The sequence below is a fragment of the Salarias fasciatus genome, unplaced genomic scaffold (assembly GCF_902148845.1).
Source record: "Salarias fasciatus unplaced genomic scaffold, fSalaFa1.1, whole genome shotgun sequence".
NCBI lineage: Eukaryota > Metazoa > Chordata > Actinopteri > Blenniiformes > Blenniidae > Salarias > Salarias fasciatus.
The window spans coordinates 56,093-178,102 of NW_021941251.1; the positions used below are offsets into that span (position 1 = coordinate 56,093).

At 48.9% G+C, this 122,010-nt stretch overlaps 3 protein-coding genes and 1 pseudogene across 4 annotated transcripts; all 4 read right to left on the reverse strand.

Moving 5' to 3' along the window:
* Nucleotides 1-15,524: 15,524 nt before the first annotated feature.
* On the reverse strand, nt 15,525-30,371 carry LOC115384523 (BLOC-1-related complex subunit 5). Of its 2 annotated transcripts, XM_030086800.1 has the most exons (5): nt 29,957-30,371; nt 28,202-28,345; nt 27,964-28,121; nt 27,661-27,897; nt 15,525-15,537 (listed from the first exon to the last, which is right to left on the reverse strand). In XM_030086800.1, the coding sequence occupies exons 1-4, from the start codon at nt 30,012-30,014 to the stop codon at nt 27,664-27,666; spliced, it is 594 nt and encodes a 197-aa protein (XP_029942660.1). In that variant the 5' UTR covers nt 30,015-30,371; the 3' UTR covers nt 15,525-15,537; nt 27,661-27,663. The 2 variants fall into 2 exon arrangements, with proteins under 2 accessions (XP_029942660.1, XP_029942659.1); XM_030086799.1 differs by lacking the exon at nt 15,525-15,537 and having other exon boundaries at nt 26,798-27,897.
* A 753-nt stretch (nt 30,372-31,124) lies between these two features.
* LOC115384520 (structural maintenance of chromosomes protein 1B-like) lies at nt 31,125-39,577 on the reverse strand. Its single transcript, XM_030086797.1, has 25 exons — nt 39,469-39,577; nt 39,080-39,268; nt 38,023-38,135; nt 37,020-37,223; nt 36,696-36,934; nt 36,337-36,595; nt 36,116-36,256; nt 35,573-35,655; nt 35,246-35,453; nt 34,953-35,138; nt 34,697-34,882; nt 34,463-34,609; nt 34,071-34,208; nt 33,846-33,962; nt 33,402-33,511; nt 33,190-33,331; nt 32,964-33,109; nt 32,752-32,905; nt 32,549-32,647; nt 32,306-32,462; nt 32,070-32,224; nt 31,821-31,972; nt 31,651-31,720; nt 31,463-31,573; nt 31,125-31,388 (listed from the first exon to the last, which is right to left on the reverse strand). The coding sequence occupies exons 1-25, from the start codon at nt 39,575-39,577 to the stop codon at nt 31,125-31,127; spliced, it is 3,879 nt and encodes a 1,292-aa protein (XP_029942657.1).
* A 3,013-nt stretch (nt 39,578-42,590) lies between these two features.
* On the reverse strand, nt 42,591-47,818 carry LOC115384522 (carboxypeptidase A1-like). Its single transcript, XM_030086798.1, has 11 exons — nt 47,766-47,818; nt 47,432-47,513; nt 46,153-46,287; nt 45,966-46,064; nt 45,613-45,714; nt 45,359-45,460; nt 44,960-45,070; nt 44,183-44,273; nt 43,571-43,770; nt 43,070-43,154; nt 42,591-42,835 (listed from the first exon to the last, which is right to left on the reverse strand). Exons 1-11 carry the CDS (start codon nt 47,816-47,818, stop codon nt 42,648-42,650), a joined length of 1,248 nt encoding a protein of 415 aa, XP_029942658.1. The 3' UTR covers nt 42,591-42,647.
* Nucleotides 47,819-58,253: 10,435 nt separating this feature from the next.
* Nucleotides 58,254-121,673, reverse strand: LOC115384518 (copine-8-like; annotated as a pseudogene).
* Nucleotides 121,674-122,010: the final 337 nt, after the last annotated feature.

Below are 122,010 nucleotides of genomic sequence, written 5' to 3' on the forward strand. Positions count from 1 at the left end.
ACCTTCATCCATCACCGCGTTAAAAGTAGAAATGAACTTTCAAAGCCAGGTGGATCGATGCTGACAGTAAATCTAATGATCCGTCTGACAGTGAAGCCGTCGGCTCAGTCCGGAGTTCCTCTTCCAAAACAGAGCAGTCAGTCGGGATGAATCTGTCCCTCTGACCTCTGCACTCCCTCGGCTCGGCGCGAGCAGGAACACTCAGCCCCTCAAAGTCAAACGGTCTCAGCTGAGGAGACAGGAGGCGTTCAGGTGCTTCTCGCAGGCTGGAAACTCAAACGCCTCTGAAGTATCAGGGAGTGGCCTTGATGCAGAGTCACTGCATTATTCAGACGGTTCAGAGCATGTTTTCACCGATCTGTAAAGAGTCAAGAGTTACCCAGTGTCGGGGGGTAACGCCTTACAGTAATGATATCACCGTTATGGTTATACGCTTAAAATATCTGTAACAAAAGGAAGTGGGCAACAGTAACACACTTGTTTACGTTTTTAAGTCATAAAGTTCTGATCTGTGTCTGTATGAGTTATATTTCATTGGCAAACCCATATTTTTCAGTCTTGCTGAGCGTCATGCTTCCTTGGAGGACGTGTTTGTTGTGGAGGTCTCTCCACCGTGTGACTACATCTCTCCAGACTCAGAATGGGTGTTTGTCGTTTTCTCCCACTTCATCTTGTTCATTGGTTGACAAGTGCAGTCTCACACCCAGCTTAGTAAAAACAGCTGCTCCAGATGTGAAGGATGGGAGAATAACAGAGGCTGCCGTTCAGTCACTGTGTGTTTGGGAGGAAGAACGATGGAGGGCTGCCGTTTTCTGTGAGGATTAAATCTCCCGTCTGTTCCTGACAGAACATTTCAGCTCAGAGTCACTGGAAGAACCGATAAAGAATCTTCCTGCAGTGAAAAGTGAAGACGTGTCACTTTGTGTCCACTACAACATTAAACTGAAGTATTTGTTACAGAGTTCTCTTCCGATCCATTCCTTCAGCGCAGAGGACATCAGACTACTCCTGATGAAAGTCGTCCTCAAAGACACAATCTGGAGACATTCGTCAGCTCAGCGTAGGATGAATGTGCGATCAGCTGCTCTCAAGTCATCAGACTCATCCTTTATTTCACACTGGACACGTCTTCAGGAGGTCAAAGCGCCTCCTCCCATCACAGCCGGGCAGAAAACCACAGAGAACAGAGAGCGGAGCCAGGAGGACGCTTCACACTGAGTCAGGATGTGTTCTGAGGCCGATCCCTGTCAGCTGTGCAACTCGTCAGAGTCTTCAGACTCAGACTCATGAGTCGAGGCTTTTCCAGATTTTCACCTTTTCCACATCTTCTCCCAATGAAAAATGTCAGTGTAGCAGCTTTATGAAGTAAGGTTAGGGTTCGCAGTTTACGCACAAAAGAAATGGGAGAGAAAGCAGAACTCAGACAGTTCTGATGTCTAATGAGTGCATTTTTTTATTATATACTGTATATATTTAACATGTTCTGCTCCAGAAAATGAAGGGAACACTAAAACATCCCAGATCTCACTCCCTTTCAGGCATAATGAAATCTTCTGTTATTCCATTATTTGTTACATTGTTTATTGTTTTTGTTAATTTGTTTCCTTTCCTTTACCCTGTGCATTATTGTACAGCAATTGCCTGAAATGAACAAAATAAATGGAAAAAAAAAAAAAAAAAAGATCTCAATGAATGAAATGTTCCGCTTGAAAATCTTTGTTCATTACATTACAGGAGCCAGAAGACGTACAGCCATACACTGGAGACACCTGGGGACGCACACCACTGTCTCTTCCAGCCGCCGTGCCCAGGCCCCCTGCTGTGCGTCTCAGTCTCAGCCTCCTCTGCTGCTTTTCTTTCTTCAAATGGGGAGAGAGGCTGATCAGCTGCAGCTGTGCTGGCTTACCTCGTTCCCACAATTATTTATAACATTTAAATGAATATGGATTATATTTGTCAGCTTGTGGCACTTTAATAATTGCCATACTGTGTGTAATATATAGGAGCTTCCAGTGTGGACGGTCTACGGCAGGAGGAGGGTGACTGCTGTCCTGCCAGCCCACGCTGCCATCAGTGATGGTGAAGAGGAAGATGACCATGCGATAGCAGACCCTGGTTTTCTCCCACCGCCTCACAGCCAGGACATTCCAGGCCCCAGTGACGTCCGTCCCTCTGCCAAGAGGACCTGCGTCCAGCCTGCAGTGGATGATGCTGCTGTGCAGCCAGAACCAGAACCACGAGCCCAGAGGCCGAGCCAACCCAAACCTCAGCACCCAGACCAACCACCTGGCACAAGGAGACCTGAACCTGAAATGCCTTTTCAAGACTTCGATGCTGAAATGATCAGTCCTATTATGAATGAAATCAACTTATATGCCGCTCAGAAAGACGTCAACACCACTTTCACCACCAGTGACAATGAAACCATGACCTTTCTGGTTATCCTGATCTATATGGGTGTTGTTGAATTCCCATCTATTGACGATCACATTGCCATGGAGACCAAGATCTCTGAAGCTGCTAACCGGATGTCCTCAAAGCGGTTCAGGCTCCATAGAGGGGTTCACAGTGGGGGTTCAGACGCCTGCTTCATCTAGCTCCAGGAGAAGCCCATCATAGGGGTGTAACGATAACCGATTTTGGATCGGTTATCTTTTTTTAACATAAAAGATCCGAGTGGATCAGACCACGGCACCGAGATAGGTTCAGATGCATTAAGAACAGTCCGATGGCCCGGATTTATGCCCGCGCATCGGTTTTTCAAATTCAAGTACATGTTGTGCCCAGTATGTATAAACACTGCCTCCGGCGCAAAACGGCGTCTCACGTTGCCGCCATGCTACTGCTTTATCTCTGATCTGAAAAGAGCCTGATTGTCACTTTGGAACCTGAACGCCTCACAGCTGAGCGACCGTCACCTGCTGCATCCAAGAGCAACACGATGATCACTGAACAACAAGATGCAGATAAAACAACAAGCAGAACAGCAAACAGCCAAGCTAAACCCAGAAATTAAACCTACCAGAACAATGTTTCCCTCGTTCTCTCCAAGCTGCCGCTACGCCGCTCACATACTTCCTCAAAGAACTGAACTGTCTGTCAACAACACCTTTACCGTTCTGTCTCGAGTTTAAATCTTCTTTCCACTGTCTCTCAAGTTGAGATGCGTCCCGTCGACTGATGTTGAAGCATGAAAGAATCGTTCAAATCCAGCTAGTTCGTCGGTGGCTAACAGCTAAGCTAACCCCTGACTGCAACGTTTCGCAGCAGAATGCTTTTACGAAGTGTCCCCCCTCGGGTGTCAGGGATATCAGGTCATCTACGTCCTTATATCCTCTCAGCGCACCAGTTCGGCCTGGATGCATCTGACGCTAGGGTCAGCGCCGTCCTTTTGCAAAGGTCATCGGACGAAGGTAAGGTCCACCCCTGTGCCTTTTTTTCGAAACCTCTGTCTCCTGCAGAGAAGAACTACAGCGTGGGGGACCGGGAGCTGCTAGCAGTCAAGTTGGCCCTGGAGGAATGGCGGCACTGGCTGGAGGGGGCGAAGCAGTTGTTTGCGGTTTGGACTGACCACAAGAACCTGGAATACCTCCGATCTGCAAGGTGGTTGAACTCTCGGCAGGCCAGGTGGGTGTTGTTTTTTGACCACTTCTCGTTCTCCACCACTTATCGCCCAGGCTCCCGGAATGTCAAACCCGATGCCCTCTCTCGTCAATTCGCTGGTGAGGGAAAGGAGAGTAAGGAGACTACCATCATCCCAGTGGATTGTCTGGTGGGAGTGTTAACCTGGCCCGTTATGGAGCGGGTGCAGGAGGCATTGGTGGGTGAGCCGAATCCTGGGGGAGGTCCAGCCAACAGGACATACGTCCCATCCAAGGTCCGCGGTGAGGTGTTACACTGGCTTCACTCATCCAAACTCACCTGTCATCCCGCGGTCAGGAGAATGTTGTTCCACTTACGCCATGGATTTTTGTGGCCTGGTATGTTGAGGGACGTCAAGGATTACGTCCGTGCCTGTCCCGAGTGTTCTGCGGGGAAATCTTCGTCTGCCCCTCCCTCTGGTCTGTTACAGCCTCTTCTGTCCCTAGACGCCCCTGGTCTCATATCGCTCTGGACTTCGTCACGGGCCTTCCCCCCTCCAGGGGTCATACCTGTATCCTGACGATCGTGGACCGGTTCTCCAAGTCGGTCCATCTGGTCCCCTTGCCCAAGCTGCCTTCGGCTCGCAGGATGGCTGACCTCCTCACGCTCCATGTCATCAGGCTTCATGGAATCCCCGTTGACATTGTCTCGGATCGGGGACCTCAGTTCACCTCGCAAGTGTGGCGGGCCTTCTGTGAGGTGGTGGGGGCTTCTGTCAGTCTGTCCTCTGGGTACCACCCACAGTCTAACGGCCAGACTGAGCACGCCAATCAAGCCATGGAGACGATCCTGCGTTGCGTGACGGCTTCCAATCCTGCGCTGTGGAGTGGCCTGCTTCCCTGGGTGGAGTACTCCCTGAAAACATCTGTCGGTGGCCACAGGTCGGTCCCCGTTCGAGGTGGCTTTGGGGTACAACTCCCCACTGCTGCTCCTGCTGGAGAGGGAGGTGGCTGTCTCCTCGGTGGGACGGCACATCCGCCGATGCCAACGGGTCTGGCGCCTCACCAGGGCTGCCCTTCACCATTCCTCGGAGGAGAATGCCAAGTGGGCGGATCGGAGGCATGCTCCAGCTCCAGACTATCAGGTGGGACAACAGGTCATGCTGTCAACTCGCAACATCCCCATTAAGTCTGATTCCAGTAAGCTGATGCCTCGGTAAATCCGTCCATTCTCCATCTCCTGGGTTATCAACAAGTCTGCGGTCAGGCTGTCCTTTCTCCTGTCGTTGCGGATCCGTCCCACATTTCACGCGTCCCAGGTGAAGCCCCATTACTCCAGTAACCTTTGTCCCTCTCCTGCTAACCCTCCTCCACCTAGGTGGATTGATGGAGGGCTCACCTACACGGTGCGCCGGATCCTGGATGTCCGGCATCGGGGCAGGGGCTTCCAGTACCTAACTGACTGGGAAGGATACGGACCAGAGGAACGGCAGTGGGTTCCACGTTTCCGCATCCTGGATGGGGAGATGGTGGCTCAGTTTCACCGGGACCATCCCGAGAAGCCTGGTGGTCTGCCAGGGGGCGTCCCTTGAGGGAGGGGTACTGTCAGGATTCTGCTCTGGCAGGCCATGGGCAGTCCCAGTCTCCCTGGGTCCTGCTGATTTCTCATTGCATTCAGCTGGGGACTGCCACTCCTGCCTGCCTATTTAAGCCTCTCCCAGCCACCTGGTCCGTGATGGATCGTTATCCTCTTTTATCTGTTGTGCTGCAGCAGAAGTTCCTTCCTGCTCAGCCTTTCTCTGTGAGGGATTACGCCTCGGTCTCGCCTCGACCACGACCTCGCCACACCACGCCACGCCATGCCTCGACCTCACCTTGAGCCAACCTGCAGCACTGCGGCCAGGCTGCAGTCCCTGTGTGTCTCGGCACTAAATAAACCTGTGCAAACTCATCTTGTCTCTGTGCTTCGGTCAAACGGCACTCCGATCATGACACCATGTCCCTCAGCTTGTTTTCACCACTTCAGGGCAAGGAACCAAATGTGGTAACTTTGTTCAAGTTGATTTTCCGAATGGTGTTGAAAAATGTTTTCAATTTTTTTACAGAAATAAATGTTTGTGTTCTTGAACAACACTCTTAGTCTGAACTTTTGAATTTCAATGAGTGCCCTGTAATTCCACAGCTCCTGGACAGTCTGTGGATGGAACAGACCTGATGGAAGCAGACGTACTGGCCTGGGTCCAGGCCTGGGGAACGGGCAGGCTGGTCCAGACCATCCATACCTTCATCATGGAGGAACGACTGACACGATTCCACCACATGAGGCCTTGTATCAAGCGTTCCCTTTATGTTTTGGTATGAATTTCTTAGAAAGTCCAGTATTCGCATTAGAGTCTGCTGTGGCCCGGGGGCAGTTATCCCACACACACACACACACACCACATGGTCTTCACCAGCAGTCCAGTAGTGGTGTTTCACTGCTCCTGGAAATATCAGGCTTCTGCTCCCTGACTGAGACAAACAGGGGAAAACCTGTACTCAGCCTGCGCTCTGATTGGTCGCCTCTCACGCCGTGCTTTGCCGTGATTGGCTGGCGGGGAAAAGGGACAGATCACTGTGAGCTGAGTTGATTTCAATGGAAACTTTCAGGGTGCAGATGGGGCGAGTGTTTGGATAAAACATTGACTGAGGAGTTGAGGGAACTGAACAAACAGTTCCTGCTCAGAGAAGAGAAACCGAGGCTGATAAGACCTTTCCCATCACTTCCTGTAAAACATCCCGCCATGCTTGTTCTCTTATAAATCTTTGCGGTGATTAAAAGATATGCTGGTAATTGATAACAAGGTGTTCTTCTTGGCTATCTCATTGTACTCTTTCTTCCTTCCTGTCTTCTACATCGGCTCCAGTCACCGATAAGAGCCATAATACTGCTGCTAAATCCTCCCTGCTGCTTCTTGAGACAGAAGCTGAACCAGCAGAAAAACCCACTCTGGCTTTAATGCAGATATATTTAACCCGTGAATCATATGAAGGTGCGACAGCTGAGCTTTAGGGTATGAAAATACGAAGAAAAAAATAAAGCCTGTAAAAGAGCAGAATGTGTCCTACTTAACAGCGTGTAAATCCTCCAGCGAGATGCGAGGATTAGAGGAACACTGCTCTGAAACGAAGCACTGCTGGCTTACTGTATTTCAGAAAGTTACATTTCCTGTGACGCTCCTCTCATTCATGAGATCTGTGGATCACATGAAATATTCCTATATTGCACCTTTAAATTGAGAACGGCTTTGTTGCACCTGGTTTTGTCTTTTTTATAGAGGAGATAAAAACAGCTGATCACACCCGGTTTCTTCCTGTTAGAGTGCATGAATTATCTGAGGCAGGGTGACTGTCTGCACGGGGAAGCTGTTAGCTCCGTGGCTTTTCTCCTTCTAACAAGTTTTTGGGTGTTTTGAAACAAAACTCTGACACTTGTGCTTCAGGATCCCTGCGTTGAGATTTAATCCAGACCAGACCACAACGCCAAGAGGAAAAAGAGTGAATGTTTCTACCTGAGTGCTGCAGCATTAGACTTTCTGGTTGTGTAATTCAAGTGTAAAGAATCGAACCCTGTTTCCCTGTTTTGACCACATTATAAAGTCACACAAATCCTAGTCCTCCCGGTAAACGCTCCAAGTGTGGATCCTTTGTCCTTCTTTCCCTTTTCAAAGCGTCACTTTTGTTTTCCCCTCTGAGAAGAGCGCAGAAATGTCCTTGAGCAAAAAATAAAGTAAAATAAAAATTAAAAAAAACTCCCAGCAGGATTTTTCAGTGGCGTCGCACTTCAAAGGCGAAAGCGATGGAATTGAAAGGAGGGAATTTAAAAGGAAACGCTGTGGCCGGGGAAACGTACCGGCGCATTAACATACATCAGCATAACGGCTGGAGAGGGTTCAGAGCGGCAGGTTCAGCACCTTGACCTGCTGAGGCGAGGCCTTCGGAGCGGCCAGGGCTTCCCGTGGCGAGCCGAGCGGGCGGCGGCGGCCGCCGTGACGCCGCCAGAGGTTTTTGGCAGAGATGAGAGAAACGGGAGGATTATGTGCTCCGCCTGCCAACACACTCTTTTGATCCGAGGCCAGGTAATATCAGACAATCTACATTAATCCTGCCCCCCGCCCCCCGTCGACCTCCCCTCGTACCGGGCTGTTATCAGCTGGAGGGGTAATTAAGCCTGGTGGGAGCGCCGCAGGCCTTCCTCTTCCAGGTTGTCAAAATTTAGAGAGAACCAGATCAAACGCCTTTGAAACATAAGTCAACCAAAAAAAGGAAGAAAGAAGGAAGGAGAGAACTGAAGAGAGAAACACAAACATCGTAGAGGACACTAACATTCACCAACAACCCACAGCTGATTATAGAGCATCTTCCTCCTCTAACATCAGATTATAGAGCATCTTCCTCCTCTAACATCAGATTATAGAGCATCTTCCTCCTCTACTGTGTCACAGCATCACCATGTTGACTTCGTGTTATAATGTTGTGCAGTGTTGTGACGACAGTCTGACTTGTGATGAATTTAAACACTTTAAAGGAAGATGTTTATCTCGTCCCGCTCTTGGGCTTCTCTTGCTAAACAACAGAGCTTTTTCTCTTTCCTCTGACTGACTCCAGGTTTGCCATAATACAGAAATGATGAAGTAAAATGCAGGTCCTTCTCAAAGAATTAGCATATTGTGATAAAGTTCAGTATTTTCTGTAATGTGCTGATAAACATTAGACTTCCATATATGTTAGATTCATTACTCACAACTGAAGTAGTTCAAGCCTTTTATTGTTTTAATATTGATGATTTTGGCCAAAAAGTAAAGAAAAACCAACAATCCCTATCTCAGAAAATTAGCATATTATGAAAAGGTACTGTAAACGAGCTGTTAGCTGTCATCTGAATCAAGGAGTTCACTCTAAACACCTGCAACAGATTCCTGAGGCCTTTAAAAACTCCCAGCCTGGTTCATTACTCAAAACCACAATCCTGGGTCAGACTGCCCACCGGACCGCTGTCCAGAAGGACATCACTGACACCCTCAAGCCAGAGGGGAAGAACAGGAAGACATTTCTGAGCGAACAGGCTGCTCCCAGAGTGCTGCATCAAGGCCCCTCAGTGGGGAGTCTGTGGGAAGGAAGAAGTGTGGCAGAAGTCGCTGCACAGCCAGAAGAGGTGACGGACCCTGAGGAGGACTGTGGAGAAGGGCCGGTTCCAGACCTTGGGGGACCTGAAGCAGTGGACTGAGTCTGAGTAGAACCATCCAGAGCCACCGTGCACAGGCGTGTTCAGGAAATGGGCTGCAGGTGCTGCATTCCCCAGGTCGAGCCACTTCTGAACCAGAACCAGCGGCAGAAGCGCCTGACCCGGGTCCAGAGAAGCTGATGGTCAGTGGGCCAAAGTAACTTCTGCAGGTCATTCAGAAATCAAGGAGCCAGAGTCTGGAGGAAGACCGGGGAGAAGGAAATGCCAAAATGCCTGAAGCCCAGAGTCCAGTACCCAGTCAGTGCTGGTCTGGGGGGCCATGTCAGCTGCTGGTGGGGGTCCACTGTGTTTTATCAAGGGCAGGGTCAATGCAGCTAGCTATCAGGAGATTCTGGAGCACTTCATGCTGCATCTGCTGAAAAGCTTTATGGAGAGGAAGATTTCATTTTTCATCACGACCTGGCCCCTGCTCACAGCGCCAGAACCACTGGGAAATGCTTTACTGACCATGGTACTGCTGCCAGCTCTCCTGACCTGAACCCCAGAGAGAATCTGTGGGATATTGTGAAGAGGAAGTTGAGAGTCAGCAGACCCCCCACTGTGATGAGCTTCAGGCTATGGAAGCATCCTGGGCCTCCAGAACCCTCCGCAGAGCCACGGCTGATGCCTCCACGCCACGCCGCACTGAAGCATCATTTCTACAAAAGGATTCCCGACCAAGTATTGAGTGCATAAGTGAACATAATTATTTGAAGGTTGACTTTTTTGTATTAAAAACACTTTTCTTTTATTGGTCGGATGGAATATGCTAATTTTTTGAGATAGGGGTTTTTGATTTGTCTTTACTTTTTGGTCAAAATCATCCATATTAAAACAATGAAAGGCTTGAACTACTTCAGTTGTGAGTAATGAATCTAACATATATGAAAGTCTAATGTTTATCAGCACATTACAGAAAATAATGCACTTCGTCACAATATGCTAATTTTTTGAGAAGGACCTGTTTGCTCAATCGCCAGCGGAGCCGGGTGGAGTTGGGTTCCATCTGACTGGTTCAGTATGTCGACATATAGCAGCACGTCATTCAGTTGTCAAATTGCAATCAGTCTGTATGTTTTGTGAATGTTGATAACTGGATGATGTTTAGTGCAGCAGTCACATGATAAGGGCAGGATGAACAGTTTACAGTGTATAAACAGATATTGTTGAGGGTCCGGAGGTTTCCACAGAGGTGATCTGAGGACTCTCTCTCAGTTTTTACAGACTGAGTTCATAAATCCTGCAGCCGTTCTGTGGCTCTTTAATTTCCTCCTTTAAAATGAAGCTGATTTCAGGTGTCGGTGCGGATTTACCGTTTCAAATTACAGCAGCATGCGATTTCCTGATGTCTGGCTGGCGGAGCAGCCTGATGTTCCGGCTGATAAATGTTTAGGACAGGGCAGAGCGCTGAAGACAGTCCACCACAGCTCAGGTAATGACATGTTGTGGGAGAAAAGCTGGTGACAGTTGCACAGGGAACTTTTCCTTTATTAAAAAAACTCAAACCTCAGCTCACTGCTCCCAAGCACGACTTCTGTGTTCAATACTTTACTGACTTCTCCAACCTTTCCAACAGCCAGCCCCAAAGCCAGCGAAGCAGCACATCAGTCTTTGAAGAAAGCCTCGCCAGTATCTAGCTTCTTTTAAAAAATGAAAAAGGAAAATTGCTGCAACGCAGCCGTAAGTCTCCACTAGAAGAGTTGTGATTTGCACGGGTGTGCATCTGTAGTTATTAATAAACTGAAACAAGTGGACTGATAAGAAGTGCAAGAGAAGGCGTTGTGCTCAGCGCAGCATTTGCAGTTAACAGTCCTGTGTTTGCAGGTCAGGTACAGCTGTCTATTGTAGAAAAAGTCTCTGAAACGTGTCTTCGTCTTCATCCTTTCCTCATGAAACGATGCAGCGCTCTTCCTCTGCTGTCAGCTGACGGCGGCTCTGAAGCTTCTCACAACATTTGTGCACAAACAGCGCTGACAGATCTGAATACAATTAAAGCTGTGAGCTGCTGAAACGCTGACGCACAGCGCCGAGGGTTGTTCTGGTGGCGGTGACTCAACACGTGTGATTTCCACTGGCGTGTAAACAGCGGCCACAGAAGGCTGGACTGTCCTCAGCGGCGGTTTGACCTGCGGACACACACCAGGCTCCTACCTGCTGCCGCCGCCCGGCTGGGTGCTGGTCACTGTGGAGGGCTGGGAGCTGCTGGACGTCCGGGCTGGCATGGATCCCGCTGATCTCAACACCAGACTGTCTGCAAGACGGAACGACACACAAGAAAAGCCCACGGTTATGAAGCGACGCTCGTAATGCCTCTTCACCCACACAGCCGCGGTCCATTAGAGACCAGATCTCACAGAGGGTCGGTTTGGTGACTCTGAGTTTCCCACACACACAGAACAGGTCAACTCCTCACACACACTTCATCTGGTGTGTTCATACGCAGGTTTTCAGTGTGGATCAGCAGCTGTTTATCAGATATCAGTCCGTTTCTCCTGCAGTGATCGACTGCAGAGTCTCACGACTCGACCGCGCTGTGGAAACACCAGACGGAATGAGATGTTGAGAATATTTGTAAATACATCTAGAGTCACGAAGAAACAGAGTCTCATCCTCATTCCTCGTGTTAAGTAAGCAGCTAATCTCTGCCCGGTTCGTCAGAAGCAGCGGGGTTGGTCTCAGGCTGGATGTACCGTCGTGTTCCGCCGCCGCTCCCAACAAGATGCTGCGTCGCAGGAGTGCGAGGGAGCGCGGTGCTGGAGAGGCTGCAGCCTTCATTAAAAGACATTTCTGCTGCGAGCAGATGGCGTGGAGACTTTGCTCGCTTGCTTAAAAGTAGGCAGTCCACCCACCTTCCATATTTTTCACACTTTATTAGATTGAAGGGGCGCTGCAGAGGGAGCCAGACTCTGGATTCTTACCGCAGTCTGTCATTTCCAGACTTATGAGCTTGTTTCTGAAGAGGTTTTTTTCCATTGGTTTGTTCATTTTTCAGTTTCTTATGAACCTCTGTCTCATATATTTTGTGGTTTTTCAGGTAATAAGAACATGTATTGTTATTGAACCAGTCAGAGTTTCATTTTATTTCTAATATGACTTGAAGTGAAAGTAATTAGAATGAAATGATCTCCAGCGTCGAGTTCAGGGTGAAGATAAACATTAAGATGCACATTTTACCCCAAATAAATGTTATTTATTTTTTTTTCTTTTGGGGGGGTACTTATACTCCAGTATAATTCCAGATGAGTATTTCTACTTTTACTTAAAAAGGGGAGCAGCGGCTGCTTCAGCCTGACCCGGTGTCAGAGGACGCGGTTTATCAGTGTGTATCAAGATTTAACGTGAAGTCCATAAATATTCCTTCTGATTACAATCAAGTCATTTTCAGTGACTCGTTTCAAAAAGAATCTCTCTTATCAAAAGTTTGAATTCAAAGATTTAACATGAATGAAAAAAAAGTTCTGGACGCAGGAACAGGGTATGCTGAACACTGATAAAGCCACCAGCTGAAACTCAGACAGCCTGAAGGATTCACTGAGATAACGAGTTTATTTACAAGTTCAGGAAGAAGTAAGGAAGAGGAAGGTTCTCTATCTGCCCGTCTCTCCTCTGCTTCAGCCTCCTTCCTCCTTCTCTGCTTCCAACAGAATGAAGAGATCTGAAGCTGTGTGAACGAGTGGATGGAACTGGGTCTCTGCTGAAGAGCCCGGCCTTATGATCCAGGTCTTCATGCCTCAGCGAACCTCCAGGGTTTGCTGCCGTCAGCCCTCCTGTTCCGGCGGAGGACTTCAGCCGGCCTCCTCCTCCTCTTCAGCCGCCGGAGCGTCCTTCAGCCGGCGGGTTTCCTCCTCCAGCCGGGAGACCGTCAGCTGCCGCTGGGCCTCCAGAGCTCTCACCTTCCTCTCCTGCTCTCAACTGATGTGACCCGAATCATTTCAGCGGCTCGATCCCATCATGCTTTGCACTGTGACATTTGTTGTAACGTGTGCACAGAGTCCCACAGCCGGGTTCATCAGCGGCTTCCTGGACCGAGCAGTGCCTTGCTGCTGGTCGGGTCAGGGCGTTAGGCGAACCGACGCCACGGACAAAACTCAGCCTGGAGAAAACAACCCGATGAGCTGCTTACGATGACCAAGACCGGATCAAACCCGGATCAAACCACCTCCTCTGATCCAGTCCCAGTTTTAATCGGGTGGGGCGAATATGACAGGATTGAAGTGTTGATATGGTGAAAGTTTAATGGGGTTATTTTTGGCCCTAATGTTACTTGACACCTGCAGAATGTTTACCTCTGAATGACCTTCTAAGCCCCGCCCCCAAACAACACATCATTTCCATATATGGTCACAGTCCTGAACTGAAGTGACTCTGTCCGTTTAAAAGGTTTCCTGTCTCACGAGTTTTCAACAGAGTGACCATCATCATGAAGAAATCCAAATGTTTCTCTATTTTTCATGAGAAAAGCCTGAAGTTCCTGCTGCTTTGGTGAGAAGTCACTACCCTTCTTTAGACACATCCGCCTGTGAACGCTGAACCACCTCGCTTGACTCTGACCCCCGTTTGGGTTCAGTTACCAGCCTTGACAGGAGTGCTCACTTCAGACAGCTCCGCTCCAAACACTCAGAAACCAGCTCGATTTAACAAAACAGCTCCATCGTTAGTTTATACTGCTGCTTCTGCATTCATGTGTTCACCAATGTCATATAAAACACCTCAGATTCATTTAACCGTCACAATGAGTTTTTCTTTTTTTAGAAATTCCACACGTCGGGTGCTGAGGGATGTTTCTGGTATTCAAACGTGGGCTTCTCAAAGATTTGACAAAATATTAACTGTGATGCATCACTCACTTCTGTGGAGCATCACATCTAATATTTATTAGCGTCTGCAGTAAATTCAGGACACAGATGTCTCATTAAGTCCCATTAAAGCCACAGTTTTTAATCTCACAGCCATTAGAAGACATGATCCTGCCTTCTGAAGGGATCATCCAAGTTCGTCAGTTGTACGCCACTGACAGGTGAGCGTTACGCACACCCACATGCCGGGGTTTGGATCAGCGTGATGATTCCGTCCTGGATGCGCTGAGTCGGTTTGGCTTGTCCTGGCTCTCCGTGGCGACCTGCAGAAGCCGTGCTGAAACGCCTCCCCGTCCTGCAGGCCGGGTCCAGTCAGACCCGAGCCGTTCCCCGTATCGATCCTGAACATCACCCTCGTGCCGTCACAACAGAGGCAGCGGAGACAAACAGCGGCAGGTGTGTGTTCAGCGCTGAGACAACAGCCGTGCTGGCGGTCGATAGCGGGGCGATGACCCTAATATTTCCACTGCCGGCCCGACCAGGACGACTTTGTGGGCCAGCCGGCCGAGATAAAAATATCCTCTGGACTTCAGAGTGATGGACGCCCCGGCTGGTGGGGAATCCAGTCGGCAATAAATGTAATTTCTAATTTCAAGGGGTCCATTTATTCCCATCCGGCTCGTCCGCCTGGTATTAGTCTTGATGGGAGGGTCAGGAGGAGAGCCACCATCCATAACCGCTGGCCTATTACACCTGGACCAGGCCTCCTGTCTGACAGGCGTCCTCTCCGGCGGAACATATGGTCCCATTAGGCGCCGTTACGGGTGGAGCCGGCACAAACAGCAGGACGGGACGGTAAATCTCTCCAGTCCAGCCGTCGCTGAGCCGTGCTCACCAGCTGGAGTGATGATGGGAGCTGTCACCCGGGAGACCGATCCCTCCCTCCCTCCACCTCCACCCAAGACCAGGGTCGGTCCAGGAGGGAGGTCCTGAACCCAAAACACAGTTTTTAACTCCCATGTGTTAAAACGCTAAATTTACACTGTAAAGCCAGACAAGCTGCCAGGGAGTATGATCATGTGTTCTGCATCACGGTCCCGCTGATCATCATCATCAGCATCATCATCATCATCAGCATCATCATCATCCCCTCTGCTGTTGCCCTCCCGGGTCCTGAAGCGGCAGAGTTTGACTCCTCCTGTCAACACTCAGACGCTAAACGCCACTTCAGGGGAGGGACGACCCTTCACCCCGTCCTGCTGCTCCTCCACTCAGGGGACTGGAGCCGGGGGAACCCGAGCCACCAGGAGGTTCCCCAAACTCTGCACAAGTTGCAGGCGCCTCCTCTCAGAGGAGGAGGAGGAGGAGGAGGAGGAGGAGGAGGGAGAGGAGCTGACCACATGCACAGACGGCGCCTACCTGGCTCCACGCTGGACGAGGGTCTTCAGCCGCCGCTCACCTCCAGCAGATCACTCCATGACTCAGGCGGAGGAAGCAGAGCCGGGAGAGAGCAGGGACGGCGGAGAGCAGGCGCTCGCTGCAGTGCCGCTGTCTCTCATCCTGCCTCTTCCTCTCTTTGATCTCTCCCTCTCTACATCCAGTGGTGCCCACTCTCTCTCTCTAGCACTCTCTCTAACACAACACACACTCTCTCTCTCTCCCTCCCTCCCTCTCTCTCTCTAACACACTCTCCCTCCCTCCCTCCCTCCCTCCCTCTCTCTCCTCTCTCTCTCTTTTCCTCTCTGCCTCCCCCTCACTCTCCACCACAAGGTGTCACAAACACTCTGCACCCACTGCCTCTCATTGGCTCTCACCCCCCCATTCTCTCTCTCTCTCTCTCTCTCTCTCTCTCTCTCTCTGCCTTAAAGAGGCAATGCATCACACCCAGAGACCACAACTCATGTCACCATTTAATCATGTGAGGCGTGGACGCACAGCTTTTACAGATGTTTGCATGCACGCGCGTGCACGTGCACGCATGCACACACGGCTGTCGTCTGTCACTGCTCTTTTCAAGTGTGTCTGAGTTCATCGCAGTTCTCCAGACTTGTTTTCAGCCCACGTGGGTCGACCTGTAACTCTTGCTCGTTTCTTGTGCTCAGCATTAATTAGCAGCAGAGGTGTGTGAGCTTCCCCCAGAGAGCTGGTGAAACACACACGTTAAATCATCTCCTGTTTCCGGGCTGCGGGCGGCCGGTGAGTTTGACGACCGCAGTGAGACACTGTCACCCTGACCGAGTGAATATTTAAGTAAACACTCTTAACTTTACTGGCTGATTAACATTAGCACTGGCGTTTCATTAAACATGCTTCACTCGTCCTTCGGTTCCTCTGTTTTACACCAACATCAGTCCTTCATAAAATCCTCACATCATTAAATTTACTGACCACAATTATTGGTTCTTTACTGATAATGCGACTTATAGTATGAAGCAACTCGTTCAAAATAAGAGAAATACCACATGTGACCAGTAGGTGTCACTGTATGACAGCTGAAAGCTGCTATAGAACCACAGGAAACCCTGGAGCAAGAAAAATGTCTGCATGAGGAAAAAAAATCCAGAGAGAAGTTAAAGTGAAAATAGAGAACAGAAAGAGAGCAGCAGCGAGTGTGAGAGGAAGTAGTGACGGACCGGAGGAAAGCCGAGAAACTGTTAACGCGGCGGAGAAAACAAACAAAGCTAAGCTGAGAAACAAAATCACAGAAGGTTCTGGAACAAAAGCTGATGGACCTCTTCCTGAACTACATCAGAGGACACAGAAGGAAAAATACGGGTTTCACCACTGACAACAACATTTTGTTATGGAAAATATCAGAAGTAGAGGACTTAGCCAGTGTTGATCGTGAGCGAACACAGCATGTAGGGTCGAATTCAGACGTGAGGTTAAAAGAGCAGTTTTGCTAGATCTATAAAACTGAGTTTAAAAACCACACAAAGTCCTGACAGCATAATTGTGGAATACTTTACAGCCCTACGTCTCACTAACACACAGCCGAAGAGATGTCAGGGCAGGAAATTCAGCTGTATCTCCTTCAAAATCAAGTTAAAACCTTAACTTTCTCTGTCCACCGTCACCGGTACACACAGACACAACACCTCTTCGCTCAAAGCCTTCAAATGGATCACCAATTAATGACTCCTGAGTCATTCCAGCAAACCAGCATAAATCTACATTCTGAACAACAGCTGGACATGAATAACCCTTCCACCGTTCTTCCACACTGAGACCCACTGTTACGTTTCACCGTGTTTTCATGTTTCTGTCCAGACGTGGCGGCTCGCTGTGAGGACACATTACAGACAGCACTCTCTGGAGGAGGATCCAGTTCAGGAAGGCGGCGAGCTGCTGCTCACTGTGGTGAAGATCCATCTGAAAACAAACGCAAATGAAAAAGGGTAAAACACATAGAGCCGAAAAGACAGGACTTTCACCCCAGACAAAGCATTCCTATCTGCCTGCAGTGGTCTTGGTACACATGGCAGCATTGATTTTATGTCCTGTGCTTTCATAAAGCCTTGTCTTGAGCTAATTCACTGAGGTTCTCACTTCTTCACTGTGCCTTGAACATAGCAGGTACATGTTAACTGACGGATGTGGCTGGACTGTTGTATCTGAAAGCGTGACCGTTAGCAGTACAGGGTGCGTGACACCAATCCCAAACAATGCTAGGAAAGCAATATATCACTTACACTGTAATACATGACCTGTATAGCACTGGACATCACAGGCTCTCAGCACTGGTCCCAAATAATTACCAAATATCAGGTGGAGCTGGGCTCCTTGTGAAGACAGCAACCAAAAGGGGGAGGAAATGAGAACCTGAGGCACCTGTAGCTCTGCATCCACATGTGGCTCTACATCTCCTCTATACCGGCTCTACATCTCCTATATAGTGGCTCTACATCTCTATAGTGACTCTACATCTCCTCTATAGTGACTCTACATCTCCTCTATAGTGACTCTACATCTCTATAGTGACTCTACATCTCCTCTATAGTGACTCTACAGCTCCTCTATAGTGACTCTACATCTCCTCTATAGTGGCTCTACATCTCCTCTATAGTTGCTCTACAGCTCCTCTATAGTTGCTCTACAGCTCCTCTATAGTGGCTCTACATCTCCTCTATAGTGGCTCTACATCTCCTCTATAGTGACTCTACATCTCCTCTATAGCGGCTCTACATCTCCTCTATAGTGACTCTACAGCTCTGAAACTGAACTATTCCACATGAGCAGCAGAGGGAAACCAGAAGCCTTTGGTCCTTCCTCTCTGCCTGGTGATTTTACATAACTTTGTTGTCTTAAATGTGTTTCTGGTTGATATAAAACATGAAAGCGCTGCATGCAGGAGGGAGAGTGACTGGAGACCTGGAGTGGTGCAGCCTGTAATGATAAGCTCAAACTGGATCTGCTCAGAGGGCCAGGAGTCAAGTTGCCAATTTGGAAGTATAATTAGCCTTCAAACCGCTGAAAATGTAGATTCCATCTCTCGCCACGCCGCCATATCCTCATGCCGTACTGGCTCTAATCCAGCATGTGAAGCACATTCATGACAGAACTCATTTGCTTGGCTGAAACCAGAGATTCTTTGAGTTTCTTTAGTCTTTCAATCATCTCCTACCAGTCTGTTAAAATATCACAATACTGTCATACCGATGAAAATTAGAGACGTCAAATCAGCGTCTTTGGTTGAGCCGGCTGCCAGAGAGCTGGAGCTGCAGATCCGACACCTGAAGGTGAAGTCTAGTGTCAGCCTCGCAGTGTGACATGTATCCACGCCGACGTGACGAGTGGAGCCGTGCCATTAAATAAAATTAAGCTGATGAAATGTTTGCTGGGATGGATTATCCCTCCGGAGCACACCGAGGTCACTGCCAGCTGATTTTCATACCGTCGTCCAACGATCTGAAGCGTGTGTGTCTGGAAGACAATCAGAGAACGAGAGCACGGAAAAATATTCACCTGCAGTCGCGAAGATTCATGCAGTTTGCAGTTAATGCTGCAAATGTGCCAAACCACATCTGAAATAGCCCAGGATTTAAATAGGATCTCAGAGTTGACATTTTAAGAGACGACACTGCAGCAGTTTGAGACAGTGAGAAGAATTCGAGGCTTTTTTAAAACCACGGCGATAAAAACAGGCAGGAGGAACCCTCGTGTGAAGAAATCATTTATTTTTTGACACAACATGTTCTGCAGTGGGTAAGGATCACAAAATGATGCCAAACACCTTCAGAGTCTTTTGGTTATGCTCTAAAGTCTACTTTATGATTACCCTGACAGCATTTGTTTGAAAAAAAAAAAAAATTAATATTTGTTTGCTGTTCTAATGATTAATTCTCAAAATTTAAAGCTCTCCTGTTGTGCTGAATCCACCTTGTAATGGTTCTGACAGTAATCTGCCTCCATAGCCTGAGGATGAAGACCCATCTCCTCACGCCTCTCTTTACACTGAACACTACCCTGAACGTGCATGGCGGCGGTCCATGAGCAAAGCGCAGCAGCTTCTCTGTCATTGGCTGCATCAGCCGGGCGCCGTGGACGGACTGGGCTCAGTACAGATAGAAACGGTTCTCAGCAGAACTCCCTGCAGGAACCTTCAGACGGGCTGAAACTCAGGACCAAGCCTGATTCGGAGAAATCCCTGCGTTTACATGGGAGTTTTTGTTCCTCTATAAATCAGAATAAAGCCTAATTCTGCTCAAAAATGACCACATAAATATCTGAAAACTTTATTCAGAATTAAGTTCAAATCCAAATAGACCGGCGGGTTTTATTCTGTTTTGGGAGCGGAATTTTATGCTAATTAGGCGCGACTTCATTCTGGTCGTTCTGCGCATGCTCCGTTGTGATGACGCAACTTTCCAAGATGGCGGCCCGCTGTCCGCGTTTCGACTCGTATGGAGACGATTGGCTCTCTAGCGCCACCTATATCCCGAAAAAGGACCAAAACAGTTGCTGCAGCCCGCAGGAATGTCGTAGAGAGATCAAACCAACACTCACGCGTTCGTGTCATTGAGGTCTAAAAGATTGCTGGAGTGTCAAAATAAGAGCCTCAAACCCCTTCAAAATAAAAGTCAAAATTTTGTGAAAATGACATTTAAAACAAAACACATTGACAACAATGCTGGGTTACCCAATGTCAATGACAGCTTATACTACATTTCCAAAATAAAAGCCCGAAATTCCTTCAAAATAAAAGCCCTTTTCAACAGAAAATGAGGTAAAATCAAGAAAATGGATTTTTACAGAGGAGCAAAACTCCCGGTGACCTGGATTTCGGCCAGCAAGGTACGAGGACGTCTCAGTCGCGTGCCGGCGGGGAGGATCGGTCCCGACCAATGCCGCTTGTAGCTTTAATTTAACGGCAGTTTTAGGAGAACTGGATATAATGAAACGAGCGGATCGACGGGAGCAGAACAACGAGGGCATTTTCAAAGCTGTTAATCGAGAAAGAAAGATGAGAAAAACGCTGTTTACTTCCGGGAGACGTCAGTACGTCACGGCCGCCTCGTCCAATCAGAACGCTCCACAGACCCCGGCGTGAGGGAGGAGTTAATCCTTCGTTTTTCCCATGTAAACACCAAGATCATGAATATAATTCTGAATTACTATTTTGGAATAAACCAATTCCGAATTAAAAACACCCTGGGACCACACTCAGTATGTTTATGGACCAATGACACTTCTGTGAAATTGTTCAGGGACCTTTAAATGCGGGAGCGGCCGTCCCCTGAACCGTGCAGGCTGCTCTCGTCCCTCCAGAGAAGACGGATTCTCAGTTTACATGTTGAGTTTATCACGAGCTGCTGTCAGTCCATTCAAACACAACCGACTCACTGATGTCCCTTCGTCTCCACACCACCCACTGAAGACATTATTTCACTGCTTCTTCCTGACAGAGCGTCCAAAGTCCACAGTCGGCTTCTCTGAGCTGAAAACAGCCAGCAGCCGCGATGAGGAGCGACAGTCAGCTGACTGGCGATAAAACAAGGCAATGCAATCATCTGCAGAGGCGCAGTGTGTACTTAAGATATTCATGTGTGCTTTAGAGACAAGCTAAGCTAAGCTAATTTGTGAATAGATGAATAAATCAATTAAAAATTGATGAGGCTGGGCTCGGAGGCGTCCGCGGGTGACTGGTCTCTTGGTGGTGTGTTTTATGACCTTCTCCGTGCTGAATATGAATATGGATTTCCTGCTTGAGGATTCAGCTCTGAAGATGTCAGAACAAGTCTTAATTAAGCATTTTAAAAGTTCAAGTCGCAGCGCGAGCGTTTCGAGGTCGACAGATGACACTTCACTGCTGTGGAAACGGAGGACGGAGACGGAATGTTTTTTTCAAGCAGTTTGACACAAACTCGTCCCGTCTCTCTGATAACAGATGCAAATGACTGTTTGGTCCATCTGGGACGCATTAGAACGGAGATTTTATCATTTCTAGCTGCCAAACAAAGTCAGAAGTATAGCAACCCGGAGCGTGAGCGAGTTCCCGCTACACTTATGTATTCCACTCAGGCATGAGTTTCAGTGTGTTTAACTCCTTTTGCACGGCGCCCTGCTTCTGCTTTACCACTGTGCAACATTTCTGTCATAGAAAGGATTTCAGAGATTCAGTCTTGCTGGGTAATTCTGCTGGATTCCTTTGCAGGGATGAATGCAGCAATGCACATTTCCTGCAGGTTCTCCTGGCAGCAGGGCTGAAGGCTGTCAGACAGTCCGTCTCACTGCGGCGGTCTTCTTGTTTTTTGGGTTGGAATCCCTCCCAACAGGCAGATAATGATGGCCTTGACTTTAGAAATAGTAAAGAATTTAAATGTTTGAGTCAAATTTGCATCAAAATGAGTTTAAAAGCCTGCATCCAGTCATCTACTCAACAGAACACGAGTCTTCGTGATTTCAATGACCTGAAGTGGCTTTATTTTCTGCTGCAGAGCTGTCAGGTTATTATTAATCAGCAGGAGTTATCAGACTTGCTGATTACCTCCAGAATGGTTTCTAACGCCGAGCTCAGGTACAGAATAGATCCTGCAGCACTGCAGACGGTCTGAACTCAGCAGCAGGAGCAGTGACGGATTGTTTCTGGACCTTGAGGTGTGCGACGAGAGCAATGATTGTGGAAGGTAAAGAAGTCAATACTTCTCCTCATCAGCTCCATACATCATCAGATTTCCAAACACCGGGAGCACAGAGGATCATGGGAGCACGCTCACATTTCTGCTCTGAATTTAAGCAGTCGCCAGCAAACCGAAGCGCCATCCATGAGCTTGTCAGGACAGCTGAAGTGGAATTGATTGCACAAGCCATAATTATTCATCTGTCTCCATTATTTATAGTTGTGACGATAATGTTCCTGCTTTTGTTTTGGGCGATTGCTTTGAATTCTGGCTGCAGAATTTGAATTTGTGGAAAGACGTGAGCAGAGACCCTAAAACACTGCAGAGACCTGCGAGCACCGGAGCCGGAGCCGAGCCGTCAATTAAAATGTATTTACTTCAGCAAGTTGGTGAGTTTTGCTTTGGGTTTCTTCTCACTGATTAACAATGTTTCAGTCATTTCTCTAAATACTAACAACAGCTCAACACCAACATGTTTCTGGGCTTCACTGAGTCTGACAGGAAGTACGATGTAGAGCTGACTGACTGAGTCAGACGTGAAGCTGAGCAGACGACGAGCCGCCGGGTCACAGAGGGAAACACTGAGGTCAAGAGGTCAAGGAGGTGAGCCGTGCTGCAGGAGGAAGAACATCCTGAACCGTCAGTCTGTGACCAAGAGTGAAAACAGCCTCATCCAGCCTCCAGGAGACCCCCTGCTCCAGGACCTCCAGGAGACCCCCTGCTCCAGGACCTCCAGGAGACCCCCTCCTCCAGGACCTCCAGGAGACCCCCTCCTCCAGGACCTCCAGGAGACCCCCTCCTCCAGGACCTCCAGGACCTCCAGGACCTCCAGGACCCCAAACACAGTGGGCTACATCGACAAACCCTTAGAGGAAACCTGACCCAGGAGTCTCAGTTTTCTGGTCTTTTCTGCTGCTCTCTGGCATCTGTCGCCCTCCAACAGCCAAACACGTCTTAATTCTGCAGAGACTTTGTCTGTTCCCGTTTTATTTAGGACAAACTGAATGTTGCAGGCGAGGATTTAATCTCAGAAACTTAATTAAAATAAAAACCGTCTCTGCAGGAGAACTCGTCAAGCCAAAAACTAGAGACAAGTTTGTCGATGGCGTCAAGTCTGCAGCGGTGGATTTCTGTCTGCGTTTCACCCTCTGTTCCTGTCCCCCACTGGGACAGCAGAGACTCTGGTTCTGCAGGAAGTCTCCTCTGAGTCTGGTTCTGCCGCAGTCGTCCTCTTATCTCTGGTGAACAAGCCTTCAAGTATTGGTCATGAGTTTGACCTGGAAGGGCTTCAGATGTGAGCGGGCTTGTATTTCTTTGGACCAACACTTTATGGATGTACACTCTGACTGGATATCAAGCAACCTGGAATCAACACCCGTCGCTGGATTTTACTGCTGCTCGCATTTTTCAATGTGTCCCAGCTTCTCTGGACCTGCAGGTAAATGAAGGGTGTTGGCTTGCTTTAAGGCCTGCGTTGTTTATAAGGAGAAGAAAACGATGAAAGCGAGCTTCTGTGTTTCCTCTGGATGATGAAGATGAGCTGAAAAGACAAAATTCACCCGTTTATGTTTCAAGGATGAGAAATCAGGAAGCAGGGAGAAAAAGCAGCAGGCAAGGTTAAGATGAAAAACCTCAGGAAGAAATGCTTTCTAACAGAAAATGGATGAATTTTTTATATAAATCTCGTTGATCCTGGTTGGTCCGCCTCTGAATTACAGGATGGCGTGATGTCTTGAGTTTTTTTTCTGATCTGTTCGCAGCTCCAAGGTTGTTTCAGATTACTTTGGTTTTCATAAAGAGCTGCAACACTGAGGTCAAACAAACACTTACCAGAGCCTCGCCGGCAGGAACAGAGTCCGGCTCCTTTCACGGAAAACCTCACCTTTAATTATAGATCGCTCCGGCTCGGCTTCCTGCAGGCGGACAGAAAGACGCTTCGCTGCTCAGAGTATGAAGTGTTGATGTGAGAGGTTTCGGTCGAGCCCTCATGAGCCACAGACCTTCTTCAGGTTTGTAGAACATTTCGTCCGTCAGCGTTTCTCTCTATGAAACACAGATAACAAAACCTGGCGAGCTTCCACGTGAAGCCGCATGCGGCCTTCTGTAGTACGTGACTGGCAAACGTCACAGTGCAAAGCATTGTGGGAATGATGCACTCAAAGGACTCAAGTCACATCTTGGTGTGTATAAACCGGCACAACATTCTGATTACTTCAGAGTTCAGGGGCAGTCTGGAAGGTGAGCCGATGTGAGCCGTCAGTGAAGCAGGAAGGTCTGACGCCCGCCACGCTGTCCAGGCTCCGCACGCTTCCTCTGCTTCCAGCGGAGGAGAGCTCTGAATATTTCATCACCGATAATGTGCAGCGAGGCCGGAGCTCCCAGCGTGACGGCTCGCTCAGAGAACCGCCGCTCCCGCTTAACCTGCCGGAACGGGATGAAAGGCAGGACGGCTTCTCCGGCCCTCCGAGGACCGCTGGAAGTCCCTCTGTTCTCCGCCCGGCTTCTGACCTGAGCCCAGTGGTCCTGGAGAGACCCGGAGCGCCTCCAGTCCGTGGAACTGGACTTCCTGGTGCTTTATTTTACACCTGGGTGTGAGTCATGAAGCAGGCGAGGCGTGACCGCTGCTGAGGGTCAGCTCAGCTCCGTGTGTTCCACGTTCCAGGCTCAGGAAAAGGACAAACACACGAGGACATTTCAGTGCAGACGCCCCAAGCTCGCTCTCCCTCTCTCTCTCTCTCTCTCTCTCTCACACACACACACACACACACACACCCATCTGTGCCCCTGTGTGTTTGTGGAACGAAGCAGTTGGCTCAACCTCTTATCTGCTAATCAATGTGAAGAGACCACTCAGGATAATTGATGTGGGACGTGACCGCGTTCTGCCGTGGCGGTCCTCCCGCCGGAGCGTGCACGCTCGCCAAGCCCGGCGCACGGCTAAGTGGATCCTGAAGAGGAGGGCGTTCTTCTGCAGGAGAAGTTCGCATTAGCATATGAATCGCGGCGCATAATGAATTCCTCCCACCTTTCATTGTTGGAAGTGGAGCGGTACATGTGTTCCCTCGCAAGCGGAGCGGCGGCGAACAGAGCGGCGGCGAACAGAGCGGCATTTACCGGCATTGTTTGAGATGCGCCGCCATTGTGCAAACAGTAATTGTTCACAGAGGCGTGTTGCTGTTTCTGAGTTAGTCCATTACAAAACACGACTGTAGCACTCCTACGAAAACACACCGAACGCCTGAGAGAAGGCCGAAAACACAACTCTGGGTTAGCGGTGCCGAGTTCCTCGCAGAGATGGCGGCGTTTCATGCATATTTCATTTGGTGCTGGCGATAAAGTGAGAGGATGAGCATAAACAAGCAGTAAACAAAGAGCCACATTAGTATCCAACAGTGGTTCTCTGGACAGAGACTCCTGAGCGTGGCGGGCCTCCGAGGAGAGGACAGTCCTGCAGTGACTCATCCCGGCTTCCCTCCGCTCGCCATGAATTATGGATGAAATATTAAATCCCCCTCCAAAAAAAAAAAAAAAAAAAACTACAGCGGGAAGAAGCTCCTCAGCGCTCATAAGAGAGGAGCTGATTTGATGCACCAGAGAAAGGTTTGGACACAAAGCCTCATTCGGTGTTTTTCTTGACGGTTTACGTTGCAGATTCTCACCGAGTCTTTCCACGAGCCGTCGCCACAGTCCAGAGTGTTTCTGACGGTGTGGAGCAACACCGAACACCGAGACGCGAGACGGCAGGATGACCGGAATCGGTCCGGAGTGAGACGCTCAGGCGACCCTCCGTGGCCGGGGTCAGCCTGCTGGTGTCCTGCGGCCGTCGGCGTCCTCCAGACAGACGTGGTGAGAGGAGGACGGGTTTGAGACGGAGCGCCTGGCGGCCGGCCGGCGGGCCGTCCATCAGCGGAGGTGACTGGCTGTCAGGGAAAAGGCAGCGCGGGGTAATTCTCCGGGATGGAAGTCAATACCGTCAACACAGGCAATCATGTAGAGGACGGCCCCGTCTCCTGCTGCCGAGACGGCGGGATTTACAGCCGTCCTCGTCCCGCAGGCCGCTCGGGGCAGCTGGTCTCACATGGGACTGGAGCCGAGGATCCAGATCGCTTCATCTCAACCTTCTCTGGACGAGAGGAAACATTTCCACCAGAAACGGCTGTCCTGAGAACCTCAACGGAGCCCACCCATCAGGTCAAAGGTCAACGGGCCATCGCAGGACAGGTCATGTCCCACATGGAGGGACAGTGTCTCATACCTCTGAGCTGTGGGGGCGGCGTGGAGCGGAACAGTTCATGTGTGACCAGAGGACTATGGACTGGAGGACAGACCGAGTTTGTTGATATAAAAATGTCCAACATGTCTTCAGCTGGACATCAGGACAAAGAGGCATTAACATTATGGTTTACATATCTGTTCTGTCTTAAATGTATATTTAAATTATATTTGATTTAAATCTGTTAGTGTATATCTGTTATTTATCTACGTAATTATAAATCTGTCTTGATTTATATGTAAATTATATTTAAATTTATATCCACTAGTGTTTATCTGTTATTTAATTATATCTGTCTTAGATTTATATGTAAATTATATCTGTTATATCTATTATTATATCTGTCCTAAATGTACATTTAAACTATATTTAAATAATGTCATTTAGTTTGAATCTGTTACTTCATTATAGCTATCCTAAATTCATAGCTAATTTTTCTATGTATGGTTGGGCCTTGTAAATTCTCACATTTCGTTTCTATTTATATTTTTTTGTCTGTGCTGCTTAACATTTGTGGGACAAATAAAGGACTTTCAACTCAATTGAATTCATGAAGCCAAGAGTGAGCACTGCCCCCTACTGGCAGGACTGATTAACAACCCTGACCGACCCTGGTTCCATGTTCCACAGCAGACACATGCAGGATGAGACTGCTGCTCCACCGTGAAGACTCTCCTCTGGTTCTGTTTCCAGCCAGACGATGAGAGCGGTGCAACCCATCCTCATGTTTCTAATGTTCAGTCTGAAGAACAGGAAGAGGAAAGGAGCAGAGCAGCCAGCGATTTATATTGAAATGAGACGGCATGCAGAGGAAATTGGATTTCTCTTTCATTTGACGGAGCGAGTTTCCTGCTGCAGACGGTATTGTACGGCGTGGCGTTAATATCCAGCTGGGAGGGACGAGCAGCCGCCGCTCCCACTCCAGCGTTCAAACAATAACCCCACGGCCATCAGGACGCTTTAATTTACACATGAAAGGCTCCAGCAGATCAGAGGAGCTGCACGTTAAACACGACTTCTGTCCCGCACGGCAGCGGCTGGGGATCCGAGGAGGAACCGGTCCGGAGCTGGATCCACACCAGAACCCAGGAACCGAGCCGGCGCAGTGTTCTCCGGAGTGTTTGAGAAGACTTTCAACATGTGCAGATGTTCACAGCTTTTCCTCAGAAATGAGGCGCAGTGGGTGTGATCTGTGTGAGGGAGAACATCCAGAGTCCGAACAGCGAGACAGTGTGAGAACATGCAGATTCACAATCAGTGACAGAATCTGGCGCTAAATATCTGAGAAGCAAACAAACAAACGAACAAGCAGAAAGACTGAAGCTCTGGTCTGAATCTGCGAGACGCGTCCAGAACCCTCAGCCTCGTACCGATCAGAACGAAGAACCCAAAAGTTCTGAGTGACTACAGTTCAAACAGAGGATGAGGAGCAGTTCACATCTTCATCACCACGCCAGGAGCCAGGCCTCTTCAGCTCCTCCTCATCCTCCTCCTCCTCCAGCCGTCTCGCAGGGTTCTGGTCTGAACCCGTCTGCAGGAGGACCGAGTCCAGAACGCAGCAGGACTGAAGTCTGAAGAGTCTGAAGGCTCAGACCTGGTCCTCATTGACCCCCCCCCCCCCCCAGACCAGCTACTTGCTGGCCGCCTCGCCGTCGGGCCGCATGCTGAAGGGCTCCAGGCGCTCGCTCTCGGGCAGCAGGTTGTTGAGGCGCTCCATCAGCGGCACGGTCTGGTCGATGCCCATCTGGATGCGGCGCAGGATCATGGACATCTCGTTGACCTTCTGGATCTGCTCGGCGTACTTGGCGTAGCGCTTCTGCCGCTCCTGCATGATGCTGAACAGCGTCTCCACGGACAGGTCCATCTGAGGGGGGGGACACGGTGAGAGACGTGGACCCGGACGTCCGGCGGCGCCGCCGTCCCGCCTTACCTCCTTGATCCTCTTGACCAGCGCGTTCTGGTCGAAGGCCACGGCCTCGGCGCACTGGTGCAGGTGGTCCTGGTAGCGGACGCACAGCTGCAGCACCTGGGCGGCGTCCAGCCTCTCCAGACACACGCTGCTGGGGGACGTCTGTCCACTCAGGACGCCTGCAGACAGACGGGAGACGGGTGAAGGACCGGGACGGGCCGCGCTCCGGCGGCGTGCCCGGGGAAGACGGGTCTGGTACCCTTGAGCAGCGGCTGGAAGGTGGGGATCTCCTGCAGCTTGATCACGTCCGGGTCGCTGTGGATGTTCCGCAGGGACTGAGTCCCCGGAGCCACCACCACGATGTCGTCCATACGGGCCTTGTGCCGGGCTGGAGACGGAACCGCTGAGGGGGACAGGGGGACAGGAGGACAGGAGGACAGGGGGACAGGGGGACAGGAGGACAGGAGGACAGGGGGACAGGAGGACAGGAGGACAGGAGGACAGGAGGACAGGGGGACAGGGGGACAGGAGGACAGGAGGACAGGGGGACAGGAGGACAGGAGGACAGGAGGACAGGGGGACAGGAGGACAGGAGGACAGGAGGACAGGGGGACAGGGGGACAGGAGGACAGGGGGACAGGAGGACAGGAGGACAGGGGGACAGGAGGACAGGGGGACAGGAGGACAGGAGGACAGGGGGACAGGAGGACAGGAGGACAGGAGGACAGGGGGACAGGAGGACAGGAGGACAGGGGGACAGGAGGACAGGAGGACAGGAGGACAGGGGGACAGGGGGACAGGAGGACAGGGGGACAGGGGGACAGGAGGACAGGAGGACAGGGGGACAGGAGGACAGGGGGACAGGGGGACAGGAGGACAGGGGGACAGGGGGACAGGAGGACAGGGGGGCAGGGGGACAAGAGGACAGGGGGGCAGGAGGACAGGAGGACAAGTGGGCAGGGGGACAGGGGGACAAGAGGACAGGGGGCAGGAGGACAGGAGGACAAGTGGGCAGGGGGACAAGAGGACAGGGGGACAGGGGGACAGGGGACAGGGGGACAGGAGGACAGGAGGACAGGAGGACAGGGGACAGGGGGACGGGAGGATGGGAGGATGGGGGACAGAGGGAGAGAGGAGGACAGGGGGACAGGCCGTTAGTACCACTGACATACACACACACACACGCTCAGTCTCGTATTTCTATCCTTGTGGGGACCGTCCATTGACTCCCATTCATGTCTAGCCCCTAACCCTGACCCTTACCCTAACCCTAACCCTCACCACAACAAAGCCTAACCCTAAAGAAATGTTTTTGCACTTTTACTTTTTTCAGTAACAACAACATGGTCAAGAAAACACTGTTTCTCCTACTTAGGACCGGAAAAAGGTCCCCACAAGGCACGTCGTTCCACGTTTTGCTATCCTTGTGGGGACATTTGGCCCCGACAAGGATAGAAATACAAGAACGCACGCGCACACACACACACACACACACACACACACACACACACACACACACACACACACACACACACACACACACAGTAACACAACCACTGACACACACTACACTGCAGCAACACACACACAACCACTGAAACACGATCAGATACTGTAACAACACACATACACACAACTTCACTAACCTCACTGCAGCAAAAATACACACGACATCATATGTGACAGCACACGCGCGTGTGCTGTCACATATGACTAATCGATGCTGAATGAGGACCAGGACCTGCACCAGGACCTGGACCAGGACGTGTATCTGGGCCTGAATCAGCACCAGAACGAGGAGCAACACCTGCAGCATCACCAGGACCCTGGCCTGCTCCTGGACCAGGACCAGGACCTGGACCTGGACCAGGACCTGGACCAGGACCAGGACCAGGACCAGGACCTGGACCTGGACCTGGACCTGGACCAGGACCTGGACCAGGACCCTGGCCTGCTCCTGGACCAGAACCTGCTCCTGGACCAGGACCAGGACCAGGACCTGTCCTGCTCCTACCTGAAGAGCTGTAGTCTGAGTGCTTGTGCTCGGCGTCCCCGCTCTGCTCCGCTCCCATGATGCCGTGGTTCGGTCCGGCTCGGTCCGGCTCGGTCAGTCGGTCTCTGCGGTCCGCTTCACGGAGAACCGGCAGCCCCCCCACCGGAGGAGGACCGGATCACAGCTCCAGAACACTGCCTGCACACACCCCGAGCCCGGAGCGGGACGCGGACATGCCCCGGTCCCGGTCCCGGTCCCGGAGAGAGGAGCGACCCGCGTCTGGACCACAACGATCCGGGTCAGAAGCTCACGAGCCGAGTCCCGAAAGATGAAAGGAAGGAACTCCAGAGAATCAGACCTGAAGTGAGGTTAATCAGAGAGGACCTCGACTGAAACGTATTAACGGGACAGGAAGAACAGGGACGACCAGCCTCCTCACCTGCTGCACTTCCGTAAATAAACGTCACGTGACCTGCCTCCGTCTGTGAAGACCGTGACACTGCTGCCCCCTGCTGCTCACACACTGACACTGCTGCAGGTTGACACAATCACATTGGAGGCGGGAGTTTCACCGCAGCAGCTCCGTCTCTGCTCACTCATGAGGAACTGTTGGTTCTTTTGTTCGTGTCTTGGAAGAACTGCTGTGTTTTATCAGCCTGCAGGTGAGGGACTGGACGCTGCTGCAGCAGTGAGAACCTGTGAAGGCTGGGAGGCTGGTTGGTGACCGTAGGCGTCCCATCAGTGTCTGTCTCTGTCCTGTGATGGACTCCGCTGTGCAGTCGGACCGTCTTTCACTCACTGATCTGACTGAGGTGCAGCAGACGGACAGTTGCAAACAGCAAAAAACAAAAAAATCCAAGGAATGTTTTATAGCGTTTCTTTAATGAATCAAACAGTTCATGTTAGAAAAGACAGAGCAAAAGGTTTCAAGCTAATGGAACAATGCTGAAATGCAGAAGCAGGAGAAGAGGAAGCGGAAGGCGGGGAGCCTTCAAACTGAACTGCAGAGGTCGACTCCTTCTTCACCTCCTGAACTCTGGAGTCTGATGAAGTGAACAGTGAATCTAAGTTAAACTAACAACTAACCTTCACCCTGAGGTTCAGACCGTCAGGCCACAGAACAACCAGCGACCTGTGACAGAAAGGTGAAAACAGCAGGAACAGAACGCCGCCGGGCAGCAGGTCCACTTCACAGCTCCTCCTCGGCGTCCGGCGGTGCGTCCAGCGGTGCGTCCGGCGGTGCGTCCAGCGGTGCGTCCGGCGGTGCGTCCGGCGGTGCGTCCGGCAGGGCGTCCAGCAGCGCGTCCGGCAGGGCGTCCAGCAGAGCGTCTGGCAGGGCGTCCAGCGGGTCGTCCGGCGGGGCGTCGGCTGGCGGCTCGCTGGAGCTGTCCTCGTTCAGGGGGTAGGGACGCAGGTCCAGGGTCAGAACGCGGCTGAACATGAACTCATCGAACTGCGAGGGGAAGCAAAGCGCGGCGTCAGAGCTCCGCCCCCCGCGGCCCGAGGCCACCGCCGCCCGGTCCTTACGTCTGAGTAGACCCCCAGCAGGGCGTCGGCCTTGGAGAAGAACTCCTCCTTCAGGGAGATGGCGATGATCTGCATGTTGGAGCTGCACTCCTCCCGGATGAACTCCGTCACCTGGAGGCAGAGCGGAGGGGGAAAGCTGCCTGACAGACCCAGCTCGGGGTGAAGAGCGCACTCGGATTCAGCCTCACCTTGGCAATGTTGGTGTTGTCCAGAGCGGCGTCCACCTCGTCCAGGATGAAGAAGGGAGCGGGACGGAAGCTGAGGAGGGACACACACACACACACACACACACACACACACACAGAGTGAATGATGTCCATAAAGACACAAACAAACGCAGGCGGAGGCACAGGTCCACCTGTGGATGGCAAAGATCATGGCGAGCGCGGCGATGGCCTTCTCCCCCCCCGACAGGTTGTCCATGGACATGAAGCGCTTCCCCGGAGCCACGCAGCTGTAGCTGATGCCCCCCAGGTACGGCTCGTCGGGGTTGTCGGCACTCAGGATGGCCTGCAGGGAGAAAGACACACTTCATCCTGCTGCAACTTCACGACTGTGTACAGCAGAAACTGCCTGCGAGGCGTCCGGCCTGCATGCTGCGGCTCACCTGAGCGCTGCTGTTCCTGCAGATCCGCTTGTAGATCTGGTCGATCACCAGAGACACGTGCTCGAAGCACTGGCTGAAGAGGTGGAAGCGCTGCGCTTTGACCAGGTTGAAGTCCTGGCTGCACTTCCTGGCCGCCTTGGTGCTGGCCTCGAAGGCTGCGGCGGGGAGAGGAGGCGGGGTCAGGACAGAGCCTGGGGTCACGGGGCCGGCCGGCGGCGGCTGCGGCGCTGCTCTACCTTCTTTCACTCCCAGCAGCTTCTCCTTCAGATCCGTCATCTTCTCCAGGGCCTTCAGGTTGGGGGCGGTGGTCTGGAGCAGCACCGCCTCCGTGGAGGACACGGCGTCCCTCAGCTGCTGCAGGTAGGCGTCCATCTGGCCCTTGCTCCGCAGCTTCTGTGAGGACACAGCGTCAGCTTCACACCCGGAGGAACCCGGAGGAACCCGGAGGAACCCGGGGCGGCGGCGGCTCCACGCCTCACCCTGAGCTCAGCCTCCACGGCGGAGAAGTCCACCACCAGCTGGGACTCCCTCTCGAAGATGTCCACGGTGGCCGCCGTGCTTTCAGAGTCCGTCTCCAGCTGCAGAGACGCAGAGAGAGAGAGAGAGAGAGGCGGCGCCTGAGGCGGGCCTGGCTCCATGGCCGGCCCGTCCCCGGTCGTCCGTCCCCGGCCGTCCGTCCTACCTGCACCTGGCTGATCTGGCTCAGCTGCCCCGACAGCAGGCCGATGGCGACGCCCTGCACCTTACAGGCCAGCAGCATGTTGTGTCTGGCCAGACGCTGCTGCTCCAGGGCGCTCTCCGCAGACATCACCTCCCGCTGCAGCCTCACCAGCTGCCTGAGAGGAGCACCGGCCTGAGCGTCCGCACCGCTCCGCTCCGCTTCCTGCTCCATACCTGTTCATGTCCTGAAGGCTCTGGACCTTCTGGCCCAGCTCAGCCTTCCCAGCAGCCACCAGGCTCTTCTGAGACGTCAGCTGGGTCTTCAGCTGCAGCAGCTTGTCCTCGGCCTCCTGCACCGCCTCCAGCAGCTTCCTCTCATCCTGCGGGGAACAAACTGAAACACTGAACCCCGCAGGCGCCGGACAGAGCCTGACGGTCAACCACGGCTGGCGATGAGCACCTCCGTCTGCTCGGCCATGCTCCTCTCCTCCCTGCTGATGCTCTCCTGCAGGTTCTGCAGCTTCTTCCTCTGGTCCTCCAGCTGGTCCTGGTCGTACTCCAGCTTGGCGCTGAGCCGAGCGCACTGGCTCTCGAACTGCAGCCTGAAGCAGGAGGCTGATGGAGGGGTTTGGACAGACCGGGCCGAGGAGCAGGCTGAGCGCCGGGGCTTACCGTCTGGAGTCCAGCTCTGTTCCCAGCTTCAGGTGCTGCTGCTGCTCGTACTCCCTGATGCTGCTCACTCCGATCGCAGCGCACAAGTCCAAAAACACCAGGTCCTCCACCTGAAGGCACAGAGCGAGAACACGGCTGAGCGTCTGCAGCGTTTCGTTAGCAGTGCAGGTGGAGGGCCAGGGAGTCGGCTGGCAGTGCATCGCTACATCTTCCCTGTTCTCCCAGGGTGAGCCACTGAACTCTGATAGATCTGAGCAAAATGATGATGGATGACTTTACAACATTATTTAAAGTGTACAGGGTTGACTTTGTGACAGAAATCCTTTTCTTCATTACCTCATATGTTTGACGACTTCCTCCATCAGTAACTCCACGATAAAACTCCTCGTTCTTCACTGGTCACCCACCAAAAACACCAAAAGACTCACACACACACACACACACCTGCTCCACCTGCTGCCTCACTGCCTTCATGTCTGCCTCCTTGGCCTCCATGCTCTCCTGCTGCATCTGAATGTGGGATTCCAGGTTTACTAACTCACTCTGCAGCCGAGAGATCTCCTGAAAACCAGGCGATGCCAGATGTTAACACGAGGCTGACACACACACACACACACACACACACACACACACACACAGTGTGGGTTGTGGGAGGTGTGTGAGCCTCACCGCCTGGCATCGAGGGATGACTTTCTTCAGGAGGTTTTCCAGCTCCACTCCGGAGTATTTGAGGCGGGTCTGGACTCCCTGGATCTGAGCCGTCAGCTGTTTCAGGTCCGACTCCTTTCTCCGGAGTCTCAAGAGATCCTGTCACACACACACACCAAACACGTGGATGTGTGTTTAGTTTGATACTCCTGAGCTCCAGTCGATTCAGTTTGACCTTGGTGTGTTTTGCTGTCTGGGCTCTGAGTGGAGCCACTTGGACGTTCAACGGTTTTAAAAGAGGAAACTGAAGGAATATAAAGAAAGAAAAGCGGAGATCTGCGGATGAAATCCACCATGGAGGAAGTGGAGTGGCGGATCTGAGACGCACGCTGCTGAGCGAGCGGCGGACGCACCTGCAGCTCGCCGCTCAGCTGCTCCTTGCGCTCCCTCAGCAGAACCACGTCCTTCTCGTCCCAGCAGCGAGCCTTGGTCCGCAGGTCACTGGAGCCTCCGGAGATCAGCCCGGACTTCGAGAACATGGTCCCGTCCAGCGCCACGGTCTGCCACACACACACACACACACACACACACACACAGGAGTCAGCCACCTGCCGGGGTCGACCCGGGACCCGAGAGGAGGGGCCCACCTTGAGGCGGTCGGGCCGGTCGAACGCCAGGCTGCGGGCCTCCTTGATGCTCTCACACACCAGCGTGTTCCCGCAAACGAACTGCACCACCTTTCCCAGCTGCTCCGCCCCGGCGTTCACCTTCACCACGTCCACCGCCAGCTTGGCGGTCCGCAGCTCCCTCAGCCGCTCGTTCAGAGGCGTCACCTGCGTGAGCGGCGGCGGCAGCGGCGTCAGAGAACAGGACAGAGCCGAGTCTGGAGATCCGGGGACTCACGGCCAGCTGGTCCAGCGGCAGGAAGGTCTCCGGCTCCGCCCGCTCCTCCTTGATGAAGCTGATGCAGTCTCGGGCCACCTTCTCCGTGGTCAACACGATGGCGCCCATGTAGCGGCTGAACACCTTGGTGATGGCCAGCTGGTACTTCTTGTGGATGGGGCTGCACAGGTCGGACAGGCGGCCATACTGGACACAGAGCGGAGCGCCGACAGTTACCCACCTCAGCCTGGACCTGGACTTGTGAAAAGCTGATCTGGTCTCTCTGATGGTCTGGACGTGTCTCCCGTCCTCACCACGTCTCGAGGGAAGAGCCTGCGCAGCTTGTCCAGCAGTTCTTTGCGCTGCAGCTGCCGCCTGCTCTCCTGGCTGTCCAGCCGGGCGTTCCCCAGCTCCTCCATCACCTGGCGCAGCTCCTGGTTCACCTCCTGGAAGCGCCGGCCGCCCCGCTCCAGCTCGCCGCTCAGCGTCTCCTCCTGCTCACGGAGCTCGCCCAGGGAAGACCTGAGTCAGACCCACCACCGCACCGTCTGCTGGTCAGTCACACTCTAACGCTGATCAGTTACCATTTCACTCAGGGGGTCCATCAAGGAGAAGAAAGCTCTGTGGTTCGGCTCTCAGACCTGCAGGTGTTGCCGTATTCCTGCAGCTTCTCCGCTCGGCTCGTCATGTCTTCCATCTGACTCCGGCAGTTCCTGATCAGAGCCTAAACAAGACCAGAGAACATGTGAGCACCGACTGTGTTCAAGTCTTCATTCACACAAACCTGAATAAAAACCTGGTGAAGAGCTGCTATGAGCAGCCAGGCCTATAGGGGGCAGTGGAACCTGCTGGCACTGACATGCTAGTGATGTGATGCTAATCATGGCTTTACATGTGATTGTTGGGTCGATTATCGATGAGTGTTCTGTCTGGTTTTCTGTTTCTCAGATTTAACCAACTGAACATCACAGCAGCCTCCAGGAGCGATCTGGGATCTGTTTAGCTGGTTGAACAGCTAGCTTTAGGAGCTAGCCACTTCCAAGGTTCCTCTGCGGCTGGAGTTCTCAGGAATAAGTGGTGTGTAGCTTTGTTTCTGTGTAAATGGAACAAACACACTGAGTCGTCCCTGACTGGACTCGTGTTGCTGTGAGCTGAGGCGTGTTTGAGCGTGTGCCGGACAGGACCTGCACTTCCTTCTTGCGGTGCTGGTCGAACGCCATCTTTTGGTGGCCCGCCTGCACCTCCCAGTGCAGCGTCTCGGCCTGCTGGCTGAGGACGGCCCCCTGCCTCCGGGCCAGCTCCTTCAGCTCCTTGTACTGCTCCAGCTTTGACAAAAACACAGAAACAATCACAATGAGGAGCTGGAGAGGAGTCCGGCTCTCATTAGGACACAGGGGGAAGTCACCTGATCCCCGCTCAGCTCCACGTCCCCCCTCTGGGCGGCCTGCTCCTGCAGCGCCTGCTGCTCGTACGCCCTCCATGTGCGCTGCAGCTCGGCCAGCTCGTCCCGGCCCTCCTCCAGCTCCTGCTCCCTGGCGGCCAGCTGCCTCTGAGCCTTCTTCAGGGCGCGGCGGGCCTCCTCGGCCTTCTTCAGGTGATGAGAGGTGTTGACTTTGGCTTTGATGTAGTGGGAGCCAGCCTGGGCCCAGACATGCTCTTGGCCGCTGGACGTGTTGGGGAAGGACAAATGAGTCAAGTTGTTCAGTTCCTTCCCTTTATCACGAACACAGAAGCTAGAGTCTCTAAAGCCACAGAGGAACTTGCCGGATCTCCTTCTCGATGTGCTGCAGCTCTCTGGTGAGCCGTCCCACCTCTCTCTTGTGGGCGCTGACCGTCTGCTCCCAGCTCTCCAGCTCCTCCTTCTTGGCGGCGGCGGCGCTCTGCCTCTCCGTCAGAGTGTCATTGACAGCGTCGATGGACTGCTGATTGTTGAAGAGCTCGGCGAGGCTCAGTTTCAGACGGTTCTGATCCAGCTCGTCCACCAGGACCTGGTACCTCTGGGCCTGGAAAACAGGGAGAGGGGGGAGGAGAGGGCAGGAGGTCCAGTCAGACCTCTGGAAGCGTGTGACAGTCCAGAGCATTCATCACCTCCAGCTTCTCCTGCGACGCCTGCTTCTTCTCCGCGGCGGCGGAGCGTTTCTTGATGAAGTGCAGCTGGCTGTCCTCCTTGGCCTTCTGCAGAGCCTCTTTCTTCAGGCTGTACTCCGCAGCGTAGTCCCGGGACTGGCTGATGTACTCGAACATCTTGGTCCTCTCCTTTGGATCCTTTAGGGCGATGGATTCCACTGCCCCCTGGTGGGGAAAAGGAGGAATAACATGCTCCTCACCAAAGATTCTTTCATCTCCTCACTTAATTCTTTGCATGCTCATCCAAACGCTTTGCATAAAATTGTGCCTCTAAATCATTTTTACCAAGAGTGAACCTCACTCTAACCAAGTATTCATTCTCTGTGTATTTTATCGTCTGTCATATTTACACCTGGAGTATCTCACACGTTTTGAGTGTCTTAGTTGTAATAACTGTTCTGCTTGAGCCCCAGTGGATCTCATCCAGGATCTGTGTGTGTCCACATCATGAGTCCATGGCTGCTGGCTCAACAGCACTTCCTTCTAGCTCTCTGGAGTAATGCACCGTATTTCACAGATAATAAACTTTAGCTTGGGCTCTCATTTGTTTGCCTTTCATAAAAAGAAGGATTTTTATCTTCCGTCAGATCAAAGTTCTATTTAACGCTGAGATTACTACACGCTTGCTACTGAATGATGAGCGAGCATCTCCATCAGTGCCATGAATCTTTTCTCGGTTCGCCTTTCTCTTCTTTGTGTCAATTATTTGAAGGCTCATCCTCTCCTGACACTGCATCCAGTAGAGCTGCAGAACGTGGCTTTGTTGGCATTTCCTGGGCTTCAGATTGTTGGCCTGGCTTGTATATTGTACTGAATATTCAGTGAGATGAGCTTTGATCAAACACCCTGCTCCACTTATAAATGCTTCCCCAAAAAGGCCTAAGCTGCATGGTAGTGTGTGTGGCCTGACATGTACAAGAGAAAAAGACAGATATTTCTCTTCTGTAGCTGTGCAGCACTCCACCTGGAAAACGAGGCAGTTCTGAGTCTTGGTTATGATCCCGATGTTCAGCAGTTCTTCAGAGTACACGGAGAAAGTAACGCGGGCGTCATTGATGCGATATTCAGACGAGTCTCCTGAAGGACAGAGTGAGCAGAGGTTAAGGCAGACTGGAAAAAAAACTGTTTTTAACTCTTTATGTTTGAAAGCTTCAGCACGCTTTTATCTTCAAACACTGGAGACACACTTCAGCACCGTTAACCTCTCACAGAGCATCTGGTGAGTATTTCATTTGAGAATTTTCTGTCCGTCCAGGACTGATGGTGTTTCTCTGCCACTTTACATGATCTCTGAAGAACGAGGGTGACATTCAGATAGATATGGCTGGACTTATTCTTCTAAACTCTGCAAACAGTGTTCCTGATGGTTTGTTTAAGGCCAGTGAAGCCAAACCAATTTCAGCTCAATTTCATCTTGAGGGGGGCAGATTGTTAAAATACTGTCATAAATAATCTAAGAACTTACATTTTTTCTTTGTTGTGGTTGCAGAGTGCTTCTAATGATGTCTATATTTTTGGGAAACTGAACAATTACTACAGAAAATGCCAACAATCTGAACATAAATCCAGTTTTAACAAGAAGTTCTGGTGCAAAACAGTGAATGTCCAAAAAATGTCTCCTTCATCTTCATAACACCCCCACAGCATGGCTTCACTGATATCTCAGTGTTGTGTTATTACATATTTACCATCTGCTTGTTCATTCGGCCAGATTAGATCCGCTTGCCTGCAGGTTTTGGCCCACGGACCTTATGTTTCTCACCCCCAGTTCAGACAGTGTGCTTTAGAAATACTTCTTTCCACTTGATGGATGACTTAAAATATAAACTAAATTAAAACAAGACACTGTGAAAACTTCTTAATCAAAGCACAGCGTGAGAAATATTCGGACTACCTTTCTCAGCAAATAATAGATTACATAGTAATAGACGGTATATATCCACACCGACGCTGCTAAGTGCGCGTTAACTGCGTTAATAAAGCAGAGATGTGCTGTCTGCGGAGAGCCAGCCTGATCTGACCGCTGATGCTCCTGCTGAACTCGGTCTCCACGCCCTTCTCGTCGCAGTACCGCATGGAGACGCGGGCCGTGCGGGACACGGGCCGCCCCACGTGGGCTCCGTGGATCAGGTCGCCGAGGTGCTTGACCCGCAGGGCGGAGGCCCGCTCCCCCATCACGAAGCTCAGGGCGTCCATCAGGTTGGACTTCCCTGGACGGATTCATCCCAAAGTTACCACGCAAGCGTCGACAGAAAAACACTGTTATAAAAGAAAATCACTACAAATTCCGTTATTACAACTTTATTGAACTTTCTTTTTTTTTAAACTCGTAGAAACGTAGCCGCTAGCTTAAAAACTATGAAGGAGCAGCTCATATTAGCTCAGATAAAGAAAAGCACCTGACACTTACCGGAGCCATTAGTCCCGATTATGCAATTAAAGCGCATGAAAGGCCCGATAACCTGCTTCCCTCGCCATGACTTGAAGTTTTCGATGTCGATCTGTTTGAGGTGAGCCATGTTAGCTGGAGGTCAAAGACCGAAGCTGGACTGGACTGGCGGTCAGTCTGTGAGGGAGGGGGCGGGGCAGGGGGCGATGGCGGGAACCTGGGCGCCATGTTGGATGCATAAACACACATTAATCACAAACCTTCAATAACACAGAAAAAAGGATTCCACGACCTTTAGAAATACTGTACGGAAATACAGAACTGCCACGGTGAAGAAATACATTTATGAGCCGTATCTCATTATAACGAGATACTGACACTAAACAGTTCAATGTTTTTCTGAAGTAAAAAATAAAATGAAAATAAATAAAATAAAATAAAATAAAATAACAAAATTAAAATTCAACGCTAATATCTACAGAAGAGCTTTTAGTTTCTAGAGTAAACCAAGGAAATAACTGCAACACTCGGGCATCGAGAACTTTCTTGTAAGTAATTATTACCTTTAGATATAAAATAAACATAACTTTTAGAATTTATGTCTGGTTCTTTTTTCAAGTGAGCTGAACTTACTGGGTTTTTTACTCATATTAACTTATCATGGTGAAAACAACAAAGTTGCTGTTACAGTCACCTTAGGGGACCCACATGGAACATGCAAAAATGACACTGAAGAGACATCTTTGGGACATGTCTTTGATAGTGGGGTTGTCTGGCTCTTTATAATAATAAATGCTTGTATTTGACTTCAAGCTTTGTGTTTCATCATCCATCTTCACTTGTTTTCTTGGAAACAGGGGCATTTCCAGACTTGCTGGAAGCAGGCAAACGGGCACCAAGGTGCAGGTGTGATCACGAATAGTATGGGTCAAGACAGTGCGACACATTCTCAGACACTTGGCGCTGTCAAGTTGCGTTTTCCGGTCTCATTAAGGTTAAGGACAAAGTGAACTTTATTATTCCCAATGTATGGGGCAATTGGTTGTAAATCATTCGTATAATACACACAGTGACACATGCGTTTACAATCATTGATGGTAGTTGAGATGAAAGAATTCTTGTGCCTGTTGGAAATGCATGTAAGTAGACTGAATCAATGATCTGATGGGAGCAAATGAAACTGTCAAAACAGAGGATGGCTTCACTCCGTCAAGGTGGCCTGAGCGTTTGTCAAGGTTCTTGTCCTGTGTAAATCATCTCTCTCTCTCCCTCCCTCTCTCTCTCTCTCTCTCTCTCTCTCCCTCAGGAGCATGCTGAGCTGCAGGAGCCCTGCAGGATCCTCTCTGACCAGGGACCCAGTCCTGCAGAATCCTCATGTTTGACCCTGGAGGAAGTCCTGCAGGAGTGTGAGCATGCTGGCACCGCAGGAGGAGCTCTGCAGGACGTCTTCGTGGATCAGACATGTGCTGTGAGGATCCTGCAGGACTTCCTCCTGGTCTTGTTGCGTAGCTCAAGCTTCTCCAGGATCTGCACCCAGAATAATTTACTGAGAGTGGTGGTGACAGAAATAATGTCTTTATCAAGCTTTTACATCCACCTGCATGTCTTTGTTAATCATTTTATAACATAATTTATAATCACTGAGGATGACTTTTGATTCAGCTGTACTCAATGTAAAATGTTGCTGTTTCTCAGCTCACATACGACGCAGTAAAACTCCAGTTGTCCACTAGAGAGCGACACTTTCTCACAGTTTGGACTTCTTGCTGCAGCTTCACTGCTGTCTGAGTTTATGCTTGTTTGAAATGTTGTTAGTTTATCAGGAGATCAGCAGACTGAACAGAGCTGTCCACACTGGGCCTGCTCCCCTCCCTCTGAGGCCCCTGGACCTCCTGACGGGCAGCATCATGAGGGACACTGGCAGATAGAGGGAGGCCTCCTGAGAAGATGAAGACGCTGACAGGAGGGAGGGGGACAGTCGGCCGTCCGGGTTTAAGGACAACTTCATCCTCAACATGGACGAGACGATCCAGACCAGACTGTCCTGCTGCCAGCAGGGCAGAGGGACAGAGGAGACAGAAGAGTCAAAGTCTGCTGTCCTGCTGCCATCAGCCCCCTGAACAGCTGACAGGTTTTTTTTGTTTGTTTGTTTTGTTTTTTTAAATCCATCGTTGCCTGTACCTGCTCAAACCTTTGTAAAAGTCTCTTGGAATGAAAGTGTTGTATTTGGCACTATATAAATAAAATTGACCTAAACTGGACTGGCTTGTATCAGGTTTACTGCCCTGCAGCGCAGTGAGCTGGGATTGGCTCATAGAAGATGGACCGATGCTTTACATAGCTGTCACTGGCTACATGTCAGCATTCATTGTTTGATTTTCATAAATGTAATTTAAACTACAGTTTTGTTAAAATGTTATAATCTGAGTCATTTCTTTTGGAAGTTAAACAGGTATTATGACTTCGGGTCTATTTAGTTCAGTTGAAAGTCAGCCAAAATATCTTTTTTTGGTAGTAAAGTTTGCAGACCTTGGGTTTAGGTTCACAGCATGCATGTTCACTGGCTCCCAGTTTCAACATGAGGGGCTCATTTTTGGCCTTTTTTACAAACTTGATAATGAGATCATGATTAGATTCAGGTGTGCTGGAGCAGGGAGACATCTAAAACATGCAGGATAGAGATCCTCCAGGACCAGGGCTGGACTGAAGTGATAAGGTGTCCAAATGTTTTAGCTCACCAGAATGCCAGAGCACTGAAAAGGATGAGAATGCTCCTGGTAACATATTGATTTCTGAACATGGTGGATGCATCATTGTGGGAAACAGACCTCAAACTCTTTCAACAACTATACTGGTCTTGTTGTCCCCTTGTTATATTGGTGTCATTACATAGACAATGAATCCAGAAAAACATGGCCTGTCTGTGTGCCTTCCCCTCTGAATCCTGTACACAGCTCATGGTAGACAGCAGGACTCTTGGGGAAAGTCTAATCTGCTTTAGCAAAGATGACTGATTCTGATCAGCCGGGCACTGACAGCTGAACAGCTCTGGTTCAGCAGTACTGGCACACAGACGTTCAGACCTGCTTCATGAGGAAGCCACAGACAGGCAGACCGGGTTTACATAACTTTATTGGTCACAGAATGATGAATGAAGATGTAAGACTGTGTTGAAGTGCCTCCTCCACAGGAATACAGCCTCAATAAGAGTTTTTATGGACGTACTCCATGATGTGCTTGAGGGCCAGCCAGGTCTCTGTGGCAGTGGGGATGATCTGATTGGCTGGGAGGATGAACCCGTAGCGGCCGGTGTCTCTCAGCTCGAAAGCAAAGGAGTACTTGATGCCCTGATTGTAGGACCAGTCGATGCTGCCACCGCTGGCTTGGTCTGAGAGGAGATGAGGAACACAACAGACGGCAGCATTATTACTTTATCACTTTATATAATGTGGACTACCGAAAACCTTCTTCTCTGATTTATTAAATATGACTAGAAATCAGGGACTCGGTTTCTTCAATATGGTTTCTTCAACTCATTTCAGTCACATCTGGAATATTTGTAACTTCAAATAATCAGGTGATCATGCTGTGGCAGGGAGAAAGGCTGAAAAAGGGGACTTACAGATGATTTTGCAGATGCTTCCAACCTTGTACCTGGTACCATAGAGGGATGTGAGTTTCTGCACGGCCGCTCTACCGACAGTGTCCTGCAAGAAACAAGAGGAGAAAAGTCAGCACCAAAGACAAGTGTACATATGATCACAGCATGGAATAGGATCAGAAAATAAACTATCAGGCCTTCTATACAATGATGACCTTCAGAGGAAGGTATTTTAAGTTCTTTAATCTTCAGGGCTTTCCACTCAACCTGCCTTAGTTTCATTCATGTAGCTGAAAACCTCCACTTCCTGTCTGAGGGTTTTTGTGAAACGCTGTAGGTAAGGTTCTTTAAAGAGAATCATTTCTCATGTGTGTCCTTGACAAAGCCCAAGCAGATTATCAGAAACCTTATTTATGAAGGAAACTACAGTCCCTGGTGAAAGGTGAAAGGCCTGCTTCTCCATCTGTTGGAGAAAACAACACTGAAACGTGCAGACTGCTGGACAGTGAGAAGCCTTCCTACCAGCTCTCGCGCATCGGGCACGGCGCTGCAGGAGTAGCCGTAGGGGTACATGAGCAGCTGGGAGTAGGCGTGCACGGAGATGAAGGACTTGAAGTTTCCGTGGCTCATGATGAAGTCCACCACGTTCTTCACCTCGATCTCAGAGTGAGCTGACGGGCCGTGGTAGGAGTCGGAGCAGGGGTTCCTGCTGGCTCCGGGGCCTGGAGAGGAAAGCTGACCTTTGAACCTTTAAACAGGTCCTACATCACTGCCACTGTAGCATTACGTCAAGGTGAGAGGTTCCCTGGGATTTTAGACACTCATCACATCGGTCTTCTTGACCGCCATTTTTAAAACAACAGTTTTTTTGGGTCAAGCTCTCTGAGAGATGTAACGCAAAAACAGCTGTTCTGCCTTAAAGTCTATTTTCACCCCGACATCAATGTTTCAGATCCACCTCTTGCATGAGGACGGTAAGAACCACACACACACACACACACACACACACACACACACACACACACACACAGAGAGAGCTGCTGAATGAGATTCATGACTTTGAATGGTTGTTGGCTTGTTGCAGGTTATTTTTGTGTCACACCTTTAAAACAGCCCACTGTTCACGATACTGACCACCGAACTGTGCGTTCCAGTTCCTGTTGGGGTCGACTCCTCGGCACATGGAGCCGGGGTTCCTGGAGCGGGTCTTACGCCACATGCGATCCTGCATGGCGCACAGTGTCAGTCAGTGAATGGACCTTCAGTGGTGACCACAGTGCAAGGAGGCGTGCACTGAGCACCGAACCCAAGATCATTGTTCAAGTCCCGTGTGAAGAAAATGTTGTTTTCTTGAACCTGTCCACAAATGTTAGCAGCGAATCTGATATAATAATCATAATTATGATTTAATAAAGTATGTTTTTTTCAAGGAAAATCTTCATTTTCTTCTCAACCTGATAATACGTTTGTTGATGCCATAATGGCAACGGTTCGATTAGTTTTTTTCCATCGTATATTCTCCCACTACAAATTCAATCAAACGAGAAAGCGATATATTCACACCGCATCCTTCCCCGAACAGACAAAAACTGCCAATGGTGTTTTATTCAAACTGATATCGTTCAGAGCAGCTGTCTCTCTTTGCCTTTGTCGACTGTTTAAATGTTGCATGATTTTCACGCGAGGTGCAAATCACGATCATCCCACTCACTCCTGGAATAAAAACACTCCGGACATGGAAATAGCTGTTTGAACAGCTGCTTCCTCTGACTCATATTCTATTCTTCTTTCCAATCACCCCCATCCACAACACAAATATAACATTATCACAGCAAAACAGAAAAAGGAAGCTTTTGCTTTTTTTTTTTTTAGTCAAATCTAAAAGAGTCCCACTGAGCTGTGCTGACGTACGTTGGAGTGGGTGTAGGCGTATCCATCAGGGTTGGTCAGGAGCATCATGTAAATGTCCATGGAGTCCAGAAGAGAGGTCAGGGAGGCATCACGGCCGTAATCAGAGGCGATCTGGCCAAGAATGCAAGACGGAGAGTTCACAGGAAGGTGAAAATATGGGCTAACACTCCTAAACATGTCAGGTAACAGCACCTCAGACAGTGTTTGCTGCAGAACGGGGAAAAAAGGTGTCCTACTTCACGCATTGCTGAATCCAAAAGCAGGAAAAAGCACATTTTTTGAGAAAAATAAGGTGTTTTATATCACTATGTGCCCTACACAAACATTTGAAGAGAGACTAGAAGCACAGAAATGCAGAAATGTGTGTGTGAAAGCCGGATTCTGAACCATGAGCAGCACCTTGTTGGCGGTCCACACGCCGGTGGCCGGAGACACCCACTCCCTGGAGTGGATGCCGGTGTCGATCCAGATAGCCGGACGCTTGTTTCCACCAGTGCTGAACTGAACACAGAGAGCAGAGGAGCAGGAGCTCGTCAGCTTTCAGCCTTTAGACGAGTGAAGGATGAAGGATGAAGGATGATTGATGGACAGAGCCACATGAATAAGCCTCCTTCCTTCCAACACAGGCAGCGTTTGTAACAGGGGCGTCTCACCTTCAGCACGTACATGGACCTGTTCTCGTAGGATTTCCCGATTTCCTGTTTGGAGACCAGCTTAGGGTACTGAGCCACCAGAGAGTCCATCCAGCTGTAGATCTGCACGGAGACAGATTACTCGTCATGCTGCCTGTTAGCGCTGATCTGAGTTTAGCTCTCAGGTTACAACGTCCAGTGTCGACGACTGAAGTTATACTTCACACGAGAGGTCACAGGGTCACCGGGCTTTGGACAAAGTTCAGTCCCCACTATATTCTCTTCACCACCTCTGAGTCAGGCCACGCTGACTTCAGTACCACCGTGGACCACATGGTGGTGTATTGAGTCGTGGAGTTGCGTGCGGAGCTTACCGTCTCCAGACGATGGTAGGCGCCAAAGTTGAAGCTCCTGGTGCTGCGCTCCATCCTCTGGTTCTGCACCATCTCGGCTCTCTCCTGGTCCAGGAGCTCCTGAAAGTGGCATGCAGAGGAAGGAAGTGGTCTCTGGTGTTCTGGACCCACCGGGTCGATTCACGCGCCCGTCTGGACCGCGGCAGACCTGGAGGTTGTCAATCATGACGCTGAAGGGGATGCCGTGGGCCTGGAGGTACTCCGTCACAGAGTCCAGGCTGGAGCGAGGAACCCGGATGTCGACGGGAAGGTCCGCAGAGACCGGATGGAGCCAGAAGTCCAGCTGAAACCAGGGAGCCAATCAGATGTCAGACACGTCTTCACGAAAAGCTTGAAGGAGGAATCTAAATGAACAAACCCACTCTCCGGTGCTTCATTTGGAATCTGCATTCATTTACATATCAAAGAAGCAGCAAGCGCTTCAATGAGTCAATAAGAGGAGAGGTTAATTCTGAAGCGGTGGAAGGTGAAGCGCCGCTCGGCCTCCAGGCTGCAGAGGGTTCCTGACCTGCCGCCCCGAGGACGTGACACTGTTAACCTCCTGCCTGCAGAAGCCCTCCGCAGTGCACAGCTGCTGAACCCTCTCTGCCCTCTGTGCTGATTTGGAAGTTTATAAGGGACTGTTTGGAACGAGCAGCCGAGCATAATGGGTAATTACTGCTTTACGGAGGCTGGAATCTGATCACACACACACAGTGGAGGTGCTCCACTTCCCTGTGGAACCCAAACACAAGATTTCATCTAAAAGTCATTCTAGTTTTATCATTAAGACTCCTAGATCCTGAGTAAACAGGAGAGTGATGGTCTAGTTAGTCTGAGAAAACACTGCAGCACGACGTCTCTGGAGGTCACGAGTGCTGAACTTGTGTATAAGTGTCTTTGTTTTTCAGTCTATTTTATTATGTGGGACCTGAATTGCTTTTCTGCGTTTTTTTTCAGTATTGTTCAAACTGTCAGCTCTTCGGACGAGGTTTCACTGGCGTGAAGAGTCCAGTTCTCATTTCCGGCGGGAATGGGGGGCTGAAAACCGCCGTAGCGGCTTTTACAAGTTCGGTTTTAACTTTGCTCCAAACAACCTCTGAGTTTAAAACTTCAGAATTCAGATCAGTGAAAGTAAAGAGTGGTTGAATAGTTGATCCAGTAGAGTCTGTCTCCTCCCTCAGGTCACCTGCAAGCTGCCGTTCACTTCAGCTGACTCATGTGGAAATTTTATTTTCCATTGATCCACGGTGAGCTCAAACCACAGATCAATGAAACATGAAAAAAACAGTTTGCATTCCAGCATGGACAGACTGATGGAGGGAAAAGAACAAATAAGAAAAGTAAAGTCGAAGAAATTAAATACACCAAAAACAAACTGCAACTCAGTGTGTGTGTGTGTGTGTGTGTGTGTGTGTGTGTGTGTGTGTGTGTGTGTGTGTGTGTACCTTCCACTCCTCCTGGCTCTCCAGGGCCTGCAGAGCCTGGATCTGCTCCTCTGACTCCACGTTGATCCTGATGACCTGATCTCTGAAATACAGCCAGGTCTCGCTCTCTCAGAATCACTTCAGTTAACACGTTTATTCACACAGCAGCACATTTATTTTCCACATATAAGAACTGAGTTTACTGAAGCTGACGTGAATATTTCATTACAGTTAACCTGTAAGCATCAGTTTTTCGTACCAGTGGAAGCAGCACACTGGACTCACACAGGCCGAGGGATTAAGACGTGGTTTGGAGGTAAATGAGCAGCAGACTGAGTCAGTGTGGCGGACGTACCCGACGAAGAGCCTCTCGGCCGAGGCCACGGCCACCAGCAGCAGCAGCAGCATCCAGGGACGTCCCATCATGCACAGAGGTCCGAGTGAAACACACTCCCCACAGCGTCGCTCCCTCTTAAAGCCCGCCGCCGGCAGCTGGGCCGTTCTCACTCATCACACACCGCTCACCAAAAAAATGGATTTCCATGCTGAACATGCTGAAGAGGTTTGATCAGCTGCAGACCGTAAATCTTTTCTCAAGAGTCCCGAAGGCTGAACGGCACAGCGCCTCACGCTGCCGTCAGGCCTGCATGTCCAGGACTTCCTGTCCGGCACCGGGACACGCTGCGGTCACTGAACTTCCTGATTCCTCCACTGTGGTGTGTTTTTACTTTAACTCTGATCTGAGACACGCTTCACTCCCAACAGGTGAACAATAGAGGACGAGGTCACTGAGCAGGCGATGAATTTACACCTGAAATATAAAGAGTGGAGCAGAGGAGCAGAGGACACTTTTACTACAGGAAAGCTAAACTGGAATGAGAACTAATTAAAATGAGAAGGAAACACTCCGAGACGGACTCCGAGGGATTCATCAAAGCTTCGTCCAGGTCTTCTAGGAAGTGTGTTTCTCGTCTCTTCTGTGTGGCACTTGGTTTGTTGCGGTTAAACGTGACTCTGAACATGACGCGCCGCAGGCCTGAGCCGGCTGTGCTGGATCCCACACCCTAAAGCATGATAAAGAGGTCGTGACCCGCCACGCACGGAACGTTCTGGATCACACGTGTGCTCGGGGCTGACGTGTCGGAGTCCGTCTTCACACGAAGAGAGAACGCAGAACTCGTGTGTACAGGAGTAAAGAGACGCTGTTTGTATAGATCTACGGTGGACACACCTGAGGGAGCAGGGTTCGAACCGGACGACCTCCAGTGGGGCTGCTCTGCAGTGTGTGAGCAAACAACACTTCCAGGGCAGCAGGGGGCAGTGTGTTCTCACAGCAACAGGAGGAGGAGGAGGCTGGACACCTGATGAAGAGGAGGGCCACTTTATCTTTGTTCCCAACAGGAAATGATAACTTTAGAACTGTAGAGAAAAGTGAGATGAGAAGAACATCAGCAGCTCTGCATCCTGATGAATCGACAGGAAATGGATCCTCTCACCGCTCTGAAGCTCATTAACGTTTCAGTCATGTGCTGCTTTCTCACACCGTGGTGCTTTCAGGCTACGACTTTTTATAAAATGAAAACATGAAGCCCTTCACCACCAAACTGCCAAAATAAATCACACGGTTTGGATTTCCTCCGCCGTCAAAGCTCCAGCCTGCTCCCTGACTTCAACAGACGACGCCGTTCCTCTCAGGAATAATCACAATTCAAACTAGTTATCTTCAGATTCCAAGCAGCTTTTCACTCTGAGTCATGTGACCACATTCCACTGAGCTCTGTCTGCAGCCCACCTGGCTGCCGACAAAATAAAAGCACACAGCTAATTCAAAATAAAAGTCTTTCTTGATAATATAAACTCCTTATAAATTGCAAATGACAAGAAAACCTTCAAAATGGAAGTTTTGTTATTTAAATGGATAAGATAAGGTGTCTCTCAGCCTGCCGAACAACCGGGGGGTGTGGCCATGTCAAAGCTCGCCATGAAACAGGAAGTGAACTGTGAATTCCCTGAACATGGTCTGATCGGGCTCAAACTTCATATGATTCACCAAAGTCCAGATCGGATCACAGCCATATGATAATGATCAGTATGAGCCATAGCGCTACCTGCTGGGAACAGGAAATGGGATTTCATGCTCCGGTTTGGCTGGAAGTTTGTGTGTTGTACCAGAGTCCACATCTGATCACGACACAATGACCACTGTTTGATTGGAACAAACAGGAAGAAAGGACAAAACAACTGCTGCTGTGACGACCACCGCCACTACAGAGACAACAACCTCCACTCCTGCAGCAGCAGCAGCAGCAGCAGCTGGAACGCCTACAGCAGTAACTACTACTACTATTACTACTGCGGCAGCAATGACAACAGCAGCAGAAGCACAACAACAACAACAACAACAGAAACATCGACTTTAAGTGTTACAGCAACAACAATAACAGCAGCAACAACTATAATAAAGAAAGATCTTCTGAGGTGAAGAGACGGATGTTTTCTTCCATATGTGGATAAAACCTTTAATTTATTTATGATCTGAATGTTAGAATCTCACATGTTTATTCTGCCTATTGAAGAATGGGGCGATAAGAACTTGATACATGATTAGTAAATGTTCTGTGTGTGTGTGTGTGTGTGTGTGTGTGTGTGTGTGTTAACAGGAGTGGGAGGCTCCTGGGGACATGGCAGTCGGGCTGGGACTGCTCCTGCTCTCTCGCTGTGGAAATTATTTATTGCTATTCCTGCTGCTGTGTGTCTGAAAGTTTAATGTCCCTGTGAAAAGTGGCTTTACATGCAAATGTGGGTGGAGTGTGTGTTTTCGCCCTTATTTTGTCCCCTGTCATTTGCCTCTAAAAGCTATATGAACAAGGCACCCTGGCCGGCCTGCTTCCACACCACTTCCCCTGCCCTCTAAAAATAGACCCATTTACATTGCATTTCACGGCTGAGCTCTCTCTCAATATTTCAGAGGAACCTCCAGTAAATTGACCATTAATCTTTCATCCCTCACTTCTTCACGTGCTGCACGTGTGCGGATGTGGACGTTTCCCAGACGGAGTGCGTCAAGGCGGAGGAGCTTCATTCACCTGAGCGTGTGGCTCCGCCCCCTCCGGTCAGGTGACTGGAGTCTGGTAGATGCTTTTAATCTGAGGATGTGTGTCCAGTCTGTTAGTCCAGTTCTAGGAAGGTCTGGTTTAATGAGAGCTTCTCCATCTTCTTTTCCCACTGAGCGCATCTGTTTTGTGTGCTTTTATATTTCTGTGTTGCTCGGCTTGCATCAGTCTCACAGTCTCACAGCTCACCAGGAGGCATCCGGTCAGAACCCAGAGGGGGTTCTTCTGGAGTTGCTTTCGGTCAGTTTGCCACGGCGTGTTCTGACTTTAAAGTCTTGGACTATCTCATAACCCCTCGGTCTTCATTTATTTTAATTTATGCGTCCTTTACTGAGAGCACTCTGAGCAACTCCACCGCCAATACTCAGAGGTGATAAGGCGCGATGGGCGAGCGGGACTGTCCTGATCTTCTCCTGCTCTCGTCGGGCTCAGACTGGTTCCTGGTTGTCATTCCGTCACGGACCCTGGTCCGTCGGTCCGCCTCCCGTCCTCCACAGCAGAGTCTGAGCCGCCCGGTCTGAAGGACGACTTCATCCTCAGAGCCGCTACGCATCGGCGCCTTCACATTTCTTTATTACGTAACAGTCCAAGAAAAGACCACAACAGTCCAGGAAGGCCTGGGAGTGTAAAAATAGACCGCAGGCACAAAACCAGACGCTATTTTTAGCAACATCCTCCCGTCTTCGTCTTCACCCGCTCTAAGAATAGCAATATATTCATCCTCAACCAGGCCGAGTGGACCAGACACACACACACACACACACACACACACACACAGCTACTGGGTGTGTGTGTGTGTGTGTGTGTGTGTGCGCTGGCTGCGGGGCTTGTGAGGTGTGTGTCATCCAAATTTTGCACACAATCCTTACTCCATTACTCATCATCACCACTTTCAGCTCCGCTCACAGCTGATGGGCTTGTAAAGGGGGGACGGGGGAAATAAAGCACACACACACACACACACACACACACACACACACACACACACACACACACACACACACACACACACACACACACACACACACGCACACAGGAGTGCCATTAGCTTGCTGCTGAGCCCGCTCAGATCAGTTTATGGCCTCAGTCTAAGCAGGAGATCCCTGTGCAGAGGAAATCCGGGACATGTGACTCCCCTGAGAGCTGCACATTAAAACCTTCATTTTCTGTGTCAGATAGAATAAAGTGGAGGACCTGCTCCGACTGGGAGCGTCATGATTATTTAAAAATCTAATTCTAACAACTCCGGATCGCGGGCCCCGAAAGGACGAGGCCGGTCGTGTCGGATCAGACGGAGGCGGATCAGCGAGCGGATCGGCCGCAGACAGAATGAGAGCTCTGAGCGCCGCCGCTGCACTCACTGCATTGTCTTGTTTGCTGCGCCACAACAGCCGAGTCGGTGAGCCTCTCCCACTCTGTTCAGTCTGAAGGAGCCCAGAGAGGCTCCCTGCTCACGCCGTTAATCTGATCTACTCTGTGGCTCGTATGAGGCCTCGCACCCGGGACCGCGGTCTCTGCCGGACCGGAAGAGTCTGCATGACTTGGAATCAAGAAATAACCTCGACTCCAAATGCTTCCCCGTGTGTGGGTGCACAGAGACGGGAATACACGATGAGGAAGTCAACATTCATTCACATCCTCTCTCCCAAAACCGGAGCTGGTCGGCGTTTCCAGAGACCGAGCGGCGTTAATGTGTGTCTGATTATAGCTCTGCTTCCAGTAGCTGATCATGCAGGATCAAGTAATATGCAGATAAACACAGCCGGCCGCAGCGAGCGCTCATTAAACCTGCCCGGCCGGGAGGAAGCAGGGCAGAGAGAGTCTGCTGGCTGTAATTAGCACACTGTCACTTGTTACAAACGGCCCACGCTCCGAGCGCGTCAGATCGCTTCCCGGCGCCGCTGCCGCCTTTGTTTTCCCGCCGTTCTGCGGAGGGGAGCGCGCTCCGAGGCTTTCGGACCTTTTCAGCGGACCTGTCACGGGACATTTGAGTGAAGACGCTCTGCTGAGCGATCGCATGCCGGAGGGAAACCGCCCAGCTCATCAGAAACTCGGCTTCACGTGAGCGTGGAGGAGCTGGGCCTCCTGCAGCATCAGGAGGAAGCCCTCCTCGTCCTCCCCTCCCCGAATGATGGAGGAGGAGAATCCACTGAATGCGACGCTCCCAACAACGTCGGTGCCGGTCACAGTGAGAGCGGAGGGCCGCGAGGACTCCGTCAGCTGTGGCTCACGGTGGGCGGAGGCTCCTCGGCCCGGGGTCGCCTCACTGCCGTGTTCCTGAGCTCTTCACATCGGCCTCGTCGCCGTCACCGCTTCAGATCGCTCACCCAGAAAGAAACGTCCCGTTTGTGCGAGTGTGGATGCGGTGCTGAGCGACGCAGAGCGGCGGCGGACTGACCGCGAGGAGAGCGGCGGGCCTCGTGACACGGCCCAGAAGCCGTGTCCTAATTTAGCAGAGGCGACCAATCCGACGGAGAGACGGAGCTCAAATGTTTGGTTCTTTTTGAAGTGTTTATCCCCCGCCAGCAGTGGCAGGACGGTGTCGCTCACTGAACAGCGTTCTGGAAGCTTCCTGCAGCAGTCTGAGTCCGTCTGCTGGATCTGAACTCACAGGTCGGCTGCACCCGCTCAGCCTGCCGCTTCATTCAGCTCCGTTCACGCTGCAGGAGGACCTGAGCCAGCTCGGGCTTTCTCCTAGAAAAGACTTTCAGGACCTTTTCAGTCTCAGTGGTGTTTTTAATTCAGAATTGTTTTTTTCTGAATTAAGAAATTCACAGTTATATTCCTGATCTGGTGTTTACATGGGAAAAAGGAAGGACTAAATCCTGCGTATCGCTGGGGGCTGTGCAGCGTTCTGATTGGACAGGAGGCATCATGACGTAGTGACGTCTCCAGGAAGTAAACGAAGCAGACATTTTTCTTTCTTTCTGGAGTAGCTTTGATGCTGCAGCTTTGAAAACGTCCTCATTCTTCTGCTCTTCTCATTATATCCATTTCCTCTAAAGCTCCCGTTAGATAAATTTTCTCCGTACGAGTCGAACCCTGGGCCGCCATCTTGGAATAATGCGTCATGGTGACGGACGGACGAGCAGAATGACTGGAATAAAGTCACCTCATTTACATATAATTCCACTCCTGAAGGAGAAGAAACGAAGTTTTCAAGCGTTTACTTGGTCATTTCACAGTAAAGTTAGGCTAAAAACAAGCACACATGTCCTGGTCGGTATGAAGCAAGTCGCACTATGAACGGCTGTGGTGCAGAATCTGATGAGAGCTGAAGAGACAATGAGCCAACATATTGCTTATAAAGCCATGACAGACCGGAGAGTCTTGTTTCATTTGGTTGGTTTTTAATCTTCTTAAAAAATGTGGACCATTAAAAATGACATTTTAAAACCTGAATTGTTTCAACGGGGAAATTTCATTCAATAAAGCTGTAAAAAAATGAAGGATATTGTATTAAACAAATCAAAACATTTAGTGTGAATATCATCTAGATTTTTATTTAACTCAACTCAATGTTTTATCACTTTTTTTTTTAAAAACCTATGAATAAATATATGAGTGTAAAGTCAAACAGCAGAACAAACTGCTGACGAGACGACAGGTGTTTCCTCAACCTGGGAATTTCATGTTATGCTTCACATTCATCTTTCTGCCTTTTGAAATAAAAAACGAGCTTTTGTTTCGATGGAAACTCCACCGAGCTTCACTTCACTGGCCGCCCTGAGTGACGAGGAAAGAAGGAAACGCAGAAGATTTGATAGGAATATTTATTGAAAGACCTCAATCCATACAGAAATAGTAATTTTGAGTCAGGCCATCATCTTTTGTGGCTTCATCATTAGAACAGTAAAACCTGTGCTGCCATAATATCACCAAACCTCAAGATTCAAAGTAAGAATATGCATCAAATACGGACGAACAAGTTCCGATCGGTCTTCTGTGTGAACACAAGCATCATGCAAAGTCAGTAGTTCTGAGAGATGAAAATCAGTCTTTCCTTCCGTCTCAGACGCGCGGTGTGTTTAAAGATGTGAGCAGATGTTTGTTCCCGTCCTCCGCGGGTCCGACAGCCTGTTTGTCTCATACTGAAGCCAGTGGCCGATACGTGGCTGTGCATCGTCGAGGGCAAAGACAAAACCAAGTAAACAAACTGCAGACGACAAATCGGTCTTCAAAAGGAGCGTTTGCACAATTCCAAGATTGATCAGTGAGATTTTTAAGGCAAGAACGTTGTTTAAAATAAATGTTGAAGAAGCATGATATATTTGTTTATATATATTTTATATATTAGTTTAAACCCACCCTGTTAGAAAAAAGTCTCCATGCAAACGGAATGCATGCTGTAGAAAACATCAGGAACACGCAGGATATTCAGCACGAGCATTCAGTCGAACCACTCAGTGGATAAATCAGCCCACAGGACAGGATGAGCGTGTGTGTGTGTGTGTGTGTGTGCGTGCAGTGGGAGGCAGCGAGGTGTCAGCCTTCTTCATTACTGCTCCTCACATGTCTCCACACAATAAATGCTTTTGATTGCGACTCCTGTCGCACAAACACTGATTTCACACACCGCGGCGGCACGTGAGCGAGCTCCCAGAGTTCCTCTGGAGCCGTTCACGTTTCCTCTACCTGAGGGCAGAGCCGCACATGATCTACATAATTCCATATCCGCCTGGAAGAAGCAGCAGGCTCGACCCTGGCGAGCTCTCTGAGCGTTTCTGTTCCATCTCTGTGGATTTCACCTCATGAAACTGTGCTTCGCCGCACCAGGCCGCTTTAGCTTTAACGCTAAAGGAGCGACCTGGAGCTGCAGAGCTGCTGTCTCTCATGACCGATAACTTTAACCGGGACATTCCATCCAAAGGTCTTTCACCATTTCATGGCACTCTCCTTTACTCAAGGAGACGCTCCTCCTGAATCCTGAAGGAATCCCACGATGCATCAGGAGAAATGTCACCACACTACAGAGCATCTTCCTCCCAGTGACTGATGTAACTTTAGCGAACATCCAGATTAAAGAGACCAGTCAAGCTCAGGATTCTCTTAAAAAGCCTCAGTGTTTGTGGTCAGACAGTCGGAGCAGAAACAGATCAGGTTTGATACTGCAAAAAGAAACAAAAAAAGAGCAGCAAATTCAGTAGAAACCTAGAATTCTGCAGTTCGTCTTCATCTACAGACTGAAGAAATTATGGAGCAAAGAAAATCAATTTTTACAACTGAATAAAGACTCAAAACAAGTAAACAAAAGACTGCTGCTTCAAAATAATCCATACAGGCGTTTTCCTCGCGCATCCCAGCTGTTATGTAAGTGTGTGATGCATGTTTCATCTGGAACTGAATGCAGTGTGTGCGGAGTGTATTCCAGAGGGCGTTCAGGAGACAGAGCCCACATGGTGCCGCCATAAATAAAAGAAAAGGTCCTGCCTTGTGTTTGTGGAAGAGTCACAGAGTTGCAGCGGTTTCTTGCTGTACGTAGAAGGTAGATTGTATTTACACTAAATATATTCACAGGGGCTTCAAAAAAAGACAGTTCCTGCCTGATCTGGTGCTTCAGCCTCGTCACCAGTGCTACATTGTGCAATTGACCTCCCCCCTGTTGTGAGGGCTCCGTCCACCTTCACGCCACCAGTAGAAAAACCCCCGGACCCTGTTTACTCCGCGGTTAGTCTGGTTAAGACGCTACACTTCACAGATTGGCAGATTCCTGCTGCTACAGAGCGTTTCCTCCCTCACCAGGTCTCACACACAAACGCTGTCAACGTACCGTATAAAAAATACAGGCCTGTCGTTCATGATTTAAATATGAATAACTGATGTATAAACACTGATAAGGCCTGTTAGTCATGATTTAAATATGATTACAGGCCTCTGTATAAAATGTTTCATGAGCAGTATAGAAGCAGCGAACAGTAAACGCACCAGAACACCAAAGAAGGCAAAAATCTGTACAGTGTATAAACGTTAAACAGTTTCAATGAAGCTTAACAGCCAACGAGGAGGTTATAAGTTTGAGGCGTGACTTTATAAAAACACTGTAAACTTTTTTTTACATGGATTAGTTGATTGAATCAGGTTCAGACCGACAGTGGAGGAAAGTCCTGCTCGTCTTCACACTAATGAGAAGGGATGAGATGATTCACGAGAAGGTTTGTGCTTCGCTGAATGATGCTCTGGAAAGTTTTCACATACCTAGCAGACCCACAGCGGCCTGAAAGTGACTGTGCGATTACCTGAACGACGAGGAAGCTAGGCTCAAACGCTCACCTCTGGCAGGCTGGACTCAACACAGACGCACCTGTCTGGATTCAGAGCAGCCACAGCGAAACAGGAGCAGCTTACAGCCGGCAGCCTGATGGAATCAGTCAACAAACCATCTGTGACCCCGACCTACGAAAGGCCTGAGTCTTTAAAATCATCCATCCAGCCTGAGTTCGGCACCCATAACAGATCACCATTCCAGCTCATTCTCCAAGTCTGTGCAAAGTCCACACAATCTGAGCTTTAAGAATCAATGTTGGAGCCAAACCGAGAAATGGATGAATTCTGGTCACGAATACCGAAAGAAAGACGCTGCTGATGGAAACCAAGCAGATGTGCTGCCGTGTGCAGCGTGCCGAGCCTTCAGGAGGTGAGCGTTCGGTAAACATACAGGATTTCTGCAGAGGAGACGACGATCTGTGAAACTTCACTGATTCTTGTTTCTACTTACAATAATGTTGGACAGAACGGAGCTGAAGTGTCCTCACAGTCATAGATTGCATTCAGTTGTGTGTGTGTGTGTGTGTGTGATTGTGTGCACGTATTCACAGTGCCTCGCTGCAACGCAGCCGCGTGTGACTCAGTCCTCATCCTACAGATCTGGCAAATTATTTGTAAAAGTGTGAAGCCGGCAGATACGCCAAGATATCACTGGCAGCACTTCTGACTGAGAAACTTTGTTCGATGTTTTTGGCAATATTCCGGAAAGTAAGAGGTAGAGACAATAAAACCAAACCCAAAGGCGTCTGCAGGACGGCGACTCGGCCACACAGCCGGCTTCAGAAGAGAGATGTGTGTTTTTGACCTCTGGGCTTGGAGATCCATCAGAAGTCACCTGGGGGGGGGGGGTAATGCAGTGAACGCTACGACCGAGGAAAGATGCACAACAGTAAGGCCGGCTGGAGTCCCTGTCTGCACTGGACTCAGCAGGAGCAGGAGCAGGAGCAGGAGCAGGGGGGGCGTCAGGCCCACTGGGACCTGGCGGTGGGACGGGGTCTGTGTTGGGGAGGGGGGCGAAGCCCCCGAGTCCACGACAACAGAACATGCTTCCGATTAACTAGAACATGCTCTGAGTATTGAAAAAATAAAATGTACACAAACGACGTGGCGCCAAACAATTTTTATACAAAATCACTACTTCCTGTCTGTGGAAGGTTTTCACATTAAGAGTATAAACGTCTCCTGGAATAAAAGAACTTCTCGCCACTCCTCCAGTTTTGTAAACATTTCAAGAAAAGAGACTTTGTGAGAGAAAGTGGAAAAAGAAGAAGCAACAGTGATGGAGACAGTTGAGCCTGGTCAGGCCCGTCAGTCGTGTCGGACCGCCGCGGGCCGCCTCCTGACGGGAGGAGGACGGCTCGGCGGATCGATCCGCGGCTCGGCGTCCGAAGCCGAACCTTCCTGAAAGCGCAGCAGGGGAGCAGACCGGCTCGCCGCCGGGGCGGAGCAGCAGAAGAAGAGCCGCCCTCCGGCTTCAGATCCGGCTCACTCGTCTGGCCAGGAGGGGGTGGATGGCCGGCGGGGGGCAGGGCGTGTAGGGAGGCGGCAGGGGCCCCGGTTTGATTCCCCGGGTCCTCATGTAGGACAGGAACTGGTCTGGGATCTCAGCCAGGACCTCTTTAGCCAGACGAGCCATGCTGAGGATGTGGTTCCCTCTGCGGTCGATGTAATCTCTGAAAGGTACGAACTGGGGGGGGCGTAAATGAAAGAAGAAAGGAGGACATGAAAACAAAGTAAAAGGAAAAATCCTCAGAGGCTCAGGCCTTTGTCAGACCTTTACCTGAACGATGTCTCGCTCTGCAAACCGTCCCTGGGAGGAGATCCGCTCTTCATCCCCGTCCAGCTCGATCATCTCTGAAGAACAAGAACCAAGGAGTCAGGACTCACTTTACCGCCCTTTACCACACACACACTCACACACACACACACACACACACTCCTACCATCGAACTCCGCTGGTCCCACTCCCACGATGATGATGGACATGGGCAGCGATGCAGCCTGGAGGAGGAGAGGAGTGAGAATGAGCGGATGAAGAAGGCGTCACTGTCTTCCTCCCCGCAGCCAGACGGACTGTGGTGGTTCTGTGGAGAACCCGGGCTCGGCGGCGAGAAAAGAACAGCGCCATTGTTAAGACACAAATCCGCCTCGCCTCTCACAAAGCCCCCGTCCAGCTGCTGCCGGGGTTTAATTTCATGCATCCACAACTTTGTCTAAACTTGCCAAAGCTGACAGCTTCAAAATTGCTTCCATTTACATCTTCCCGAGCTGCGGGTGAACCGCAGACCCACATTGCAATATTGTTTATTAAATCTCGGCGGATTGGGACGGTGGGAATACGGTCGGAGCGAGGGATGATGGATGCGGGGCTTTCAGTGCTTCATAACTCCTCGGGGTTATTAGACGGGGTCCAAATTGCTTGAGAAACAAGGGGCCACCGAGTAAATAATTACTCTCCGAGCTTACTTTACAATAAGATCACATCTTATTGTGATGGGGGGGGGGGCTCTTCCACACATTAACTCTCATTAGGAAGCAGCGTTATTGCAGCTGAGCCGAGCAGAAGTGTGAGCCGCTGTCCTCTGGCTTCCCTCATCACACTGAGAGAGCACTGCGAGGCAGAGACAGCAGCTGCGCCGCTCCTCATCGTCCACATCACAAAGCTGCAGAGCGACCTGGACCTCCAGGTGTCCGCTAATGTCTCATCTGACTGTGACCTGTGTTTTCATGACAGCCGGTTTAAAAATGCTTCAGATACATCTGGTCAAGATTCCTGGACAGAAAACCGGGGGCCAAAAGGATCAGAGGGCCCCATAAACCACCAAATACTGAGGAGCAACGGAAAGCTACAAACAACAACCCTGAAGCTGAGTGACCACAAACAGACACAGAAACTAGAGAGAGAGAAACCAAACAACCAGAAAGAGACACAAAACAACCACAAAGACAAAACAGCCACAAAGAGAGACAAAACAACCAGAAAGAGAGACAAAACAACCACAAAGACAAAACAGCCACAAAGACAAAACAGCCACAAAGAGACACAAAACAACCACAAAGAGACACAAAACAGCCACAAAGAGAGAAAACAGCCATGAACAGACACGAAACAGCCACAAAGAGACACAAAACAGCCTCAGAGAGACAAAACAGCCACAAAGAGACACACAACAACTACAAAGAGACACAAAACAGCCACAAAGAGACACAAAACAGCCACAAAGAGACGCAAAACAGCCACAAAGAGACACAAAACAACCACAAAGAGAGAAAAACAGCCACAAACAGACACAAAATAGCCACAAAGAGGCACAAAACAGCCACAAGAGACACAAAACAGCCACAAAGACACAAAACAACCAGAAAGAAACACAAAACAGCCACAAAGGACAAAAACAACCAGAAAGAGACACAAACAGCCACAAAGAGACACAAAACAACCACAGAGACAAAACAGCCACAAACAGAGACAAAAAAACCAGAAGAGACACAAAACAACCACAAAGAGACACAAAACAGCCCAAAAGACACAAAACAACCACAGAGAGAAAAACAGCCACAAACAGAGACAAAAAAAACCAGAAAGAGACACAAAACAACCACAAAGAGACACAAAACAGCCACAAAGAGACACAAAACAGCCACAAAGACACAAAACAACCAGAAAGAGACACAAAACAGCCACAAAGAGACACAAAACAACCACAGAGAGAAAAACAGCCACAAACAGAGACAAAAAAACCAGAAAAAGACACAAAACAACCACAAAGAAACACAAAACAGTCACAAAGAGACAAAACAGCCACAAAGAGACACAAAACAGCCACAAAGAGACACAAAACAACCACAAAGAGATACAAAACAGCCACAAAGAGACACAAAACAGCCACAAAGAGACACAAAACAACCACAAAGAGACACAAAACAGCCACAAAGAGACACAAAACAACTACAAAGAGACACAAAACAGCCACAGAGAGACAAAACAGCCACAAAGAGACACAAAACAGCCACAAAGAGACACAAACCACAAAGAGACACAAAACAGCCACAAAGAAACACAAAACAACCACAAAGAGATACAAAACAGCCACAAAGAGACACAAAACAGCCACAAAGAGACACAAAACAACCACAAAGAGACACAAAACAACCACAAAGAGACACAAAACAACTACAAAGAGACACAAAACAGCCACAGAGAGACAAAACAGCCACAAAGAGACACAAAACAGCCACAAAGAGACACAAACCACAAAGAGACACAAAACAGCCAAAAGAGACACAAAACAGCCGCAAAGAAACACAAAACAACCACAAAGAGATACAAAACAGCCACAAAGAGACACAAAACAGCCACAAAGAGACACAAAACACCACAAAGAGACACAAAACAGCCACAAAGAGACACAAAACAGCCACAAAGAGCACAAAACAGCCACAAAGACAAAACAGCCACAAAGAGACACAAAACAACCACAAAGAGACACAAAACAGCCACAAAGAGAGAAAACAGCCATGAACAGACACGAAACAGCCACAAAGAGACACAAAACAACCACAAAGACACAAAACAGCCACAAAGAGAGACAAAACAACCAGAAAGAGAAAAAACAGCCACAAGAGACACAAAACAAATACAAAGAGAGACAAAACAGCCACAAAGAGACCCACAACAACTACGAAGAGACACAAAACAGCCACAAAGAGACACAAAACGACCACAGAGAGACACAAAACAGCCACAAAGAGACACAAAACAGCCACAAAGAGACGCAAAACAGCCACAAAGAGACACAAAACAACCACAAAGAGAGAAAAACAGCCACAAACAGACAGAAAATAGCCACATAAAGACACAACACAACCACAAAGAGACCCAAAACTAACAATAAGAGAAAAAAAATTAAGAAAACAGACACACAACAACCACAAAGAGGGAAAAAAACAAACAATAAGAGAATAAAACAGACAAAAGAGACACAAAACTACCCAAAGTTGACCCAAATGAGAGGTGAGAACACGACTATGTGCTTTCAGACTGACGGCGGAGTGGTGTGTGGTGAGAGTGCTGGGCGGTACGCTACATTGACGATGGACTCCTTGGTCTGCGCCATGTCTGTGATGACTCCGTCAGAGATGATGAGCAGGATGAAGTACTGCGAGCCGTCCGTCACCGCCGAGGCGTATCTGGCACGAAGAGAGGCTGGGTCAGCAGGTCAACACGCTGCACACAGCACACGCCTCCAGTCCTGCGCCCGTTTGATCATTCCAGCATCAAGCTGTTTGTCATCTTCACACATGTTTATTCATCAGCTCACCACTGAATAATCCATCTGCCTGGGGGAGCATATTTATAAAATTTAATAGTGTGTACAAGATTATGTTGTGCAGCAGTAATCATCTGCTTCACACTGAAATATGAATGAAGATGAATTATGCTGAAAGTTAAATGACAGTATGTGTTATTTAGGTTCAGACACGCTACCGAGTACTGTGTCAGTCAGTTCCATCGTTCAAAAAGTATCAAGAAGAGAAACAGAAAAACATCTGTCAGGTAAATGAGAACATCTGCTCTCCATGTCCAGATTGTGACTGATGATCTGGGTCTCCTCCTGCTGTTGCTCAGCTCTGCTTTTAGCACACCGTTAGCCGTTTTTTTTTTTTGTTGTTGTTGTTGTTTCCAGTTTCGTTTCTGTCACACTCTGAACTCTCTCAGCTCTCTCTGTTTCTGTTTTTCTACTTTTATCTTTCAGTCACAGAGGTTTGTTCCGTGGTAAAGTAGCAGCATTCTGCTGTCATACAGTGACATCTAGTGGTCACAGGTGGTATATTTTTGTCACATGAGCTAACAATGAAAGAAAATGCAGCTTAGAGTCCAGAAAACATTCAGATTGAGCAGGAAAATGATTTCTTAAGACGTTAGGGCTGAACTGTGCGTCACATTAACGTCAACATCTCCATCCAGGTTTATGAGAAAAGGTCTCGGAGTTGGTTATTAACTCTGTGTGTGTGTGTGTGTGTGTGTGTGTGTGTGTGTGACCGTGTGTGGTGTGTGTGTGGTGCGTGCGTGCAGACGTCACATGTGACTTCTTTCAGTCCCGATACTCAGTGGCAGAAACAATGCAGCTATTTTCAGGTTGAGTGGGTGGACACACACACACACACACACACACACACAGACACACAAACGGGATTTGAAAGGTGGTGGAAGTGCTCGTCTCAGTCCGTGAGGAGAGACGATGTGGCGATGGAGGGAGTGTCAGGTGGAAAAGTCAAACTCTAAACTTTCCTCGGTGAAAGCTGGGAAAGCAGCTTTCTGTTCTGGAGTTAAGGTTCGGCGCAGCGGAGCTTCTGTGAAAACGCAGCGGCAAGAAGAGGAAGCTGGTGTTTCTGAGGCACCGTCATGGACGAGACCCGATCATGAGCTTGTTTTCAGTTTTAATAATAAATCAAGTTGTTCGTGGCGCTGCAGCTCCTCATCGTCTGGTTCAAGCTCAGAACGACACACTCCATCTTCCTCTCAGGTGGGGAAGCAATTAGCACATTTCTTCCAATCTCCTTCCTTCGCTTCGCATGATCGCTGTGCAGCAGCTGTGACACACACACACACACACACACACACACAAACTCACTCACACACACACACACACACACACACACACACACACACACACACAAACTCACTCACACACACACACGCACACACACGGCCTCATCTGCAAACCCAGCAAAGCTGAAAATATTCCAGTAAGTTTTACCTGCTGGCCTGGCAGCAGCGGCGCCGTGCACAGTGACATGTGCACGTGTGGGCGCACGTGTGGCGTGATTACAGAGTACCTACCTGGCCACATGGTTAATTACAGGAGAGAAGTGTGTGGGTCCGTAGAGCCGCACAGACTTCAGGCTCTGGTAATAAGCCTCCATCACTCCCTCGATGCCGTTACAGTACGGGTTCTGCGGGTTCCCGTTCTGGAGAGAGGGGAAGGACAGCAGGCAGTTACAGATAAACCACACACAACCACACACACACACGCACACCCTAACCCTAACCCACTGCTGAATGTGGAGCAGCAGAACATCTCATATAAATGTCTCCAGACGTCTCTCGCTGCCGTTGCCATGCAGCAGACGAACCAGCAAAGGTGACGGTTGACGTGAAAACGCTCCTCCTCCCTTCACCGCCTTGCTCAGGGACACTCAGGAGAGGGTACATCAGCTCCTTCTTACTTATTTTAACCCTTCTATTCGACAGATCCTTTGTTATTCGTCCACATTTCATCCGGCTCTTTTATCGAGGTCTGTGTGAGTGCGGAGGAAGCAGGAGTTCCTGGAGGAAACAAACGCTGGAACTGAAACTGACAGAGGCGTCCACCGCGGCGTGGCCCTCTGATCGACTTCTGATCAGAGCAACGAAAAACGTCAACCCAATGTGACTGGCAGTTGATCGCCTCCTGTTTTCTTTTCCTTTAAAGTTGATGGATGGACGTTTTAGAGGGGCCGCTTCATTCAGAGCCCCGGAGACACCAATCCTTTCCTCTGAAGTTTTTTCTGTCCGTCATACGATCCGCTATGTAGGTCAGAAAAATCGCATCAAGTTTAACAAGTTTTAACAACTCTGGATGAATGACGGTCCGACATCATGGCAGCACCTGAAAGCTCGGCGCTCAGACAGGAAGCCATGGTTTCACTCTTCAGACGTGATCAGAAAGCCTGCTCAATGAAGCTGACTGTGGATAAACTTCGTGCTCCATGAAGGCTCCTGCTGCCTGTTTCCACGTCAGTCGGGCTGTAGAAGAGGAGCACAGCGTCGTCTCTTAACCTGCTGGTACAGAATGAGTGAGTAGTGTGTTTCCATCAACGCCTGCAGCTGTGCCCAGATGTTTCACTGGTCCTGTCACCAATCTGTCAACTTTTATTTCCATGCTTTCGTTACATTTATGGTCACGACTGAGCCTTTGGTTGATTTAGCGACGTTCTGGAAAAGAGACTTTCGCAGCTGGAAGCTTCTGAGTTCCCAGCTGGAGATTTCCTCATAAGTGCTTTCCTTTGTCCGTACGTGCCCATGTCTGCCCTCTGACCTCTGACCTCTGGGTTCTGCCTGGGTTTGTTTCCTCTGTGTTCGACCTCTCGGACTGATAAAACCCCGGGAGGCTGGAGTCCGCTGCGTTGGGCTCCCTCTTGGAGGTAATCACTCAGCGTTTGATGCAAAGTGCTGAGGAGACCACAGAGTAAATTAAAAGATTAGCCTTTAATTCTCCGGAGTCCTGGTGCTGCTGTGCTTTTAATCCTTCGATTCGTCCTCGTGTTGCTGTGCGATCACGCAGCCTCAGCCCTCTCGGAGTTTGGTCATTAAAACACCAACAGTTAGTCAACACAAAACGTCAGCCGGCTAATATTTGTGAAAAATGTCCTCAATCTATTCAACATTAGGTTTCTGCAGCATTAGCATCCAAGTTAAATTTACACTCTGATACTCTGAGAGGGAAGAGGAGCAGCGTCATCCCGAAGCAGAAAACACTGCTGCAGATTTATCCTGCTTTATGAAGAACAGGTGGCTCCAAGCCATCCACAAATTATTTTCCAAATGGACATGTCTTGGAAGCCGATTGCAGAGTAACAGGATTACAAGCAAGCCCACTGAAACGGATTGAAAATGGTCACCTGGGGGCCCGAACTCCACGATGCTCCTGAGTTCTCCAGAGCACTACCAGGCATAAGAGGGTCGGAGGCAGCGAGGGCCAGCGAACACAACCTCACATTACACTGCTGCCGATACTTCAGGCTGACACTAATTCCTCTTGGTGGGTAATATCCTGAGGTGGTCTGACAGGAGTCCTTCCACTGATGCTCCTGCAGTCTCTTTTTGTTTACTGATGCTGAACCAAAGCTGGATGAGAGCCTGTGTTTTCCTCACAACGCTCCGGAGTCGACGGCTTCTGACTGTGTTTACTACATGAAAGGAAGCCACCAAACAGAAACCGTACAGCGCACGGAGAGCTTTCTCATTATCTCTGGAACAGACGATCTTGACGGACCCTGCGGGTTTCCCTCCAGCCGTGGAGGGGGCCGACACACACTGCTGTCCTCGGAAATGGAGCTTGTACAATGGTGTTGGTTGAAGGTTGGCTCTGCTGCTGCAGTCTTCTTTAAGATCTGGTTCAGGCAAATCCTGAAGTGAGCTCAAACAGAGCAGATCCTGTAGGACCAGACAGGAAAAGACTCCTGGGTAGTCCTGGACCAGGCTCAGGCCTGCCCCCAAACAGAGAGGACTGCTGCAGGTTTTTTTTCTACATCTACTGATGCTCGAGTATGAAGTCACTTTCATCAGTCACCTGTTAGCTTAGCCACCTTCATCAGTGAGCTGTTAGCTAAGCCACCAGCGTTAGCTCTGGCCATGTGACTTTGTGTGTTGCTCCTGTTGGTCAGTGTTGGTGCCAGGACCAACACATCTCAGCCCAGGACCAGTCCTGAAACATCTCGATGTTTTTATACGGTCAGGATCGGTCCAGATCTGGTCCAGGAACAATAAGTCCTCTCTGCTGACATCTCAAACAGAACGGATCAGGACAGCTGATTGGGACTGCAGCTCAGGTGGAGAGTACAGTAAGTCATCTCCCAGTCTCTAGGGTGATGGTTTGATTTCCTTGTGTGGAAAAGCTCTACTCCTGGCATGGCAACTGACCTTTCTGACCGAACAGCATCCATCAGTTCTACAGTTTAGGCTTACTCATTTTTAATCCAACGTTCACAAATGGAAAAAAAAATCTCATTTGTGTCCAACAGCACTTGTTTGCACAAACTCAGGTTTTAATCTGGTGTCACTTTATATCCAGAATATACCTTCACACTCAGACGCTGCCAAATGCTGGCATGGTCAAAATCAGAGGTGGTGAAGCAGGTTGTAGCTGCTTCATGTTGGCCCTGCCAGGCCTGTGTGTGTTCTGCAGCATTTCTCTTCACTCTTGTGGACCTTTTTGCTGTATTTCGGAGTGCTTCTGTGAGCTGAAATCGACCCCGATCGCCAGTTAAGGAGTGAAGTGAAGCCTGCTTTGGTTAGGATTCAAACATCTATCGCACAGCGTTGACAAGACAAATAAATAGATGTAAACTCTCTTCTCTTATAGAAAACACACGTCACAATTCAGTTATTCAGGTACAGCACAGGTACCTTTAAACATGTTTTACCCTGCATCGACATCACGTGTTACACATAAACAGTATTCATACAGTAAGACTTTGAAATAAGTAATAAATCCAATATATTGAACCTTTTCACATTGTTCTGCTCTAATTTCACATTTTCATACGTGCAGCGTTAGAATTTGCAGTGATGATCACGCCTTCCTTTATTTGGAACAACACCCAGCCCTTCCACAGCAGCCCGCGGTGTGTTTTGTGTCAGTGCTGATGATCGGATCAGTGTGTGACGACGTGCACAACCTCAACAAGGATCCTGAGAGGCTGCGAGCCGCACCTTCATTTCCTTTCTATTACTTCCTTCAGCACTCGAGAAAGATTTAGCAATGAAAACACACACTGCCACCTTCTTTTAGCAGCCCTCTGTCATGTTGAGCATTAATCCTGTAATTTGCTGCCATTTCGGTGGAGACCTTGCAGAAAGTGGCGTTTGAGGGATAAATGAATATGCAGATGTTTGACAGAGAGGGTCTGCACCGAGAGCTGCTCTGAAAGGATGGAGTTGTGTGTGTGGGTGGTGGTGATGTGTGTGTGGTGTGTGTGTGTGTGTGGTGTGTGTGCTGGCCTCCTCACCAGGCGCGAACTCATGCGAGACGCAGTCCGTCCCAGGCGGCCAGTTGGCGCCGAAGCCCAGTGCGGGGAACATTTGTCGCCTGTCGTAGTCTGGATGATCTCGCCGACGGCCGCAGCGCCATGGCGTAGTCGTTCAGCTGGTACGGACTCATGAGTGAGCGAGGTGGCTGCGACGGGTTCCCTGCGACGCCGACCGCGGAAACAGCGTTACACACACTGGAAGTAGCTGCTGTGACCGTCCAGAGAGACAGCGGCTGTGTGTCGTCCTCAGGACAGGTGGAGGCGACGCAGAGGACGGCTGCTCAGGACAGAATGGACGCTGCAGTCCCTCCATCAACACCCTGACACCAAGCTCCACCAGAGGCTGCAGTCAGGATTCAGTTCACTACTGCTGAGTCACACACACACACACGCAACCACACACACCCACCACACACACACACACACAGCTGAGAGCTTTTTTCAGGGGAACCTCACGTGTATTTTCTGCCTTTGAATATGTGGAATGTGTTTTATTTATAGGCTCAAATATAATGTTCAAAACCGTCCAACCAGCCTAAATCTCCCTCTCTGCTAGAAAATGCATGTTAAAACCATAAAACCTGGATTTGCATAATAAAGAACAACATCGTTCATTCTTCTAATGCATATGATTAGATCACGTTATTTGTTATACATTCTACCAAAAGAATTACAAAAAAAAAAAAAAAAACAATGTTAAAGGCGATTTGACCCATCCAAGATGGCGATTTGAAACCCGGAGTCGTGCCCACCTCGGGGTGCCGGCGGGGCAGCAGTGTCACGGCCGCCTGCGCCGGCGGGTTGATTCACCTGTGACCTTTTCACGGCGGCCTGGGGTCAAAGGCCTTTTTTAATAATTCCAGTAGAAACAGACGGTGTCCTCCGTGGAGTTTTGATGATGTTTTGTCCGATCAAGCAGGTAAACATGCGGGCCTGGACTTCCTCATGCACATTCACGAGAAGCAGAGCTTGTGAAGTGCCGCCCCTCGACCAATCAGGATAGAGCCTCAGGGGCTCTTCTGATTGGTCAAAGATACCTGGAGCTGTCGAGATTCCTTTTCAGCTCAGAACAGAGACAGATGGAAACGCTGCGCCCTCGCGGTAGAGCAATTATGCTACACTCCTAAAGGATTATCAATGGATACTCTAACATTTAATCCAAAGAAAACACAGAAACATTGGCACTGACTAGCAAAATCCTGCCTACAGCAGCTTTAAATCTACTCTCCTTCAGGCAGCCGACTTGCTTGGGTTTAGATTGACGCAGCGTGAGGAAAACAGGATCATGCTGACAGTTCCGTCTATCCCCGGAAATAATTTCTACCCCCGTATAACTCAGGGAAGAAGTGAGGTAGCCCTGTGAAACTCTCCAATATCATCAGTCTTAAACAGACACTATCACAAAATACATTTCTATGCAGATTTTTGCAGGCTGAATATGGAAAGCAATATACAAAATGGATCGGTGATGATATTATTCTTATTCTTATCATTATTATTATTATCAGTGGGCTGATGATCTTTAAAAGAAGCTTCAAACTTTGTCTAATAAAAAAAAAAAAGTTTTGAAGTTCGTGTTTGGATACCTCTTAGCTCTAAGTTGAGTCCTCATGTTTTTCATGGAGCGTGCTTTTATTTTGAAAGTGTGGCTAGAACTTCCGGGTGATCGTAAATAGCAGTAGGAGGCTAATCTAAGAAAAATGATCCCAACACTCAATCCATGCCGAGCAGCCATTCCGGGTGAAACTGACTGAGTTCGGTTTGGCCCACAGCGGCCCTCACAGGCGGACCGGCCACCTGCTGGGAACCCTCCATACATGTAAGAAACCAAACTTTATTCTCCAGATGGGGAACGTCTGTGTCAGCAGCACAAGCTGACAGCTGCGTTGACCAGGTCATGGTGACTGAAGTGTGTTTGTGTCGTCCTCAGCTATCCGGAGAAGCTGCTCGTGGGCTCCCTTCACCGAGGCACGTCGACGTCTGGGCGCAGCGCCGATGCTGCTCGGGACTCGTCTGCTGGACGGCTGAGGATCATATTTCTTTCTGATACAGATCATCCAATGCAACACTGTTTTCCCCACAGTTAAAACTCATCGTATCAGTTCTTGGCATGACCCCGGACATCGTGCTGAACCTCGGATATCACACAGAGAAGTGTTTAAGATCACATCTGCTCCGGGGATGATCAGAACTTGGTCTCTGAAGGTAAAATTCTCTCTGAACGCTGTTGGATCAGAGGAGATTGTAGTTTTCTTCAACCTACCATCAGCTACACCTCAGCTGAATGAAATGTTTCCTCCCTTCAGTCAACACCTAGTCCAAGTGTGATCCAAACGAGCCCCATCAGATCTCTGAGGGATCTTCTGAAGGTGAGTGATGCCGCCTGGAAAACGCCTGTTTTTAAGGTCTGAATGTCTTTTCTGAGCCTCTGCTTGTTTTCTTCTGTACCTGAAGGGTTCCGGAGGACGCCCCGGCTGAGCAGGAGGACAGGGCCAGCTTCGGGGACCTCCTCACCAGGATGCTGAGCGGATCGCTCCCCCTGACATCCTGGACCACCCGCTCCTGACGCTCAGCCATCCGAGCAGCCGCCATGACAGCTAGGAAGAGTCTGTCAGACGTCTGCTGCTTCACGGCTGCAGACAGACGAAGCTGCTGGACTCAGTGACTGACTGGCTGCTCCAGTGAGCAGAGGTCCAGCATGATGAGGAGCTGCTCCGGAGAGGAGGAGGAGGAGGAAGACGCCAAGAAGAACAAATGTTTGCAAAGCTTCTCTCAGTCTGATTGAGAACATTTAGAGGAAACATGAAGATAAATATTGAAGAGGAGAAAATTCCGAGAAAGAGAAAGGAGGAGCGAAGCGGCAGGAAGCGCAGCAGGAAGCGCTGAGCTGCAGGAGGAGGAGCGCTGCTGTTACTGACCACAGAGCAACTCCTGCATGTTTGACTTTGAAGAGGACAGTTCAGTGAAGCTCCAGCTCCCCGTTTGGGACGGGTTCTCTCTCTATGGCTCCTCACACTCTGATGAGTCCAGCTTGAACTTTGACCTCAGTCAGTGTGTTCCAGGCTGAAGCAGGGTTCTAATGATGGACCCTCATGATTCCAGACCAGGATGTGTGGCTCGTCAGTAGATCAACATGTTTTCTGGCCTGAAGTGACTCATATTAAGATATATTGGTGCTTTGACCTTTGACCTCTAGGTGTCTCTGTATGACAGCAGAAAGCTGCTGCAGCCACAGAAAATCCTCCGTTACTGCTGTGTTTCACACAGGAAGATACACAGAAAGATCTGAAGTAAACAGGAAAAACTCTGCAGCAGAAAACCAAAACAGCAGAACGTCTGAGCCTCACTTCCTGCTATTTCTTTATTTCTTCGTTGTGTCCATTCTGATTTACAGCCTGCTCTTGTTTTATCTCAGCTGGTCAGTTTCTCTGCAGGTAACACTGCAGTTCTGAGAAGCTGCTTCCGCCACACGACACGCACTTACTGGATAGAATATAAACTAGATCCAGACCGATACGGTTCTTTCAGGGCGGATACTGATTATCAGGAACCAGGAGGGTGATCGCTGATATTTACAGCTCATATTCATTTACAGTAAAAGTGAAAATATTGATGTCAAAACTTTGAATATTACAGAGCCTCCTGGGCTTCTGTAGCTACTTCCTGTTTGTATTTTTTTTTTTTTTTGCAAAGTTCAACTAACATTTAGGCATTACTGGCATTAGCAATACAACAGTCAAGTCACAGACAGCCAACAAAAGGAAGATAATGACAATAATAACAAGTTGAAATCAAAAACCAAAAAAAAAGAAAAGAAACCACAGCTGGGGCATTATACTAAGTTGAACTCTGGGAAGAAATCTTCACAACAATATGATTGTTTTTCATCAATTAGTTTCAAGGATTTGGCAAAAATGTTGAGCTCATTCCTCCAATGCATAACTGCGGGTTTGGTTTTAAAAAATCTGTATTTATGAACAAAGTGTTTGCACAAGATTAATAAATTATTTACGCCATTATCTGTCTTTTTATCTTTCAAATTAATTACAAATTTCACTTCTTAAATGTTAAAACAGGTATCTATAGTAAAGAGTAAAGCCAAGTCTTAAAGTTTTGCCAAAAACCTTGAACTATATGACGAAAGAAAAAAATGTTCCAAATCTTCACTTTCAGTGTCACAGAACTTACAATTGCAGCATCCATTTTAAACTTAGAAAACTAGAAAATTCTTTTGTGGGGTAAATATTTTTTAGGATTTTAAATTGAATTTCTTTTGCCTTAAACAGAACTGGGAAAGGAGATAAATTCTTATTATCTTTATTATTTCTTCTTTTTTGAATTCTCTTAGAATATACTGTCTTTTAGCTGGATTAGGAAAACAGGTATTCAGCTAAGAATTTCTTAAACATTTTTTGGTAAATTTGAAAGAACAAAAATCTTCACCATCTATTAATAGTTGTCTCATTTTGGGGGAAAACTTTGAGTGATGTATATCCTGTTCAACCAGAGATTTAAGTGGTATCGACAACACCTCTACAACCATTATAAACAAGAGGGGAGAGCTTCCATAACCTTGTCGAATGCCTTTTTATGCAAATCTGCTGCAAGTACCATGACCCAAGGAAACTGAGCTATTTATATCAGTATAACTAGAGCTGGATGACAAATCAAATTAATTCCATTGTATTTTTCAATCGATGTGAAAAAAATTAAATCTAAACATCGAATTTTCTGTCCCTCCGCTATTTTTACCCGGTGCATGTAATACACACAGTCACCATACCAGGAGGACTGGCGCTGTAGCACAGACTACAGTCAATGTTCTCTTACAATAAGCAATAGATGAAGAACACAAACAGATACGACAGGGATAGCATGAGAGATGGAGGCAGAGAAAGGAGAAGAAAATGAGGACGATACTGTGCAATAAAAGGGTACCGTGACCTCAGTATGGACTTGGTTTGGATATGCGAGGTCACACGGAGCAGGCCGACTAAAAGGGGTGCTGCTATCACTTTGCAATGTTTGTAAAAATTAATAATGCTGGGAGTTAAATGAAAAAGTGACAACATGCTTAGGAATTGATATTGCTAGAATAAAAATAAAAACAAGGAATGATTTAAAAAATGTACCCGTAGTGCTTTTTATAAATTGAGAATGTGTAATTTATGTCACAAAAGACTTGGTGAGTTACTCTGATGTGATTTGTGGACTCTCTTTGTTTTCATTGACAGAGAACGCGATGAAGGACAACCGTACTGACCGTGCCATTGGAGGATGCAAAAAAGTGGTCAGTGCACACTCCTTCAGCTGGAAAAAGCGAAAAGACATGGCAGGGGTTCAGCCGACCTTGGGCCGCCTTCTCACCAGCTCATCTCTGAGTCTCCAACATGCTGGGCCTCTCCACAACAAATGATTGACAGAATACTCCAACAAGAGAAGGTCATTGGACAGGTACTGGGATCAGACAAGAAAACAAGACATCTTGTCCCCACATGGCAAGATGGGCGTGCTGGAGTCTGTCAATAAAGCCATAAAACCACTGCACACTTTACTGATGCGTTGTCAGGAGAAACACGTGTCAGCAGTGCTCCACTTATTCAACAACAGCTGGCTTACGTCTGGGGAGGGAGAGACTGAACTCACACAAAAATCCAGAGTAGCATACTGGAATATCTGAACAGCAGATCCAGTGATCCGGCTACAGAGGAACTCCTTGACATGGCGTCCCTTGTCAACCCCCGATTCCGAACAACATACAGATCACATGACAAGGTGGACAGATTAAAGGACTGTCACAGACTTATCTCTGTTAGCTGACAGGCAGACCCAAGGACCATGCAGAGCTCAGCAGAGAGGAAGGAGAATCCTCAAGTTGGACAAGAAACTCTGGCCCAAGGTGATACTCAGCCAGTGCTAAAGAAGAAAGAAACTTGGGCGTTTCTTCCAAAAGTCATGTGCTACTGTCCAGATGTGTGAGGAAGGCGAAGTCAGAGCTGAGCTGTCAGCTTACTGTTGTTCCCTGACATACATACATTGACCCACTTCAGTGGTGGAAAATGCATGTCGCAAACTTCCCAAGACTGAGTGTGTTGGCTCGGAAATACCTCTCCATTCCTGCAACCATAGTGCGCTGCGGAAGGATATACCGGCGCACAGCGGCTGAGTCTACTGCTGTGCTCCGGTATATCCTTCTGCGGAGCACTGCACATGTGCAGATTTGTGTGGATCAAAACATTATTTTAACGGATTGAAAAGAAAACACGTCTTTTAAAATGTTTCATAACCATTCGGATTTACTTCACATGCTAATACGCCGTCCCCTGGACCACTGGAAGGAGGATTTTGTCCACTTTCTCAGTCTGGCTCTGTCTCCTCTTCACCTGCCCTAGTTGAGCTAAGCTAACTACGATGCTAACAGCTGTTAGCCAGGCACTGGAGGAACAGACACAAAAAAGTATATGAGCTTATCTCACTCTGTAAATGATCGGGATAGGGCGTGGGTCCAAAATCTTCGGAGTGTTCCTTTAAATTGTCCAGTTGACGTTTATCTTGACCAGATTTAGGAATAAGTGTAATCAACCCTTGTTTCATACTTGTTGTAAGTTCTTTATTTATACATTCTGTTAAAACTTTAAATAATATTTCTCTCACATCATTCCAGAAGAACTTGTAAAAGTTGACCGTTAGACCGTCAGTTCCAGATTTGTTTAAGGTGATTTTTTTTTTTTTTTTTTTTTTTAATGGAAGCATCAAGTTCCTCAATCGTCAAATCTGATTCACAGAGATCATGGGATGCTTTTTTAATTTTGGGAATCAAGTGAGCTATTTTGTCAAAACAAAAAAAACAAAAAAATCACAATTTGTATTCGAAAATTGAAAAGAATATACATTTGAGTAAGATTGAAAAATTTAATTTTCTAATAACTTTTGATTTGCACATTCTTTTCCCTCAATTAAAAGACAAGAGATGGGAGTTCTTTTGTCCACTTTTTTTTCCAAATTGAAAAATATGAAGTTTTTTTCTCCTTCCTCAATGCATTTTACACGAGATCTTACAAAAACACCCTGTGCTCGATTAACACATAACTGATCTAATTTATCTGTAAGTCCATAAGTCTGTTTTTTTTATTTCTTGTAGAAGATTACTTTCATACTCTTTTTGTTTCCGTCTTAAATTCTTACTAAACTGGACACTATACTCTCTCATCTTGAATTTAATGAATTCCCACTTATTTATATATCCTACAATGGCTTAACCATTTACCACCTTGGTAACGATGTCTCTAACTATCTTAAAATACTCTTCATTTTGAAGCAGACTGGTATTAAACGTCCAGTAACTCCTTTTGTTTATTTTCCTGGTAGCGGGTTCTAAGTGTAACTCAGTAAAGCAGTGATCTGAAGGAGCTATCCATATTGTTGTTTTTGAGGGAAGATGTAAAATGATATCACTCCTAATCAATAGTCAATTCTAGATTTGCATGTACCGTTTGGATTAAACCATGAAAAACTAAGAACTCCTGGGTGCATTGCTCTCCAAATATCCGTTAGATTATTGATAGCAATGAAGTCATTCATTATAAGATCATTTTGAGATCTACCAACTCTTGGGGGCCATCTATCGCTCCATTCGTCTGGAGTCAGTTCCAGTGACAGTCAGTGGGGAATTACACGTCAGACCTACAATAATTTTGTGACATCTTCTAGCATTGTTCTCTTGAGACTGTCAATGTTAAATCCATACATTTAACATCAAGAGAAGCAGACCTCCAGTTTCTGTCACCACGGCCAGCCAGCGTCCCTCTGCATCAGTCCCATGGGTCAAGATTTCTCCAGGAAAGATTTTGAAGCAAATAGCCACACCAGATCTCGCAGTGCCATGGCTAAACAGGACTTTATGGCCCCATTGAGTCGTCCAAAAGTTACGTCTGCATCCAAGGAGAGAGTCTCTTGTAGAAAAATACAGTTAGAGTTTTGCCCTTTAAAAAACAAAAACAGAGCTTTTCTTTTAACATCTTTCATGCCCCAAAATTTAAAGAACCAAATGAAAGTTTAATAATAAACATGACCTGCCAAGTACCAGAAGCACAGATAAAGAATAAAGAACACTAGAACTAAAGTTTTGTGTGTAACGCTCTTTACTGAACTAGGGATGCAGGAGTGAGCATTTTGTCCAAAAAAAAAAAGTCAGAGCTCGACCAAGCCCCAGACTATTTCAGTCAGTCATAAGCAGATCCTCGGTATTATTATTCCACCAGTCATCAGCATTAAAAAAAAAAAAACAGTGAATAGCTGCTTTAAAGTCAAACTGAGGGTTTAAATCAAAGTAAGCAGGAAATACCATAAGCATCAAGGATAAGCTTTTTCCCCGTTGATGATTGCGTATCCTTCTCTCAGATACGCTCTCTTGCCTTGGCGTCTGGCTTCGTCCACTTGTGGCCACAGCTTCTCTCTTGCCGCCCGGTCTTATTTGGAGAAGTCTTGTTTCTCTCTGCACACTGGAGCCTCTCTGGACATGCTCCACACCTCCACCCATATCGTTCGCCTGGCAAACTGCAGGACAATGGGCGTCTGATTCCCAGACGGTGAACTGTATCCACTTCAAGGCGGAGCTGGTCAGCAGACATGGGTACCACTCAGGTAAGGATGCCAATAGTGACCTCTGGAATTTTCTCGTTTTCTTTCTCTGGTAACCTCATAAGCCTGAGGTTCCATCTCCTCTGATATCCGGGAGCGTCCAGTACCTTTTCCTTCAGGGATTTATTTTCTGCGGTTCAAGCTCAGCTTGTCTTTGGAGCCTAGCAACGCTATCTTTGTTTGTGTCTGCAGACTGCTTGACGATGTCCATTTTCTCTTCAATGTCCTTAAGTTTACTTTCCAGGGCTCCATCTCTCCGTGTCTGAGAGCCGTAGTTATGGTCGAAGAAGCTAGCTTGCCCGATTAGCTATTTTTGAAGTTTTTCAGCTCACAATACTGGAGATGAAACGTCTCCAAAAGTTAAAAAGCTTGTCAAAAGTTTCCGAGTTACTTCTGTTATTTTGTGGGTTGGTCGATTTGCGTTAAAATCAAGTTTGGACGTGTAAAATATGAGATTCCTGTCGAACCCTGCTGGGAATACGACCGTCACTCTGCCATCTTGTATTTTATAGGCCAACGGCGGAGTTTTCAAAGGTCTTTTTTTTTAATCAATTATTATTGTCTTTTTCTGAGTGAGGGAAATATATTGCCTGTTAGTGTTGAAATGATTAGTGTTTGTGTTCTGTATTAGTCAGTGAAATGGTTCTCAGTTTAATTTCTTCCAGCAGCTTTGCGACTGTTGGGCTAACTGTTAGCATGTCAATGGGTTTTCCCATACAAGTTAGCATTAAGCTAGCGGAATTTGTTTTTCATAATTCGTGTTGTGATTTGCTGCATTTCACAGCGTCTCGTCCGTGTGGAAAGCAGAATTCAGCCTTTATGTGATTTATATGAGGAGGGAATGTGTGAACCCGTTAAACACACGGTCAAAATACTGAACACACTGAACCTGAACACAGCGAGTAAACATATTGTGAACACACTGCGTGGTCTGCTGACTGTGATACACACACATACACACACACACAGTTCACTTGTAGCCTGTCTGATGTTTCCCTTCATCCCAGTAAAACGTTGATCAACCCTCTGAAAGGCTGATGAAGCTGTTGAAGATAATATTTTTCAGATTATTGTTTGAGATGAAGTGAAGTGATGACACGACACAGAATCATCCCATTTTCCTCTGACACACACACACACACACACACACACGACTTTAACTCTCCCAGATCTGAATCGTCCTGCTAAAATGAGCAGACGGCTGGTGTGTGACTGAGCCGTGTGGCGAGCGGCTCGGTCCCGGTCCTGTCATTAAATGGCTGTGGTGACAGATGTGCTGCTGTTTACCGGTGGGGCCTTCATGAAGTTTCACTGGAGGGAGGTGTGTTTAACGACGGCAGACTGATGAGAGGAAGCATCCGGCTGAGATAACGCTCACATCATAATCCCACTTTCAGCTCATTCTGCTTCTCCTTAGTTGAATTAAGCAGCTGAAGCACCAATAAAGCAACTTAAGATGACTGATAAGGACTTTATCACCTTCTAAAGATCCGCGACGCTCCGACACGCTCGAGGGGTTCGATTATGAGAGCGAGCTTTAAAACACTCACCGTTTGATGCTGTGAAATCGATTGCCACCGTGAAATTAATCTGAGTCCTACAGGAAAAAAAAAGAGAGGCGGAGGGAGTGAAACACGTTCGGGACCCTTCAGAGCAGATTATTCACAGCATGTCTGAGAGCTCTCACCCTCCTCTGATGTAGGTCCAGGAAGGACAGCTCGGTGTCCACCAGCAGGACAGCAGGGTGACCTGAAAACACACACCCTCACGTCAGCGCTCACAGATCCAGGTTCTGACTCCACTCAATCCAAATCCTGCTTTGGAGGGTGATTATGGAACAGCAGCAGACTCTGTGTTTGCAGGACTCCACTCATGTTGATTAGGTTGGTTTCTTTGTCATCTTCAGCCTCCTGCTTTCTTTGCTGTAAATAATATACTTATGTAAGAGGAGCATTTGATCATGCGCCGCCGCTCCACAACGCTTGTCAGGAGATAAAGGTTAATGTATTACGTGTTTGTAATAACAGGCTCGGTGAGTAAATGGAATTAATTTCCTGCCACTTGCCGGGTGACAGTTGCAAACTCAATTCGAGCCACAAAACACGAAAGCGCGTAGAGTTAAAAGGAGAGTTGATAATGTGGGAGTACGGGTGTGAAGACCGCCTGGCACGGGTTCTTTTAATTAAACGGAAGTGAGTACATGAATGCAGCGCAGCGTCCCTTCTCGCTCGGAACAGAGAACGCCGCCACGTCTCTCTGATTTGCTCCAGAGCGAGGTGAGGCTGACCGGCAGGGTGAGGAGGTCGGCGGCAGCTCCTCACGCTCCGAGCCGTGTGCCACAGTGTGGAGGACCGAAGGGCCGTGTGCCTGCGCCGCGCACAAACACAAACACAAACACAAACACACACCACGCCACACACACAGCCCCCGGATTCATCTGATCATCCAGAAAACACACAGTGAGAGCACACTTTATCTAACGGAGAAGAAAGAACAAAGCTCTCAGCAGTGTGTGTGTGTGTGTGTGTGTGTGTGTGGGTGTGTGTGTGTGTGTGTGTGTGTGTGTGTCTGTGTCTGTGTGTGTGTGTGTGTGTGTGTGTGTGTGTGTACATTAAAATAGTCTGAACGAAAATCAATACTTCCACCACACACCTAACATTTGTTAATAAAACACACCTTTCGGGCTGAACGCGACTGGCCTGGCTCTGACGGAGGGATCAGATCGTTTACATGGAGACTACAGGCACCAAGATCATCCTCCCATCCATCCAGAGGATCAATCCCATGATGCTTTGCACTGCGACGGCCAATGGTGCTTTGAAGCCATTTGTCTCTATTAAGTAACGCAGACACAGATCTGACTGCTGGAATCGAACATGTGGACTCTGATCGGGTCATTACGCTGTGACAACCTCCTTCAGAGAGACCTGTCCTCACCTGTCCTCACCTGTCCTCACCTGTCCTCACCTGTTTGACCTCCACACACTGGAATCTTGAAATAATAGATGATTAGAATCTTTCAGCACCATCATCCGTCCTCTTTACTGTTTTACTAACATTCATTCAGATTGATCATTTTTACATAATTATCAAATATGAATAAAAGCTGCAGTGATTAAAAAAGCTGGAGTCTTTCGGTGCTTTTAGTAAAATATCTGGTCTTATGCAAAGTTTAACAATGACTGTTTTTAAGCTTGAGCCTATTTGATCATTTTAATTAGACTTCAATGCACTCAAATTCTGAAATGTGTCTTTAAGAAACTCATTCATGGTTTGAAAATCCTCCAACTTGAAAGTTGGTGAAAAGATGATGCATGATTTGGCCGAAACTCGGCAGAGACACCGGCTCCAACACGTGGGAGAAAACTGGAGAACCAGCGAAGAACGCACACCCACGCAGAGGAGGAACAATGCAAACTGCACACAGAAATGAGGAGACGGAGCGGTTCTGCGGCGTGGAGCCACTGCAGGCCGATCAGACCCGTCAGGAGCAGCGATCAGCTTCGCTCCAGACTCAGCTCAGTCTGGTTCCTGGATGGAAACGGGCTGTGAAGGGGTTTTCATGAGGTTTAACATTTGTGGGATCCTCATCAGACGGTCCTGGCACATGGGGAGCATCGATCAGAGCCAGAGCGGCTTGAAGGAACGTCCGAGGGCGGGGCCCGGCTTTTGGTTTTGATGTTTTTGGCGTGGAGTCAGACGCAGCGACGGGAATAGCGGCGGGGAAAGCTGATGTGATGCGTGTCGAAGCGTCTGAACGCGGCTGGAGCAGACAGAATCAGTCCACCGCGGGCCGAGACGAGCGCAAACAGGGACGCCTTTTAAAGGATCCTGACATCCGACTTCAAAAACACATCGCAGGAGATCACAAGAAACCCCGAGCGCATGTTTGGGAATAAACAGGAAGTCTGAAAGCCATAAACGGTAGCTGGAGTGGAGCGGCGAAAACATGCAGAGTCTGAGTGACACTCACCGTTCCTGAGTTCAGGTACTTCTTCTTCTTCTTCCCTTTCTTCTTTGGATTTACACCTGTGGACAAACATCAGCTTTAATCTCTGAATCCTAACTCGTGTGTCTGAGTTCATGACACAAACTATCAAACAAATTCGAGTTTCCCTTCACTTCACAGTCCAGCTGCGGACTGCAGCCTCCATCCCCCACAAAAATGAACGAGATGTGAAAAGTAGCGAGTCAGCAAACAGCTGAGAGCAGCAGAACACAAGAAAAATAAGGAGTGAAAATATCACGATTGAACGATTCAAAAGAAAAACTAACGGAGGTTCTTGCAAAAAGACCTTCAGCAGGTCTCAAATCAAACCACAGGACAGAATCACTGGAACGTCCCTGCAGGCTTTCCTCTGCTCAGCAGAATCATGAATATACATTTCACACTGATGTATTCATGAGTTCTGAATCACTAGAAGCTTTCCAGAGAGCATAACGTAGGTCCTGGTTCCCAGCAGAGGAGATGGAAGCAGATCACCTGGAGGAAAGACCCAGAAAGCACTGATCCAACCAGGAGCTGGCGTTCACACCCTCACTGCGGGTCGATCTCAAAGTGAAGCCGAAGAGCGGACCATCTGCGATCGGTCAAAACCAGAGCTCCCCCTTCAAAGTAAAAGCCCGCAGCTTGGTGTGTGTGTCTCACCTCGTAGATGTGGAACTGTGACTGGCTCCTGCACATTTCTCTGTAGCGGTGCTGAACTGTCCGATGAAGTCGTGGCTGGAAGAGCAAACAGAGTCAGTCAGAGCCGGAACCGTCCAATCACAGCACGGCGGTTCCTCCTCCAGCTGGCCCGTTCACTGGAGACGGGAGGTGCAGTTGTGACCATGAGCAGGATCGGGGTCAGGGTCAGGGTCAGGCGGAGTTGGGAGGAATCCCAGAAGCCTTCCTGGCTCTGCACATGTGTTCATAGACTGAGAAACTCTGTGTTGGTCTCTTCCTTGGTCTGAGAATCTGTTTCTTCAGCCTCTCTTCATTTCTTAAACTCCACACAGAAGTCCCAGAGCTCGTGCACTGACCCTCCGCCACCACCTGACCCCTGAAAAACCCACTCAAACCTTTTCCTCCGTCTGCATTAGTGTGGATCGGACCTGAGCAGGCTGCTGGACATGCAGTGGAAAACACACACTCCTCACCCTCCGTCTCGGTCCAGTCGTACACCTCCACCTTGATGCTCCTGCAGGATGAAGGACAAAAAACATTAGAAAGGCAGATTTGCAGTCTCTCTGTCTGGAGAAATAACCGCCGGCCTTCAGATGAGCCTCATCTTCAGGAAGAGGCACATTTATGCACATTTATATGAAAGATATAAGAATATAAGGCTCCAACTGACGGAAACCAGAAAAACTAAAATCACAAACCACAACCAGCACTAAAGCAGGACGTCTCACTCACCTGCCCAAATTAAACTCTGTCCTGAAAACCCAACTTTATAATAACACTCAGTCAAGAAACATGCATCTTGGGAGCGTGTAGTTTGACACCAGCCTCATTAAGCTGCTCGTCAGTCTCCTGGAGGCAGATCAACCACAGACTGAGGTCAGAGTTTTGGAAAAAGTGGACAGTCCTTTCGCTCTCTTTGGTGATGCAGCTGCTCTGTGTGGCTTTCAGTGTGTTGCATGTAAAATGTTGCTGGATGGCAGCCAACACGTTTCCACAGAGAACTCCTGAGACCTGAATGTCCTCAGCGCACAAGCGGTTGTCTCAAATGGAAAAATGAACCACACAATAACACGTGAAGAGGTTGTCCGACTAACTCTAACCCCGAACTGCAAACTCTACTGCTCAGTTCACAAAACCATCCACAAAATGAACCTCCACAGAAAGAGTGTAGCATCTTTCATTTCCTTTTCGAATGTTGGTCCCCGAGTCGCTGGGCGTGGCTGTAGATGCTGCGGCGTTCGCTCCGTACCTGTCGTAGTCTCCGTTGCACAGCGCCCGGACGGGGATTTTAAAAGCCTGCCACACTGGATCCAGAGTGTTTTTTCACCACCTCTGTTTTGTGGCAGATTGTGTACCTGACAGACAAACAACAACACGTTAACCTCCGGTTGAAAGAAGCCTGCGCCTCTTATTTACAGGGGGAGAAAAGTCGTCTTTTCTCGTCTTTGTTGGAGCGTCCCGCTGCTGCAAGCCCGCGGCAGAACATTTAGGCTGCCTCAGTAAATACTCAGCCGCACTGAGAGAGAATGTGTTAAGTGAGAGACACTGACGTCGGCTTGAATGAAAGCATCTGCGGGGCACAGAAATCTCCACACACAGACTACACTTAACTCCATCTCATCCGTCCTTTCTGCCTTTATCTCCCCCCGTCAGCTCCGGCCTATTATCTCTGCTCACGCTCGGTCTGCTGGCAGGACGGAGGCATACGGAGCCTTATGTACGTCATATAGGCAGCTCAGCTCTTATATCTCCTCTCTGGGAGTTTCTGGAGCGTGAAGGAGCCGCCTCACTCTACATGCTGCTTTCACGTGTTGTTGAGTGTGAAATCGAGACAGGTGCCTCGCCTAATTCAACAAATTGATGTCCTGATGGAGAACGTGTCGGCCTGCCAACTTACGATCCGTCTTCATTACTGCGGTAAAAGACGAGGAAGGGGTCCGACTTTCCAGAGAAATCCTTCTTGTCCAGCTTGTTTCCACAGAACTTGAGCATCACCGACTCCTGAGCGGCAGAACAAACACAACATGAAGGATTTCTCTGCCGCTCACTCCGGAGCCATTCTCGTCTCTATGGTCACTGAACGCTCACATCTGAGGTTTCTACCGAGGCTCGTCACCCCGGAGTGTGGATGGAACGAGGCGAGAGAGGAGCTGAAGAACATGAATGAATGAAATAAAGCCAAGAACCAGAGGCGGAACCGAGCTCTGAGGCTTCTGACCTGTCTGCCCAATCTGTCTACAGTTCTTAAATGAAAAGGACATGAGCTGGACGGATGGATGGATGGACGGATGAATACATGAACAATGGATAGACTGATGGATGAACAAAGGGAAGGATGATGGGTGAATAGATGGATGGATGGATGGATGATCATCTGATGTCTTCAAACATTCAGTATCAGATCTGAAAGAGAGAGGAGAAGCCTTGAGCGGCAGAGAGAGACCTGTAGAGAACAGATCAGTCCAACTGGAGAGAAAAGCCGACAGAGAAGATTTGGCTGTTTTTCATTTGCTCAGCCCACACCAGGAGAGACCTGTTAGCACTTAAAATGGAAACAGACAAGCTTTTCAGTGGTGGAGCATTTAGTCCAAAGCAGCGCCACAAGAAGCAAATCTCCCCGCAGATGTCCTCACTCTTTATGAGCAGTAGTGGTTTAAGTCATGAGGAGCTTATAAAATACACCAGAGTCCAAACACAGCAGGTTTCCTGCATATGTGACTTTACTCAGTATAACTTCCCAGAAGCCTCGGGCCTGTGGTAGTTTAACTCTGACTGGACAGGAGACTGTCTTCTGATCCACATTCCTGAACTCCCTGAGCGTTAGAGAGTTTCCTCCAAGCAGAAGAGGAGCTGCTTCTTTACGCCAACCCAAAAGCCATGAGGACCAGTGGAGAACAGATGGAGGGACGACGGAACGACTAACTGGATGTATGGATGGATGGATGTATGGATGGAATGACCTGACCGGCTGGAGGTACATGTGTGACGGTGGGATGGTGGCGCTCGGGGCGTCTCCTCACCCTGCAGTTGCTCAGCTCCTCGCTCTCACGATGACGGTTTCCACATTTCCTCCCTGGAATCCCGCTGGAAGACAAACACAGCGTCAGAAACACGGCGTCAGCAGAACCTGCAGCCCGGACGCCTTCTCATCCTGAGTGTGACGGGACGACTCCTTTAGATTGCGTGTGTGTGGGTGTGTGTGTGTGTGTGTGTGTGTGTTGTGTGTGTGTCCTTGTGATGAGACTTCACACAGCTCTCTGACTGAAGCTGTTCCTTTCCCCCCCGTCTTTCTATACAGTTGCTCGCTGCACACGGCAGCTCCAGGCCAGCGGAAGTGTTTTATGGCAGCAGTAATCTTTGGGAGTAAACAGAGTGAATGTCACTGAAATGCTGGAGATAAGAAACTATAAAAACACACAATGCTGGAATCCGCCCTCGTCTTCATCTGGGTTCTCCTCGGTGCAGTAAGTAAGCATTAGCGCCCAATTAACGGCTTCAGTAAAGGAAGATGGAGACGAGGGAGGCACAGTGACATTTCACTGCTGTTTGTTTGCATGATGGTTATGTGAAGGCGGAACGCTCAGCCAATAAAGCCAAAGGAGGCGAACCGCTAAAAATAGACTCGATGAGCGCCACAGACCGCGGGCCCGCTTCACAACCCCGAAGGGCAAAGATAATCTCATTTAACTAAGTAGTGTCCCGGCCGGCCGCCGCCACCTGAGACCGGCCGCCACGCTTTGAAGAAGCATTCAGACAAATGAGCTGAGCAGGCTGAGTGTGGGTGTGTGTGTGTGTGTGTGTGGTGTGTGTGTGGTGTGTGTGTGTGTGTGTGTGCGTGTGTTGGGGGGTTCACAGTGTGGAGAGCGTCTGAGAGGCTGCTGAGTGGAGGAGCAGCGACTCTGCAGACGTCACATCACCAGCCTGCTGATATCAGGAGCGCTTCTCCTTCCTCACAGTTCAAGACCCGCGACTCACTTTCTGAACAGCTGAAGCCAAAAGTTCAAGTCAAACTCCTAGTAGGAATGCAGAACACAATGGAAGAGAAGTGTTCAATAAAATAGAAAATAGAAGTGGGAACAAAGTTTGGAATGTGTAGCTCTGGAACCGGAACGCTGGTCTCAGGGTTCTCTTCTCTCAGTGTGATGACGTCCCGTCTGCTGTAACGCTGCTGGTTCCGGGACTGACGCAGAGGAATTCATATCGGGATGCAAATTCTTCTGAGGACACTGAATGTGAAAAAGGTATTTCATTTCTTTATTTCAAAAAATTAAATTACAAAACAAAGCAGTGGACATCTTCAACTTAAAATTATAAAGTCAATGTTCAAACACTAAAACAATGCTCTGAGGAGAAACTAGAAAAAAAGAAACGCTCCTATAATTGTTTTGTCCGTTTGCGGCTTTCAGACCAGCCGGGCTGAACCACGTGGGAGACTTTGGCTTCCTGTTCAGCAGTTTCATCTGGATGAATGATGCTTGTTTCATTTATATCAAGCCGATTTGCTAAGATCTTTGTAATTCTTTTCAGATCGTACTTCAGTCGGGCCTGTAGCTACCTGGGTCTGTTTCATCCTTGTTTTTTTTTAAGTAAAACACAATTGTTTGGCTGACTAAGAGAAGGTGGAAGCTGCCTTCCTTCCAGACGTGTCTTGGATCATTCTCAACAGAGAAGTGTGAAAACCCCATGAAGGCTTCATAGAAGTCCAGCTCAAACCCATCTGGACCCGCCGGGGAGCGCTCCGAAGCAGCCTGTAGTTCAGAGAGTGAAAAAATCCCAGTCCAAGGTTCTCTCTGACAGCGTCCAGTTTTGGAAAGTGGAGTGAATCCAAGAACTGACTGAAATCCTCCTGTGCAGCTGTCGAGTTTGAAGTGTAATTTCCTAATACAATTCTTTAAAATCATCCATTTATGTCCTTCAAGCATATTTCCAGATTTAGATGTTGTTTTATAAATGGACTGTTTATCTTGTTCTCCCCTTTACCTGCCTAGAGAGTAGTTTCTGTGGCTTGTCACCAAGTTCAAAGCGCCTCTGTTTAGTCTCAATAGTAATTTGTTCTCCAACAATGGTATTGTATTCATATTTAATTTAAGACTTACGTTAGGTCTGACTGGAGTAGTGAATTTCTGTAAATGTTGTAGTTCCTTTTCAATCTTTCAATTCAACCCAGTCTGCCTCGTTTTGCCTTTTTTTGTGTAGCTTCGTACGAAATAATCGCTCTCTAACATACACTTTGAGTTTCCTCCAACATCGTGTCGTTCACCTCGCCATTGTCGTTGGTCTCCAGGAACTGTGATACATGTGGAGTGATGTGTGTTTTTAAAAGCCTGATCCTCAAGGAGACCGGGGATTAAACACCACCGACGTCTGGGGAGCACGGTTTAAGACTGAGATTAACGGGACTGTGGTCAGATATCATCATGTTGTGATATTTACTGTGGCTGATGTTACAAATCAAGCTGGAATCTACTGTAAAAAATGAGTTTGTGTATGATCTGTGCACGTGTGAATAAAAAGAGTAATCCCGGTCACAGGGGTGCCGCAGTCTCGAAATATCCACCACCCTGTTGTTTCATCAGATTGTTTTGGGGGGGAGGGGCAGAAGAAAACCTATCTAAATGTGGGTCTAGATAAGAATTAAAGTCACCTCCTGTCACTGTGTGGCCTGAATCATCATCTGGGATCAGATTGAACACCTTTCTAAAAAAAGCTAGGTCATCTGTACTTGGCCCATAAATATATTCACCAGTGTGAAACAGGAAATGAATTGATACGCCCACTTACTATTATGAACCCTGCCGTTAGCGTCAGTTACAGATGATAGAAATTGAAAGGGCAGCGCCTTCCGAAAAAGAACGGCAACACTTCAGGCTTTGATGTGAATGGTGACTGATAGATCTCTGAGATCCAGCTGGCCTTAAAGGAAAAGTTCGATTTGAACAGCTTTCACGTTGTTTATAGAATGAAGTAGAACAATATACTCACCCACAAGGCTTTTCTGATCCGAACAGAGCTTCGGGAGAAATTTAGATCCAAAATCGAGCAGCGGGACATCCGTGTAGGTCTAGCAGACGGGACATCGGTAACGCTGCTCCTAAAACGGCTTTAATCGTCCAAAACCTCATTAGTTTCACCAATATTTCATCACGGTCCGCTCAGCCTCTCCTCCGCCACAGCCTGGTGTCGAGATAAATGTTGTAATTCTGCTGAACTCTGACCTGAAAGCTTTGTTTACAGCTGCCGTGCCATGCGCAGTCCGGCTCCGGCAGCCGTTCTTCTCTTTCCTCTGCGCTCGCCTTTCGATGAGCTCTTCATCTGTACACTCTGGCTCCAAAACTGTAAGGACACCCTTCATATTCAAAGTTCTCGTCCACAACATCTTCATCTGACAGATATCGTCCATTTTGCACTAAACTGGAAGAAGAAAGTTGCGTAGCCTCCGGTTGCCCCGGAAACAATGAGCCGTACTGCACATGGCGCGGCAGCCGTAAACAAAGCTTTCAGTTCAGAGGTCAACAGAACAACCAAACATTTATCTCGTGACAACCGCCTGTCGTGGACGAGTTGCGTGAGCGGACCATGATGAAATTTTGGTGAAACTAATGAGTTTTTGGATGATTAAAGCCGTTGAGGAGCGGTGTTACCCATGCCCCGTCTGCTACACGCATTAAACCGAACTTTCCTTTAAGTTTCGTTTGCTGTGCTCCTTTAACGTGGGTTTCCTTGAAGGAATATTATAACAGGCTTCAATAATTTCAAATGTGATAAAAACTTCACCTTGTTTAACCGTGTGGCCTAAACCACGGACATTCCAGGAGACCAGGGACTGAAATCTAGAGTATTGTTCACAATTGGTACTTTTTTCATTATGGTGAAATGCAAACTTAAAGCGATACTTCAACATTTTGGCAAATTGGCCCATTTAGGGCAATTCCCTAGTTATTTAGAACAGCCTACTTACTGTTATTGTGAGGGCGAGCTGTTGTTTATTCAGCGGTGGGTCTGAGGAGAGCTTCATGGTGGACATAATTTAAGTGGACGGTACATTTGCTTCCCTCGTCAAACTCATCAAATACACAATCCAACAACCCCAAAACACTTTGGTGGACACGTTACAATCCGCACATTCACTACACTGTGGAACACCAACAAATAATATTGTAGCGTTACGACACTGAAGCAAATACTGGGAACTACTTTTTCTTTTGAAATCACTACGCCCAGATGCCATGTTTAGTAAGTAGTTCCGTCTTATCAATCTTCGCAAAAAACCACTCAATCTGGTAAGTTTTGCATTAATGTTTCACAGCGTAGTGATGTGTGGATTATAACGGTCACCAAAGTGTTTTTGGGGTTGTTGGATTGTGTATTTGATGAGTTTGGACGAGGGAAGCAATGTACCATCCACTTCCATTGTGTCCGCCGTGAAGCTCTCCTCAGCCCACCGCTGAATAAACAACAGCTCGCCCTCACAAAAAAAGTAAGTAGGCTGGTCTAAATGACTAGGGAATTGCCCTAAATGGGCCAATTTGCCAAAATGTTGAAGTATCGCTTTAGATATAGTCTGGCAGCCAATCTCAACACAAAACAATAACATGAACCGATAAAAAAACTCACCAACAACACCCCCCCCCGAAAAAAAAAAAAAACCCAGAGCATCCCCAAACGAAGAATCCACATCTCATCCACATCTGAGATCGCTGACCAAAAGCAGTAAAACACTCCTAACTGCACCTCATCGGCACACGGCAGGCTGAAGAAAAGTGAATTTAGGATTCACCAAATCTAAAAGTCTGTTCAGAACACGCTTAGATTCTCTTCATCCATAATTAGACAACTGAGTCTTCAGCTTTTTTGATTTGTAAAAGTCTTTGCATCATCAGGATGGTCTAAAGTTCTACTTTGCCCTTGGCAGTGGACGAGAGCTCTGGGCGGGAAGCACAGCGTGTGACGGATCTCCTTCTCGCTCAGCCGCTGCTCCATCACCTCCGCAGCGCAGTCGGGTATGATTAGGATTCGGTCACTTTCAGAATCTTTCCTTCTCTTGTGCTGGATGCAGCGCTACGACCATCATGCGGGGTCTGGATCCTTCTGGTGGTTTGACCTGGTTCATGCAGTGCGCTCTGTCAATAACACCCGGCTTGGTGAAGCTGCTTAGGGATCAGGCTGGACACAAACTCGGTCGGCCTCCCTCTCTCCACTCCCTCCTGGACGCCAGCAGTTCTTATGGCGCGTTCACACCGGACGCGTTGCCTCACGGGCGTCACTGACGCCTCAAAGTTGAGGCGTGTAAAGTGTGGAATTCGACGTGGTCATCTACACACGACGCTTGCAACGTGCGGCAGCTCACTGGCGGGAGTGGGAGGAGCTTCTGTGTCCTGTCTTCATGTTGACAATAGCGGGTCCCATCGAGACACTGGCCTGCTTTATTTAATAAAGAAAGCCAGAAAACGGCGTCGTCAGGCGCCTGTGCGACGTTTTTGGGTTCATCCCATCCTGCAGCGGCGTTCGCAATTTGGCGAATTTCACCATTTGCTCCAGGAGCTGCGTGAGGACGAGGTTCGCTTTCAGCGGTACTTCCGCCTCTCCTGGACCCAGTTTGACGACCTTCTGGCCCGCATCGGCGCTCTAGAGATGCGCGGATTGCGGTTGCACCTGCGGAGCTCGCGGATAACCGCGGATCGGGCGGATGACGTGTCGGAAAAATTAAGATTTTAATTACATTCGGCGGGTTGTGGTTGAAGCACTCAAATAAAAAATAAAAAAGCAACTTCAATACACCTAAACCTGTTCTGCGGATGCCGGGCGGGTTCGGTTTAGAAAATTGATTAAAAAAAAATCGTTCATATGGGCGGATAGCGGGCGGATGGAGATTTTAAGAAGCGGTTGTGGATGGAAAAATGAGCCATCCGCGCATCTCTACAGCGCTGAGCGCTCGTCTGTGATTGGATGACGCTCGGCGCTGACGCTTCCAAAGTTCAATTTCCCAACTTCAGGCGTTGACGCCTGCAACGCGTGACGCATGTGACGCGCGTCGCCAACGCTCGAAAAGCGCCTCACGCGCGTTAGGTCCGTTGAAGCTGGTCCACCATAGACTTTGAATATAAAGCAACGGCCGTGACGCTTGCAAACGCGTCTGGTGTGAACGCACTATTACACTGTTACGCCTGGATCTCCCTTCAAGATCCGAAAGCCTGGCTCGCAGAGTTTTATTCTCGTCTTGTAGTTCAGCGACTGCAGTTTCCACTGCTTGGATGCCTTGGTCGTGGTCTGCAGCCTGACTCGGTGGTAGTCAGCCTCTCCGTTAGCTGCCCCTGGGTGGACCGAATGGTCTGAAAACTTTCTTCGAACTTGTCAAATCGCTCATTAAAGAGCAGATGAACTGTAACCACTGCCTTGTTCTCAGCGACTGTTGACGACAGCCTTGTCTCCGGTTTGGATGTGAGGAGTGCTCTCAGTGTCAGCTTCAGTCACAGGACAGCACAACGCGGCACGATGCTTTCATGTGATGCTGCAGCAGAGTCAGTCCATTAGCTCAGAGAATAGGAAGAGACACACATCCACCATATTGGATTGATCTTTTTAGCTCGATTTGTCCGATCCCCTCTTACTTCACTGAGCAGAACTGCTGTGGAAGCAGTCAAGAACACGCCGGAGCGCACAGCCACTCACACTCACCCACCGCAACTCAGAATAATGGAGGACTTCTAAAAATATCTCTGGATATCTAAAAAAGAAGAAGTCAGGAATAAAATACACAGTACACACCGAGGCGGACCACAGACACACTCACAAGCACCGAGTCAATGCGAGTGAATGACTGCAGGCGGAGGCCGTTACAGCTAGGCAGCTACGCTACATCTACTGCTAAAGCTATAGCTACAGCTACAACTACAACCACAACCTAAAGCTACAGCTACAGCAGCTACAGCTAAAGCTACAGCTAAAGCTACAGCTATAGCTACAGCTACATCTACAACTGCAGTCACAGCTACAGCTACAGCTACAGCAGCTACAGCTAAAGCTATTGCTATAGCTACAGCTAAAGCTACAGACACAGCTACAGCTATAGCTACATCTACATCCACAACTGCAGTCACAGCAGCTACAGCTACAGCAGCTACAGCTAAAGGTAAAGCTAAAGCTATAGCTACAGCTACATCTACAAAACTGCAGTCACAGCTACAGCTACAGCTACAGCAGCTACAGCTAAAGCTATTGCTATAGCTTACAGCTAAAGCTACAGACACAGCTACAGCTATAGCTACATCTACATCCACAACTGCAGTCACAGCAGCTACAGCTACAGCAGCTACAGCTAAAGGTAAAGCTAAAGCTATAGCTACAGCTACAGCTACAGCTAAAGCTATAGCTATAGCTACAGATAAAGCTACAGCAGCTACAGCTAAAGCTACAGACACAGCTACAGCTACGTCTACAACTGCAGTCACAGCTACAGCTACAGCAGCTACAGCTAAAGGTAAGCTAAAGCTATAGCTACAGCTACAGCTACAGCTAAAGCTACAACCACCGCCACAGCTACAGCTACATGCTTCTTGCGTGTCATTCAGCACAGCCCTTCATTGTCTTGCAGCCCTTCACTGTCGCTGCTTCATGGGAAGAAGACATCGACTGACATGAATCTGCTGCAGTCTCGCTCTAACTACTGCCTGACTAACTCTGACAGTTCACCACTTCACCACCACCGCAGCCTGGCAGCCGAGCTCGGCTTCACTCTGATCTGTTGACGTCCGTTGCCGCCCTGCGGGGGCGGCGTGGAGCCGGGTTCAGGTCCCGGCGGTACAGGAGGAGTGGAGGACCGAGGGGATGATGGTCGGGCCGCTCGTGACTGACTGCTTTAGAGAAAAACAGCAAACTGCTCTGCTCACAGCTGGAGGAAAGAAAGGCTCTGCCACACTGTGAGTTAGCCTTCATTCCTGTTATCATGTCACAAAGCATTATGGGATTGATCCACTGACTCAATGGGAGGTGTCTTGGTGTGTCTAAACCTGCACATCTCTTCGTCCAGCGTTAGACGGGACAGTCGGATCGGTCAGTGTGAAGCCATTCGATCAGATCAGGGAAAGTGAAGACGTGAAGGGAGGTTCTGCTGCGCTGAACTCTGACACCTCTCTGATCACACAACGTCCACAGACAAGACCAGAGACCGATGTGAAACCCCTCTGCCGTCTTCCATCCGACTGACAGCCCCTTGTGACAGTCGGGTGTTTGTTGAGACTCGTGTGAGCGGCGGAAGCAGATCCACTCTCTGAATCCGTCATGAACCGCTTCCAGGTTTGACTTTGTTCCATTATTCAATGATTCAAACTTTTTCATTTAAAAGCTGTCCCCGTCCCCGAGCCCATGTTTAACCGCCTGCCGGCCTCTTTAACTATTCATTTCGCCGGGCTGTTAGAGACCGAGCACCCTTTCATCCACATCTTGGCCCAATTACTGGCTCCTGCTTCTCTTCACTTCAAACACAAACGGTGGCAAGCGACGGTAAAGCCCCGATCCGAGTCTCCGCTGAGGAACACAATGAGATGTGAAGACGGCGCTCGGTGGCACCTAATGACAGTGACTCTGATTAAGCGAGGCGTCTTCTGCTGCTTCGCTTTGACTAGGGAGCATCTAATTAAAACCATCACAAGACGCAGTGTGAGTGAGCTACTTACATCAAAGGTTTTTCCAGCCGGCTGCCCAGAGACCCCACGATCTCCCCCAGCGTGCAGAAGGCCTGACCCAGGAAGTCCTGTCAGCGGCAGACCAGAGAGACAGCCGGAGGACAACTGCCTCCAACACACAGAGCAGAGACCAGAGCGCTCAGACGCCACCCGAGGGACGAAGCATCGATGCCCTTTATTCATCTTTATTATTAACATTGATGGCTGGAAAATTGTGATTATGCCATGAAACAGGGGATAACGGTGCATGGAGGCGGATATTAACACAGTTTTGAGATTTTATCTGAATGTCAGTGAGTCAGATTTGTTTCCTGGTAGAGAGCTGAAGATAATCAAGATTATACACGTCCATTAAAGAGAGCTTGTCACGTTTTACTGAACACAGGAATACAGTTATGGCATCTAGTGCTGCTGCAGAAAAACACAGCGACGCAGAGCAGACAGTGTGTGTGTGTGTGTGAGTGTGAGAGAGCCACATATCGACCAGTTTGATCTAAAGAGGAGAAAAAACAAAGAGCGTGTCTGGAGATTTCTCCAGAGAGACTGAATCCAGTGCCGAGCCGAGCCGCTCTCCTTCCTCTTCCTGTTCTGCAGCCGTCAGCAGCTTTCATCCACTGACTCCGGCTGAACAACATCAGCGCTCAACATTTTCTTTTTCCTCTCACTTCATATTGTGGATGAAGGACAGGTGTTCTTTTTTTTTTTTTTTTCTTCAGAAAACTGGAAAAAAAACTCATTTACACACAAAAAACCCAAACCCTCCACAGAGCCTTCAGTCTGAAGACCAGCTAAACGCAGGACAGCTGACTGAAAAGCCTGAGCAGTGAATACCGGAGGGGAGGCGCTGGACTTCTGATGCTCAGCATCTTCATGTCGTCTCCACCCAGACATGTGACCCAGAGGACGAGGGGGAAGAGTCCAGGGGGAGGTCTCCAGCAGACCTCCACCCATTGTTCACGCTGTGTATTTGTGTGTGTATGTGTGTGTGTGTGTGTGTGTGTGTGTGTGTGTGAACAGGCTGAACAGATGAGGCGTGTTGTGTCCGGCGGGCAGAAAGCTGCTCCTGAGATCTGAGCCGGTGCTGAATAAATTTCTGCCTCTGCTGACGTCCAGAGACAAAGAGAGAGCAGCCGTCTCCACCCGGCCCCTCCGCTCCGTCACGCCACGCCTCACCGGCGCTCCTACCAGGACGCTCTGGAAAGGTCCCGCAGTGCACTGAGTCTGGTCTGAATAAGAATGAACCACATGAGGAAGAGACGCTGAGACGAAGACCAAAATAAAAGAGGAAGTAATGAAACGGGTGAGACCAGACCAGGAGGAGACACGGGACGCCACGGTGTCCTCTGACTGTATCAAAACAGCACAGCTCACATACGTGTGTTCAACAACAACCTTCGACCTTATGAGGAGCCGTAACTCTGAACTTCACCTCCAAACATCGAACAGGCCTTCAGTCAGTTATCAACAATATTCACATCTTTTCATGGAAGAATATTTTTTCATGTCTGCTTTGATTCCAGAGATAAAATGGTCAATGAGGTTTCCTGACAGCGCACATTTTCAGCCCTCTTTACAATCATTCACTCTCTCACACACGCACGCACGCACGCACACACACACACCGTGAATCTGAGGAGTGGAGGATGAGCCGCGGTCACAGTAGAACGTAAAGAGCTGAGACGCTGGACCCAGACGTGCGCCCGGCTCAGTCGCACGCCGTCAGGTTGAGCATTAACTAGACCCTCCAGAAAAACGCGATTATGCGATCGCATGAATTCACGCATAAATCACCCTTTTGCCGCTGATTATGCAGGGGCCACATATTTTCCAAAAGGGCGCATAATTCCCGCAATAATCTCATATTACCGTGAAAAAAAGAGAAACGGTCTCGCTTGAAGTGCTGTGACGTTCAATGAACGAGACATTCGTTTGAACACGTTCTTTAAGTGAATGATGAGAGCCGGATCACAGCTGTCTGAGAGCCGTTCCTTTGTGCAAATAGTCCACGCTTCCTTCACGTGTCTCCTGAGTGTCTCCTGAGTGTCTCCTGAGTCCAGCTGTCACCGCTGCCTTCATGTGAATGATGGAGTTTCAGTTTTCCGCAGCTTGCTCCAGTCACCTGAACGCAGCAGCTAACTAGGAGGAGAAGTGTCCAGACACCGGAGAGGAGCCGGTGTTTTGGAAGAACTGGTTTCCCTATTAACTGGCGACTGGGTTTCTTTCACGTCCCTTGTTGCTGATAGATGTTAAAAACCAGACAAAAAGCCATGTCAGACTTTTAATGCGTCTGATTTCAACATCTGCTGCTATTAGCAGCAGCAGCAGGAAGTGCTGAAGGAAGTCAGGTAACAAGGAAACCAGTTCATTTGAAACACCGTATTGATGGGTTTTTAGCATTTTGCAATTGCACACACACACACACACACACACACACACACACACACACACACACACACAATTGCTAAAACCTGTGTGTGTGTGTGTGTGTGTGTGTGTGTGTGTGTGTGTGTGTGTGTGTGTGTGCGTGTGTGTTCCATTGATGAGCATTGGTGAGTTATTTAAGATAAATAACGAACTAATATAAAATGAATGTGATTTAGTGTGTGTGTGTGTGTGTGTGTGTGTGTGTGTGTGTGTGTGTGTGTGTGTACGCACGCGCATGCGTGCGAGAGAGAGAGAGAAAGAGAGAGAGAGAGTGGGTAACTTACATATCTGGCATCCTTTCGCATATTTCACAGCATACTTCACAACTGTCCGCAATTTTACCACATAAAATGGCATAAAAACCCTGCATATTCATTTGCATAATCAAGCATTTTAGCTCGCATAATCTGAGATTTAAGTATGCATAATCAAGAATTTTTGCTCGCATTTTTCTGGAGGGTCTAATTAACTCTTCAGGTCACGGTTCCAGCTGAACTTTATCAGCCGGCCAGACGCCAAGGACACGCTGGCAACGCTGCACGCCGCTAATGTTTCAGCAGTCAAACACAGGAAATGTCAGCACAGCGTTTAAAGGTTGTCTGACAGAAAGCAGATGTGTGCACGGCGGCGGTGACAGGACTGCTGATGAGGGGGAATCCGGACTAACGGAGAACACTGCCTTCAGGTCGGCCGTTTCTGAATGAAGCAATACGGTCCGGAATTTTGGGGAATTTGGAGAACATTTCACACACAGGAGCACTGGACGTGACGCATGCCTGTCGGGATGGAAAAGCAGGAAGTGGGATGAGCCTTTAATGAGGCTCTACTGTAAGGCCCGTCTGGGCTCATCTGGCCCGCAGCTACTTCAGCACAAGGTATGCAAACCATACGGCACGAGAAAAACATCTGCTGTGAAGGGAGCAAGGAGTCATGGTCAGAGCTGCCCCTGGAGCTGCCACAGGAGATACTGTACTGGACGCATCTGCATCTTTTCCCCGCGCTTCCTGTTATTTATAGCCGCGCTGTGGCCGGACAATGGAGCCGTTACTGCGTGCCAGATCTGCAGTCCCACACATCCACGGCGACGACAGGGTGCATCCAAGCGTCCTCGTCTTCATGCTCACTGTGACAGCCCGCGGCCACGAGGGGGGAAGCAACCCCCCCCAGCAGCTGGGAGCGAGGCGGGGCTGGGTGGGGGTGCAAAGCTGTGCTTCCAGTTAACGGCCTTCGACGGCGATGGCGCAAAACCGAATAAATCGTTTTCATTGAAGGAAAGTTTTGCGTTCAGAAGACAGGGTTTTGAGAACGACTGATGTTTAATGGAGCAGTTTGGAGTTGATTTTTGGAGGACGTGAATCGCCGCAGCCGTGGACCGCCGTGCGTCACGAGACGCCACGTCTCCATGACAAAACAAAGGTAAAGGACCCGTGTTTTGCACTGATGTGGCATCAGGGACCCATCCAGGCTCAGGTGGTGTAATTTATGATATTGTGGAATAAAGATCATATTTAATGTTTAGTTTACTGAATGGTGCAGCTGTCTTACGATCCTGTCGCCTCGGCCCACGTTGAATCTCTGCTCCTCTTTAAGAGTCTGTGGCGGGCCAGAGGAACAGAAGGCCGTCTGCTCCCTGATTGGACAGTTCAGTTTGTCCCAATCCAGTGAGACAGAGGAGTCAAGACTATAGCAAAATTCACAACCACAACTTCAGAGAGCTGCACGCAGTTTCAAAGCGTCGCATCTCAAAACAGGCTGTTTGCAAGGAGCTTCTATTTCTTTTCACAAATGCAAATATGTTTTACAGCCATGCAGATCCATTTTCTGCACATTCACTGAGGTTAATTTTGTGCAGATTGTTTTTTACAGCATGAAAGAACTTGATTTACAAATACAAACGAAATTATGTGCAAAAATTAATTTTCATCTTCATTTGCAAAATATTACGGGCTCAATAAAATACTTTATTGAGCCCATAAGCTTCGGACTGTGGCGTCCCGATTTCCCATCGTCTCGCAACCCATTTCATAAAGCCACAGTTTAGCTTCTCCGTTGCCGTGAATCAGGGTTAGCTGCACGTATAGGCGCTCCCCTCGGCGGAGCGAGTTCGTCAGTGTGAAAACTGGTATCAGTCGGCTGTTATTGACACAGTTTTCTTTAAACTGAGCTTAATGACTTGCAGAGCATCTCTGGACGGCAGTCAGTGTGTTTACGGTGAGGATGAAGGACCTCAGGCTGTGATTTAGTCCTGAAAGTATCTGTTCTTAGCGTCCTCCGTCACTTCCTTGCTTGCTGACTGCAGAAAACCTCATTTATTTCACGTCACCATCACGTCTTTAGGATGAAGTCATTTCTGTCTAAATACTGATGAGTCATAAAAGCAAGACGGCGATTAAATCTGAAGAGCAAATGCAGTTAATCCAAAATCAGTCAAACAGTAAACACAATGAGCGCTGTCAAATGACAAGCGCTCAGAGGATTGTTGGTGATTCTTCCCACCGCGGAGATGACTTGTGACCGTCGTCTCTTCCCCATGTGATATCAGCGGAGCAGCATTTGATTCGGAAGCAGAGCGAGACGTGAAAGCCCTCCTGGATGTCTCCGCTGTGGCTCGGGAGAATCTTCAGCGGAATTTAAATGCTAACACGAGCGCTTTGTCCCTGTTACACCACTCTCACCCCGAACATTCACATTCAAATCAGGCCGCTATTGTGCTGGAAGGGGAAACGTGGCAGGATGATATTTCACTGAATGCATGACTGATTGTTGACCAGCGAGGTGAAGGAGACACTCACGTGTTTGGAGAGGTTGTCACTCTTGCAGTCCAGATCGTACCTGCAGAGGGGAGAGAAGAGGCGGCCGTCAGGACCGGATCAGGGTCTGGGAGGCGGATCTCTGACCCGGAACCACACGCAACGGGAATAACCAGCTCCAGACTGCAGATGTCCTCTCTCACGGTGTGGCGTTAATCCAGAACACCTGACTAAGCACAGCGAAGACGCTGCTCAGCCGCCATGCGGGCTCGTCCCTTCAAACGGTGCAGATGGGATTTCATGGATGAGGTGAAGCATCTGTTAGCAGGAGGCAAAGTACGACAGCGAGCTGAGAGCAGAATTACATGTAAGACATCGCGTTGGTAAACCTGGACGACGGCAGCACTGGTCGCTCTCACGAGGATGTGAATCGGAGTCAGCTTGTGGCTTGTTTCCATTATCTATTTCTGTGACAGACCATCGTCTGCTGATTCCCTCTTCTCCGACCCAGCTGTGCCTGAAAGTTACTGGTCAGGAGACGCTCCAGTCCAGGTGAGAATTACTCCTCGCTTTAGCTCTGCTGTCGATGGAGCCGAGACAGTCTCTACTGTGGAGCGGTGAAGCCACAAGAAACCCAGACCCCCCCCAGACCCACCCCAGGCCAGGGCCCTGAACAGGCCGCCCGCTGTGCAGAGCTTCGGCACGCTGAACCTGACATGAGCAGCCGGCAGGTTAAATAATTTGCGAGGCTGTTTGAGTGGAATGCGACGTCTTCTGGACTCTGTAACACAGCAGCCACGTTCGGAAGGTAATGAGCTGGAAGCGTCTTTACACAGATGACATTTTGTTCTGGGAGGAGACGGCACACAAACGCTGGCAGGGCTTGAAGAAGCGATCAGCCGGCCGGATGAAGCCGCTCCGAGTCCCGGGAGCAGGCGGCAGCTCTGAGCGTCTCAGACTGCTTCCTTTATGTCCGTCCCACTGAATCACCTCTGAGTCCAGGATCAGGTTGTTCCACTGTTGGTTTATCGGCACCAAGACGGGACCTGATTCATTTCAGTGGATCAATCCCATCATGCTTTGCTGGTTGTGGCAGGGGATACAGTTGCTTTGCTTTTAGCCAAACATCAGGGGAGCAGATCTCAGACATGAACTCAAACTGCTGAAAGACACCACGGTCCTCCTGAGCGCTGGAGGCGTCCGGCGTTTAGACCGGCGCGTCTCTGCTGTCAAACCGCCGCTTTCGCCGTGAAGCAACGCGGCCTCGTTACAGATGCTGTACGTTTGTTGCGCTCATCTATTTTTAGTGCTTACATTTACATAAGCGCCGCTGCGTTTATGGTTAAATGTAGTGAGAGCGGCTGACAGCTGGAGTCTGACTCCTGTTCACCACACACACACACACACACACACACACACACACACACACACACACAACACACACACACACACACACCACACACACACACACTGGTTTCTCACTGAGTTCTACACTTTTCTTTTTCATTGCATCAATTAAAGTTCCTTCACCTGAGAAAACAGCTGAAATGTGTGAATATGTTTCAATCAAAGCAAAGCCGAGCTGAAAGTGAGACAAATGAAGATGAAACTCACAGAATCACACTGAGAAGAGTTTAAAGATCGAGGGTCCCTGGAAGCTGGTTGAAGCCAGAGATTCTGAGTAGAAGATCATTCTGAAAGAAGCTGGAACACTTTTTCTAATCGATCAATAAACTCTGCTCAGCTCGGAGCAAAACAGTCGAAAGTTCCTACAACTGCTTCTGCAAACAAAACAGAGAACAAAAGCATTTTCTGTCCCATGCTGCTCACACACACACACACACACACACACACACACACGGAGCCGGAGTGTGTCAGGCGTGTCGATAATGGTGTGTTCTTGGGAGAGTGCAGCCGAGTGTGTCAGTGGGAGCGGCGGGGCGCTCGCCGCCATGTAGGCCAGAGCTGGCGGGACGAGCGGCGCTAATGCGACTCCATACGAGGGCAGGAGGCGTGCGGCCGTCATGCAACTCGCCGCAAGCAGAAACACACAGGTGTGCGCTTCATGTTCTATTCGGCCGCTCGGCTCCGTCACTCCAAACGCTCATGAATGATTCAGCTCATTTTATTTAATTATGAGAGGTGGGGGGGGGGGGTATGGACCATGACTGGGCTGCACACGGGAGCGTTTGCTCCGTGTCCCACGGCGTCTTGCGAGTGTGCACGGCCACGTGCACGTGTGTCCGAGTGCGTGAGCGGATGGAGATGACATCACTCTGCAGCGGCACTGGGCCAGACCAGGTTCTCCGGGCTCCGGCTGCAGGAGGGGGAGGGGGAGGGGCGCATGTGTGTGTGTGTGTGTGTGTGTGTGTGTGTGTGTGGGGGGGGGGGGGGGGGGGGGGGGGGGGGGGCAGCGGCTGCTCAGAGCTCCTTCTGAACTGAGCAGTGATGACTAATGACGGCACAAAAACAAACAAGGCTGGAGAGGCAAGCAAACAACAGCAGACAGCGGGCCGGGCTGACACACACACACACACACACACACACACACACACACACACACACACACACACACACACACACACACACACACACACTCAGGGTGCACCATACACACCATGACGCGCCACACTCACCGTGCACACCGCAGGCCGTGCACACCGGACTCACTGTGCACACCATGTGCACATCAGACACCGTGCGCACCAGATACCATTCACACGTCGTGCACATCGGCTCGCTGCGGCCGGCCCATCAGGTGAATCAGATCTGGCTCTCGTTTCCACACAGGGCTGAACTCACGGCTCTGCTGCAGTTTCTTTTTCAGCATAAGGAATATTTTTGAATCGTCTGCTCCTAAATTAGATTCAACACGTTTTTCACTGCCGATCGCCACTGGAACATCGCTGCCTGCAACTCAGAGCTGATTTACTAAGAACCTCAACAAACAGCGCTTCAAATACACCGTGTCTGCTGTCAGTGTGTGTTTTGTGGGTGATGAACTAAGATTAAGTCAATGAGTGACGTGAAGTACAAACAGGAGCATTTAAATCAGGACTGTGTGTGACTGACTGCTGTTAGTGAATGGATGAATACAAATACAGCATGGAATGAGGTTTAATGGTTCTCAAGCACATCAGCATTAGAGAGACGAACGTGGTAACAACAAAAAATGTGAGATGATCAGGCGCAAAGTCAAAGCTGTGGGAATAAAAAAAAAAAAACAGAGGAGATTCTGAAAAAAATGAGGTGAGAATGGAAAACAGAACATTTATTCAATAGAATCCATAAAAACTTCTTGGCTCAGGGCTGCTTCACAGCTGCTTCGAAGCATTAAAATGATTTCAGATATGGACGTTACATTGTGTGCTGTTTATTTAATCCATTAGCATAAACTCCTGCAGTATTTCCTGTGATGTGGTAAACATCCCGATTCCCCACATTATTCATGAGTTCATGCTGGGTCCTGCAGACCGGCCTCCTGGTGTCTGCAGTGTGTGGCTGCTGCTGCTGCTGCTGCCCCGAATTATTCACTTCTTCTTCTTTCCTCTTTTCTGTGGTCTGATCCAAGTTGCCACACTTGATTAGAGCAAAGCATCCAGTTGGGGGATTTCCAAGAGGAAGAGGAGGAGGAGGAGGAGGAGGAGGAGGAGGAGGAGGAGGAGGAAGAGGCCGGGAGGTGTGGAGCGCTGTGCATGTCTGGGAGGAGGAGGAGGAGGAGGAGGAGGAGGGGGGTCAGCTGGGTTTCCAGCAGTGTGCTCTGGCTCCGGTCATTGGAGGGGACGGGAGGGGACGGGAGGGGACGGGAGGGGACGGGAGGGGACGGGAGGGGACGGCGGCTTGATGGAGGCGTCCGTCCTGCAGCCATCTGAACTCCGATGTGGAAGGAAGAGAGGTGGAGGTAATGAAAGGCCTCCGGGAGCCGCGGTGGACCGTTTCCAGACCTCAGGACACGAGCTGGGGGAGCCAGCGCACGTGTGTGTGTGTGTGTGTGTGTGTGAGAGAGAGATGGAACAACATGAGAGCAGGCCTGAGAAGCAAAGCGGACAAACTGTGTCTGTCTGAGTTTTAGGGCAGAATTTTTATGGTTTAAGGATTTTTCTCTCTATCTCTCTCATGCACACACACACACACACACACACACACCCCGAACAAAAAAAATCCAATGTCTGCAGATTTCACAGCTTGTCATCGTGTGGCTGAACGACAGAAAAACAGTTTGTTGTTTATTTTGTTGACGTCGTATCAGAACCGCTGAGGTTTAGTGATTAAACGCAGTAAAGTATGAATGTTTTGAGAGTGTGAGCAGTGAATCCCAGCTTTTTACATCTAAACGATGTGTCAATAATAAACGTTTTATACCTGAAAGAGAGAAATCGAGGTTTTCTTTCCGCATTTTCAAAGCAGTTCATCTATTAAATGCATCGAGAAAAGGCAGCAGACGGTGTGGGGATGACGGGAGGAGGGAGGAAGACTCCACCGCCTCTTGAATGAAACAGAAAAACAGTAAACTTCTGCTGCATATTCTGACCTGATTTAATTCCTTCCTTGTATTTTCCTGTGTTTTAAACATGGGTCAGTTACTTTGTTGCTCCAGCTTTAACGTCATCGTCTCTTCTTCAGCTACATCATGACTCGGTGGAGCTTCGTGTCAGAAAACGTGTTTTCAAACGTTAGTAACTGCGATCAGACGCTGTAACTGTCCGTCCCTTCGTGATGTTCTCTCCGTCCTCCTGAAGCATCTGAGGATGACGGGGAGGCGCCGGAGAGCTAATCAGCGAACCCCGGCGGTGTGTTCGTCGGGTGCGGCGCTGCTCCCAGGTGGCTGATCGTCTCTGATCGTGTCCACAATCAGCCTGATGATGGCAGCGATCAGGCGTCATCCTGACGCCCCGGCGGCGGCGAGTCGCCGCCTTCCTGCTCCGCTCTGCCAACGATTTGCTGCTAATGACTGTTGAGGCTGACGGGTATTGACTGGAGGCCTCGGGTGAGCGCACACACACACACACACACACACACGGTACACTGCGTGGACAGGAGCAGGTCGCTGTGTTTAGAGGACCTCCATCTCTTCGTGCGCCGCCTGGCGCAGCACCAGCCCCGTCCGGCCAACCAGGAGGAGCCGGACTCCCAGCAGAGACCGGTTCTACCTGCGACTCGCTGTCTCAGTCCAGAAAACTGCTCTTTTATTTAGTGTCAGACCATGAATATTTCAGAAAACACACACACACACACACACACACACACACTCACACACACACACTTGGGGTGGAACTCACAGGTCGAAGCGCAGGTTCTGCCTCTCCTCGAAGAAGTAGTCCAGGATGAACTTGCGGACGAAGTCGGGGTTGAGCGTGTTGTCGATGACCTCCGTCCTGCCGAACTGAAGCAGAGCAGACGGTGAGACGCAGACCGGACTCTGCTGGGACCCAGCGGATCAAACCTCGACGCTTTTCCAAATTCACACAGTTAAGAATAATCGCATGATTGTGTTTTCATTTCTAGCTCATATTACAGTAAAAACCTCAAAGTGCAACAGGAGCTAATTAAATCCAGCAGGGATGTTTTGAAGCGCTCTCCAGTCTGCGGTGGTCTCAGGTGGTCTGGGACTGAACCAGGGGGGTCGGTGGTCCCCCCACAGCGCCGTGTGGAGATGAGCACCGCAGCGTCTGTGGTCAGAGTGAAGCTAACCCACAACGGGGCGATCCCAGTGGAACCCTTTCAAAGGGAAATCTAGAAACTACAGGGAAAGGCCCAGACGTCTGAGTCTCAACTGGAAAAGCGCTTCAGGGGCGGAGAGAAGTAAGGCTGAAGCTGGTCATGAGCTGAAGCTCAGGAGGGAACAACGACCACAGACAGGAAACTCTTCAGTCAGCGCTCCTCCATCAAGGTCCTGCTTCCACAGAAACAAGTGCAAACGGTGAGATTTCAACACGGTTGGGTCTTTTATCGGAGGAAACACCAGCGTCCAGATTAAAGAGCATCTTCCTCCTGCAGCTTCAGCTGAGCTCAACCAGCCGACGTCAGCAAGACAGCAGCAGCACTCTTTATCAACCGTCAGAACGTTATTTCCACACTCCAGAAACAGAAGCATGATTTTGAATTTATCATGAGATCCTGCAGCCATCAAGCCAAAGTGGAGTCCAAACTCTGGCTCGGGGGCCAATTTTAGGGTTTTGAAACCTCCTGAAACACGATCAACACAGATAACAAGGACTGGACCGAGTTCTGCTTCTGAATGGAGCGTTAACAGGTGGACTCACCCAACTGCTGCTGACTGAGGCTGAAGGAAGGCCAGAGAGGTTTCCTCCGGGAAAGATCAAGGGTTCTGTTTTATTCTGTTCTGTTCAGCTGCAGCGCCGTGTTTCTCTGAGAGGCTCGAGCCTTCAAACACTTCAATATTATATAATATAATATAAACCAGTATCCAATATCAATATAAACCAGAAACACTCCAAGCACCTGGACACACACACGTGCACGCACACGCGCACACGCACGCACGCACACACACACACGCACACGCACACGCGCGCACACACACAGGTACTCACCTCTCTCCATTCCCTGTTGGCGATTCCTTGAGTGTACAGGACACAGACTGAGGAGGAGAAGAAGAGTGGAGGGTCACAGAGATCCAAGAGGTTTCACCAGTGAACAGACCCCCCCAACACACACACACACACACACCACACACACACACACACACACACACACACACACACACACACACACACACACACACACACACACACACACACACACACACACACACCCTCCACCCCCCCACCAGAGGAAAATTCCCCAAATAAATGTCACAACAATGCTGCCTCGCAGCGTGATGATATTTCAGAGAAGAGTGTGTGTGTGTGTGTGTGTGTGTGTGTGTGTGTGTGCGGGAGAATCCTCCTGATTAACATTCAAACATCTTCATCCAGAGTCCTGAAGTGTTTCGAGAACAGAGTGAAGCAATCAGCTGGCACTAAGGTGACATTTCATTTACATTCCAGCAGCCTTTACTGTACACGCACACACACACACACACACACACACTGATGAAATGTTTATAATGTCAACACAATACCCAGATTAAAGGTCGATACATGCTATTTATTTTACCTCTTTTTTCTTATTTTGTCTGCTGGTTTATACACACACACACACACACACACACACACACACACACACACACACACACACACACACACACACACACACACACACATCCTGATGTGGCTGGTTGCGTCCTGGAGAAAGCCAGAGAGCGGGGTGTGCAGCAGCTGGTCCCTCTGTCCTCCTCTAAGGTTCTCAGAGCCCAGCCTGTCAGCCGATGCTCAGGGAGAAGTAAACACCGGGGCGGCGTGCTGGGCCCGGGAGACCGGCCGCAGGAGGTCCACTGCTCAGCCGCTGAGGGGCTCACAGCACAAACAGAAGCCCCGGGGGAGGAAAGTCACTCCCAGACGGCCCGATGCAGACCAGCGCTCATGACACAGACTTCCTGTAAGCTCCCTGCTGCTAGCAGGGACTGCACACCAGACCGGATGAGAGACGCTGTAACGTCCGAGGGGGAAGTGATTATTACATGTACACTCTCTTCGTTTGTTCATCGGTCTTTGACTACTTTTTGACCACAGATCTCAGACCAGGACTGATCAGACCAAAGCAGATCTCCACTGGTCTCAGGTCCATCCCTTGTGCTTCTCGGCCCAAACAAATCTCTCCTGTTGTTGCTTTTCCTCAATCGTGGTTCCTCGCAGCTCTTTGACCCTGAAGTCCTGATCGGTTCTGTCTCCTCTGAACAGCTGATCGAGAAGTGTCTGCTACCGGATCTCTGTCTTCAGTGATCTGAGCTGCTGGTAACTGGTGATTTCTGAGGCCGGGGACTCGGATGACCTGATCCTGACTCCTGGTCCTCTGGTCAGACAGTTTCCTTGGAGCACTGGAAGGTTTTTGTTCTACACTCAAGGACACCTTCAATGTTTGTGCAGCTTTCTGGACTGACTGACCTTCAGATGGAGCGTGGTTTCTCTTCACTCAGCTGATCGGTTCTTGTCATAATATGAATTCTAACAATTCAGTCAGCTGTGGACCAGCCTGACTTCTGCACCATGCAGCTGATGGTCCTAACCTCTTTCAGAAGGCGAGAAACTCGGACGAGGTCCAGCTGTGAAGAGGAGACCCTTCGGGGGGGGTTAAGGAGGGTCAAGGTTTTGTGTTCACTCAGAGTTCTCATCCTTTAGGGAGAATCTACCATGTAAACAGTCACGAAAATAAACAAAAACAAGTTGCAAGAAGTTGTTTTGTGGATGAAGAAGGGAGAGACTGAGGGAAGAGAAGAGGTGAGTTACTTTAAACGCAGCACCAGAAACTCTAAATCCAGGGTCTGATCAGCGAGGCGATCACTGAGGGAAATAAACAGATGGATAAATAAATAAGTGGGTAATCAGGCACGTGAAGCTCCGTGTGATTTGCATGAAATCCATCTGAGCTGATCTTGTGACTTCACATTGTGATTAGCTGCAGCAGTCATTAATTGATTGTAAATTTATGCCTGAGTGAAAGTCTGAGCTGCCGCCAGCACGGAGCCATCAGACGGAAAGTCTTCCCGGGTTCGAGGATCTGCGATGCGTGGGGTTTGTGCTCGTGTCTTTTTATAGCCGGGGTATCACTGCAAACATCGTGGAAAGTCGCAGCCAGCCTGGAAGCTTCACGCTGGTTTTAAGCGCCAACACCAAGAACACATGTCCCCAATTATCCGGGTCTGGTGCGGCTGCACAGGCGACGGGACTTGCTGTGTTTTGGCAGGCCGTCGCTCTGGATGCTGGATGTGCGGCACTGTGGACGCTGTGGGGGGGGCGGGGGGCTCAGCTGGTCCACTCCGCTCTCCTCCGCTCATCCTGCCGCCGAGCCTCCGACGCCACATGGTCTCCCTGCCTGTTGTTGTTTTTGTTTTTTTTTGTCGTTGTGGAGGAGGGAAAACGCATCCATCGCACGTCTTCGCATAGCGATGCATCATCGCCGCCGCTCAACTCCGCCTCCCGGCCGCTGCCATCGAGACGGCGGGCGGCTGAAAACTGCTGCTTAACACACTGCTCCTCCTCCTGCATGTGGGGAACGAAGAAACTCTGCTAATGCCCTTTTCCAATCCGCTGGAGCAAACTGATCAGAGTGCATCCACATCCACGCACAGGAGAACAACAACAGGGACACAACACACACACACACACACACACACACACACACACACAGGATTGCTGTTCAGCTATATTAGCTAATATGAATATGGTATGTGAGCATGCCCCGGGCTGCGTGTGTGTGTGTGACTGTGCGTGTGGGTGCACGTGCGTGCGTGCGTGCGTGTGTGTGTGTGTGTGTGTGTATGTCTGCCGAGGCGGTCTAATGCCGTGTGACTGGGGCCGGTGCTGTCAGCAGAGCAGAGACATGGACGCAGCACAAGTGCCTCCTTGCATGAACGTTGGACTGAGAGGAGATGCTCGTCCGCCTTTCCCGCCGTCTGACATTTAAAGGTCCAATCCGCGATTCTAAGAGCTCATCAATTATACACACACACACACACACACACACACACACACACACACACACACACACACACACACACACACACACACAGTGTGGATTTTCCCTGGGAGAGAGCCAGGTGGTGCTACACAGAGTGGATGGAAAAAAGAAGGAGAAAAATGTCTGGAGAAGTATTTTCTTTCCATGTTTAGTTATTTTTAGAGAGCTTTTAGGAGACAGGGATGTCACAGCTAGTTAGAGAAAACAAAGCAGGAATGACAGATGAAAACAAAGAGAAGCAGATTGGAGTCCTGGAGCCGGTCCCACAGGGACTTCCTCATCTCACAACGTAAAAAAAAAAAAAAAAAAAAAAGGATTTTTAAATCTGAAGGATAACCAAGAGTTTAAATGAGAGAATTAAAACCGCTTCTCAACCCTCAGTGCAGGAATCTGAAGTTAAATCTAGAACACGTGATAAATTGGCCTTTGCCTTCATTTTGAAGGTTCTTACCTGACAGTGCTTCACTGTGACTTTCTGAAAATCTTTCTTTACATTTTTAAACAGCAGCAATGTGAGTGCTGAATGAGAGATATCTTGAAACAAGAAGACCGTAGCATAAAATCAATACTTTCAACATCATAACGATCTGAAGACACCTGCATCAACATTATATTTCTCAACATCTTAAAGGTTAAGTCCCGTCCTGGACACAGATTCCAGAGTTTTGTGTTCCTATAATATAAAATACAATTCTTAGCACAATAATAATTATCCCCCATTGAGTATTCTGAAGCTTTGAAAAACCTTAGCAAAGGGAGTGATGACCAGAAAGACTGAAACATCACACACTGCATTTAAAACTTGACCGTGTCGAAAAATGTGTGTTCAAACTGTTCTCACACATTTCTACCTGGCATCAGTGCGCCCCGATGAATGAACATTAGCATTTTACCTCCATTTACTTTACACAGCCTTCAAATATTTTAGTTAGGCTGGGAAACACATGGCCTGAGTCATAAACATTCATATTTAAAATCATAATGAATGATTTATTTGTCATTTCATATTCAGATGAAGGAGCAAACCAGGGATCTGGAGGATCTGGAGGACCTGAAGGGTCTGAAGGATGTGAATCTGCCACCGACAGACATGATCAGAGGTGCCCCTTCAGGTACTCTCCCAAACATTTCTTTAGGTGAAAGGATGAATAAGGAGTCGCTCACAGCAGTCAGCCAATCAGAAGGAAGGAAGACGTCTCTTTATGTAACAGACACTAAAGACTCTGTTTTGGTGGGAGGTCAGTAAAAACAGCTAAAATCTAAATGGTATAGATATAAAACTGCACAATAAACCACAGCATTTACGGTGTAAAACCTTTGAGTTGGGATTCTGAGCACAGTGCATTCAAGAGGAACCTGAATAACCTGAATAATTCTAATACTAGCCCATACCGTAGACCGAATCTTAACCCGACTCTAACCCGAACCCATAAGCTAAACCGTGAATTAGGTTTAGGTTAGGAGCTAGGGTCAGGCATTTATTTGTGTTTGTTAAGGTTAGGGTAAGGGGCGAGGAAATGCATTGTCAATGAGTGTCCTCACAACTATAGAAAGTCAAACAGGTGTTTGTGTGTGTGTGTGTGTGTGTGTGTGTGTGTGTGTGTGTGTGTGTGTGTGTGCCTGGGCATGCGTGCACATGTATTTGTGCGTGCATGTGTGTCTGTCTTTCACACAATGCACCACGTAGCTATTAATTTGAAATTTCAGCACCATGGACAGTGCTAAGTTCACTCTCGATTCGTGTTTGTATGAGCATCTGTGTGCATGTGCGTGTGTGTGTGTGTGTGTGTGTGTGCGCATGTATTTGTGTATGTATGTGTGTGAGTGGGTTTGTCTTTCACACAATGTAACGAGTAAGTGTATTACTCATTACTACAGTCTTGCATAATTCTTCGGTTCTACTTCTGGGATCCGTGGTTCCTGTGCTGGACCGTCCAACAGACTGTCCTCAACATAGTCCTAGGCTTTACTTCTTATTGTCTCATGCTAGCTGTTGCCAAAGCTGTCCGTCCCTGGGAGAGGGATCCCTCCATACTGTGGTTCTCCCCAAGATTTCTTCTTTTCCCACTGGGTTTTTGGAGTTTTTTCTTGCCGGATGTGAGGGTCGAAGGCGGTGGTTGCTTCGTTTTGTCTCGTTACTGTGAATTTGACATATTAACATTATGCTTATTCATTGTTTGTATTGTTTTAACATTATAACATGACTTGGTTCAGTCATTGACGAGCTGTTGTGGACTGTTCATGCCACTATGTTTATTGGTCTGATGTCAATGTTCTCACTCTGTTCTGTCAGTGGACTGTTTATATCGACACTACACTGTGATTCATTGTTATTATCAAAGTCATTATCAATCTTTGAAATTTTTACCAATCAATGTAACATCTTGAAGCCCTCTGAGGCAACTGTTGTTGTGATACTGGGCTTTACAAAAATACATTGATTGATTGATTGATATTAACTGGAAACTTCAGCACCACGGACAGTACTATGTTTACTGTCCATGCATAACTTCATGAGCATCTGTGTGTGTGTTTGTGGTGTGTGCATGTGCACACATGTATTTTTGTGTGTGTGTGTGTGTGTGTGTGTGTGTGTGTGTGTGTGTGTGTGTGTTTCACACAATGTAACCAAGTAAACTGTATTAATTGAAAACTTCAGCACCATGGACAGCACCATGTTTACTGTCCATGCATAATTTCATGAGCATTTCTGTGTGTGTGTGTGTGTGTGTGTGTGTGTGTGTGTGTGTGTGTGTGTGTGTGTGTGTGTGTGTGTGTGTGTGTGTTCTCGTATTTCTATCCTTGTTGGGGCCAAATGTCCCCACAAGGATAGCAAAACGTGGAACGACGTGCCTTGTGGGGACCTTTTTCCGGTCTTAAGTAGGAGAAACAGTGTTTTCTTGACCATGTTGTTGTTACTGAAAAAAGTAAAAGTGCAAAAACATTTCTTTAGGGTTAGGCTTTGTTGTGGTGTGGGTTAGGGTTAGGGTAAGGGTCAGGGTTAGGGGCTAGACATGAATGGGAGTCAATGGACGGTCCCCACGAGGATAGAAATACGAGACTGTGTGTGTGTGTGTGTGTGTGTGTGTGTGTGTGTGTGTGTGTGTGTGTGTGGACATGTGGGCACATGTATTTGTGCATCCATGTGTGTCTGTCTTTCACACAATGCACCACGTAACTAATAATTTTAAATTTCAGCACCATGGACAGTGCAATGTTCACTCTTGATTCATATTTGTCTGAGCATCTGTGTGTGTTTGTGTGTGTGTGTGTGTGTGTTCTTATATTCTCAGTTGTGAGTACCAGAATAAACTTTTAACCAAAACAGTAAAGGCATTTTTGCAAAGTGAGGACACTTTCGCCGGTCCTCACTTTTCTCCAGACCTTTTTGATTTTTGGGTTGGGGATAGACTTAGGCTGAGATTAAGTCTGGGTTAGGGTTTGGCATTAATTTTTGATGGTTTGGGTTAGGTAAGGGAAAGGGGCTAGGAAATGCATTATGTCACTGAGTGTCTTCAGAACTATAGAAGTATAAGTGTGTGTGTGTGTGTGTGTGTGTGTGTGTGTGTGTGTGTGTGTGTGTGTGTCTTTCACACAATATAACTGTATTGACTGGAAGCTTCAGCACCATGGACAGTACTATGTTTACAGTTTTGCATAATTCTAAGAGCTACTCTGTGTGTGTGTGTGTGTGTGTGTGTGTGTGTGTGTGTGTGTGTGTGCGGGCGTGCATGCGCACACATGTATTTGTGCGTGTGTGTATTTCACACAATGTACCTAGTAGCTATATTAATTGGAAACTTCAGCACCATGGACAGCACTATGTTTACTGTCCATGCATTATTACATGAGCATCTGTGTGTGTGTGTGTGTGTGTGTGTGTGTGTGTGTGTGTGTGTGTGTGTGTGTGTGTGTGTGTGTGTGTGTGTGGTGTGTGTGTGTGTGGTGTGTGTTCTCGTATTTCTATCCTTGTTGGGGCCAAATGTCCCCACAAGGATAGCAAAACGTGGAACGACGTGCCTTGTGGGGACCTTTTTCCGGTCCTAAGTAGGAGAAACAGTGTTTTCTTGACCATGTTGTTGTTACTGAAAAAAGTAAAAGTGCAAAAACATTTCTTTAGGGTAGGCTTTGTTGTGGTGTGGGTTAGGGTTAGGGTAAGGGTCAGGGTTAGGGGCTAGACATGAATGGGAGTCAATGGACGGTCCCCACGAGGATAGAAATACGAGACTGTGTGTGTGTGTGTGTGTGTGTGTGTGTGTGTGTGTGTGTGTCCTTACTTGGATCAGACTTGGAGAAAGTGTCTCTATCCAGCAGGTTCCTGAAAAAGAAGAAAACAAAGAGACATATTGACATATCGGTTATACGCCACTTCAACAGAAAGAAAAGCGGCTTCAGTTCTTTGATGATTAAAACTCTGACACTCTTAGTTTAGCCTCCATTTTCTTAACATGTGCACAAAACTGAGGAACATGTTGGTGAGGTTCTGCTGCTGAGAGTTTTAATCACAAGATTGTGGGAAATGATAGTAAAAGTTCGCTTTGTTTCAGAAGAGCTGTTCAGTTCTGAAGAAGCACACTGAAACCTCCACTGCTGTGATTCACCTACTCACACGTGAGCAGAAAAACAACTGACGGTAACAGTGGAGCTCGTGGAGAAGAACTGTACGTGTTTCAGGAAAGTGTGTTTTCTTGTTGAGACAGACACAGAGCATTTCCAAAGCGTTGCCCACTGGGAAGCATTTTCACAGATTCACAGTGCCGTTGTGACGTTCGAGGCTTTTACTGACGTGACAGTGTCACCGCTTGATGTTCAACAACCCTCTTTCCACTGAATGGAGCTGAAGTTTTGGTAATTTGACCTCAGCCTCACCGTCCGCCCCCTGCTGGTTTGTCTTAAGCGGATGACCATATAAGGAAATGTGTGAGGTGCTCAGATCAGCTCATCCCCTGAGAAATGTTTCTTTGATTAGTATTAATCCATGAACAATGCAGCGCTAAAAAGAGAATCAGACAAGAACCATATCAGAGCAAGGCAGACTTCTGTACCAGGTGTCGGTTCAACGCCGAGGTCAAATATAGTGTGGAACAAAAAAAACAAGCACTATTAAAAGAAATCCAGATTCCTCTTCCTTGTTTGTGTCCACAAATCAGGAGGCGAGCACACATCGACTGTTTCCCTGTTTTCTCCCTGGAACTCCCCCTCCCCCTCCCCTTCCCCCTCCCCCTCCCCCTCCCAGCCTCACATCCAGGTATGAGAAGCTGCAGCCGCCATGTTTGGGCTGCTGTGATGTAACTGGAGGGATTTCTAATGTGATTCTGATGTCGAGGAGGGACGACCACCATCAATGTTTGATGAACTACCAGATTCTCCGCTCGGACCTCCCAGACCAGGAGGAGGGGGAGGAGGAGGAGGAGGAAGAGGAAGAGGAGGAGGAAGAGGAAGAGGAGGAGGAAGAGGAAGAGGAGGAGGGGGAGGAGGGGGAGGAGGAGGAGGAGGAAGAGGAAGAGGAGGAGGAAGAGGAAGAGGAGGAGGAAGAGGAAGAGGAGGAGGGGGAGGAAGAGGAGGAGGAAGAGGAAGAGGAGGAGGAAGAGGAAGAGGAGGAGGGGGAGGAAGAGGAGGAGGGGGAGGAAGAGGAGGAAGAGGAGGAGGGGGAGGAGGAGGAAGAGGAGGAGGAGGGAGAAGAGGAAGAGGTAGAGAAAAAGGAGGAGGAGGAGAAGGGGGAGGGGGCAGGTGGAAGCCCTCAAGTGCACTTTGATCACAGGAATGTTACCACACACGCACGCACACACGCACACGCACACACACACACACACACCCTCCTCTTTGTCCTCCTGATTATCTCATCCTCTTTCCTTGTCCTCCTCTCCTCCCCCTTCTCCTATGCATGAATCTTACTCGTCCTCAACCTTCCTCCTCAATTCTTCCTTCTTTTCCTCTCCCTCCTGCTCTCCTCATTTTTCCTTCACTCCTGCTCTTTCTCCTCCTCCTCTTTTCCTCCTTCCCTCTTTCTTCCCTCTTCCTCCCCTCCTCCTCCTCGTCCTCCTCCTCCTCCTCTGGGACGGAGTGGTACAGTATTTCCTCTCCTCCTCTTCTTCCTCCTCCTCTCCTCTCCTCTTCCTCCTCCTCCTCTCCTCTCCTCTCCTCCTCCTCCTCCTCCTCTGGGACGGAGTGGTACAGTATTTCCTCTCCTCCTCCTCCTCCTCCTCTTCTCCTCCTCCTCCTCTCCTCTCCTCTCCTCTCCTCCTCCTCCTCTGGGACGGAGTGGTACAGTATTTCCTGTCTGCTGGACGTTTATCCCGTCTGGCAGGTGAATTCTTCCACTTCTCACAGTTCCTCCATCTCTGAAGACTTTCTGTCAGTCACACAGTCCTGATAGGCCTGGGCTCCGTTCCACCGTTTACTATCATTTATTTAAGGTCTGTGAGCCAGGGAAGGGCCGGTGGGGGGCTGGTGGGGGGCCGGTGGGGGGCTCTGGACAGCCGACATGGCGTTTTACCACGCGGGCCTCAGCGGGATCAGCAGATCTGCCTGATGTGGATCAGCGGCCATCAGCAGTCCGCCGCCTGTCAGACAGGACGGCGACGAAGCGATCGTCCCACAGCGAGCGTCCCCCCCGCTCCCCCACCATCCTCCACCTCCGCTGTCAGCACGGCACAATATGGAGAAAGCCAGTCTCCCAGTTGTAAGCGACGTGAACGGCCCTGCGGGCTTTCGAAAGCAGCTGTGAGAAGTCGTCATGTAACTCAGACGCTTCGGCTTCACTGGAGACAAACGACCACAGTGGACCACAGAGGACTGGTCCACATGTCAGGTCCAATACACAGACCTGAGCGCACTTTTACTTTGACTTGTCTGAATGACAGTGATCTACAGCAGTGGTTTCCACCCAGTGTTTGGTCTGTTCACAACGAGAGGAAACAGTCCAGCGCTTGATGGTTGATTACCAAAAATGTAGATGTTTATGTTTCTGATACGTCACTGAAAATATGAGGTGTTCTGTGGAACGTCACTTCTTCCTACAGGGCAGCAGATCCTGCTGTCTTCTCTTCAAAACAAGGTACGTCTCAACCGCTGAATGATGAATTAATAGGTTCAAAAATAGAAGGTTTCAAAAGCAGCGTGAAGTTCTGAAGACTGCCGACGACAAAGATCAGAACCTGAAAAGTGGGAGGGAACACTTTCACACAGATACTGTGACCGGTTTAAACTGGGGACCACGGACACGAGGATCGCTCTCTTTAGCGTCCTTTCGAATGGATTGTTTACGGTCGTGTTGAATAAAACATGCATGTAAAAGAGGCCGCTGTTAAATAACGCCGCTCTGAGGAAACCTTCGCATTAATTGCTCTGAACTGGTTCATTCACACAGCAGCAGAAGGAGGGAGAAGCCGGTGAAGCAGGCAGAAACTCTCCCACTGAAGAGCAGCAGGGTTGATCTTTCTGCTGCAGACGGACCTCCTGCTGTGAATGAACCCGGCGGAGCGGCTCCGGCACCACCCGCTCCACCCTGCTGCCTCTGAGGTTCGGGGAGCTCTTGACTGCGGTGTGGGCGGTTTCTCGCTTCGCCCGCTGAAGCCCAGGAGCTTGACATTTCGCCCTGCGTGCAGTTTGACTTCCTCTCCGAGCGGCAGCAGTTAAATCAGCTAATAAAGAGGTTCCCCGCCGCCCACAGAGCAGCAGTAATGAACAGCACAAGTATCCTTGCTGGGAGGATAACACTGGATCAATACACTCAATCCAGGCTAAAGAAAACTCCGAGCCCGAGCGATCAATCCGCCTTTGAAGCCTAAAACACTCTTAACTCACAATGATTTTCTCACATTTTCTCTCTCTGTCTGAACGAGTCTTTGCTGTACATCCCAGAATGAAGTCAAGTCAAAAAAATGCAAAATGTGCAAACATGTGAGAAAAATAAAGGCTGGTCTCTTCCCAGAAGGGTTCAGTCTGCAGCAGGCAGAGGGAAGAGCCATGAAATATTTAATGGGAAGAACAAACAAACGACCTCGCCGTTTGAATAATGGCTTCATTTAGGCGCCGTGGTTTTTACAGAACAATAACCTTCCCTGTGAAAACATCTCCAGTGTCCACGGCGATCACTGCAGAACCAACCATGAAACACTGGCTTCAGCTCCGAGTCTGCAGAGCGGAGGAGATCCATGGAGATGGACGGGTCTGCAAACGCTTGATTAATGTGTATTAGATGATAAGATATCTGAATTTAAAACACTGGAGCTGTCCTGTCTTCAGATCATCTCTGTATCATTTTGAAGAAAAGAAAAAGAAAAAAAGAAACCCAGACAGCGACGATCACAGATAATCCTCAACAGAAATGAAAGTGACGCATTATTCTAACTAAAAGCTGCAACCTAAAAGGTTTACTGTCACTTGACATTCCAGTCAATCTAAAACAAAGTAAAAACTACCAAAAACAACCCAAAGCAGTGATGAATTTCTGTTATCAAACTCCACGTGCATCAGGAAATTCAAAAAACGATGAAACAAAACCAAGAATGCAAAAGTTCAGCATGTAAATAAATATTCAATAAATGGAAACGGAACAAAATACCGACACAAATTCAGCAAGATCCTGTTCTTCAAAGACTGAATGTTTTCTGAGGTTAAAAGATGTGGCCTGTGAGAAGCTGATGAGGCTGATGAAGATGATGAAGATGATGAAGATAAGGAAGCTGCTGATTCAGAGGTGAAGGCCACCAGGCCAAGCAGCTGCTCTCAGGAACCAGCAGAAGACGGACGCTGGCTGAACGCTGCCTTAATTAGCGCTGCAGAATCCTCATTACCACCGCCACCCCAGCGTGACCCCCTGACCCCCCCTGGACCCCCCAGGCCCCCGCCGGACCCCCGTGGTCTGAGACTGCCACCTGAGGACGACCTACTCCCACTGGTTTTCTGCTGTTTGACCTTGAAATACAAAAGATTCAGGCGGCCGAAGCTTTTACTGCGTGGAGTAATGAACATGAAGGGGAAGAAAGACGCCTGGAAAACACCTCAGATGCATCAAGCAGGTGTATTCTCCCCTCATTCTCTCCATCCTGCACTTTTTCCACCATTTCAACACGTCAGGCTACAGAATAATCACAGAATAGTCACAGCCATGTCAGTTCTGAAATGTGTTGATGGGCCGTAAATCAGCTGATTGATGGAGGCCGGGCAGAAACTCTGAGCTCGTAGTGCAGCAGGTGTGTTTTGTGGACAACGTGTGCAGTGGTTTGTCATGTCTGCACACAGTTTACAGTGAGCGAATGATCCGTCCAGCCTGACCTCTGTCTCGAACCACAAGCAGCGACATCTACCCATCATCCCTCCTTCCATCCCTCCTTCCAGTAATGAGCACCACTCCACCGTCCCTCCATCACCACCAGTCCCAGTGAGACTCGTCCATCTCTTCAGTAACATGAGTCCAGCTCCGGGTGGCAGACAGTCACACTGGGCATCAATCACAACTTTTCTCTCAACAATCCTCGATCAAGAATGTTTACAAATCCCCGCATTTCCCTGGAGTTTTTACAGGACCAGAATCGTGTGTCCGTCGCCGTCATTTCAGCCTCTTATGAGAAGACTAGAGAAGTAGGAGAAGTCAGTGCTGAGCTCTGGGCTCCGATAAGTCCATCTGTCTGTTTCTTCACCTTCCTGGGGGAAAGCGCAGCATTGGCTGTGACACATTGACCGGCCTCTCAGCAGGTCGCCGTCCGGCCTCAATACAGACGCATCAGCACACGTCGATTCTTCACACCTCTCAGGCCCAAAGGTCACACACATCCCTCCACCGAGGCTTCTCAGACCACAGGGCGGCCGTGTGCATGTAATACACACACACACACACACACACACACACACTCACTGAGGCCGGGCGTCCCCGCAGCTTCAGAGGAGGTCTGATGTTTCTATCTGCTGAGCCAGAGGCCGGCAGACAGCATGTGTGTGTATTAACACACCTTAATGGTTCTGAGTGTGGCGCTCGGTGTGTTTGGCTGCTGCATACACACACACACACACACACACACACACACACACACCATGGACATGGGAAATGTAATTTCAACAACGATCCGTAGAAAAGTCAACTTCACTGCTGGAGAAGAAAAGTAAAAACTTGAAGCAGCCACTGGGGTCAGACCGAAGGGCCTCTGATGAACCCAAAGGTCACGGCTCTCGTTACTGACGGTTCAGAGAGGAAGAGCCCGTCACCGCTCAACCAATCATCAGGAAAGTCGGGATTGTCCTCAAAACACCGGTACATTGCAGCACTGGGTGTCAGGCGTGGAACAGGTGCCGGTGAAGATCCTTGGCACTGTGGCAGGTGGAACCCGCAGATCTTCTGGGCGTCTTCGGATGGACTTCCTCCGCCACTTTCACTTTGTCAGGACAGGTTGTGTTCGGCTCCTTCTGCGTGACATTACTGACTGATCCTCTGGCTTGAACTTTGTGCGTCCGACGATACATTTGACTTCCATCCATCTTCAAAGGCTCATCTGGGGCTGAACAGATGGAATTAAACTTCCTGTCGTATTTCACTGCACTGCTTCAAATGAGTCTGAGATTTTCAGTTATTAGCTGTAACGTCAGTTGTAAATATTTTGAGACACAATTGGAAGACAAAATTATCAAATATACAGGAACACAAGAGCAAATAAATGAGATTTTGGCTCTTAAAAAATGCAATATGTGCCAAAAATGCAATAAAGTCAGCTGAGGAGCTCTTTTAAAGCGATACTTCAACATTTTGGCAAATTGGCCCATTTAGCGCAATTCCTCAGTCATTAGAACAGCATACTTACTTTTTTTGTGAAGGCGAGCTGTTGTTTATTCAGAGGCGAGTCGGGGAAGGTTTTCGGGACGGACACAATGGAAGTGGACGGTATTTTTGTTCCCCCTCGTCAAACTCATCAAATACACAATCCAACAACCCCAAAACACTTTGGTGGACACGTTATAATCCACACATTCACTACGCTGTGGAACACCAACAAATAATATTGTAGCGTTACGACACTGAAGCAAATACTGGGAACTACTTTTTCTTTTGAGATCACTACGCCCAGACGCCATGTTTAGTAAGTAGTTCTGTCTTAGCAATCTTCGCATAAACAACTCAATCTGGTAATTTTGCATTAATATTCCACAGTGTAGTGAATGTGGGGATTATAACGTGTCCAGCAAAGTGTTTTGGGGTTGTTGGATTGTGTATTTGATGAGTTTGACGAGGGGAAACAAAAATACCGTCCACTTCCATTGTGTCCGTCCCGAAAACCTTCCCTGACTCGCCTCTGAATAAACAACAGCTCGCCCTCACAAAAACAGTAAGTATGCTGTTTGAAATGACTAAGGAATTGCGCTAAATGGGCCAATTTGCCAAAATGTTGAAGCATCCCTTTAAAAACAGGTAGAATCACAAACAGCAGCGTTTACAAAAAAAAAATATTATTTCATGAGCACAAACTCCCGTCACTGCAGAATACACGCTTTGGCTTTCACAGGTTTTCCTTTCAATGATTCAATGATCCGAGTGGGAAAATCACACCGCCCACAACCCAAGGCCTGGAAGGATCTCTGGCTGCGACAGTCCTGCATCAGCTCGGCAGCTAAAATTGACCGTGCGTGTTCTCAGTGCGACTATCGTCCAGAGAAAAGTAATGCGGCTGCGAGTCTTCGTCTTAGTTGAGACTGAAGTTGAGACTTAGTTGAGTCTTCGTTGAACACAGAATGAATAAATCCCCAGATCAGCTGAGAACCCATGAGCCCAGCAGAAGAAGAACCGGCAGAGGAACCTGCCCATGTTACCACATGACGAGCTGGACTTTGACGGTCTGACGGTAAAAGCCATGTGTGAGTCACTAAACACAGTCCCACCAGGTTTCAGCCACTGGTCGGCAGCCGCCCTCCGCCCACAGAGAGGCTTCAGGGCGGCTCCTTACAGGCAGAGGTCTCAGAATCATTCCGATCCGTCGGCGCCTCTCGGCGCGGCGCAGCTCGCTAACAGTGGAGATGGAAGCAGGACCGTGTTCTCTGATCTATAATTAACGTCAGCAGTTATTAAAATGAAGTAGTGATTAGAAGAAGCAGACAGACACAGACTGGAGATCTGGAGCGAAGAAGGCTCAAGGCTGCCGTCATCTCAGAGGAAGACAACACGCTGACGCTTACACTGGGTCCACAGACCCTGATCCGGGCTACAGACCTCCTTCTGGTCTACAGATCCAACTCAACTAAAACCTAAGCTGATCAGTTGCTGCTGTTACTTGACTGCTTTTTGCAGAAGATGGCAGGACTCAACAGTCATGAGGAGGATTTGCAGTTTCTCCTCTAAAAGCTGAAGCGGCACGCTGTCAGAGTGATGTTTTGAAGATGGAAGCGGCAGTGTCTCCCCTCACGCCGTCCTCTCTCACACGACATCTCGGCTCTCATCAGCATATTTTCATAGCCGCTGTTAATGTGGAGCAGATGTTCCCATAAACCCCCCAGAAAACAACAGCTCCTGACGGTTACGTCAAACAGCCACATGGGAAATCAGGTTGGTTGTTATCAAATTAGTGAGTTTCAGGACCTGAACTACGATGATGATGATGTTGAGATTCAGTCTGACAGAACGGACAGACTGCAGGAGAGCCTCAGTCAAAATGACACGAGGAACCGCAAATTTATTAATGACATTAATTAAAAAAGAAAGTGAAAGCAACAACCTTGGCATTTGTATCAAAGCGCATTGGTTAAAAAGGGTCAGAAGGAAAGTGAGCTGTGGTTATCTTCACTGCTTCACTGCAATGTGACGTGTAGGACTGACCTCTGACCCCAAAACCAAACAAGTCATCTGCAAATTTACATAAATACAAACAACACAAACAGAGTCATACAGCTGTTACACTGGACTCACTGATACAGATGTTACTGTGTGTCTGAACCATCCAGTCGACAGTCAGACACTTTTCTCACCACTTGTTCATTAACATTCAAGTTAACAACTTCATGGAAATAAAGTGGCTCAGTCCCATCACTATCTTCATCATCACCATCATCATCATCATCATCACCAACACCTGCACCACACCATCATCATCATCTTAATCATAACATCACTGTCATCATCATCACCATCAATACCATCACCATCATCTCAGCATCATCATCACCATCATCATCATCATCATCATCATCATCATCATCACCATCAATACCATCACCATCATCTCAGCATCATCATCATCATCATCATCACCATCAATACCATCACCATCATCATCATCATCATCATCATCATCATCATCACCATCAATACCATCACCATCATCTCAGCATCATCATCACCATCATCATCATCATCATCATCATCATCATCATCGTCATCACCAGCAGCAGCAGCAGCATAATCCTCGTCCTCCTGATCTTTAGTCTGCGTCTGGTGCAGAGGAAGATGTTCACCTCTTCTTCTTCTGATGGGACGGAGCTCCGTCTTCATTCATCAGCTCCGCCTGAGGGTTCCTTCTTCCATTCCATTTTAACAACTAAACACTTCATCACAAGCAGAAGGATGAAGGCAGCCGAGCCACAGCAGCAGCAGCAGCAGCGATCTGGACCCGAGCAGACCGCGACCAGGGAGGGAGGACGGTGCCGACACTGCCGGAGGTCTCAGGTTCTCCCACCTCCCAGTGTGCCTGTTGAAACGGCTCGGATGTCCGAACAGCCGTACTGATATCGTGAACACAACATGTCAAAATGCTGCTTTTCAGATCAAGTCGGGAAAAACCTCCACACTCCCCGCTCTGCTCCGGGCCGATCAGAGGCCAAGAGCTCCGCGAGCAGAAAGGTCAAGAAGGTGAAAGAGGCAGAAAGACACGAAAACGAAGAGCAGAGGCAGCTGCAGCTGTTTGAACCACTCCGTCACAGCTGGAGACGGGAGAGATCTCCTTCAGTTTCTCAAACAGGAGCATTTTTCTGACCATTTTCTTTCTATTTCAGTCCAGTCACTTTAAAAGGCAGCAGTTATTCTGTTGTATTTAGACAGAAGATCAACAGAAAAGTTATTTTTGTGAAACAGATAAAAGAAACATGTTGATTAACCTTTGAGAAGAATGTTTCTTTCCTTATTATTCTGGGCTCTTCCAAGCACAACAAGAAACCAGACCGAAGGAGTGAAGATGCTGAGTGGACTCCAGTGGTCCAGGGCTGGACCCGGACCCGGACCCGGACCCGGACCCGGACCAGGTCGGTGGTGAAGTTGAGCGGGACTCACCTGCAGGAAACCGTCAGCTCCACTTTGGTGGCCGGTATCGCAGCGGTGAAGGGGTCCGCGTCCCCGATGCACGCCATGGTCATGAGGCTGCGGGTCTCCCTATCCACGGAGCCGCATGGGGGGCCGGGACCGGCGGCCCGGGGGAGGCGGGAGGCTCGGAGCGGAGAGACGGAGCGACGGAGGGAGGAGAGGCGGAGAGAGGAGCGGAGAGGAGCGGCAGAGGAGCGGACACGCTGCGGACACGGAGCGCGCAGGAGACGCTCTGAGAGCGCTCCAGACATCCGAGGAGAGAGAGGAGAGTTAGGGAGGGAGGGGAGGAGAGGGAGGGGCGGAGAGAGAGGAGAGAGAGAGAGAGAGAGAGGGGGGGGGAGGGCGGAGAGAGAGAGAGAGAGAGAGGGGGAGAGAGAGAGAGAGAGAGGAGAGAGAGAGAGAGAGAGAGAGAAG

Bases quoted from the DNA above. Each gene is read 5' to 3' on its own strand.
- LOC115384523 (XM_030086800.1), bottom strand. From the start codon at position 30,014: ATGGGAGCGGAGCAGAGCGGGGACGCCGAGCACAAGCACTCAGACTAC. The intron at 28,122-28,201 runs GTACCAGACCCG...GTCTGTCTGCAG, and splicing joins CTTCCAGCCGCTGCTCAAGG to GCGTCCTGAGTGGACAGACG. The intron at 27,898-27,963 runs GTAAGGCGGGAC...CCCCCCCCTCAG, and splicing joins TGGTCAAGAGGATCAAGGAG to ATGGACCTGTCCGTGGAGAC.
- LOC115384520 (XM_030086797.1), bottom strand. From the start codon at position 39,577: ATGGCTCACCTCAAACAGATCGACATCGAAAACTTCAAGTCATGGCGA. The intron at 32,463-32,548 runs GTGAGGCGTGGA...GTGTCCTCACAG, and splicing joins CCGTGGAGGCTGAGCTCAGG to AAGCTGCGGAGCAAGGGCCA. The intron at 31,389-31,462 runs GTAAGGACCGGG...TTCCCCTCGCAG, and splicing joins TGCTGGGGGTCTACTCAGAC to TTCGATGAGTTCATGTTCAG.
- LOC115384522 (XM_030086798.1), bottom strand. From the start codon at position 47,818: ATGCTGCTGCTGCTGCTGGTGGCCGTGGCCTCGGCCGAGAGGCTCTTC. The intron at 46,288-47,431 runs GTACACACACAC...CCCTGGTTTCAG, and splicing joins AGAGCCAGGAGGAGTGGAAG to CTGGACTTCTGGCTCCATCC. The intron at 43,771-44,182 runs GTCAGTATCGTG...TTTCCTCTCCAG, and splicing joins CTGGAACGCACAGTTCGGTG to GCCCCGGAGCCAGCAGGAAC.